This window comes from Mirounga angustirostris, unplaced genomic scaffold, assembly GCF_029215605.1.
Source record: "Mirounga angustirostris isolate CCGP_5_RB_7025 unplaced genomic scaffold, mMirAng1.0.hap1 SCAF_11, whole genome shotgun sequence".
NCBI classification, from domain to species: Eukaryota; Metazoa; Chordata; class Mammalia; order Carnivora; family Phocidae; genus Mirounga; species Mirounga angustirostris.
Genome location: NW_026991719.1, coordinates 126102320 through 126237040, shown reverse-complemented (window position 1 = coordinate 126237040; position 134721 = coordinate 126102320). Strand labels below are relative to the sequence as shown.

Below are 134721 nucleotides of genomic sequence, written 5' to 3'. Positions count from 1 at the left end.
CATCTATAAAGAACTTACCAAACTCAACACCCAAAGAGCAAATAATCCAGTCAAAAAATGGGCAGAAAACATGGACAGACATTTCTCCAAAGAAGACCTACAAATGGCCAACAGACACATGAAAAAATGCTCAACATCACTCAGCATCAGGGAAGTACAAATCAAAACCACAGTGAGATACCACCTCACACCGGGCAGAATGGCTAAAATTAACAAGTCAGGAAATGACAAATGTCAGCGAGGACTTGGAGAAAGGGGAACCCTCCTTCACTGTTGGTGGGAATGCAAGCTGGTGCAGCCACTGTGGAAAACAGTATGGAGGTTCCTCAAAAACAGAGGAATAGAGCTACCCTAGGACCCAGCAATTGCACCACTGGGTATTTACCCCAAAGATACAAATGGAGTGATCCGAAGGGCCACCTGCACCCCAGTGTTTATAGCAGCAATGTCCACAATAGCCAAGCTATGGGAAGAGCCCAGCTGTCCATCGACAGATGAATGGATAAAGAAGATATGGTATATATATACACAATGGAATACTACTCAGCCATCAAAAAAAATGAAATCATGCTATTTGCAATGAGATGAATGGAACTAGAGGGTATTATGCTAAGTGAAATAAATAAGTCAGTCAGAGAGAGACAACTATCATTTGATCTCACTCATATGTGGCATTTAAGCAACAAACCAGAAGATCATAGGGAAAGAGGGAAAAATGAAACAGGATAAAATCAGAGAGGGAGACAAACCATAAGAGACTCTTAATCATAGGAAATAGATTGAGGGTTGCTGGAGGGGAGGAGGTGGGGGGATGGTGATGGACATTAAGGATGGCATGTAATGTAATGAGCACTGGGTATTCTATAAGACTGATGAATCACTGAACTCTACCTCTGAAACTAATAATACACTATATGTTAGTTAATTGAATTTAAAATTTTAAAAAGTAAACTTATACTTACCATATGACCCAGAAATCTCACTTCTGCTATTTATACAAGAGAAATAAAAATATATGTCCACGAAAAGACTTGTACATGAATTTTCATATCAACTTTATTAATAATAACCCCAATTTGGAAACAAGCCAAATGTCCATCAGCAGGTGAATGGTTAAACAAATTACGGTACTTCCATGCAACGGAATACCAGCCGGTAACAAAGAGGGATGAATTACTGATACACCCAACAACTTGGATGAATCCCCAAGTCATTATGCTAAGTAAAGAAAGGTGGACTCCAAAGAGTACCTACTGTATGATTCTTTTTATTTTTTTTAAAGATTTTATTTATTTATTTGACAGAGAGAGAGATAGCGAGAGAGGGAACACAAGCAGGGGGAGTGGGAGAGGGAGAAGCAGGCTTCCCGCCGAGCAGGGAGCCCGACTCCGGGCTCGATGCCAGGACCCTGGGACCACGACCTGAGCCGAAGGCAGACGCTTAACGACTGAGCCACCCAGGCGCCCCCCCTACTGTATGATTCTTGGAAATTCTAGAAAAGGCAAATCTAAGCTCTATTTGTTATCTGAGGGCAGAATGTAGAGGAGGAGAGTGTCCATACAGAGGCACAGGGGGAATTGTGAGAGTGATGGGAATGTATCTTGACTTTTGCTATGTACAACTTTGTCCTAACTCATAAAACTGTATACTTAAAATGTGTGTAATTTTCCGTGTGTGCATTTTGCCTCAGATAAGTTGAGCAAAAACAAAAAAAGAGGAGGGACAAAGAAAAATGAATAGCGAAATGGCAGACTTAAATCCAACAATATCAGTAATTATATTAAATGTGAATTTGACAAACAATCCCGTTTAAAAGCAGACATTGTTAGAGAGATTTTTTTTTAAAGACCAAACTACGTGCTGTCTACTTGAGCCACATAATTAAAATATAAAGACACTGGTAGGTTGGAAGTAAGAGGATGGAAAAGGACTTACAAATAAATAGTACAAAGAAGGCTGATGTGGTTATATCAGTATTAGATGAATCAGACTTCAAGGAAAACTGTACATTTCATAATAGTAAAAGTAGCAAATAATCCATATGGAAGAGAAAATGGTCATAAATATGTTTGTGCCAATAACATACCTTCAAAATACATGATGCAAGAATTGATAGGATTAATAGGTGAAAGGGACAAGTCCAAAATCACACTTGGAGATGTTAACATCTGCTCTCAGTGGATGAGAGAACGAGACAACACAATCTGTTAAGACATGGAACAGGGATTGCAAACTACAGCCTCCTGGCCAAATCCAGCTCAGCATCTCTTTTATGTTAAAAGTTTATTGGCTCCTGACATAGAACATCTGATCAATAGTATCAGCTAACTTGATGTTTTTAGGACACTAGATTCGAAATCTAAATTTAAGATGTGTGTATACTGCACATTCTTTTCAAGTACAAATATGTTTTGTATGTGTTTGCTGGGCCAAAAACCAATTCTCAATAAATTTAAAATTTAAGGATTGAAATTTAACTGAGTATGCCTCTGACCAGCCATGCCTTGTTCTTGATTTTAGAGGGAAAGCTTTCAACTTGTCGCCATTAAGTATGATGTTAGCTGCGGGGTTTATCATATACGGCCTTTGTTAGATTGGGGTATATTAATTCTATACCCAATTTATTCAAGGTTTTTATGATGAAAATATGTTGTATTTTGTCAAATCCTTTTTCTGCATCTATGGAGATGATCCTATGATTTTTATCTTTCATTGTAGCAATGTGATGTTTCACATTTATAGATGTGCATATGTTGAAACATCCTTGTTCTCTGACTTCAGGTCCCCCCTGCACATGCCTCAGAGATTAAAGCTGCCTGCCCAGGGGCACCTGGGTGGCTCAGTCTGTTCAGCATCTGCCTTCAGCTCAGGTCATGATCCCAGGACCCTGGGATCGAGCCCCATGTCGGGCTCTCTGCTCAGCCGGGAGCCTGCTTCTGCCTGCCACTCTGCCTACTTGTGCTCTCTCTCTCTCTCCCTCTCTCTCTGTCAAATAAATAAATAAAATCTTTTTTTAAAAAGCTGCCTGCCCAGTAGAAAGTAAGAAAGAACAGGACTGACAGAGACAGTTGAGTCCCAGGCTGGGGCTCTCTTTGGTAACATTGCTCAATGAAATGCTTCCTCAAGCCAGAAGCCATTCTAGACACTGGTCACGGTCTTGCTTTGACATCTTCCTTACAGACAAGACAGGTTTGCCTTTATTTTCCCAACTTCTTCCAGCAGACCTATTTACAGACACCCAGGTACAAATTCATAAACATGTAGTCACAGCGTTCTACACAGCTCAGTGTCTCTCTGCAAACAGTATTGATTCTCCCTCAGACAACACTTTGTTCCTCCTCTCTTCCTCCCAGAGACTCACCTCTTGCCCTGGGGCCTCGCCCATTCCTGTCCTCGGCCACTCTGGTGCCTCGTAAGCAGCCCCCCAGTGGTGTTAAATAAGGGCATCTTTCAGGGGAAGGCAGGGAATAATCATCTACTTCATCTCTCCTCCCCACCTGAGGAAGACCACTTGCCCTTTTTGTTTTCCTCAAGGACCCTTGTCATGACTTTAGGGAAGAAAGCAGCAGCGTAATAAACTGGAAAAACACTGGGGAGAGATGCTGCGAGAGAGAGCCACACGAAGGAAGGAGCTCTGGAAATCCCAGGGAGCCTCAGGGAATGAGGTCTTAGATGATAGGTGAGTATAGAGGGTGGAGTGGGGCCCACTTAACCAATAGCCCCAGCACTTTTCTTCACAGGTCTGAACCAAGGCCAATAAGGCACAAGACCTTACTTAGTATGCTGATGTTCTACATTAATATGTAAGTACAACTATAAAACCAAGGAAATATTCCTTAGTAGCTGGCGGTAGTTCATGCTGAGTGACAGGACACAATTATTTCTCCCATTTCCTAAATTGTCTTCAGTTGCCTTATCCTACTTGAATATCTGAATCCCAGAACCTCCCCTCCAACGTGAGAACAAAGGCAAGAATATTAGGAGGTGGAGAAGCTAAAATTAAACTCAGACACAGAATAGTAGCTGTTCTATTTTCTGTATTTATTAAACATTTAACTACCAAACAAAACACATGGATCCCAAGCAGCCAAGGGCCAGTACAGGCAAAAGATTAGGCAACCAATGCATCAGTGCGCCAGCGGGATGCCTAGGCCGGGACATGCGGTTGGGTCTAGCCCCCTTTTTCCTGCTGCGGCTTAGCAAAAAAGGGAGGCACAACGCGCTGTATGATCCGCATCACCAGGGAAACCTGGTCAAGACAGGAGGTGACGGACATTTGGAGTTGGCCAGGGTCCTCAGCAGTCAATCGGCTAACAGGGAAGAAAAAGTAAAATTCAAGTTAGAGGGGCGGAGGGGTACATTCCCCCATCTGCCCCTTCACACAGCAACACTCCTTCCTTACACTTATTCCCTCCCGGTTTCCATTACAGCTCCTCCTGAACTCACATTGTCCCTGGCCACTTGCCACCACCCTCCCCCGCGACCATTCTAGAACTAACACAGTCAGGACGCTGCCGTTCACACTGAGCTCCTTCCGAGCTGGCCCTCGGAGTTCAGCATTTGGAGTCATGAACCGCTCGGCAATCTCCGCCTCCACGGGCGACGGGAAAGGTATAGTGAGGATGCTGGGGGGGTATGGTTAAGGAACCATCCACGGTATCAGTGTTGCCTCTGCCACAGGCCTCCTCCCCCATAAGGCCCGTCTCCCCCCGCCAGGCTGACCCTACACACATCGGCCACCCTGGACGGCACGGCCGCCACCGCCTCTTCCCCCTCAGGCTGGTTGTCCCCCCGCCGCCACCACCCTGTCAGCACAGGCCAACCCCTAGCCGACACCCTCCAGATGTCCAGAGCGCCCTCCTGCTCCCCTTGCAAGCCCGCTTGCCTGTGTGCCCCATCAAACCACCTCCAGCCCCTCCCCGAGCCGCCCAGCCCGCAGGGGCTCCGTGAATAGGATACAACTGGAGCAGTCGGTGCCCAGGACCTCCAGCCGCGGGTGCCGCATCTCCGTCAGGCCCTGGGGCGTGGGGGGCCTGCTCCATCTGGGACACGCCACCAGAAGCGGCGCCCGCCTCTCCCTCAGCGCCGCGACCTCCGGGACTGCCCAGGCCTTCGGGCTCGCTGGGGTCACCAGGGTCACGGGGTTCACCAGGACCACCTGGCGCACTCATCATAATGCCCACAGCACCTGCGCCTTCCCGTACAGCCCTCTCAGCTCACCCGCCACCCGAAGGACAAAGCGCTTCCTGACAAAACTTCACCCCTTCGCGCGCATTGCAACTTGGGACACCCCAGAACGCCTGCGCAAACACACCCCTGGTAGTGCCTCTTGACTCGTGATTGGTTCCCACCAAACAGCCCTAGAGACCCCGTACGTTTTTTCTGTACCCAATCCGTGCTCTGCTCGCCTGTGAAGTTCCGCCCCCTTAGTGCCGCTCCGCGAACAGGAATCCTCCGAGCCGGCCCTGCCCCGGCATGCTCAGACTGCCACGGCGCAACCCCTAAAGCCTCTGAGCACGTGACTGTTCCTGCTAAGCCTGGCCCCTCCCCCGCCCCGTAATGCCCACTTCGCCTCAGAACCGGTGCTTCCGTCGGCGTACCTAACCACACATGACCAGCTGGCTTTCTCCATGTCCCCAAGTCAAGTCCTTAGCTCATGGGTTATTAAAAAAGAGGCCCTGAGCTGGATTTGGCCAGGAGGCTGTAGTTTGCCAATCCCTGTTCTATGTCTTAACAGACTGTGTTGTCTCATTCTCTCACTTCCTAAGATTAAGACTCTCTTATGGTTTGTCTCCCTCCCTGATTTCATCTTGTTCCATTTTCCCTTCTCTTCCCCTATGATCCTCTGCCTTGTTTCTTAAATTCCACATATCAGTGAGATCATATGATACTTGTCTTTCTCTGATTGACTTATTTCACTTAGTGTAATGCCCTCTAGGTCCATCCACATGGTTGCAAATGGCAAGACTTCATTCTTTTTGATGGCTGCATAATATTCCATTGTGTATATATATACCATATCTTCTTTATCCATTCATCTGTCGATGGACAGCTGGGCGCCTTCCATAGTTTGGCTATTGTAGACATTGCTGCTAAAACATTGGGGTGCACGTACCCCTTCGGATCCCTACATTTGTATCTTTGGGGTAAATACCCAGTAGTGCAATTGCTGAGTCCAAGGGTAGCTCTATTTTCAACTTTCTGAGGCACCTCCATACTGTTTTCCAGAGTGGCTGCACCAGCTTGCATTCCCACCAGCAGTGTAGGAGGGTTCCCTTTTCTCTGCATCCCCACCAACATCTGTCGTTTCCTGACTTGTTAATTTTAGCCATTCTGACTGGTGTGAGGTGGTATCTCATGGAGGTTTTGATTTGGATTTCCCTGATGCTGAGTGATGTTGAGCATTTTTTCATGTGTCTGTTGGCCATTTGTAGGTATTCCTTGGAGAAATGTCTGTCCATGTCTTCTGCCCATTTTTAAAAAAATTTTTTTTTAATTTATTTGACAGAGAGACACACAGCGAGAGAGAGAACACAAGCAGGGGGAGTGGGAGAGGGAGAAACAGGCTTCCTGCTGAGGAGGGAGCCTGATGTGGGACTTGATCCCAGGACACTGGGACCATGACCTGAGCCGAAGGCAGACGCTTAATGACTGAGCTACCCACGCGCCCTTCTGCCCATTTTTTGACTGGATTATCTGCTCTTTGGGTGTTGAGTTTGGTAAGTTCTCTATAGATTTTGGAGACTACCCTTTATCTGATAAGACATTTGCAAATATCTTCTCCCATTCTGCCGGTTGTCTTTTGGTTTTGCCGACAATTTCCTTTGCTGTGCAAAAAGCTTTTTATCCTGATGACGTCCCAGTAGTTCATTTTTGCCTTTGTTTCCCTTGCCTTTGGAGACGTGTCTAGCAAGAAGTTGCTGTGGCTGAGGTCGAGAAGGTGGTTGCCTGTGTTCTCCTCTAGGATTTCGATGGATACTTGTCTCACATTTAGGTCTTTCCTCCATTTTGAGTCTATTTTTGTGTATGGTGTAAGTTTCATTCTTCTGCATGTGGCTGTCCAATTTTCCCAAAACTATTTGTTGAGGAGACTGTCTTTTTTCCATTCCATATTTCTTATTTTGTCGAAGATTGGTTGACCATAGAGTTGAGGGTCCATTTCTGGGCTCTCTATTCTGTTCCATTGATCTATGTGTCTGTTTTTGTGCCAGTACCATACTGTCTTGATGATGACAGCTTTGTAATAGAGCTGGAAGTCTGGCATTGTGATGGCGCCAGCTTTGCTTTTGTTTTTCAACATTCCTCTGGCTATTCAGGGTCCTTTCCGGTTCCATACAAATTTTAGGATTATTTGTTGCAGTTCTATGAAAAAAGTTGATGGTATTTTGATAGGGATTGCATTGAATGTGTAGGTTGCTCTAGGTAGCACAGACATTTTAACAATATTTGTTCTTCCAATCCATGAGCATGGAATGTTTTTCCATTTCTTTGTGTCTTCCTCAGTTTCTTTCATGAGTATTCTATAGTTTTCTGAGTACAGGTCCTTTCCTCTTAGGTTAGGTTTATTCCATTGAATTTCCTTTTTTAACTTTAAAAGTTATGAGATTGGTAATGGAGGAGTTAACTTCTTTAGAGACAAAAAAATCTCTATTAAAACCACCTTTTTCAGCAAAATAATCATCATTGCCATCCTTACCTTCACACTCCTTGTCATTTTCTTATCATCTTCTTCTTCTTTCTGTTCCACTTTTTCTTGCTTTTTCAGCCTTTACAGCTCCACTTTCTGTCATTACCTCAGGTCTCTGTTAGCCACATAGCCGATAATACCCAGATTTCTGACCCAAAATATTGTAAAATATAATACAATGATTATTGGGGTTTTTTTTTAAGATTTATTTATTTATTTGTCAGAGAGAGAGAGAGAGATCGCGTGCGCGAATGAACGCATAAGCAGGGAGAGGGGCAGAGGGAGAAGCAGGCTCCCCGCTGAGCAAGGAGCCTGATGCAGGACTGGATCCCAGGGTCCTGGGATCATGACCTGAGCCGAAGGCAGACACTTAACCAACTGAGCCACCCAGGCGTCCCTCAATGATTACTGTTTTAAGCCAGAATAATTTCAGGTAGTTTATTACACAGATCAGATCATTAAAACAACACTCTCACTAAGAACAATTAGAAAATCTGATAAATTGGGGTGCCTGAGTAGCTCAGTCGGTTAAGTGTCTGCCTTCAGCTCAGGTCCTGATCCCAGGGCCCTGGGATTGGGCCCCACATCGTCGGGCTCCCTGCTCAGCAGAGTGTCTGCTTCTCCCTCTGCCCCTCCTCTCCCCTGCTCATGCTCTCTCACTTGCTCTCTCTCTGCCTGAAATAAACTTACTTAGGACTTGTCACTCTTTTCTTCTTTCCTATTTATCCCATTTGGAATGAGAATGTCTATCCTATGCTTATCCCACCATTGTATTTTGGAAGCACACACTTGTATGGTTTCACAGGTTCACAGATGGAGAGGAATTTGCCTCAGCTCATACTTTGAGTCTTTTTTTTTTTTTTAAGATTTTATGTATTTGAGGGGCGCCTGGGTGGCTCAGTTGGTTAAGCGACTGCCTTCGGCTCAGGTCATGATCCTGGAGTCCCGGGATCGAGTCCCGCGTCGGGCTCCCTGCTCAGCGGGGAGTCTGCTTCTCCCTCTGACCCTCCCCCCCCATGCTCTCTCTATCTCATTCTCTCTCTTAAATAAATAAATAAATAAATAAATAAATAAATAAATAAATAAATAAATAAAAGATTTTATTTATTTGAGAGAGAGAGAGAGAGCACGAGCAGGGGTGAGGGGCAGAGGCAGAGGGAGGAGCAGGCTCCCCGCAGAGCAGGGAGCCCGATGCGGGGCTCAATCCCAGGATCCCGGGACCATGACCTGAGGCAAAGGCAGATGCTTAACCGACTGAGCCACCTGGGCTTTGAGTCTTATCCACATCTGATTTAGGTGATATCTACATGAGACTTGGCCTTAGACTTTAGAGTTCATGCTGTAACGGGTTAAGGCTTTGGGGGCTACTGCATTTTGTGTGCAAGAAGGACATGAATTTTGAGGAGCCAGGGTCGAATATTATGGTCTGAATGTTTGTGTCCCCCCAGAATCCATATACTGAACCCTAACTCCCAATGTGATAGTATTAGGAGGTGAGGCCTAAAGAGGTGATTAGGTCATGGGGGTGGAGCCCTCCTGAATGGGATTAGTGCCCTTATGAAAGGGACCGCAGAGAGCACCCTTGTCCCTGCTGCCCTGTGAGGACACAATGAGAAGATGGCCGTCTGTGAACCAGACACGGAATCTGCCAGCACTTGACCTTGGACTTCCAGGCTCCACAACTGTCAGAAATCTGTGTCTGCTGTGTACAAGCCACCCAGTCTGTGCTATTTTCTTATAGCTTCCTGAACAGACTAAGACAGGGAGAAACTTTTAGACATAAGCTGAGGAACTGCAGCTGCTTTTTGTTTAAAGGAATATGCTGGCTCTAGTTGAAGGATAGATGCTGAGAATCTGTACTTAACCCATACAGAAAGCTACTGCTAAAGTTCAGAAAAAACACGAGACCTTTTAACAGTTATGTGGGGCTGTAGTGACAAAATTGAAGACTTTAGGGTCCTTAAACGAACAGCTGCTCTCCCCCCAAGACATGTGCATAGTTCTGAACCTGCACAGGGTCGGAGGCTATAGACCTAAGCTGAGCAGTGGTCGGCATTTTCTGTAGTCTCACTGTGCTTGGGAAACAGAGACCTGCTAAAGGAGAGAGGCCCTGAAAACAGTGATGAATTTACACTGATCATCTGCAACCGCTTTTCCCCTGGGAATAATTTCAGCTCTCAATGCAGAGAGAGGCTGAGGGTTGCTCTTAGGGGGTAGAGAAATCAGCAGAACTTTAAGTGGTCAAGTGGAACTGAAGTGACAAAATTGGAGATTTGGGGGATATACTAGTTTGCTAAGGCTGCCATTACAAAGTACAACAAACTTACTGTCTTAAGACAATAAAAAGTGATTCTCTCACATTTCACAAGACCAGAAGTCTAAAATCAAGATGTTGGCAAGCCATACTCTCTGTGAAAGCTCTAGGAAACAATCTGTTTCAGGGGCACCTGGGTGGCTCAGTCGTTAAGCATCTGCCTTCCGCTCAGGTCATGATCCCGGGGTCCTGGGATCGAGCCCCACATCGGGCTCCCTGCTCGGTGGAGAGCCTGCTTCTCCCTCTGCCACTCCCCCCTCCTTGTGTTCCCTCTCCCACTCCCCCTGCTTGTGTTCCCTCTCTCACTGTCTCTCTCTCTCTGTCAAATAAATAAATAAAACCTTTAAAAAAAAAAAAAAAGAAGAAACAATCTGTTTCATGCCTCTCACCTAGTTTCAGTTGGTTGCCAGCAATCCTTGACATTCCTTGGCTTATAGGTGCATCACTTCAATCTTTTCCTCCATCTTCACGTGGCATTCTTCTTTCTGTGTCAGTGTCTATGTCTCTTCTTGTCCTCTTTTTTAAAGATGTATTTATATATTTGAGAGAGAGCACATACAGGGGGAGGGGTAGAGGGAGAGGGAGAGAGAGAATCCCAAGCAGACTCCCTGCTGTGTGCAGAGCCTGATGTGGGGCTCAATCTCATGACCCCAAGATCACGACCTGAGCCAAAATCAAGAGTTGCACGCTCAACCAACTGTGCCACCCAGGTGCTCCTCTTCTTCTCTTCTAAGGATATCAGTCATATTGGATTTAGGGCCCACCCTACTCCAGTATGAGCTCATCTTTACTTGATTACATCTGCAAAGAACCTATTTCCAAATAAGGTCATATTCACAGGTACCAGGGGTTAGAACTTGAACATATCTTTTTGGGGTCACAATTCAGTTCACAACAGGGGACCTCAAATAGTTGGTCCTCACCTCAAGACATTTACTACATATCAATAGAATGGAGGACAGAAATCACATGATGATCTCAATAAACACAGAAGAAGGCTGGTATGGAGCTTCTGTGAGGCATTTTCTCATCTGTATCTTTTTTTTTTTTTTAAGATTTTACTTTATTTATTTGACAGAGAGAGAGAGAGAGACAGCTAGAGAGGGAACACAAGCAGGGGGAGTGGGAGAGGGAGAAGCAGGCTCCCGGCCGAGCAGAGAGCCCGACGCGGGGCTCGATCCCAGGACCCTGGGATCATGACCTGAGCCGAAGGCAGACGCTTAACGACTGAGCCACCCAGGCGCTCCATCTCATCCGTATCTTAAGGGAGACTTCAACAAGGCCATTTTTCATCTATCTCCCCAGTTGCAGTGGAGCACAGAACTTTCCACCTTGTCTCCACTCAGCTTACAGCTTCAGAATTCTATACACGTCTATAAACCTGCTTGGCTGTAATTTTAGAGATGACTCCTCAGTGGCAGAGTGTTCCACTGCCTGTGTCACCTGTCATCTGGTCCCTCTGGTTTGGTGTCATCTTGTGAGACCAGAGACATGATCTGACACTACACTGATCTTGCTTTTGTTGACTGGTAAGTAACAAACTATGAATCCATTTGGGCTCATTGTTTCCTTACCACCCACATTTCCATAGATTCAGCCACAATGCTGCTGTTTAGGAACCACTTGACAACTTGACACAAAGAAAATGGAAAGTTTGACCCATGAGTAAAAGCACTCAAGAGAGGGCGCCTGGGTGGCTCAGTTGGTTAAGCGACTGCCTTCGGCTCAGGTCGTGATCCTGGAGTCCCTGGATCGAGTCCCGCGTCGGGCTCCCTGCTCGGCGGGGAGCCTGCTTCTCCCTCTGACCCTCCCCCCTCTCATGTGCTCTGTCTCTCTCATTCTGTCTCAAATGAATAAATAAAATCTTTAAAAAAAAAAAAAAAAGCAGTCAAGAGAATCTGACTTTGAGAGGGCCTAAATATTCAATTTAGTAGTCAAAAGCTTCCAAGCACCTATTATGAATACGTTCAAAGAATTATAGGAAACTATGTTCAAATTATTAAAGGAAAATATGACAATTCATCAAATACAGAGTTTCAGTGGAGAAGCAGAAACTACATAAAATAACCAAAAGGGAATTCTAGAGTTTAAAAATAAAAGAACTGACATGAAAACTTCACCAGATGAGTTCAACAGCAGATATGAGATGAAAGAGGAAAGAATCAGAAAACTCAAAGATAAAGCAAAAGAAAGTACCAAATCCAAATAATAGAAAGAAAAACAAATTGAAGAAAAATTAACATAGCTGCATATACCGGTGGATACCATCAAGTGTAATAACTTAAGTGTAATAAGACTCCCAGAAAGAAAAGAGTTAAAGGAAGAGGAAGAAAGAAAATAACCAAAAAAAAAAAAAATGGCTGAAATATTCCCATATTTAATGAAAAATATTAATCTACAGAACCAGGAAGTTCAACAAACTCTAAACAGGACAAACAGAAAGGGTTCCATACCTAGACACACCATAGTCAAACTGTTGAAATCCACAGACAAAAAAAAATCTTGAAAGCAGCAAGAGAAAAGCAATTCATCATGTACAAGGCAACAACAATTCACTTAATGGCTGACACCTCATCAGACTTAATGGGAAGCCAGAAGTGTTGAAAGAAAAAAACTGTCAACCAGTAATTCTTTTTCCAGAAAAACTAGACTTGAAAATAAAGTTAAAATAAAGACATTCTCACATGTACTTACTTCTTAGTTTCCTCAAACATTGGTGTATTTTAAAGAAGTTTGAGGCTAGAGTAAGAAGAATGAAAAAGGATGTTCCAGGAAAATAAGCACATCCACATGGAGATCTGGAGGACACCTTTATCAAAGAATTTCTTTCTTTTTAGAGTATACTGTGTTTGCATTGCAACTTCCACGCTGTGACATTTTAAAGACTCATTGAGTTTCTGGGGCACTCCCAAGTGTGTGGGGGGGGGGCGTGGCAAAGGGAATGTAACTCTATGAATTGCGAATATATTTATTTTTAAGATGAAAAAAAAATAAAGGTATTCTCAGATAAAGAGTGAGAGAATTTGTTCCTAGTGGACCCAACTTAACAAGAAATACTAATAGAAAACATTCAGGCTAAAACAAAATAAGTCAAATCCACAAGAAGAAATGAAGAATGAAAGAAATCAAAATACAGAAATAGACTTCAATACTCCACTTTAATTTTTTTTTTGAGAGAGAGAGAGAGAGAGCATGCACGGGGGCAGGGAGGGGCAGAGGGAGAGGGAGAGAGAGAGAATTGTAAGCAGGCTCCATGCCCAGCACGGAGTCCAATGTGGGTCCAATCTTACAACCCTAAGACCATGACCGGAGTGGAAATCAGGAGTTGGATGCTTGACCAACCGAACCACCCAGCACTCCTCAATACTCCACTTTAAACAATGGATAATCATCTAGATATAAAATCAGTAAGAAAACATTGGATTTGGGGCGCCTGGGTGGCTCAGTTGGTTAAGCCACTGCCTTCGGCTCAGGTCATGATCCTGGAGTCCCGGGATCAAGTCCCGCATCGGACTGCCTGCTCAGCAGGGAGTCTCCTTCTCTCTCTGACCCTCCCCCTTCTCATGCTCTCTCTCTCTCATTCTCTCTCTCAAATAAATAAATAAAATCTAAAAAAAAAAAAGAAAGAAAACCTTGGATTTGAACTATCCTTTAGACCAAATGGACCTAACAGACATATACAGAACATTCTATCCAACAGCAGCAAAAAATACACATTCCTCTCAAGCACACATGGAACAATCTCTAGGATAGATCATGTTAGATACAAAACAAGTCTTAGCAAATTTAAAAAGATTGAAATTATGTCAATCTCTTTTCCAACCACAATGGTATGAAACTAGAAACCAATAACAGGAAGAAAATTGGAAACTTTATATATTCATACTGAAAATTAAGCAACACACTCCTGAACAACCAATGGGTCAAAGAAGAAATCAAAAAAATCTGTTTTGGGGCGCCTGGGTGGCTCAGTCAGTTAAGCATCTGCCTTGGGCTCGGGTCATGGTCCCAGGGTCCTGGGATCGAGCCCCACATCGGGGTCCCTGCTCAGCGGGAAGCCCGCTTCTCCCTCTCCCACTCCCCCTGCTTGTGTTCCCTCTCTCGCTGTCTCTCTCTCTCTCGCTGTCAAATAAATAAATAAATAAATAAACATTTTTTTTAAAAAAGATTAGAACAGAAATAAATGAAAGCAAGACTAGGGGCGCCTGGGTGGCTCAGTCAGTTAAGCCTCTGCCTTCGACTCAGGTCATGATCCCAGGGTCCTGCTCCATGGGGAGCCTGCTTCTCCTTCTCCCTCTGCCACTTCCCCTGCTTGTGCACTCTCTCTCACTCTCTCTCTCTCTCAGATAAATAAATAAAATCTTAAAAAAAGAAACCAAGACTAAGAAAAAAAACAGAAAAGATCAATGAAACTAAGCTGTTTTTTTTAAAAAAGATAAACAAAAATGACAAATATTTAGCTAAGACTCAGAAAAAAAGAGAGAAGTCTCAAAAAAATAAAATCAGAAATGAAAGAGGAGGCATTACAACTGATATCACAGAAATACAAAAGGATAATTAAGAGACTACTATGAACAATTCTGTGTCAACAAATTGGATAACCTAGAAGAAAGGGATCAGTTCCTAGAAACACACAACCTAACAAGACTGAATCAGAAAGAAAAAGCAAGTCTGAACAGATCAATAATGAGTAAGGAGATTGAATCTGTAATCAAAAGCCTCCTAACACAGAAAAGCCCTGAACCAGATAGTTTCACTGGTGAATTTTACCAAATATTTGAAGAATTAATGTCAATCCTACTTAAACGCTTTCAAAAATTGAATAGGAAAGAATGATCTCAAACTGTTTTAGGAAGTAAGCATTCTCCTGATACCAAAGCCAGGTAAGAATACTACCAAAAAAAAAAAGAAAGAAAGAAAATTACAGGCCAATATCTCTAATAGATGCAAAAATCCTCAACAAAATACTAGCAAACTGAATTCAACAGCACATTAAAAGGATCATACACCATGAACAAGTGGGATTTATCCCTGAGATGCAAGGATAGTCCAACATCTGCAAATCAATCAATGTGATACACCACACCCACAGAATGAAGGATTAAAATTATATGATAATCTCAATAGATGCATAAAACATTTGACAAAATTCAACATCCTTTCATGATAAAAAAAAATCTCAACAAATTATGTTATAGGAATGTACCTCAACATAATAAAGGTGATCTATAACAAGCCCACAGCTAGTATCATGCTCAATGGTGAAAGGTTGAAAGCTTTTCCTCTAAGATCAGAAACAAAAAAACCAAAATGAAACAAAAAGACAAAGATGCCCACTTTTACCATTTCTTTTTTTTAAGATTTTATTTATTTATTTGAGAGAGAGCGTGCAGCACGCATGAGTGGGAGCGGGGCACAGGGAGAAAAAGCTGACTCCCTGCTGAGTGTGAAGCCCAATGTGGGGCTCAATCCCAGGACCCTGAGCTGAAGTCAGACGCTTAACTGACTGAGCCACCCAGGCACCCCCTCACAGTCTTACCATTTCTATTCAACATATTACTGAAAGTCCAGAGCAATTAGGCAAGAAAAAGAAATAAAAGGCATCCAAATCATAAAGGAAGCAGTAAAATTATCCCCTAAAGAATCCACCAAAAACTGTTAGAACTAATAAATGCATTCAGTGATGTTGCAGGATACAAAATCAACACTAAAAAATCTGTTGCGTTTCTTTCTTTTTATTTATTTATTTATTTATTTATTTATTCATGAGAGACAGAGGCAGAGGGAGAAGCAGGCTCCCCATGGAGCAGACAGCCCGATGCAGGACTCGATCCCAGCACCCTGGGATCACGACCTGAGCTGAAGGCAGACGCTTAACCGACTGAGCCACTCAGGCGTCCCAAAAATCTGTTGCATTTCTTTTTTTTTTTTTTTTTAAGATTTTATTTATTTATTTGATAGAGAGAGAGACAGCGAGAGAGGGAACATAAGCAGGGGGAGTGGGAGAGGGAGAGGCAGGCCTCCCGCTGAGCAGGGAGCCTGATGCGGGGCTCAATCCCAGGACTCTGGGATCATGACCCGAGCTGAAGGCAGACGCTTAACGACTGAGCCACCCAGGCGCCCCAATCTGTTGCATTTCTATACACTAACAACATACTATCCAAAAAAGAAATTAAGTAAACAATCCCACTTACAATCACATCAAAACAATAAAATACTTAGGATTAAATTTAAGGAGGTTAAAGATCTGTACAGTGAAAACTATAGAACATTAAAGAAAGAAATTGAGGATGGTACAAATAAATGGAAAGATAACTCATATTCATGGATTGGAAGAATTAATCTTGTTAAAATGTCCATACTACCCAAAGCAATGTACAGATTTAAAGCAATCTCTATCAAAATTCCAATGGTATTTTTCACAGAATTAGAAAAAAAACACTCCTAAAATTCACATGGAACCACAAAAGACCCCAAAATAGCCAAAGCAATCTTGAGCAAGAAGAACAAAACTGGAGGCATCACACTTCCTGATTTCAAATTATATTACAAAGCTATAGCAATCAGGAGTCCCCACGTGAGCAGAGAGTGTCAGAGGCAGAAGCAGAAGCAAAAAAGTTCCCAGAGCTTCTCCAAGGCTGCTGTCTGGGTTGCCTGTTTGGCCGCCCCCTCCCTGCTTGGCAAAGGCAATGGCTTCCAAACTCCTGCTCGTGTTCATCCTTGGGCCGCCTGGCTTGGCCAAGGGCACTGTGTGCCAGAGGATCACTCAGAGCTTTGGCCTCCAGCATCTCTTCTTGTGGAAGAACATCAAAGCCAACACCCAAGTTGGTGATATGGCAAAGCAGTACCTAGAGAAAGGTCTTTTGGTTCCAAATCATGTGATCACATGCCTAATGATGTTGGAGCTGGAGAACGGGCCCGGCCAGCACTGGCTGCTGGATGGTTTTCCTAGGACAGTTCAGGCTGAAGCCCTGGACAAAATCTGTGAACTGGATCTAGTATAGTGATCACTTTGAACATTGCATTTGAAACACTCAAAGATCGTCTCAGCGGACGTTGGATTCACCCTCCTAGTGGAAGGGTATATAACTTGGACTTCAATCCACCTGGTGTACGTGGGATTGATGACATCATGGGTGAACCATTAGTCCAGCAGGAGGATGATGAACCTGAAGCTGTGCCTGCCAGGCTAAGACAGAACAAGGATGTGGCAAAGCCAGTCACTGAATTATACAAGAGCCAAAGAGTGCGTCACCAATTTTCTGGGACCGAGACTAACAAAATCTGGCCCTGTGTTTATATGCTTTTCTCGAACAAGCCCACACCTATTTAGTCCAAAGAAGCCCCGTGGAAGAACCAGGAAAATGTCATTCATTCAGTTGTCTGTGTGGCATAGCTTGCAGTGTCTTTCCTACTTTAAATGGTGAACTGAAATGAAAACGAATGAGTAGAAGAGGCTCCTCTCTGCCTTCCACAAGAAGGGTCACCTACACATGTCTAAGATGCCTCTGCACATCTCAAGCCCTTCACAAGAAAGCAAGTACAGGCTGGATTTAAATGGCATCTAACCCAAACCCTAGCTGATTTCTGACCATCATGTTGTTGCCATAGTAGCCTTTTCACACGTGATGGTGTTGGCCTCTGGTTCCCCCGTCCCCCAAAGGCTGTTGAACCACAGCACCAGGAGGCCTGAGAAAGCCCAGGGCAGTAGCCCCCGCCTAGTTCCTCTTTGTGGTTGCTTCTCTGGCCTTGAGTGAGTGTCCACAATTTATTTTTTCTGTTAGGAGTGAGACCTTTTCTGCATCCAGGCTCCATAGAATCTCTCCTTTGCAGACATCCTGGAATGAAAGTATTTGGCTTCTACTATTTTTATTAGACTGTATTTTTTTTACATTTGTTTTCTCCCTTCCTAGGCTATGAAGTAATACAGATAGTTATTGCTTTTATCCCTCTCAGATCCCTTTCTAAGAGCTGAGAGCGAGGGGAGGGTGTTAAATCGCTTCCTGCACCAGGAACTGAGTTCTGCAGAGGATCTACTTACCCAGCTTGGCTGACCCTCATGGGTTGGCACTTTTCTTTTATTGTGAAAAAATAAAATCCTAAAATTCTGTTCCTCTAGGGGCGCCTGGGTGGCTCAGTCGGTTAAGCATCTGCCTTCGGCTCAGGTCATGATCCCGGGTCCTGGGATCGAGCCCCGAGTTGGGCTCCCTGCTCAGCAGGAAGTCTGCTTGTCCTTCTCCGGCTGCCTCCCCCCACCCCCCATGCTCTGTTATGCTCGCTGTCTCTCAAAAGAATAAATACAATCTTTTTTTAAAAAAAGATTTTATTTAATTATTCATGAGAGAAAGAGACAGAGAGAGAGAGGCAGAGGGAAAAGCAGGCTCCCAAGGAGCAGGGAGCCCGAAGTGGGACTCGATCTCAGGACCCTGGGATCATGACCTGAGCTGAAGGCAGACGCTTAACCATCTGAGCCACCCAGGCGCCCCTAAATACAATCTTTTTTAAAAATGAAAATAAAATAAAATCCTCAAAGTCTTTGGGAGTCTTCAAAAAAATGGGAGAGACAGACTTACCTACATAAATGTTAAAGGATCGTATCTTGTGTATAGAAGTAATAAGACCATATGCAATTACTGCACTAAAAGAATAGTTCAGCTTTTTATTCAAGACAAAAAAAAAATAAAACGTATTTTGAAAGCTGCTAAATATTGATGCTGACACTGTTTTTTCTCCTGTGAGTGACTGAAGCATATTATAAGTAGTTGGTAAAGGGAATGGAGCCTGTGCGTTGAGGAAAATGTTGCATTAGCTGTGCCCAGACTGAGCATGACTGCTTTATGATTATGGGAAAACAAATTCTTACAACTTTTTTTCTATTGCAAAGATGCTTCCTATGGGGTGGCCATTAAGTCTAGAAATACAGATAATACAATATTGTCATTCTTTGTAATGTAACATCAATAAACCACTTGTAGTTCTGGCATAAAAATAAATACATAGGGGCGCCTGGGTGGCTCAGTTGGTTAAGCGACTGCCTTCGGCTCAGGTCATGATCCTGGAGTCCCGGGATCGAGTCCCGCATCGGGCTCCCTGCTCAGCAGGGAGCCTGCTTCTGCCTCTGACCCTCCCCCCTCTCATGTGCTCTCTCTCTCTCTCTCATTCTCTCTGTCTCAAATAAATAAATAAAATCTTTAAAAAAAATAGGGGCGCCTGGGTGGCTCAGTTGGTTAAGTGCCTGCCTTCGGCTCAGGTCATGATCCTGGAGTCCCGGGATCGAGTCCTGCATCGGGCTCCCTGCTCGGCAGGGAGTCTGCTTCTCCCTCTGACCCTCCTCCCTCTCATGCTCTCTCTCATTCTCTCTCTCTCAAATAAATAAATAAAATCTTTAAAAAAATAAAATAAAATAAAATAAAATCTTTAAAAAAAATAAATAAATACATAGACCAATGGAACAGAATAGTCCAGAAATAAACTCACATATATATGGTCAATCAATCTTTGACAAGGGTGACAAGAATACACACTAGGGAAAGAATGGTCTCTTCAGTCAGTGGTGTTGGGAACTGGAGATCTACAATCAAAAGAATGAAACTGGACCCCTACTGGACCCACCATACACAAAAATCAACTCAAAATGGATTAAAGACTTAATCATAAATCCTGAAACCATGAAACTATGAGAAGGAAACATAGGGGGAATGCTCCTCGACATTGGTCTTGGCAACAATTTTTTGAATGTGACACCAAAAGCACAGGAAACAAAAGCAGAAGTAGACAAGTGGGATTACATCAAACGAAAACACTTCTGCACAGCAAAGGAAACAATCACCAAAATGAAAAGGCGACCTACAGAATGGGAGAAAATATTTGCAAACCATATATCTGATAAAGGGTTAATATCCAAGGAACTCATACAACTCAATAACAAATAATTAAACCAATTTTAAAATTGGCAAAGGACCTGAATAGACATTTCTCCAAAGAAGACATACATATAGCCAATAGGTACATGAAAATGTGCTCAACATCACTAATCATCAGGGAAATGCAAATAAAAATCATAATGAGATATCAACTCATACCTGTTAGGATGGCTATTATTGGGTGAGAATGTAAGCAGGTACAGCCAATATGGGGGAAAGTATGAGATTCCTCAAAATATTAAAAATAGAACCACCATATGATCTAGGAATCCCACTTCTGGTTATTTATCCAAAAGAATTGAAATTGGGATTCCCCAAGAGATAGCTGCACTCCCCTGTTCGAACACTGCAGCATTATTCACAATACCAAGACACAGAAATAACCTAAATGTCCATCAACAGATGAATGGATAAAGAAAATATGGTACATACATACAATGGAATATCATTCGGCCTAAAAAAGATGAAAATCTTGCCTTGTGCAACAACATTGGTGGATCTGGAGGACATTATGCTAAGGGAAAGAAGCCACATACAAAAAGACAGATACTGTGGGATTCCATATGTTGATCTAAAATAGTCAGACTCATAGAAGCAGAGAGTAGAATGGCGGTTGCCAGGGCCTGGTGGGAGAGGGAGATGGGGAAACGATGGTTAAAGGATACAAAGTTTTAGTAATGTAAGATAAATTCTCAAGATCTATACAGCATAGTGTCTATAGCTAAAAATACTGTATTGTATACTTAAAATTTGCTCAGAGGGTAGATCTTAAGTGTTCTCAACACACATAATGATGATGATGATGATGGCAAGAGGAAACTTTATGGCATAGATTGAGGTGATGGTTTCACAAGTATATTTATCCCCAAACTCATTGAGTTGTATACATTAAATATGTATAGCTTTTCATATGTCAATCATACCTCAATAAGTGGTTTTTTTAAAGGCAATAGAAGGAAGAGGAGAAAAAGACAACAATGAAGAATTATTATATAGTAATAGATAACCAAAACAGTAGCAAAACTATAAAGAAAAAAAAAGTAACATAAAAGTCAGGGTGGTGGTTATCTCTAGGAAGGAAGTAGAGTCATGATTTGGACAAGGTATAAGGGGCTTTCTGGAGTTATGGCAATGTTTTATTTCGTACCTTGGGTGAGGGTTACACTGATGTTATAATAATGTACTAAGCTGTACATTTATATTTTGTGCACCTGGCTGTATGTGTGTTATATTTCACAATAAAAGGCTTAAGAAAGATTCAGCCAAGCTGGTGTGTATATCCCTAGTTCATTATTTTCACTGCTGTATAATACTCCAATAAATGATAGCACAAGAATATAAACAGGAAACACAACCTGATAACACAATTAGACCTGAAATAGCTGAAAATCAGACATAACCCGATTGGTTATTGCCTCCCTTCCCCTGCCCAGCCTCCATTCTCAAACAGAGGCAGACTAAGGTTTTTACTTTCAGCAGGAGATAGGGAAGGAGAGGCACATAACCTTTGTCTCAGGAAGCAAGATGGAGGGAGGGTCTACCCAGTATTCTCCCAACCCAATATCCCCAGATCAAGTAAATAAAACAAGTCCCAACTAACTGGGAAATTCCCATAGTTACTGCCCGGGTCCTGGAAGTCCCAGCCATGGGACCCAGAATCTTCATCAGTGCTTTATGCCAGAGCAACACCGGCCACTAGATGGCACCAAACTCCAGCCAGGATCAGAACAGATTTGGGTGGTCCGATAGACTTGCCCCATTCATTTCATTAATCCCACAACATAATTTCACATTTTATGTGATTGACTTTCTTGTAAGCTATCTGTTACATTATGGCAGGGTTTTATATTGCTCCAATTTATCTCTTCTACTGTTGATGGGCATTTGGATAGTTTCCAGCCCTTGGCTATAATAAACAAAGCTGCTATTTAATTATTTAATTAGATCATCTTTAATTTCTTTCAGCAATGTTTTGTCATTTTCAGCAGACAAGTTTGTACCTCCTTGGCTAAATTTACTCCTAAGTAATTTTGCTCTGTCTGGTGCTATTTTAAATAGAATTGTTTTCTTGATTTCATTTCGAATTGTTCATTGCTAGTGGATACAAACACAACTAATTTTTTGCATGTTCATCTTATATCCTGAACTTTGCTGAATTTTTATTGCCTTTAACAGTTTTTTGTGGATTCCTTAGGATTTTCTATATATAAGATCATGTCATCTGCAAATAGAGTTTGTTTCACCTCTTTCCAATATAGAGGTCTTATATTTCTTTTTGCTGCCTAATTGGATGTCTTTTTTTTTTTTTTTTTTTTTTTTGGTCTCATTGCTGTGGCTAGAACTTCCAGTACAATGTTGAGTAGAAATGGTAAAAGTGGGCATCCTTATCTTATTCCTGATCTTAGGGAGAAAATCAATGAGTGCAATGTTAGTCATGGGTTTCAAATGCCCTTTATTGTGTTGAGAAAGTTCCCTTCTATTCCAAGATTTCTGAGTGTTCTATCATGAAAGAGGTGTTGGATTTTGTCAAATGCTTTTTCCATCAAGAATTTTGGATCCACATTCATAAGGGATATTGGTCTAGTTTTCCTGTGATGTCTTTGTCTTGCTCTGATATCAAGGTAATGCTCATGGAATGAAGGTAAGGAAAGCCTCATAGAATGGATTAGGAAGTATTTCCTCTTCTTCTATTACTTGAATGAGTTTAGGAAGGATTGGTGTCAATTCTTCCTTAAATGAAGCCATCTGGTCCAGGACTTTTCTTCTGGGAGGTTTTTGATTACTGATTTCCTTGGTCCATTTCGGGTGCTTTAGCAAAATGCCACAGACAGGTGGCTTATAAACAACAGAAATTTGTTTCTCATTTGTTCTGGAAGCTAGAAATCTGAGATCACAGTGCCAGCATGGTCAGGTGAGAGCTCTGTTCCTGACTACAGACTTCTCCTGGTACCCTCACGTGATGGAAAGGGCAAGCAAGCTCACTGGGGCCTCTTTTATAAAGGCACTAATCCCATTCATGGATCCCATCCCAATCACTTCCCAAATGCTCTACCTCCTAATACCATCCTTTGGGGGGGTCAGGATTTCAATATATGAATTTTAGGGGGAACACAAACATTCAGATCACAGCAATGATTCAATCTCTTTACTCATGATAGGTCTGTTGAGATTTTCTATTCCTTCTTGAATCAATTTTGGTAGTCTGTGTTTCTAGGGATTTGTCCATTTCATCTAAGTTACCTAATTTGTTGGCATACAATTATTCATAGTATTCTCTTAGGATCCTTTTTTTAATGGGCGAATTCAAGCTAATTTTACTAGTAATCACATTGTTCATAGCTTACCAATAAACATATTTTAAGGATGACAATTTAATACCATCCCAGACGTAAAGAAAAATACATATTCTCAAAGGAAAGAAAAGGCTTGAGAGAGGGATCAAGATATCAATAATAAAAGATGTGCATTTTGTAGGGGCAATAACAAATATTCTCACAGCTTTTCTTAATTTTTTTTAAAGATTTTATTTATTTATATGACAGAGAGAGACACAGCGAGAGGGAGCACAAGCAGGCGGAGCGGGAGAGGGAGAAGCAGGCTTCCCGCTGAGCAGGGAGCCCGATGCGGGGCTCGATCCCAGGACCCTGGGATCATGACCTGAGCCGAAGGCAGATGCTTAACGACTGAGCCACCTAGGCGCCCCTTAATTTAATTTTATTTTTTTTAGTAATCTCTACACGCAACGTGGGGCTCAAACTCATGACTCCAAGATCAACAGTCACATGCTCTTCTGAATGAGCCAGCCAGGCAACCCTCTCACAGCTTTTCTTTATCAGGTATAACAGGGTTGGAGTCTACAGTGGTGTCTTCTCAAGTCTCCAACATCTGCGTCACACTCAGGTGGCCCCACATAGCCCAGAGTGAGTCCCTAACAGATGCATGTGGGCTTCCATCTCCTGTCATTAGGTTCCAATGTCCTAGGAAGCATGTCTCAAATTAAGTTCTGTCACCATGAAATATCTGATTAAAAAACCAGTAATGGGATAAAGCTGAAATATAAGCATTCCAACTCGATTTCAGGTGAACTGACAACAAATTGGAAAGAGATGCAAAGATATTTCAAGAGTCTTGGAAATTCACAAAGTTATTTAAGAAGAAAATACACTTGGGGCGCCTGGATGGCTCAGTTGGTGAAGCGTCCACCTTCGGCTCAAGTCATGATCCCAGAGTCCTGGGATCAAGCCCCGCATCGGGCTCCCTGCTCAGCAGGGAGTCTGCTTCTCCCTCTCCCTCTGCCCCTCGTCCCTGCTCATGCTCTCTCTCTCTCTCAAATAAATAAAATATTAAAAAAAAAAAAAAGAAGAAGAAAATACACTTCACTCAATTTCAGAAAAAAATCCCAGACTCCTCTAACTCCTGGTCCAGGCATCGATATTCTCCTAAGATATTTCCTTTGTTGACAGAGGAACATTGAAGCTTAGGAGGGAACATTTGAAAGGGAAAGATTTCAAGTATTTTCCTAGCTTTTCAGTTCCTCTTTTATATATACTCCAATTAAATGTTAAACGGTAGTTGGTCATCCAGAAGCACAGACTGTCATACTTTTTATGTACCCCGTAGCGCCTTGCTAAATATACATTTGTTGGCTGCATCTTTAAAGATTTTATTTATTTATTTAACAGAGAGAGACACAGTGAGAGTGCGTCTTTAAACTCACAAGCAAAAATTTACTGCTGTAAAATGTAAACTCACTGGTAAAAATTGATCTTTCAATCAAATAGATCATGGAATTATCAGTTCATTCCTAAATACCAAGATAATAGACACTAAAGAATTAGGGGCTGGGCGCCTGGGTGGCTCAGTCGGTTAAGCGACTGCCTTCGGCTCAGGTCATGATCCTGGAGTCCCGGGATCGAGTCCCGCATCGGGCTCCCTGCTCGGCAGCGAGTCTGCTTCTCCCTCCGACCCTCCTCCCTCTCATGCTCTCTGTCTCTCATTCTCTCTGTCTCAAATAAATAAATAAAATCTTTAAAAAAAAAAAAAGAATTAGGGGCTATTTTTATTTGGTTTTTTTTTTTAAGATTTTATTTATTTACTTGAGAGAGAATGAGATAGAGAGAGCGCATGAGAGGGGGGAGGGTCAGGAGGGTCAGAGGGAGAAGCAGACTCCCCGCCGAGCAGGGAGCCCGATGCGGGACTCGATCCCGGGACTCCAGGATCATGACCTGAGCTGAAGGCAGTCGCTTAACCAACTGAGCCACCCAGGCGCCCGGGGCTATTTTTATTTGTATTTATTTATTTGTTTGTTTTTGAGAAAGTGGGGGGGAGGGGCAGAGGGAGAGAGAATCCTAAGTGGGCTCCAAGCTGGGTGTGGAGCTGGATGCGGGGCTCAATTTCATGACCCATGAGATCATGACCTGAGCCAAAACCAAGAGTCAGATGCCCAACTGCCTGAGCCAACCAGGTGCCCCAAGATTTTAAGTAATGTCTATACCCAACGTGGGGCTCGAACCTACAACCCCAAGACTAAGAGTCACATGCTCTTCTAACCAAACCGGCCAGGTGCCCCAAGAATTAGTTTTAAAGAAGCATTTTGAACAGCCTTCACTTAAATCCACAGTGGATTCTGATCTTATTCCACCACACTTATTCTAGCCATTTGGATCTACTTGCTTTTATACTCAGGGCTGTTTATTACTATCAAGAACTATAGGACAGTTTGTTTTCTTCTTCAACAAGGACCTCCAATAGATGAGAGAGAAAGAATGAAGAGAAAGAGAAAAAGAAGAAAATGAGAAGTAAAGGGGGTGGAACCCTGATGTGTATTAACAGACATAATATTTACTACTTAAAGTACCTGTTATATAAAACAGAGCTCTAGAAATGCAGAGTAACTTTAAAAAAAAAAAAGAGCTCAAAAAAAAAAAAAAAGAACCCAATGCTCAGCTACTTACAGCTGTTACATGAAGAGATAATTAAGCCACTACATAAAAACATGCACTCAAGTGATATGCAATATGGAATAAACTAACAGTGGCTTCAGAGGAGAAGGTACAAAAAGAATCTTGGGGAATCCACACCCCCGTCCCGAAAAGCACTGCTACTGAAACCTGATTTCCTCTTCTCTGTCCATTGTTGTGGAAAAGTATATGCCAACTACAGCCAGCTCTCAGTAGCTACTCACACGGAAGCCAAAGCTTTGATGTTACTTTACAGATGTGGAGGCGGGGAGGCTCCGAAAGGCCCAGTCAGCAGTTGGCCTCCGTCCCGGGGAGGCCGCCCACCGTCTCCCCCGTCTCCCCCGTCTTCCCCCCGAGGTGCAGCCCGCCGCCCACCCCGCCTCGGCGCCGCGCCAGCGCCGGAACGGGCAGCTCTGTTCAGACTCCTGATAGCCCGTGCGGGGCCCAGTCCTCAGCCCACGAAGCCAGCTCAGCCCTGTCACCTTTCTAACATGTCAACGGTCAGTGGGCAATTGAAGGCCTCCTACTCACAGTGCAGGCTGGGGCTGCAGACTCAGGGCTGTTTCAGGGCCCCTATAAAACGGCTAGCCTACCCACGTGTTAGGGGTTGAAATGTGTCCCCCCACCCCAAGAAGCAATGTGGGCATCCGGAGCCCGAGGACCTCGGCACGTGACCTTATTTGGAGACACGGGCTTTACAGAGGGGACAGTTACCACGAGGTCACGAGGGTGGGCCCCAATCCAGCAGGACTGCGTCCTCATGAAAGGGGAGAACTGGAAACAGACACGCACAGAGGGAAGGCCTCGGGCAGACACAGAGAGAGGACTGCCGCCCACAGGCCGAGGACGCAGGCCTGGAACGGCTCCTCCCCTCCCGCAAGGGACCGACCCTGCCCGCTCCCGGCTCTTGCGCTTCGGGCCTCCAGAACGGGGACACGAGACGGTTCGGCTGGCTGAGCCGCCCTGGTACCGTGTTGCAGCAGCCCCAGCAGAAAGGCCCCAGAAGCATCAAGTCGACCCTTGACAGACGGTCCTGCACCAGTGCGCTCTTTCCTCTGCCGACTCTGAAGTAACATAGATGCTCCGTGGCTCAAAGGAATACATGCAAATTACAGCCATTTAGGAACGACATCAACACAAAAGGAAACCTTAATTGCCGGCAATCCCACCACCCACATCCATCCAAAGGGTAGCAGGCTGCTTTTCCTTTTTTATTGTGGTCACACTTCATACATCATTGTCTGCTGGCTTTTTCACATCAACATGCTACAGACTGTGCTCCATGTGAGCAGCATAGGGAGCGTGCTCACCACACGGGCGCATGACCGGCTGCGCGGGTCAGCATAACCCAGAAGCGCAGACCCTCGTTCACCCCAGTCTTTGGCAGTTACCGGCGACGGCGCAGCCAGCACCTCTCCGACGCCAGAGTCACCATGTGCACCCGGCTGCCTCTTGCAGCCAAGCACGCCCAGGAGGCCTCCCGCACGCCTGTTCCCCCCTGCCAAACCGGCCCCCACGCGGGGTGCAGCTCAGGCCTGTCCCCCACCCCCCGCACCTTGGCGGCATGGCGCCAGTCTTCATTTGTTCCTTGTTTCACATCACTTTTCGTCTAGTTGGAGTCTGTGTTTTCGTTACTAGCGAGGGAGAAACGCTTTCTTGTTGTGCTTATTTCGTTGGTCACCTGGATTTCTCTTAAGCATTAGCCAGCGGGTAACAGAGGGCACGCATTGTTGTATGAGCAACAAGAAATACTGTTGTAATTTGCAATGACATGGATGGACCTAGAGGGTATTACGCTAACCGAAATAAGTCAATCAGAGAAAGACAAGTATCATATGATCTCACTGATATGTGGAATTTGAGAAACAAGACAGAGGATCATAGGGGAAGAGAGGGAAAAATGAAACAAGACGAAACCAGAGAGGGAGACAAACCATAAGAGACTCTTAATCTCAGGAAACAAACTGAGGGTTGCTGGAGTGGTGGGGGGTGGGAGGGACGGGGTGGCTGGGTGATGGACATTGGGGAGGGTATGTGCTATGGTGAGCGCTGTGAATTGTGTAAGACGGATGAATCACAGACCGGTACCTCTGAAACCAATAAGACATTATATGTTAATTTAAAAAATTTTTTTAAAAGAACTATTGTTGTATAAGCAACAAGAAATATTGTTGTATGAACAACAAGAAATGTTGTATGAGCAACGAGAAATGACATAGGATTCAGCGGGATGTGCTTCTAGCTATTTGTCTCTGCCTCCCAAACCCAGGGTTGTGGAGGTCAAGGGGCCACAGCTCATTGGGTAGGCAGGCTGCTTCCCTCACAGAAGGGATCCAACCACTTATTCTGGAAGCCCAATCTACGTAAAGCCAGAAGGGGAGAAAGCAGAATCCCTCCCTTCTAAGTGTCTAGTGTACAGCTGGTCCTACAGGGTGCTCTGAGGAGGTAGGGAGCAAGGGCACCCCAGGAAGGGAAGCTTCAAAAGGGCAGTGGCTTCCAGCCAATGCCTGGTCCTGCGCCCAGACCCTGACTCAGCTGGACCAGGGCCCAGGCATGAACATCGGTAAAAGCCAGAACCTGAGGAAAGCACCCCAGGAAGAGAACGGCTGCCTCTCTCACCACTGCTGGGTCTCATCTTCTTCCTCCCAACATCCTTTCAGAAGAGGAAGCCAGTCAGAGAAGGGCTCCCCCGGGCCTCTGTCCACTCTCCTAATAAAGCACAAAGCCCATGCCTACGCAGCTGGTGGCTGTTACCCAGGGCACCGGTCGGTCCAACAGTTCTGTCCCACCGCAGCCGACAGCCTTCCTTCTCCTGCCCGTGGCTGCCGGCCCTGGCAGCGGTGGCCAGCTGGAGTCGGGATGTCCTAAGGAGCAGCAGTCCCCACACCTGCAAGGGCCTGTCCCCCCACCAAACCAGCTTTCCTTCCCACAGAGCGCCCAGTGTCCTGGAGACACTGGTCTTCACCTGCATTTCTCCTAGTCTGTGCACTCCAGAAGATAGCCCTGTGCTGGGCTGAATGGTGGCCCAGAAGATATAGGCACGTCCTCATGCCCAGAATTTGTGATTATGACCTGAGTTGGAGGGGCACCTGAGTGGCTCAGTTGGTTAAGCAACTGCCTTCGGCTCAGGTCATGATCCCAGGGTCTTGGGATCGAGCCCCGCATCGGGCTCCCTGCTCAGCAGGGAGCCTGCTTCTCCGCATGCTTGTGCTCTCTCTCTCTGCCAAAGAAAAAAAAAAAAATGACCTGAGTTGGAAAAAGAGTCTTTGCGGATGTAATGAAGATAAAGATCTCAAAATGAGCTCGTCCGGGACGATGTAGGTGGGCCCTAAATCCAGTGACTGGTGTTCTTGTAAGAGACAAGAAGGGAAGACACAGTCAGGAAGAAGAGGCCGTGTAACCACAGAGGCAGAGAATGGGGTGGCAGAGAATGGAGCCAAGAACACCAAGGGCCACCACCAGAGGCTGGGAGAAAGGCCTGGAACTGATTTTCCCTCAGTGCCTCCAGAAGAAACCAACCCTGCCACCCTGATTTCAGAACCATGAAAAAATGAATTCCTGTTGTTTTAAGCCACCAAGTTGATCATTTGTTACAGTGGCCGTGGGAAATTCATACATCCCCCCAAAACTAAAAGTGCTCTTGCAGAAAAACTACAGGATCAGGATTGGGATGCAGCACCCAGAAGTGGGGAGCCTGTTTGTGCCTTTAACATCTTCCCAAAGGACGATCATCTGCAATTAGACATCTGGGCTCCAGGAAATGGAGAAGGGGCTCCCACTCCTATACATGCCAGGCAAGCCCCCCGCCCAGGCTCGTCTTCACAGCAGGCTGCCAGCCGGGCTGTCTTCAGCGACATCCTGTTCCCAACCAGGGGAGGATGGAGGAGGGCCAGGGGAGGCTGGGGCATTCTTCCTCTGCTTCCAACATCCTTTTCTGACAACCACAGGCTTAATGCCCTTGGCTTTGACATCAAGGAAACATCCAGAATCTTGCAAAACAACAGTAAGGAGCCTTCTAGTGTTCATAACCTGCCAATCATCACCAAGCGGCTTCCCTTCAAAAGGCTGGGGCATATGGGGCTGGTGCGGGGAACAGCATCACAAGCTTCTGGAACGTGATCAAACACAGTCACCACCGCTCACGCTAGGCAGCAACACGCTCAGGGAGGACAACGGCATGCTGTGGTGTTAGGAAAAGGAAACGGCAAGTGTACATGTGGGAAGCGTCTCCCCGTCAAGCCACGAGCCGGTCACACCCATGGTAAACCCAAAGCAGTGAAGGAAAGGTGGAGAAGCGTGGCCACGCCTAGATAACCAACTTCAAGTCCAAGTCAGAGTAAAAGAAGATACTTGCAATTTCTATCATACACAAGAGCCGATCCCACTAATGACCAAAGAGCTCAAACACACCAAGGAACAAAAGACTAACAGCCCAACAGAAAAATGAGCAGAAAATACAAACAAGCCATTAAGCAGAATTGGAGAAGATCCTTCAGGCTCACTCTGAATAGAGAAACACATGCCTGACAGATGGCAAAGCCCACAGGCTGGACACCCCTCCTGTGGGCAAGGCTCTGAGGAAGCAGGGACAACGTACTGGCCCATCTAACCCGTCTGCAGCTGCTCAGTGGTGCAGCTTCTAAGAATCCGACCCAGAGATACACGTAAGTGATGCACAGGGACGTTCGCTTAGTGACGACACAAGAGTGGCAACAACGTCTACTGGTGGCGCAGCCTCCACACGGAATACCACACGGCCCACGAGGGCCCTGGCGCCACGGCGTGTGGGAGCTCGCGTGCGAGGAAAGGCTTCTGCCTGTGTTGGCTCGAGAAGTTCTGGGGGAGCCCTGGCCTCGATTCTTGACTTCGCCCGTGCAGGTGGAAAGCAAGGGAGCCCCAGAGGCAAGCGGTTCAAGCAGACGGCACAAACAAGAAGGGCAGAGCATCAGGCCTAGCGGGTTCCATGTACCCTAACAGAGGCAAACCAACAGATGGGGGAGCTGAAGCGTAAGGTCCTAGAGCTAGCTCGTGGGGCTCACAGAAGTGGCCCGTTCTGTCACCCAGCCCGTTAAGTCGGGAGCAGGCAGGCTGGTCCCCCGCAGGCAGCCCCTACTCGATGCACTCCATGACATGTATCTGCAGGGTGTCCATATCAGGAGCCTGATACTGGCACTTGGGGCAACAGAAGTCAGGCGGCTCCTCGGGGGGGCTTCTCCTCTGGTTGGGCAGGGCCAGGTGAAAGGAGGGGTGAGCTGGAGAAAGAGGGGAGGCGGCAGAAAGTACTGAGACTTGATAGGACTGTCCGGTCCGACCATTGGGGTCACCACCACTAGCTCCTCCCCTCTGCCCCCCTCCCCCCCCAGAGGGGGTACTACACTCAGGAGAGCAGCTCTGGGGAGTTGAGATGGCACTTTCTCTAACACCCTGCCCTCTCCAGCCCTCCTCCTACAGCTCACTCACCTGGGGTAGGGGGTAAGGGGGCCTGGGAGACTTCCACGTGCCGCTTCCTCAGATCTTCAATCCTTGGAGAAGAGAAACCGTCCAATCAGCCAGCGCACACGGAGCCAGTGGAAGGACAGGGCAGGGGGACGGGAGAGGGAGGGCCAGCTCGTAGCTCGACAGACCCGTGCGGTCACTACCAGAGACCCGCTCCTCGTGGGGACGGACTCCGAGGCCCACCTGGCCGACTCCTGACAGCTGGCCTTCAGCCTGCTGTATTCCCTCTGCAGCTGCTCCAGCTGCTCCTGCAGGAACTCCTTCTTCTCTGCCAGTTGCTCCCGGGCCTGCCTCTCAGCCTGGAAGTCGGCCTTGTAGATATCCGCCTGGCAAACAAAACCAAGACAGGGGCACGCCCGCCAACTGTTGGCCATTCATTGGACACTCCATGCTGGGGGACGAGGGAGAGTCCTGCCCTCCCAGAGCCCATGGCACAGAGAAAGTCAGCCCCAAGTGCACTGAGAGGTCAGGGAACAGCCCAGGGAGCTCCAAGGGCTTCCGAGAAGCCACCGCAAACTGACGCCAGAGACGCATCAGGTTCCGGGGCCAGCGGGTGACAGAGGAGCGCCCTCACCTGAGCCTTCAGCACCGGGACAGTCTCCATCACAATCTTGTGCTGCTCAGCCTCTTCCTTCAGCTTGTCAATCACTTCCTGTTTGGCCACCAGGGCCTCCTCGGCCTGCTGGAGCTGCTGCTTGAGATCCTCCAGCTGCATTCCCTAGAAATGGGCAAGGGGGTACTGAGGGAGCTCAAGCTGGCCCAGGGTGAACTGCTACTCCAGGTGAGAAGAACCAAAAGCAATGAAAGACGGGCCCTGGCTGGCCAGTGCCAGGGTGATGCCAACCACAGGCTGTCAGCGCAGGCAGGACACAGGAAAGGCAGAGGGTGGAGGGGACCTCTGGGGTCGTGGGGCACAACTTCCCACCCAGGCCGACACTCCTTTCCCAGATTCCCCAGCCAGACAGCCCGCCTCCAACGCTTCAAGGGACAGGGCCATACTTCCCTTTGAGGCTGTCACCTCCATGCTGAGCTGCTCCCGCACTAACACCCCACCCTTACAAGTCTCCTCTGGGTACGCTCGTGTTTGACAGCATCCTTCTTAAAATGTGATCACTAGAAACTGCACCCAGTACAGGTCTGATGAGAACAAACCGAAAGAGGGCTCACAGCCACCTTCAACAGTGCGATAGAAGTGTTCTGGGCCTTACCTTGGCTCTGAGAAGTCAGAGCCAGGAGCCGGGCTGGCAGAAGGGACTGGCCGTGGAGACAAGCATGTTCCCAGCCCACAGAGGGAGCATCCAGAGGCCCAGCCTAGTCGATTGCAGGCCACAAGCAGCACAGCCCAAGGATCCCACATCCTGCCCTGAGCTGTCACACTGCGACCCTGACAAAGCTCTAGGACAAGTCAAGTATCCCTCCCCAAATCCCATTCTGTCAAGTCTTCATATAAGAACCCGAGCTCCCAAGCTTTGCGCAGTGGCAGTATCGTAGCCAATGAGGTTTATCCGAGGCGCGATTATTGCTAAAAGAACCCGAGCTCCCATAGTGGTAAATTTGGGGAAGCAGGCCCCATGCTCTTCTGTTTCTAGGCTGCAGGGAGAGGAACCAAGGCAAGTCAGTCCTAGACAGTCCCAAGTACATGCCCACCATACTCACTCGGTTTCGCTCACTGCTCACCATGCTGCTCTTGATGTGATTGTCATACTCTTGGAAGAGCTGGTGATAGGCCACCTGCAGCTGGGCCAGCTTCCGCCTGAGGAAAAGGAGCCTTTGCTGGAGAAACTACCTTGTCCTGCTCCAGCCCCACCCTCTTCGTTCTTGTCATGTCCACAGACCAGAAGGGGGCTTCCAGGGGGCATTTGTGCCCTAAAGGCCATCAGCTCTAAGGCGGGCTTCACTACATGGTTAGCATCCTTTTTCTTAAGGCTAACATGTTTAAAAATAAGACTGTTTATAATAGGATGGGACTCTCCTGTGCTCTTCAAAAAAGTCAACTTCATGAAAAACAGACAGGAGAACTGTTCTAAATGAAAGGAGACTTGGGGCGCCTGGGTGGCTCAGCAGTTAAGCATCTGCCTTCGGCTCCGATCATGGTCCCAGGGTCCTGAGATCGAGCCCCGCATTGGGCTCCCTGCTCCACGGGGAGCCTCCTTCTCCCTCTTCCCCTGCTCATGCTCTCTCTCTTTCTCTGTTTCAAATAAATAAATAATCTTTTTAAAATAAATAAGTAAATAAATACAGGAGACTCAAAGGCATGCCAACGAAAGCAATGCAGGGTCCGGGACCGGATGCTGTCAACATGTGGAGAGCACACGTTATCAGATCCAAGATGGATCATCTAGGTGTGATCAGGCTCAGCGACAGTCCGTGGAAGGGCTCCCTGACAGCTAGAAAGTCGCTGATTGCCCTCTGGTCTCTGTCCCTCCTGCGGGCACAACGCCACTCACTTCTCCTCCGAGGCAGCCTGGCGCTCCATGCGCAGGGCCGCCTCCACGCTCTGGCTCTGCATGCGCAGCTGGTCCACCTGCACGTTGTGCTGCTGCTGCAGCGCCTCCCGCTCGCTCTCCAGCTGCCGGGCCTGCTCGCTGGCAGCCCGGGCCCTGGCACGGGGAAGGGGGCGGTCACGGTAGGGCCCCGCAGAACGGGGAGGGGGCTGCCGCCGGCTCCCAGGATCCCCGGCGCACTGAGCACGAGGAAGGCGGAAGCCGCGGCGGCGCGGCGCTAGGAGCTCTGCGGTCTGCGGGGGGAGCGCGGGCCGGGGCGGGACACAGCTCCGAGCGTCCCGCCGACACAGAGCCACTTCCGTGTGAGAGAGGAGGGGGCTGTCGGCTGTCAGGGTGGAAGCGCTGTTACCACCCACGGGACAGCCACAGAGAGCCAGCTTGCGGGCGGCTCTTTCCCTCCCAGTCCCTGTTCTAGAAGCGGCAGGAAGGCAGCTGACCCATCTCAAGGGCTCAGCTGCAGTCCCAAATGCACACACCTGGAAGAGGAGCCTCCCACCCGCCTGGCTGGGTGACGGCGATGGCTGCCCCGCCACCCCCGCTATGAGCCATATCGCCCCACAGCCCCCAGTCTCCGAACTCCGCTCTCCTATCTCCCCACGGCTCCCCAGATCTCCAGGCCCAGGCTCCAGCCGTGTCATCCTGCTGGCCCAAGGCCTTGCATGGTCCCCACCGCAGGGGTGACGGTGGCTGCTTCTGGGGGGCGGGGGCCGCTGGGGATGGTCACTGGTCTCGCTGTTTCTCCGCACCTGTCCGAATACACTGAGCACATCTCCATCTGTGATCTGACGTCGTTACCACCAGATGGGACTGCCGCCTGCCCGGGGCCCTGGAACAGGACAGGCCCAAGGCTCAGGGGGCCTCCATGTGTATGACGGAGGAAGCTCTTCCAATGGCCACACTGAATGCCCTGAGATGCAAGCAAGGCTTCTGTACCTGAGCTGTCCAGCTCAGCATTTCCATGGCCGACCCCCAGGGCAACGGGCACAAAAGGACACTGCCCAAGAGCCCAGCTGCTCACGGAAACGTCCGCGCACGGTCAGAACCGACCAAAGTTGTCTCCAGCCGTTTCTTTCATGTACACAGAAAAAGACAGGCAAAAAAGACACCAAATTGTCCTAAAAATGGTGCACGTGGTTTTAGAAAGCTGGAGGCACAGAAGAGTACACGGGGGAAAACAGGAGAGCGCGACGAGCCCGAGGCCAAAGCGATGCCTTTCCTCACACTGTTCTCTAGACGGAAGCACGTCCACACGGTCTCGCGTGTCGCCGACGGCGGCGAGCTCCTGCCCGCGCCCCTCCTGCCCTCCCGAGGCGGGAAGGCAGCCGTGACACCGCCCAACGCACCAGCAGAGCGGCACCCGCCTCGCTCCCTGCAGGGCAGCAGCCCGGCGGCCTGAGAGCCCAGGAAGCATCTGTGCCCTCTGACCCAATCATCCCACTTACGGGAACCCCCCTGTCCAGAAAAGAGCCTGACAGTTTGCCTACTGAGGGTGGTCCCTGGGCCTGGACTGTTCGCACAACAGGGTGCTTTCTGCAGAGCACCTGCTTCCCTCTGGGAGGCGGGAAGCCCTTTCCTGCGATCACCACAGCTGACCTCTCACAGAGGAACCCTCCAGGGGCTCCTAAGGCGCCTCACTCTCCCCAGGTACCTGAACGGCAGCCCCCAGAGGGCTTTCCCTTCCCACTCACCTGCCCTCCAAAGCCTGCCGCTCCTTGGTGGCGGCCTCCAAGCGACTCTGGCTCTCTTGGAGCTCCCCCAGCAAGGATGTCACCTGGGCTTTCACAGAGGCCTTGTCCTCAGCCATCTGCTGCATGGAAAAAAGCCACTTCCTGTCAGTAACACTTTTTTGCCGGCTGCCCACCCCTGGCATCCCCAAGTCCCAGGGCAGAGGGCAGGGACTAAGACATGTCACCGGAGGGCTTCTCTCCTGCCCCCAGCACCACCCCTCACCTCACCGCTCACCTCTGGAAGCTTCCCAAGCCCCAGCCAGGCAACTGTCCCACGACCCCACATTCCCAAACCCCTCCTCGTCCCTGCAGACACAGGGGCACAGAGTTGCCTCGAGTCTCACGAGGCTGACGAGCAGGCCATGAGGACTGAGCCCAGCAGATGCTCAGGGAGGTCAGACCTAAAGATAGTGTCAAAATACATGCTCCCCTCCGTAAGCCAAGGCCACCAGGAGAGATGAGACGGACTGCCACTTTCCAGAAGGCCTCTCTACCTGTGACAAAACTAAGAGTTGTCCGAATCCCCTGATGCCCGGCCTCCCTTCTCCAGCGGTCCAGACCAAGTCCCCTGTGACCTTAGGCTCGGTGCCTCAGTCCTTCACAGCCGGACCCCCCACAGCAACCGCCACTCCCCTGCTCCACGCCCCTGCCCCGGCTTCCTGTGCACACGCACACACCATACCCGCCACTCCTTCCCTTCTCCTCTACATCTCCATGCGCGGGTCTGGTCTCCAGGCCTGCCGTAACCCCGCAGGCCGATGGCTTCCCAATTCACACCTCCACGACAGACTCTTCTCGGGAGCCCCGGCTTAGCTATCCAGCTACCTGCCCCATACCTCCACATCATCTATGCCTGTCAGCAGACCCCGTGGGCCAGGGCCCACTCTGGTCAGAGGCCCTCGCCAGGGCTGCAGTGACTTCCACCTGGGCTCCTCCTCCACTCCTGCACCTGTTCCTACAGGTTTCCTGGGTCTTCTAGAAGGAATCACAAAGTGGGGAGCTTAAGACAACAGTAATGTACTGCCTCCCGATTCTGGAGGCCAGAAGTCCGAGAGCAAGGCGTGGGCAGGGTCGGTGCCTTCTGAGGAGCCTGGGGGGAAATCTGGGCCAGCAGTCCCTGGCGCTCCTCGGCTCGTAAACGCATCACCCCAATCTCTGCCTCCATCATCACATGGCCGTCTTCCCTGGACGTCTTGGTGTCTGTTTCTCTTCTGATAAAGACAGCAATCATTGGATTTAGACCCATCCTAATCCAGTATAACCACATCTTAACTTTATTACTTCTGCAAAGACCCTATTTCCAAATAAGATCACGTTCTGAGGTACAGAGTTTAGGATGTGGACATTTCTTTTGGGGGGACACAATTCAACCTCATAACACCCCCCCCCTTACTCTACAGTCTACAGGAAACCAGATAATGCCTCACACTACCACAGCAGCCCCTACGGTCCCTGTGACACTTGGGTCAAAGCCCCAATCCTTCCACTGGCCCTACTAAGCCCACATAACCAGCCCCTACCTTGACTCTCCCCGCCCACTCCTTAGCCGCTTCTACACAGCTTCAGCCATCTTTGTCTCTTTGGTGTTCCCTGAAAATGACAGGCATGTCCCTGCCTCAGGACCTTTGCACATGCTCTCCCCTCCTCTAAAACATGCTTTCCCCAAATACCCCATGTGGCTCAGCCCTTCACTGTGTTCTGGTCCTGACTAGAACGCACCTCAGAGAAGGTCTCCCCACTGAACAGTGCAAATACCCCCCACCACCTGGCCTGTCACATCAACATGTCTTCTTGGATATTTAGCCGCACTCTCAAAACTGCATGCCTGACAGCCCCCAAAAGCCAGTTCCACCCAGAGCCCTCCTTCTTGTCAGCTGATGGCAAATCCATCTTCCAGCTACCAGGACAAAAACCTTGGAGTTCCTCTTGACTCCTCTCTGTGTCTCACAGCTCACATCTAACACATCAGGAAATCCTGTCAAAATATATTGTGTCTATTTGATGGCACTAAAAGATTTGATGACACTAAACAATTAATGTTAACTATTTCAGGTGTGAGAGTGGTATCGGGTTATGTCTTTTTTAAGCCCTTTCTTAGAGATGCGCACTGAAATATTTACAGACGATATTTACAGTGTCTAGAATTTGCTTCAGATTAACAGGGGAACTCCTAGGTATCTACCCGATAACAAAAACACAGATCCACACACAAATTTTCATAGCAGCATTAACTGGGGGCACCTGGCTGGCTCAGTCGGAGAGGTATGTGAATCTTGATCTTGGGGTCATGAGTTTGAGCCCCACACTGGGTGTAGAGATTACTTAAATAAATTAAACTTAAAAAAAAAGAAATACATAGCAGCATTACTCACAACAGCTGAAGAGTGGAAATGACCTAAATGTCCATCAACTGACGAACAGATTCAGTGAAATGTGCTACTTCCATACACCGGAGTATCACTCAGCCATAAAAGGGAATCACGTGCTCATACATGCTACAACATGGATGAACCTCAAAAATCTGTATGCTGGGTGAGAGGAGCCAGATGTGAGGGGCACATAGTGTATGATTCCCCATTTGTATGAAATGTCCAGAACAGGCAAACCCACAGACAGAAAGCAGACTGGAGAGTGCCAGGGGCTGAGGGAGAGGATGCAGACTGACGGCTAATGAAGATGGGGCTTCTTGCGGGGAGGGGGGGGGGGGGGCGGTGAAAATGTTTTGGAACCAGAGAGTGGTAATGGTTACACAAGTCTATGAATATACTAAAATGCCACGGATACTGTAAAAGGGTGAATTTTACAGTAAGTGAATTTTATCTCAGTAAAGCTGTTAAAAAACTTCCAGCCTATGGTTCTACTGGCTTCTCCAGTGAACGAAGAAGAGCTGCTCTCAGATGCACACCTGCGGTGAGGCTGCTGAGTCGGGGGCAACCTGAAGAAAAAATGCTGAATCGTTTTTCAAAGTTTTTCAACATGAAGCCATGTCCACTCCGATACCCACTGCTGTTGGACTTGTCAGCTGTGTGACCAGCATCCCATCACGTGAGCCGGGCCAAGCGGAGAGGAGCCCCCAGGGCCGCACTGACAGATGCTCTGAAGGCATTTAGCAAAGAGCACTGAGTCTACCTGTTCAAGATTGGGATGGGTTGAATGGTGGCCCCCAAAAGATATGTCCACATCCTAACCCCCAGTACCTGTGGACGGGACCTAATGTGGAGACAGGGGCTTTGCAGATGCAATCAAGTTATGATCAAGTCATGCTAGAAGAGGAGGCGGTAGGAGATCCAATGACTGTGGAGAACTACAAACGAAATCAGCACAAAATGACTTTGACTCCATCCAAATCCCTGCACTCGGCGACCTGACCAAACTTAAACACAGATTCTAGCAGCAAAGGGCCGCATCCTGGGAGACCCAGCCACCCATTGGCATGCCTACCTAGGAAAGTTCAATGCTGCCAAATTTGACTGTTCCAGCCAACACCGGAACACTGTTCCTGCCTCCCTTCCTTAGAGCATTTGGTAAGAGGGCTCCCAATTGTGAACCCTTCCTCCATCCCTTTGAAATGTCCACGTACCTCCTACAACCCAGGAGAGTCCTTCTCAAGGACCTGAAAACCATTCCCTTGAACAGGAATCCTCATGAAGACTAGGGCCTCAGAATCCCAGTCCCTGTGCAGGAGAGAAGGCTAACTTCCGTAACTGCCAGCTCACCTCCCGCATTTCCACTGACAGACCCTTTGTGAGTTTTCCCTTGAGCCCCTCCTCCTCCTCCTCCCTCCCTCTGGAAAATTCCAGGCACCTCTGCAAGTCACAATGGAGCTCAGCTCTTTCCCCTGCTGTCAGTAATTACCAAATAAAACCTCTTTTCACCACTTTAACTAACGTCCAGCTGGTGTCTTCATAAGAGGAGAAGGAGGGACATACAGACACCCAGGGAGGTGATGAGACAACGGAGAGGGACATGGAGTGATTTGTTTACAAGCCAAAGGAGGCCAAGGACCCCGGGCACAACCCGAGGCTGGGAAAGCAGCCTGGAACAGGTTCTCCCTCAGACCCTCCAGAACGCACCAACCCTGCCCATATTCTGCTCTTGGACTTCTGGCCTCCAGAACTGGGAGACAATACATTTCTCTTTCTTCCAGCCACCCAGCGTTGTGGTCCCTTGTCATGGCCGCCCCAGGAACCTGGCACACTCATCCCCGAGCTCCCTGGCAGGCAGTCTGTGCTCACAGTGGGATTCCTGGCGGGCCCCTGGGCCACACCTCTCAGCTTCACGTCCCGGGGTAGGGGGTGGGGGGTGGGGGGTGGGAGGTGGGGGGCGCAGTGCAGGTGCAGAGACTGAGTTTCCGAGCTCAGCCCCGTGGGAGCTCCAGGCCCACGGGACCGACCCCGCACTGAAGTCCCCGGACAGCGCCGCGCAGGGAGGCTTCCCTGGTGGCCGTGCCCGGTGCGGGTTGTCACACAAGGCTGCGGGAGAAACGGCACTGCCGCACCCCTCCGCCGGCCAGGGACCTGGAAGCTCACGCCTGGTCTCCCCTGGACCCGGCCCTACGCTCCTCGCGTCCTTGCTGATTCTGACCTGGGTGCTTCCACTGTAATTGACCATAAGAACCGTAACCGGGAGCCGTTGTACGGCTCTTCTGAGTTCTGCGAGCCCTCCTAGTGAAGCATCGAGCCTGAGGGTGCTCTCGAGGAGCCCTGACCACAGGTTCCCTCGGGGAACACTGGCATCCCTGTGGTTTCCAGAACCCCCTGGCTCCCCAGCTCCTGGGGAAGGGCCTGCCCAGCCCCTCTGGCTACCTGCTGGCATCTCTTCAGATGTTCCACCTCCTGCAGGGCCTGCTCCCTCTGCCTCCTCAGGTCGAGCTTCTCCAGGTTCAGTCTCTCTACCAGTTTCCTGGCTTCCTGGAACTTCTGCATGAGGAACTCCTTCTCCTTCCTCTGGCTGCCCTGGAAACGCTGCAGCTCCTCGCAGCGCTCCCGAAGCATCTGGTTGCTCTGCCGGATGGCATCTGGGGGCAGAGGAGATGGCCGAGAGCTGAGACTTGGCAGGGGGCCTCCCAGCCCCTCCCGGGCCGTCACGGCGCCGTCCCTGCGGTACCGTGCGGCCTCGCATGTGGAGATGGCTTTGAAACACCTCTTATTTTGCGTAACACTTTCAAAATTATTTATGCTACTGATAAAGCCCCTAAATTTCTCCGAAGAGATACCAAACACATCAGCTTTGCTTAAAAGTATGTGCCAAAGGCCACTTTCTCTCTAAGTTCCTCGAACTCATTTGTATTCTGGCCACAGGTCAAAAGTGCGCCTGCCTGCGCCCTGGGGCGCGAAGTCATTATCTTCAGAATCAGGAAACCCGAAGCTACCTGCACACTCAGGGAAGGCCACCAGGGCAAAGTGCCCTGTGGCATGGCTGGCTGCAGCCTGGGAGGCCCAGAAGGCTTCGAGTGGCCCAGGGACTGGCCTCCCTGAGCCTCACTGTCCTCATCTGCATGTTCAACGGGGATAACCACAGCCACCTCACAGGATCTGGGCACAGCGAGTGGTCACGAAACAGCTAGTCCCCCGCTCACGAGGCTGAAGGACGAGCATGTGCCAAGGCCAGGCAGTCAGCAGAGGCTGAGGAAAGGAGAGCCCCACACCCAGGGATACCCCGGGCAGCAGAAGAACATGGAGGGGTGACAAAACTGCTCGGTGACACACGAAGGTTCTTGCAACTACAGAACTCTGTAAGATTGCAACGGGCAGTAGCTTCGTGTCACTCTCTGGTCAAAACCCTGATGACGGAGCATCCTTTTACTAGAACTGCACTGGCTTCTGAGCCCAGCTCCATAGACTCGTTCTGCACTCTACTGTCCCCATGTGACTCCTCCCCTGCAGGGGAGCAAAGCTGAGTGTGGCCCTTCTACAGGAGCCTCCTGCCTCAGGCATACTTCCCTCACCCACCTCCACCCTCCACCTGTTGCAATCCTGCCCAACCCCCCACCTAAGCCTCGACTCATATGCAACTTCCCCTTTTATTGAGATAAAATTCACATCACATCAAATTTATCATTTTAACTAATTTAAAGTACACAGTCATTCAGTGGTTTCTGTGTATTCACAAAGCTATGCACCCATCACCTCTAGCTAGTTCCAGAACATTTCCATCACCCCCCCCCAAAAGAAACCTGAACCCACTTGCAATCACTTTCCCATCACCCTCAGCCTCTGGCACCCACTCATCTGTTTCTCTCTCTGGATCCACCTCTCCTGGACATGTCACATAAATGGACTCCTACCCTAGGTACACACAACCTCTTCCATGACTTCCACAACCGACTTCCATGTTTTCCCCCCAAACATTCCAAGCAAAGTCTATGTCCTCTCCCCTGCGCCCTCCTCCTTAGGCACAATCCTGAGCATCGCTGGGGGCAGACACCTTCAGTGCCCTGGGAGTGTGACCCAGGGCCTGACACACAGCAGCCATCTGCCATCTGCCTCACGCAGCACAGGTGGAGGGTGCAGCTTCAAGGTCTCCACCTGCCACTAAAGCCCGAGCTCCCTGGGCGGGAAGCTGGTGGTGCCGTGATCCCTCTACAGCCAACCTGCCACACTCTTCCCCCAAGTCCCTCTTGCCAGAGCACCCTCCTGGGGACCAGCAGAGGCCACACACATAGTTGTGGAAGGTGAGCTGTCTCCCCTCCCCCAACCTGGCTGCCAGCTCTATGTGACCCCAACACAGCAGGACATTTGACCTCAGGGACAGTGTTGGTTATCGTAACTGGAAGAGTGCTATTGCCATCTAGTGGGTAGAGGCCAGGGATGCTGCTCAACACCATGCAGTGGCCAGGACAGCCCCTAGATGTCTAAGCATGATTACAAGGCCAAAGAGGGCGGGCCAGGGTGTCGTCACACGCAGGGTGGGCACAAATGTGCGCCAGCCAAGGGCAGCCAACCACCTGAGAGGCATGGAGCAGGCCACTGGGAGCTGAAGAAGCTGCCCCCCTCCCCATACAAGCGAGGACATGGCAGGTGAGTGGGTGGGGGAGGTCGTGGTGAAGACAGAAATGGGATGGTTCTGGGAGCCACGGTGGCCGCGCTCACACCCGCACCACAGGCACCAGAAACCACCCCCCTTTCCGAAAGCAGCCCTTCCCCCACAGGTCCGTCGCAGGGCAGGCCACGCCCCCTTCCCAGGGCAGGTCACGCCCCCCCTTCCCAGGAGCCGCAGGGCCTCTCCCAGAATAGCCAGCCCCTCCCAGGATAGTTGGCCGCTTAAGGACCGATCAGGATGGAGACAGAAAAGCCCCACCACAGTTGGCCTGACTTGGGACAACTCAGAAGGGTCACTCCAGCTCCAGAGCAACCTGCAGGGTCGGCCTGCACTGCAGTCCAGCTTCTCCCTGTGCCCGCTCCCGCTTCTCCCTGTCCTCCCCTTCCCTGTCCCTTTCCTTCCCCCATTGTTGGTCCTGACAGAACTCTAAATAAACTTCCTGCAAGTCAATCTATACCTCAGAGTCCATTTCCAGGGAATCCCACCTGAAACAAACAGGGAGGGTGGCTTTGAATCACTAGCTGGCTCTCAGGTGCACCCCCACCTCAGACCCAGTAAAAACAGAGGCACAGATGAGTGGAAGAAGCCTCCCCCACCAACAGGGCTGGGACCTCTGACGTTTTGCTCGGCACACCTGCTGCCCTCCTCACCTCGGAGCTCTTGATTCTCCTCCAGACAGCGTTGGAAGCTCTCAGGAGTACCCTGCTCAGAAGGTAGGTGGAGCATAGCTGGCTTCCCCAGAGAAGACTCTTCACCCAGCACGTCCTGGTCCCCTGCCGGGCCGCCACTGGGCTGCACCATCTCACACGGCTGACTCTTCCAGGGGGGCCTGCTCATCCAACAAGTCAGGGTCTGGAAGAGAAAGGCAGCAGACTTGTCACACGAGACCCTCGCAGAATTCTCTTACCTTGCAGGACAAGGAGTGTGGTCTGGGGCCACACTTTAAGCAGAATGCTGAGCACTTTATCAAGTGTAACAGGGAGCTAAAACAGGCTTTTCAATCTACAAGGTGGCATATCCTCTCATTACAAAGGGAGTTGCAGGCCCATACGTGGGGTCAGAAAGGCCATGGTTCAGCACTTGTTATAAACTCTGCCTAGGACCTATCTCCAGCTGTAAACTGAAGTTAAGAATTTCACAAGAGAGGGGGAAATTACGGGGAGGATTATTTTTGTAGGGAGGTGTCAGCATGCTGTGACTCCTACCTGCTACATACACCCCCAGCAGGAGTGAAGATGTTGGCCCCTTACCTCGTGTAGTCCGCTGAATGATGACCTCAGCAAGATATGTCCACATCCTGACCCCCATAACCGGTGAATGTGATCTTATATGGAAAAAGGGTTTTTTGTGAAGGTGTAAGTGAAGGATCTTGAGATAAGATCATCCTGGATCAGAGTTGCCTTAAATCCAATGACAAGTGTCCTTTTTTTTTAAAGATTTTATTTATTTATTTGACAGAGAGAGACACAGCGAGAGGAAACACAAGCAGGGGGAGTGGGAAAGGGAGAAGCAGGCTTCCCACTGAGCAGGGAGCCCGATGTGGGGCTCGATCCCAGGACCCTGGGATCATGACCTGAGCCGAAGGCAGACGCTTAACGACTGAGCCACCCAGGTGCCCCCGATGACAAGTGTCCTTATAAGAGACAAGAGAAACAGACACGGAGAAGGCCATGTGATGACAGAGACTAGAATGACATGGCCACAAGCCAAGGAAGGCCTGGAGCCACGAGCTGCTGGAAGGGGCAGGAAGGATGCTCCCCTAGAGCCTGCAGAGGGAACGAGGCCCTGAAGACACCTTGATTTTAGACTTCTGGCCCCCAGAACTGGGAGAGGATAAAGGTCTGTTGTCTTAGCCACTCGGCTTGTGGTCATGTCACAGAAGCTCTAGGAAATTAATCCACCTAGTAAGAGGGGCTTCAAGGACACCACTCAGAACCTGGTAAGTGTAAAAGAAAAAAAAAAGAACCTGGTAAGTGTTCACTGGAACCGAGGGCCCGAGGGGATACCTAGTATCTGACATGTGCCGAGGAATCTGAAAGTGGGAGGTGGGCTCGCAGCCTAAGACAGCAGGGCTGTTTGCGTTCTCTTATGAACTACAGAAGTCGACCTGGAGCCCTTTGAAATTCTGCCCAAGAAGGGAAGACTACCTGGAGGAGGAGGCCGATCCCAATACAAGCTTGCAGGAGCAGGCCTGAGCTGAGAGAGGACAGCCTTAACGCTGAATAAACTGTTACTGCTCCACTGAAGCCACTGATCCTTCCCTGAGCTTCCAGAAAAGCCCACTCTCCTGGTTCTCCTCCCACCTAACTAGCTGCTCCTGTTCAGATCCTTTCACTCGATCCTTCTCACCAACCCACCCCACAATGTTGTGGTGCCCCAGGGCTCTGTTCTGGGGTCTCTTCTCTACCTACAGTCACTCCAGTACAGAGTTCATTCAGCCTCAGAGCTTTAACCCCCATCCTCACGCTGATGATGCCCCAAATCAGACCTCTTTCCTGAACTCCAGACACATAGCAAACTCAACATCTCCACTTGGATATTTGGTAGTGCTCTCAGAACTAACCTTAAAATTGCACTCCTGACAGGCCCCAAAAGCCAGTTCCACCCACAGCCCTCCTTATTGTTAGCTGATGTCCAGCTACTGTGACAAAAACCTCAGAGTCCCTCTTGACTCCTCTCTATGTCTCACAGCTCACATCTAATGCATCAGGAAATCCTGTCGTAATGTATCCCAGAATCTATCTGATGACACTATGCAATTAATGTTAACTATTTTAAGTGTGATAGTGGTGTTGTGGTTGTTTCTTAATCCTTTCTTAGAGATGCATGCTGAAATACTTACAGGTGAAATGATACGGTGTCAGGAATTTGCTTCAAAATAATGTGGGAACTCCTAGGTATCTATCTGAGAGAAACAAAAACACATGTGCACCCAGAAACGCTCAGAGCAGCATTATTCACACCAGCCAAAGCGTGGAAATGACCTAAATGTCCATCAACTGATGAGTAAACAAAATCTAGTACGTTCACATGCTACAAGATGGGACCAGTCTTGCAAACATAATGCTAAAAGAAAAAAGCAACTCACAAAAGACCACATACTGTATGATTCCATTTATATGAAATGTCCAGAAGAGGCAAATCCATAGAGACAGAAAGATTGGTGGATGCTTAAGAGCTGGGAGAGATGGGGTAATGGGGTGATAGCTAAGGAGGCAAGTGGTTTTTTGGAGTCATGAAAATGTTCTGGAATGAGAGAGTGATGATGGCTGCACAACTCTGAATATACTAAAAACCAGTGAACTGTACACTTTAAATGGGTGAAGTGTATGGTATGAGAATTATATCTCAATAAAGCTGTTATTGAAAATAACAAAGGAAGAGGATTGTGAGGGCTATAAATTAAACAAAATTGGCCATGAGTTGACAACTGTCAAAGCTGGGCAGTGAAGACATGGGATTTACTATACTATTCTTTCTACTTTTGTACGTCTTTGAAATTTTTCACAACAAAATGCTCAAAGCACCACTCATCTGGATTACTGCAATAACGTCCTAACAGGTCACCCTGCTCCTACCCTTGTCCCCTATAGTTTGTTCTTCCCACAGGGGCCAGATCACCCTAAAAGATAATTCCGATCATGTCCGTCCTCTACAGTGTTCCCTACCACAGTTCCTCATTGCCCTGCGTGTAAAAGCCAAAGGCCCTAACACGGCCTGCAAAGCCCTGAACTATCTGGCCCCTCATTGCTTCCTCTCCAAGTATTCTCCCCTCACTCACTCTGCACCAGTTACAGTGGCCTCCTTGCTGTACCTCGAACATGCCAGGATGGCTCATCCATCCTCGAGTCACAGAAACGATTTGAGGTCGGGTAGACATTAATCGTTTTTGCAGAGTGAGCCAACTGAGGCACAGGAAGTGAGATACGTAGCTGCCAAACTATATTTGGGGCCTTTTTAAAAGAATTTAACAACCTCGAATGCAGTCAAGTTTGATGAGCAGAAAATGTCTCTGAACTGGAAGTCATCCACGAAGCAGGGGTGTGGTCAGACTCCGCTGCGGCGGCGGAGAGGAAGAGGCGGAAACAGTCCCGCTCGCCGCCAAGGTAACTCGCCTCCTGCATCGGGCCGCCTTGGCCGGTGCTCTATAAGCAGGCGGCAGAAATGGGCCACGGCCCAACAGGAGGGGGAAGCCTGGACGTCCGGGGGGTGTCTCGGAGGAGGCGGGACGCCCACCAATAGTACCCTGTCTTCGGGAAGAGGACCACACCTGTCAGCAGAGTCGGTCCGACGTGAGAAGGGCAGGAACGGCGAGCCGCGAGCACTCCTCGGGCCCTGGCGCTCCGAAAAAGTCCGGTTTCTGCGGTCACCCTTCTCTTCTCCCGCTGCCGAAACTCACACTTCCTGCTTCCGGTGTCGTAGCTGTGGGATCCGGAAATAAAACACGCAAGCCCCGCCCCCACCCGGGAGCCCGCAAAAGTGTGCCAGAGGCTGTTCCAGAGGGGAACCCGAGTCCGCCAGCCTTGGTCGGCCCACAGGATGTTCCTAGTGACATGCAGCACCTGCTACTTTTTGGGGAGTCGCGACCCAGTCTCCCCGTCGTCTCTCGGGTGTTGGGCCGCCCCGCCCCTGCCAGGGGAGGAGCTAATAGGGAGCCCCCGCTGGGCAGCAGAAGGCCCCGCCCAGGAACAGGGTCGAGGAGGCGTGGCCACACTGCCGGCGGAAGTGGAGCCCTCCGCGAGGGCGCACGGCCGCCCGGGACGGGCGAGAAAACTGGACTGTAGGGTTGGGCCGAGCCAGCAATGGGTACGCGGGCGAACGGTGCAAAGCTGTACGCGGACTCGCGAGGCACCGAGAACGCAGCGCAGCGGCGGTGGGGAGAGAAGGCGCCCGGCAGCCGGGCTGCCCGCGCAGGTGCCCAAGGGGCGGGGCGGGCCAAGGGTGGGAGCCTTACGCGGCTGGAGGGCGGGGGGGGGGGGGGGCCCAGCGCGGGATGCGCGCGCACCTCTCGTGCCCGGGCTCCGCCCCGCCCACGGGGGGAGGGGCCACTGCGGCCCCGCCCGCGCGCCTCGCCTGAGGCCGGTCAGCTCAGCCCAGGCGCCCGCCCCCGCTGGTTAAATGAGCCGGCTGGGCGCAGCCCCCGGAAACGGCCGGGGATTCCGAGGCTTTGAGCTCGGCGTTCGAGGGCGGCGAGGCGCAGGTAACGTAGTGGCTAGGCGCCACGCCAGCGGAGGAACGTGCTGTGCCGCGAGGCCCTTTGATTTGCCATGCTTGGGAGCGGGGCAAAATCGAGAGGGTTTAACCGATCCCAGTGTCCCCTGCATCCCTCCATTGGACCCCTGAGGAGACTGGGACCCTGAGAGGGGCGGCGATCCGCCGGCGTCTCCCAGCTGGGCAGGAGGAGCGCTGGAGTTGCACTCCGTCGTCGGCACGGTCTAACGTGCTCCAGCTCATTGTGGAGTTTTCGCTTGAGTCCGGGGTGAGATGGTCCTGGGCAAGTTGTGCAATGCTCCAGCACCTTTACGTGGTCCCGCAGAGTTGAGGCTCTAGCTGGAATCCACTAGTGCTTTGAGTAATTCTGTAAAGTACGCCGTGAAATAAAGCCGCCTGGAGTATGGTGGGAGCCCAGAGCCTGCAGTTTTCTAAGCCCCCAGCCATTCAGTGAGTGGTTTCAATAATCAGGCGTCATGGGGTGAGACCTCAAAGGACCCCTCCAGAAAGTGGCCAACTTCCCCATGCTCTTCTGTTCTTCTGCTTTGTCAACGAGCCTTTCTTTAACCAGAGAGCATCATGGCAGAACAGGTGGCCCTGAGCCGGACCCAGGTGTGCGGAATCCTGCGGGAAGAGCTGTACCAGGGCAATGCCTTCCATCAATCTGATACACATATCTTCATCATCATGGGTGCATCGGTGAGTCTCCCCCAGGCCCCACACCTTAAAAACCAAGCGTAGAGTGTGACGTTGCCTCGGGTCCCTTCCTGCCGGGTGCCTGGGCTTTCCCAGCTGATTGTCTTGGGGCCCCAGGGGCTCTGCTCAGTTGGGCTCTCTCTCTCGGTCCTGCCTGTGCGCCACTCTCATCCCAGTACCACCCAGCATAGGTCATTGACCATAGACCCGTGTCCTGGAGCCGGGAGGACTTTAAAAACTGTCTCATTGGACTTCTTCCCCCACGGGGAAAACTGCATACGGGGCAGGCTATTCATTCTGTTTCTTTTTTCAAAGCTGTTTGTGACTCGGTAGATGTCACAGTCCGTTCCAAAGGCAGGATCTGAGGCCTGAGCTCCACCTTGTCTGTCTCTCCCGCAAATTCCCTGGGAACAAACGCTCGACCTTCCTTTGAACACCATGTCATTACCCCAACTTCCAAGGCCTGCTGAGGAGCTATGACCTGTCCCTCCCCGGCCTGTTGTTTAGCCTGTGGAACTGCCATTTTGTTCTAGAAGATCAAAGGGTAGAAGCAAAGGCAGAGGACCATACGTGATGGAGGGGCGACAGCAGAGGGAGGGTGGGTCCTAGTGGAGCCATGACCCCCAGACTAAAGCACCGTGTGCCGGTGTGCCACGTGGAAACAAGATCTGCTGGGTGGCAAGATGAGCTGCCGGGGTTTTGTCTCCAAGTAAAAGCGATCTCTCTTCGTTTTCACCCTAGGCATGACGAAGAACCTGCTAACCATCCTGTAACCATTTCTGCCAGTAACTTTTTGTATAATCTTATGCAAGAATCCCACCCAAACTAGCTAGCTCTTGACAGAGTAGGCATTGTCTCTCTGTGCCCTTCCATGTCAAGGTCCCCTTAGCTCTGGCAGAACTTGGTTCTGCAAACAGGGCAGGCTATTCATTCTGTATCTTTTTTCAAAGTTGTTTGTGACTCGGTAGATGTCACAGTCCGTTCCAAAGGCAGGATCTGAGGCCTGAGCTCCACCTTGTCTGTCTCTCCCGCAAGTTCCCTGGGAACAAACGCTCGACCTTCCTTTGAACACCATGTCATTACCCCAACTTCCAAGGCCTGCTGAGGAGCTATGACCTGTCCCTCCCCGCCCTGTTGTTTAGCCTGTGGAACTGCCATTTTGTTCTAGAAGATGGACCTCTTGGTTCTTTGTTCATGTATCATAAGGTGCCACTGCCCTTTGCAGAGCCTGCTCCCCGCCAGCTTTTGTGATTCTAATCAGAACTCAGCAGTGCTGGGGGTGGGGGTAGGGCTCTGCCAGAGGGATGAAGGGAGGGAAGGAAGGTGGGCCACCCCAAGCATTGTCCTCCGACTCCGTAACTCCTAGGGTAGGGGGACCCAGGGACATGGGGTGGCGGGGAGCAGGCTTAGTCTCTACCCTGCCCCAGCATGTTCTCCTTAGAGGAGGCAAACCTGTGTTGGCCACAAAGTCTCACACCTAGGACTCTGACCATTAGGCCCTTGGTCCAAGAAACAGGTTGGAGGAGAAAGTTACTCAGGATTATTCCTCCTCCTTCCCCCACCCCCATACCGGGCTGTCATAGGAAGCTCCACCAGAGGATCCCAGGCCATAAGAAATGGCTTAGGACTCCAGGCTCTCAACTCTTAGATGCTTTGTTGAGAGCACCTGAGCTTGCTGTATGACTGGCAAGTGTCTTTCCTTCTCTGCACCTCTAGTGTTTCTGCGGAGCAAATGAGGGCTTTTGAAACAAATGTCAAGGGACCTCGGGCTGAGCTGATTCTGTCACTAGCTCATTGCCTTCGCCTGTGGCCAGCTTGGGGTTGAGCAACTTTTCTTTGCAATTGGTAGGGTTCCCCTTTGCTCTCCTCTGCTCCGAGAGTGACAACCAGACGCTTCCAGAGCAGAAATGGGAAGTGCTATTACAGCAGAGTGAGGTGGGGGGGCACCCCTTGTCCTGAATTGTTTGCTCAAGGGGACTGGAGCCAGGTGGGTGGGCCTCCCATGCTCAGGCAGCATCTAGAACAGCTCCCACTCTCCAATAAGGGGTAGGCAGAGTGGTGCTGAGGGCACATCCTCTCAGAACCTGCTCTTCTGGGAAACCAGCAAGTTCACTGCTCATTCACCCAACAAAGTGATCAAGTGCCTTCTCTACAGTATACTGAGCTGCCTTCCCTGTGTGATCTCTGTGCTGGGGGGAAGGGACCCAAGGGGAGTTAGTAGCCCAATCAGAGCTCCTAGTGGCACATGTGACCGAAAACACAAATGGGCCCTTGTGTCCCCAGCCACCTCCAGCACACAAGTCCCAGGCAGAGGGCCTGCAGCGTGAGATCTGCAGAGCCAGGTTCAGGGAGAGAAGAGCACACGCAGAGCCCCCAGTAGCCCACATGGCTGTCCCCTGCCCCTTCCTCACCTGCCTTGCTCTCACACCCAGCTTCCTTCCTCATGCTGGCTCACAGTTACCCAATAGGCTTTGAGCTGCTCTCTGTTCCTCCCATGTGGCCACTTACCCACTCCTCAGAACTCCCACCCCCAGCCAGGAAGGGCGTGGAGATACTTACGCTCCCTGTCTGGAAAGCTCTGGAATGAAAGAAACCAGTTTCTCCTTAGAGACCAGTGTTGGGGAGAGGGAGATCTTGGGCCTGGCAAATCATGTCCTCCCCCATCTGACAGGACCTCGGACAGGCTAGAGGACTCTCCCTGACAGGGAATGGAGGAGCAGGGAGAGAACAGGACAGGGAGTCTGCATGGGCAGGATTGGCTCACTGCAGGGTTCTCAGCAAGCCCCTCACCTCTCTGGACCTCAGTCTCCCCACCTGGACCGTAAGGACCATGGACTTGATGGGTGTTCAGGCCTCATCCCAATGTGCGCCTAGGCGAGGGGTGACCTGGTAGTCCTGGCTCCCCCCCTCTTTTGGGGATGTTTCTGGGCTGCTTTTCCCCCTTGGGTCGATAAGATTCTTGCTGTGTCATGATGACCTTGGCACTTCCCCAAAGGCCTGATGATTCATGAGCCCCAGGGTGGAGGAGGGAGCCTACCTCAACAGCCCCCAGGTTCTCTCTCCCCGGTTCCCAGGAGCCAGCTGGGCCCCAGCCAGGGCCCAGACTCCACCCCATAAGGCCAGACAGATCCTTGACCCGGGTGACCCCCGGGGGCCAGGGATGGCCCACCCCTCCCATGCCTCCAGCTGGCGGGCGGCCTCTGAAGCTCTGTGCTGCGCCCTCCGCCCTCACATCCTCAAACAGAGATGTCAGCGGTGGTTTGGGCTTTTAAAACTAGAAGCTGAGGTCCAACCTAGGTGGCAACAGGCAAGCGGTGGCCCAAGTCCCTTTGCCCCAACTGGGACAGATATTGGTAGCTGGAGATCTTAATGAGGTCCTGCTGCTCCTGCTAAAGTCACCACATGTCCCCGGGCAGCTCTTTCCCTGCTGTGGTCCTCAGACAAAAATGACAGGGGTTGGGAAGACAGGAGGCCTCCGAGGCGCATTTCACCGAGAGACCCTGTGATCTCCCCCACCCCCACACACGGTGTGCCTATGTTTGGTCGAGGTCTTCCCGTGTTCAGTCTTGCAAAGGCATCTGGTTGGGGCTCGCGGGGAGGGCCGGCCACTGCACTTCCCATGAGGAGGAGCAGGACCCCTACCGCTGTCCTGGGCCGTCTCTCGCCTCTTCCTCGGATGACTTGGAGCCCAGCAGGCCTCTGGTTGCCGGGGCTGAGCTGAACAAGGCAAGCAGGTTCAGTCGGTAGTTAATCCCAAGGGGAGCCGCAGGAACAAAGAGCTTGGGGTGTTGGGCACTGTGACTCAGCAGACAGGAGACTAGTCCCCTGCTACCAGTCCACTGCCCGCAGCCTATCCCGAGTCCTCTCAGCCCGCTGGAATTTGATCATAAGCAAACATCACCTGCCACAAGGAAGGTTGGGAGGCGTTTGCGGGCTGTGCTTCTGATTGTTTCTCCCGGAGCATGCAGGGCTGAGGTGACCTGAGCAGAGTATCCCTCCAGTCCCGCTGATGGGAGAAGCCAGTGGCGGCCACTGCCGATTCGCTGTGAGGGTGCCATAGTGGGGGCCCCTGGGCAATGAGGGACATGGGCAGGGAGCTAGCTTCCCGGGCTGGCGGCTGGAGTCGGACCATGAAGGACCAGTGACAGCAGCCATCGTGAAGGTGGCCGTTACAACAGGGACCCACTCCAGATTGCTCGGGAGATGAATGGTGAACAGTTAGCAGATGTGAGCAGGGGCACCAACACAGGGAACCCTGCTTCGGGAAACACCCGGTTTGGGAGTTTGGGGTTCCAGGGGAGCCTGGAGATGACCAGTAGACACTTGACTGTGTGGGTTCAGTGCTCACTAAAGTCTGGGCAGGGATACACACGTGGAGGGGTCCACATTGCAAGTCCTCACCTAAAGCCCTGGGGGGACATCAGGTCACCCCAGGAGACTTGAGGTAGAGCAAAGAACAGGAGGAAACTCGCGCGTTCGAGGCACAAGGCGCCCCTGAGCCTGCACCTGCCCCCACCCAGAGCAGGGATTTCCCACCCCAGAGCCCCCTGAGTGCCTTCCTAACTGCTTATCCCTGGTGGGGATTGAACCAGGTTGGCATTACTTTGGTTCTGATCATGTGGCTTCCATTTTGTGGGTTCATAAGTTCATAGAAATGAGCTTATCCAATGGTTACATGGCTACTAAAAGGTAATTTTGCATTGAATATTCAGGTCCTTATCCCTGGAGTTCGTTTTTCTAACTACGGCAAGTCCAGTGCACCCCAGCTTGCCTTATTCTCTCCCCACTGATTGGCAATGCTCGGTGGAGCATGGGTTCACAGCCCAGGCCCATCCCACGCTCTAATTACAGGGTAGGCAGATGAAAGGGTGCTCTGCTCTTCTGTTCTTCAGGAGCCTGTGGCCATTCTTGCCCCTTCCTCTTCCACCTGAAGGAGACAATTCCTTTGTCAGGTCACAAAATTAAAGCATATTGGGATGGCTGCAGTGACCGAACTGGAGCCTGGGGAGAAGGAACTCTGTGATTCTTTCTAGGGAGTCCTCTGTGGAATTTCTGGGATCTGCCATATTGTTGCTTGAAGTTGCCACGTGTTCATACCTTTTTTTTTATTGTGGAAAATTTCGCACATCCACAAAGTCTACACAGTAGTGTGATGAGGGACGCCTGGGTGGCTCAGTCGGTTGAGCATCCGACTCTTGATTTCGGCTCAGGTCATGATCTTGGGGTCCTGGGATCGAGCCACAAGTTGGGCTCCATGCTCAGCAGGGAGTCTGCTTGAGATTCTCCTCCACCTTCTCCCTTTGCCCCTCCCTCCATTTTCATGCTCTCTCTCTCTCTCTTTCTCTCTCTGTCTCTCTCAAATAAATAATTAAAAACAAAACAAACAAAAAAATATAGGGCCTTTCTTGCCATCTCTCCAGGAAGTTCTTAGATGGCCATCCCGGTCAATCCACCCCAAACAACCAGCGATGTAATTTCTACCACAGTTGATTAGTTTTGCCTATCCTAGAGCTTCATTCTCAGCTTGTCCATCTACCTGGTGATTGAGCATCTGGGTTGTCTCCAGCGCAGGGCTGTTGTGAGTTGAGGCTGCTGTGAACATCCTCTCTAACGCTTGGTGTTGTCAGTCTTCTGGATTACAGCTGTTCTAATGGACGTGAAACAGCATCTAGTGGCTTCATTTGCGTTTTCCTGACAACTGATGATCTTGAGCAGTTTCTCGTGTGTTTATTAGCTCTTCATTTCTCTTCCTTGTGAAGTATCTGATCACTTTTTCATTGGGTTGTTTCCTTATTATGGTGTAGGAGTAGGTTATATATTCTGGATTATAGGCAGAGTCTGCCTCAGAATGGACTTCCCTGTTTCTGGCATTTTGGTAGAATCCACCAATGAAGTGTTCCAGCACCAGGGTCAGTGTTGGAGATGCCTTGGTGGAAAAGTTTATGGCCACGATCCAGTTTCCTTAATGACCACTCCCCACTCAGGTCCCTGTCTCTGTTTTGGTAGACTGGATTTTTATAGAAATTTGTCCGTTTCATCTAAGTTGTCAGACATGGCATAAGGTTGTTCATCATAATCCCCTTCCGTGTTTTCCTGATTGTACTTTTGTCCTGTTGCACTCATAATTCTTTTTTTTATTTAAGATTTTATTTATTTATTTGACAGAGAGAGAGACAGCAAGAGAGGGAACACGAGCAGGGGGTAGTGGGAGAGGGAGAAGCAGGCTTCCCGCCGATCAGGGAGCCCGACGTGGGGCTCGATCCCAGGACGCTGGGATCATGACCTGAGCCGAAGGCAGACGCTTCACCAACTGAGCTACCCAGGCGCCCCTCACTCCTAATTCTTGGTGCCTTTTAAAAAAGTAGTCTTCCCAGAGGGTTGTCTGTTTTTATTAGTCCTTTTCAAACACCAGCTTTTGGCTTTCTTGATATTTTCTTTTGGCTTATTTTCTGTTTTATTAATTCTTATTTTTCATTATTTCCTGCTTTGTAATTTGTTTGGCTTTAAAATTCTACTGTTTTGTCTGACTTCTTAAATCAGGCCCTGAGCTCATTAGTCCCGAGCTAAAGGCAGCATCTCAGGCCACATCCCATAGGTTGTTGCCATTTGGTTCTAGAGTTTTCAGGTTTTCTTCTTTAGCCTGTGGGCTGTTTAGCAGCAGCCTCTTTGGCCTGGGTGTGGCTCCACTTGCTTGCACTGTGACCAGAGACCGTGGTCTGTGTGATTGCAGGGCAGGCAGCTCAGGGTCAGGGTAAAGAGCTAGCACAGTCTCCCACTTGAGATATGCTTGCGGCTGAGTGCTGACCCTGAGCGGGTGCCCAGGTCAAAAGGGAGGAGACCATCTAGGTCATGCCCCCAGCGTCTCCTAACCATGCCTATTCCCTCTGCCACAGGGCGACCTGGCCAAGAAGAAGATCTACCCCACCATCTGGTAAGCGTGTCCCCCCACCGTCCCACTGTCCCCAGCGCTCCCCGCCCTCCCCATCCCGGCCACAGCCATGGCGTGCCCTCAGGTGGCTGTTCCGGGATGGCCTTCTGCCCGAAGACACCTTCATCGTGGGCTACGCCCGCTCCCGCCTCACAGTGGCCGACATCCGGAAACAGAGCGAGCCCTTCTTCAAAGTGAGTGGCTTCCAGGGGTCTCCAGGAGGGACAGCCCCCCTCCCATCCCACCCAAGGAGGCCTTTCCTTCCTCCCACTCCTGCTCTCTGTTGCTTCTTCCCTGGGACAGGCCCCCTTCTCCCCGGCCATGGCAGAGGGGCAGGGCCACATTAGGAAACCCCCTTGGAGCCTCTCCTGCCCTAGCACTTCTCCCCATTGCCTTCCCCAGAGCGGTCACCTGCTCTTGCCGCTTCTTGGAGGACAGAAGTAGCGTAGGGCGAGGTGCAGGGACCCTTCCGGCCTGAGACCCCTGTTTCCAGCTCCCCTCTGACCTGGACACGCTGGGTCCTCCCTGCTGTGCCTCCCACGCCGCCGCCACCCCCACCGCCCGGGCCAGGAGCTGAAACGGTGTCTTCAGCACAGAAATCTTACACATCTGCCTTTTCCCAACACACCAGAGTTTGGTGTCCTGACTTCGGAGGGAGCTCTGCCAGGTCACAGCTTCCTGAAATGTAACTTCTGTGTCAGGGCCCGAGGCCTCCCCCTGTAGGTGGGCATAGGTGATGAGATGGGGCTGAACCCAGTGTGGAGTTAGGGTGACTGACTTATGGCGGAGCCCGCTGGGGCTACAGGCTATGAGAGAGGGAGGGCCAGGGAGGGGCCAGTGTCCCTGTATCTGTCTTTCTCAGGCCACACCAGAGGAGAAGCCCAAGCTGGAGGAGTTCTTTGCCCGCAACTCCTATGTGGCTGGCCAGTATGACGACACGGCCTCCTACGAGCGCCTCAACAGCCACATGAATGCCCTCCACCAGGGGCCCCAGGCCAACCGCCTCTTTTACCTGGCCTTGCCCCCCACAGTCTATGAGGCAGTCACCAAGAACATCCACGAGACCTGCATGAGCCAGACGTAAGGCTTGTCTTTTGCCTTTCCTGCTTCCTAGGTGTGCCCTGTCCTGGTCTGGCAGTTGTCCAGAGTCCCTGGGGCAAACTAGTCTACCGAGTCTGAAAAAGATGGTGACCCCTGTTTGTTCTCTACATGAGTTAGCTCTCCAAAGAAGAGAATAGGGTATGAATACAGGGGCTTTCTAATAGCATTTACCAAGAATGCTACCGCACTTACGTACCTTGAAAATCTTCCTGATGACCCTCCTTGGCCCATCTTGCTAGAAATCGAACTTTCCCTGGCCGCTGTTCCTGCGAGGACCACAAGGTGGCAGTGTTGCTCCATGAAACTCCTGCTGCCGGTCGCTTATTCCCTGGTTTTTCAGTGCTTCCCCAGGTCCCCTTCATGACCACAAGGTGGCAGTGTTGCTCCATGAAACTCCTGCTGCCGGTCGCTTATTCTCTGGTTTTTCAGTGCTTCCCCAGGTCCCCTTCATGACCACAAGGTGGCAGTGTTGCTCCATGAAACTCCTGCTGCCGGTCGCTTATTCCCTGGTTTTTCGGTGCTTCCCCAGGTCCCCTTCATGACCACAAGGTGGCGGTACTGCTCCATGAAACTCCTGCTGCCGGTCGCTTATTCCCTGGTTTTTCGGTGCTTCCCCAGGTCCCCTTCATGACCACAAGGTGGCGGTACTGCTGCACAAGAATTTTGCTTCCTCTTGAGCGCTGGCTCGCCAGTCCGTCTTTCTCTCAAAGACACAGTCATCTGTTTCACTTTGTTCTGGTTTCGAACGCAAAGTTTCACATTAACTGTTCATGGGGAATAGCAAAGAAAGGGACCTTTGGCCATTTTAAATCCGCAGAGGCAGCTGTGCCCTTGACATCCCCTCCCCCTGCTCCCCCACCTGCTCCCAGTGTGGGACTGGGAGGGAGCGGGACCACTTATCCTCGTGACCAGCGGGTCAGGCAGGAAGGCTTCTGAGGAAGTTCTCAGTGTGGCATTGAGGGCTGGGGAGGACAGGAGGTGTCCTCAGGTCTGGGGACTCTGCCAAGGTGGGGCAGAAGGGCCCACCTAGCAGAGCTTTGCCAGTCACCTAAGAATGCAGATGGGGAGGGAAGGCTCTGCCTCTTCTCAGGGAGAGAGACCTGGGGGAAGGTGAAGTTCTGGCCCCTGCTGCCCAGGGAGGGTGTGGGGTGACACAGCTCTGGGCTCCCACAGAGGCTGGAACCGTGTCATTGTGGAGAAGCCCTTCGGGAGGGACCTGCAGAGCTCCGACAGGCTGTCCAACCATATCTCCTCCTTGTTCCGCGAGGACCAGATCTACCGCATCGACCACTACCTGGGCAAGGAGATGGTCCAGAACCTCATGGTGCTGAGGTGTGGCCAGGGCCAGGCCTGGGCGACAGGGTGGATGGGGACTGGGTCTGGGCTGGGCGCTCATGGGGCCCAGCCCATCCTGCTGTTGCCCCCAAGGATACAGCAGCACCCTCCACGCTGCCCCTCCTACAGGTTTGCCAACAGGATCTTTGGCCCCATCTGGAACCGGGACAACATCGCCTGCATCATCCTCACTTTCAAGGAGCCCTTTGGCACTGAGGGCCGTGGGGGCTACTTTGATGAATTTGGGATCATCCGGTGAGAGCCTGTCTCCTTTCCTGGGAGGTCAGCACAGGCAAGGGGTGCAATCCTGCCATTCTGCAGGGTCACCCCTCCCTGTTCTGGGGAGCTCCTCCCACCCCAAAATTCAGATTCACAAGTGGGTGTCTTAAGTGGTCAGTGGTGGCTGTGAAGGGAGGGCTCACTGTCTCTTCCCTTGCCTAGGGGGCCCTCAATGGTAGATGTGAGCTCAGGAAGCAAGTCCCATAGCCTGTTGCTAGGAAGCCCTATTTGAGGTGCTGAGTCCCCGGAACCTGGCTGACAGGGAGGGGGCGGAGGTGAGCCCCCTCCTTGCTCCTTCCTCCCCGCCCAAATGCCCCCCGAGCCAAGTTCCACTTGTTTCTCCCTCTGCAGGGACGTGATGCAGAACCACCTCCTGCAGATGCTGTGTCTGGTGGCCATGGAGAAGCCTGCCTCCACGGACTCCGATGACGTCCGTGATGAGAAGGTGGGTGGAGGTGCCCCCTCCTGGTCCCTTTTGCCAGGACTGGCAGTGACTGTCATGTCCCCTGGGCAGACCCATCGCCTCTCCTTCAGAAGAAGATGGGGGCGGGTCCAGGTGGTCCCAGGGAGCCCTTGGGTAGGAGAGCCATGGCCATGGCCTCAGCAGGGTGATGCATGTCCTCCTGTCTGTGCTGACCAGTCACTCCGCCGGGAAGCCCACCCTGCTAGGTCCCCTGGCTTCCTCAGGCCTACTGTCTTCTGTCCCACACATGGCTGCTCCATCCCCTTACCCAAGGATCCCCTCTGTCCCGGCTCTCTCCCAGGTCAAGGTGTTAAAATGTATCTCAGAGGTGCAAGCAGACAACGTGGTCCTGGGCCAGTATGTCGGGAACCCCAACGGAGAGGGGGAGTCCACCAAAGGGTACTTGGATGACCCCACCGTGCCCCGCGGGTCCACCACTGCGACCTTTGCAGCCGTTGTCCTTTATGTGGAGAACGAGAGGTGGGACGGTAGGTGGCGCCTCCGGGCCTGGTAGGCGGGGCCGCCATAGCCCCGGGGAGCCCCGCTCCCTCCCGCCTGGGCCCCCGGCAGGGCAGGTCCTGAAGCCAGCTGTGCCCCGAACAGGGGTGCCGTTCATCCTGCGCTGCGGCAAAGCGCTCAACGAGCGCAAGGCTGAGGTGCGTCTGCAGTTCCGCGACGTGGCCGGCGACATCTTCCAGCAGCAATGCAAGCGCAACGAGCTGGTGATCCGCGTGCAGCCCAACGAGGCCGTGTACACCAAGATGATGACCAAGAAGCCCGGCATGTTCTTCAACCCTGAGGAGTCCGAGCTGGACCTGACCTACGGCAACAGATACAAGGTGGACACGTGGCCCGGGGTAGGGGGTGGCTGGGGGGCTGTGCGTGGACAGGCGGCCTCAGCAGGGACCCTCCTCCTTGTAGAACGTGAAGCTCCCCGATGCGTACGAGCGCCTCATCCTGGACGTCTTCTGTGGGAACCAGATGCACTTTGTGCGCAGGTGAGGGGTTCCCTGTGCCCCCCGTGTGTGCTGGGGCTGAGCTGGGCTCCAGGTGATGCGGCAGCCTTCTCCCTCCCTTACCCCCTGCCTGCCCCCATGAACACCCCCCAAAGCCATACTGTGCCCCCTCAGTGACGAGCTCCGGGAAGCCTGGCGGATCTTTACACCGTTGTTGCACAAGATTGAGCGCGAGAAGCTCCAGCCCATCCCTTATGTTTATGGCAGGTGAGGGGCCGGGCAGGGAGGGAAGGATGGGACTGCGGGGTTGGGGCACAGGAGCCCAGGGGCTCCCTCACATCTCCCCTCTGCCTATCACTCTCCCAGCCGAGGCCCCGCGGAGGCAGATGAGCTGATGAAGAGAGTGGGCTTCCAGTACGAGGGCACCTACAAGTGGGTGAATCCCCACAAGCTCTGAGCCCTGAGCCCCAGGTCCCCACCCCACCCACCTTGGCCCTGTCTGTCTTCGTTCCTCCCACTTCCCTGCCCCCCCAGCCTCACATCGGGAGGGCTTCAGGACCATAGGCCTTAGCCTCACATTCCTGGCCCCCAGCCACCCCGGGCCTAGCTACATTCCGCAACCACCAAGCACTCGAGACTCGCGCTGTGACCATCTCTAGCTGCCACTGGCCCTTCCTGAGCCAGCTTCTGTCCACTGGACTGAGCCCCAGCAGAAGGAAGCAGAGTGGCTTTTCCACCTGTCCTGGGCTCCTCCACCTAGGGACAGGAGTGAGGGATGATGGAGGGGACAGTGGGCGGGCATCCGTGGGCCAGTGGCCACCCCACACTCCTGCTGGCTATGAGCAAGGTCCTTGGAACTGGGGGGAAGGGGTCAAGTGTTTTCACACCAGTCTCAGTGCCACTCGACATTCCTGGTCACCCGCTGGAAGGGACCTCCCTGCTGTCCAGCAGTCCCCGGTGTCTTGGGCCCCCTGAATGCCCCTCTGCCCCCCTCAGCTCTCCCCACTACCCCAATTCTGCACTCCATGGCCCACCGACTTCAGTGCACCTACAGGGGGCCCCCTTGCCACTGGAAAAGCAGAAACAGCCAGTGGCGCACCCCATCTCAGCCCCTGCCATTAAATCCACAAACACACCCGCCTGCTCCCTGCTTGTTTCCTTCCTGCCAGTGGACCCATCCCTCACCCGGTTCTTGTCACCCACGTCCCTCCCCAGCGTGGGCTTGGCAGTCTGGGCCTTGTTCACCCCTGACCCCACGTCTAGTCATGACTGAGCCCAGCTGCCTCCTGAGAGGTACCCCCCCCACCATCTGTGCTCTTCACCCTGCCCCACTCCACGGAATTTCATCACCAGACCGTGTAGGGGTACGAGATTGGGTCACATTCATTTTCACCTTCCAGCGAATGCTTCCACTGCACTTGCTGCCCACATGGGCCGCCTCCGCCCTGACCTTGTCCCTGCCACAGCGAGGTCACGTCACAGAATCACTGAGGGCCGTTTACACGCATTGCCAGTCTACGGAGGCAAGAAGTACTTAGGAAGGAGAGGCAATGGGCTTTTGTGACTGACCCCGGATGCCGGGGTGGGGGTATGGCAGCACAGCCGGGGAGGGGGAGCTTAGGACAGCAGACATCCATCCTCCCCCAGCTCTGCCTTGTGTCTATGCGTGTGTGTCTCCTCCTGGTTTCTCTTCTTAGAAGGATGCCTGTCATATCAGATTAGGGGCCCACTCCATTCCATGACCTCAGTCTAACTTACCTTGATTCTCTCTGTAAACACTCCCATTTCCAAACAAGGCCACATTCCAGGGATCCAGGTGGACACACATTGGGGGGACACTGCTCATCCCAGTACACTCCCCACAAAGGTGGCAGCCCGAGTGTCTGTCCTGCCCTCTCCGCCAGCTCTCCTCAGCCTGGGCTCTGGGAGATGCAACCAAGCAGGAACAAAAGGACAAAATGATGCGATGGTGGTACATTTTATGGAGGGAACAAGCAGCCCAGAAAATCAGGAGGGATGCTCTGCTCCTGGCCAGGTGAAGACCTAGCCCAGGGCGCTGTGGTTGTCAGGGTTTGGCCCCTCTGTCCCCCACCCTGCTTGGGAGGCAAATGCCTGGAGCTTTTTTTGCTCTGACCATCTGGGCCTCTCCTGGTCCTCCCACTGAGAACCAGCTGGGCTCCCTCCTGCATGGTCCCCCTGGGCTGGGATGGCAACAGGTGGGAGGCCTGGTGAGGGTGAGGAAGACGGGCACAGCCTGACAGGCAGAGTGCTGGCTGTGGGGGATGAGCCAAGGTTCCCACCTGGGAACAATACATAAATAAAGAAGAAACTGTAATGGTGGGCTTTTCTCATCCCATAAGCGAGGCTAGCATGTCACCCCTGGGTGCCATCTGCACTCTCCCCGTCCCCTCCTATAACCAGGGGAGGTGGTGCCTTCAGGTTAAGGAAGGAGGGAAATCACCAAGGTCACCTAAACAGGGAAGGAAGGAGCTTCATGGGATTAGGACAGATCACAGACTTTTTTAAGATTTTATTTATTTGAGAGAGCACATGAGAGGGGGGAGGGTCAGAGGGAGAAGCAGACTCCCTGCCGAGCAGGGAGCCCAATGTGGGACTCGATCCCGGGACTCCAGGATCATGACCTGAGCCGAAGGCAGTCGCTTAACCAACTGAGCCACCCAGGCGCCCCAGATCACAGACCTTTAAGTGGTCATTTTCCTCGGTGGGATCTGGACCTCAGGATCCCTCCTAGCCCAGGTCATGCAGAGCAGCCGAGAAGACTCCATGTGGACAGGATTGGAGGCCAGGCTTCAGCCAGCAGGCAGTGGCCTTGGTCCTTCTGGTGCCTGTGGCCTCCTGGAGAGGGGGCCGTGGCAAAGGCCTCCCCAGGAGCTAGTGGGGGCCAGCCTAGGAACTCCTGGGCTCCCCTGTAACCCTTTGGCTCCCACGTAGCCACAGAGGGTCTTGCCCTTGACTATGGTGCAGCCTCATGCCTGGGATGGGCAGATGAGCTGGGGTGACACACAAGAGATGGTGGCCAGGAATGGGGCAGAATGGGTCCCTGAAGATGTGGCCACGCCTTCCCCCGCTTACCACCAGAGGGTGCTGTCCTGCCTACTCTTAAGTTCCCAGCCGCTAAGGCCCACCACCCTGGAACCTCAAATCCTCAAGATACAGACCTGAGGATAACTTCAAACCCTTGGGGGTCAGGGAGAAGCCAAATAAATGAACATGTGGGAGTGCTTCCTGACCCTAGGAGGGGTCTTCAAGCTCAGAGTCCTTTGCAGAGCCCCACAGACATTCATAGACTCGGGGGGACCCAGCAGAGCTGTGTTCCAGGGATAATCCTCTTGGCTTCCCAGGCCCCCTGGGGAACCCACTGGCCTGGCATCACCAAGGAGGATGCTTCTGGAAGTGTGGGAAGATCCACATAAGGGCAGCAGCAGGAGCCCAAAGTAGAGGAGGGACCCAGCTCCTCTGGGGCCCCCAACACGTGATGACCGTGTGTGAGTGGGGAGGGCAGAGTGTTGGGACCTCCTGATCTCCTCCTGCTCCGTCTCTACTGTGACAGGCACAAGGGCCCAGGTGAGGGCAGTCAACTGACACCCCAGATCTGGGTGCTACACTGGGGCATACACATAAGGGCCCTGGTAATGACAACTGTCACCTGACCCTGGATGACTGAGGAACAAAGAGAGGGACCTGATGAAGACAGTCAACTGTCAGCTCTAGGAACCTGCAATGGGGAAGAGGCATGAGGTCCCAAGTAAGGACATTAAGCTGTCATCTCAGCTCTGAGTGAATACGATCTGACAGTAGTTAGGGTCTTGCTGAACTAAGACAAGTGTCACCTCATTTCTGGAGCCCTACAATGGGGAAGAGGGATGATAGACCCAGTGAGGAGATCCATCTGTCACCTCAGGTCCGGGTGGCAACATGGGTGCTGAGGCATAAGGGCTTTTTTTTTTTTTTTTTTCCAAAGATTTTTATTTATTTGACAGGAGAGACACAGTGAGAGAGGGAACACAAGCAGGGGGAGTGGGAGAGGGAGAAGCAGGCTTCCCGCCAAGCAGGGAGCCCGATGCGGGGCTCGATCCCAGAACCCTGGGATCATGACCTGAGCCAAAGGCAGATGCTTAACGACTGAGCCACCCAGGCGCCCCGAGGCATAAGGGCTTTCAACTGGCTCTAGATCTCTATGTGGGGACGGAACAGGAGGGCCCATGTGAGGACAGCCAACAGTCCCCTCAGCTCTGGGTGGGCCCAAGTTTCAACGTTCAACTAACCTTTAACTTCTGGATGCTGACACTGAGGCAAGGCTTAAGGGTCAGGAGTGGAGAGTCACCTTTCCCCTCAGCTCCTGGTGCCTAACCTCGGGTGGAGGAATGAGGGACAGGTGAGGTCATTTGACTGTTAGCTCAGATCTGGATCCCTACCCTGAGACGGAGAGCGAGAACCTAAGACGCGATGCCCACGGAGCGCTGCAGCCGTGTGAGCTGGTGCGAGCTATGCTGGGGCAGAGACCCGAGCCCCATCAGAGTGTGGCTACAGCAGCCTGAGATGTGAGGGCCCAGGTGACGGCATTACAGTGCAAGCCCAGGTCTTGACCCCCGTGCAAGAAAGGAGAATGAGGCACTAGGTAGAGATGGGAGAGCCCAGATGAGGACAGTCATGTGCAAATCTTGCTGCCTGTTCTGGAAAGTGGAAGGAGGGGCCATTGAGGCCATATTCCACTGGCCCTTAAGCTGTGGGTTATTGAAGACAGGCAGAGGCAGGACGGACCAGGTGGGAGCAATCAATTGTCACCTGAGATCTGATCGCCTAATCTAGAGTCGAGGCAAGAGGTCCCAGGTGAGGAGACCGACTCAGGGGTAGAAGCACGCAGGCCCATATGATGGCCATCAACTGATAACTCCGCTTCAGCGTCTACACTGAGAGAAGCAAATGAGAGAGCTGTTGAGGACTCCAGTGGCACCTCAGCTATGGCACAGGTAAGAGCACCCAGAGGAGACATTCTGTGCTACGTCACGCCCCTTGCCTGCACTGGGGCAGGAGGAGACATGAGGGCCTAGGACATGAGAGTGTAATCCTCTCTATGTCCTGACTGAAAAGCAGTCCCAGAGGAAATAAGGGAGTTGTGCAAGGCTGCCCCAGAAGGCCCAGAAGATCTGGAATTGGATCCCATCACTTAGGTGGTGCCTGTGGGGATGGTGGATGTGCCTCTGGACCCTCAGGGGGACTCATTAAACCAAACTTTCTGAAATGCCTGCTCTGAGCAAGATGTAAACACTTGTCTCTGAGCTACCAGTCTGGCAGGTGCCCCATGCCTGGCTGGCCGCCCAAGAGTGTGGGTAGCCAGGAGCTCCCTCCACTGGGCACAACTACAAGCATTGCAGGAAAGACCCGTCGTACCCAGGGTTCCCTACTCACAGATCTGTACGTTTGACGGATGGTCAGCATTATCTCTGATCCCAAGTTCATGAAAAAGAAAAAAAAAAAAATACTAATCCCCGACTGCAGCAGCAGGGGCCTGAAACTGACTACCTTGATCTTGTATGTTGTGTATACCAACGGAGAAGCTACTGGATTCTAGCCAGAGCTGTCACTGCCTGGCACTACAAGCTTTATCTATTTTGGATTCTTTCCTTAGGAAGGTTCCCGTAAGTGGGATGATTGGGTCAGAGGGCACAGATGCTTCCTGGGCTCTCAGGCCGCCGGGCTGCTGCCCTGCAGGGAGCGAGGCGGGTGCCGCTCTGCTGGTGCGTTGGGCGGTGTCACGGCTGCCTTCCCGCCTCGGGAGGGCAGGAGGGGCGCGGGCAGGAGCTCGCCGCCGTCGGCGACACGCGAGACCGTGTGGACGTGCTTCCGTCTAGAGAACAGTGTGAGGAAAGGCAGCGCTCTGGCCTCGGGCTCGTCGCGCTCTCCTGTTTTCCCCCGTGTACTCTCCTGTGCCTCCAGCTTTCTGAAAGACACACATCTCAATTTTAAAACAATTTCCAATTACGCCCCCAGATCCATCCGCTTCGCCCAGGCTTCAGGAATCCGACTGCAGGCCACGAGCTCAACCGCAGCCCTCGAAGCCTAGGAAGGCTGGCATCTCCCACCTTGGAGGAGCCTGAGGGGAGACTTGTGCTTCAAAGCCGACGTGGGATCCGGCGGAGGCCACACGGCTCCTCCCCTGCGGCGGCCGGGCCGCCCCCGCGAAGCGCACTCAGAGGCGGGGCCGGCGCGGGCCCCGCCCACCCGGCGCCCAGGACGCGTGGCGGAGGCGGGCCTGTGGGCGGGGGCGCGCGGAGCCCGGGGTGGGGACTCCACAGCCGCCTCTCCTTTGACCGCCCGGCGGCAGGGCCCGAGCGGACGGCAGGGGTGGTGCCTGCGGGCCGCGGCCCCGCCCCGGGCCGCCATTGCCGGGCCTGTCGGGCAGAGCTGCGCACCTCGCTCGCCTCCCGTCGCGGAGCGGAGCCGAGCGGCCGGCCTGACCAGGCTGCCCCCAACCCAGCTCGCATCTCCCCCACGGCCAGGCAAGTCTCCACCAGCCTAGCCCGTGTCGTCCGCCCCCAGCCTTGGGGCGGAGGGGGGCGGCCTGAGCTCAGGGCCTCCAACGGAGGAGGCCTCTGTCCAGGAGAACCACCTTTACTCCGCGGCCCCAGAGGCTCCCGTGGGCACGATCGTGAGCCGACGAGTTCCGGAGGACCCTCCTGCCCTGGCAGGGCTTCTCTCCGCATGCGCGAGAAGCCTGACCAGCTGGTTGGACGAACAACCCGGTGCACCGATCGCGACCTCCTAGCAACAGGAGCCAAGCCCAGGCTCATCCTTGAGTCCCACCCAAACCTGCTCTTCTGCTTTATTGTCCCCAGAGCGCACGGTCCCCAAACAGTGCACCTGCCGGCGGCCCCAACCCAGCGGTAGAAGTGGACATGAGGCTGGCAGGTGGGTGGCTTCCACAGTGAACGGGTGCCTGTTGGAAAGGGGACCGGACTGGAGGCCCAGGTGTCCGAAGGTCTGCCTGGAGGGGCCCGAGTAGACCACTGAGTGTGGTTTTTGGAAACGAAGGGCACCGCACAAACACTCATTCTGTGACCTTGAGTAAATCCTTTCACCTCCCAGGACTTCAAGAGCTGTGAAAGGAGGATCAGGGTAGTCGATTTCTCCCAACTCGGATAGCTGGCCGCTGTCTGAAAAAACGAGTGGTGGTAGAGGCTGCTCCAGGGAGCATGGCGGCTAGGTGGAGAGGGGGCGGGGTGCAGTGTCGGAGAGGCGTGGTCTTAGGGTAGAAACTGACCGGAGTGGCGATGGGGCTGGGTAAGAACCGGTGCCAAACCTGCCGTCGGCCTGACAACTGAGATAGACGGCTTGGCTGGGGCAGGAACAGATGAGGGTGGGCGGTGGCGAGCAGAACTCAAGAATTGCAGTTCAGAACTGCTAAAGGTTGCAGCCTTGTAAATGTATCGCAGTAGAGGAGCATCCAGATGGGGTTAGGATGTGCTGTCACAGAAGCCACTGGAGAAGTGTTTCCAGCAGGAGGACCGGGCAGCCAACTGAGAGGTCAGGAAGATTGGGGCCAACGGGTGACCCAGGAAGTTGACTCCAAGAAGGTGATACATGGCCTTGGCCACAAGCTGTTTCGCTGGGGTGATGGAGATAAGGCCACACTGGAGTAGGTTGGAAGAGAGTGGATGGTGAGACTGGGGAAGACAAAGGGAGGGGGGAGAAGTCAGTGGCTGGATGGGATTTGAAGGAGGGCCTCTCCTGTGCTTTCTTACAATGGGCGGTGTTGCAGGTCGAGGAGAGTGAGAGAGGATGACAATCACTGAGAGGAGAGCTTAGGGTCCCGCTCACAACAGCTGCAGGAACTGGTCTTCAAAAGGAGTACGGACCCTCTCCTCCATCATGACAGGAGAAAAAGAGGACAGGACAGATGGGATATAAATATGTTGGTGGCCTCAGAGGCAGAAAGTTAGGGGGCCCCTGAGGGAGGCTTGGAGCCTCTTGAGCAGTAAGGTCTGCTGGGCTCCTCCACACGTGCCACAGAGAACCAAGCTGAAAGCCCTGGATTCAGGGGCCTCCTTCTGCCTACCAGGAGCTCAAGTCCCCCTCTCAGGCCTGGCAGATGGCAGCAGGTCCCCACCTTGCTGTCCTCTGCTCACTTCTTCCCAAGTGGCAGGGAGATTCAGTACTGAGAGGCCCCAGGGTCATTCGGGAGCTCACTGGCAACCAAGGTGGCCTTGCCCCTGTCTGTCCTGCCTCCAGGCCCCCTCCGCATTGTGGCCCTGGTTGTCACCGTGGGCCTTACCTGGATCGTGGTCAGCATCCTCCTGGGTGGGCCTGGCAGTGGCTTTCCTCGCATCCAGCAACTCTTCACCAGTAAGTGTGGGACGCTTCTTCACTCTGCTGTGGAGGCCGCTCTGGGGGGCACTCTGGGCCTGTGGGCAGAGGCTCAGGGTGGGGTGGGGGTGGCCTGGGGTTTCGGTCTCTTCCTGGCAGGCCACCTCTAGCTGCCCTCGGGTTGTCTCCTGGCACCCAGCACAGTCCTCCCCCTACCACCCAATTGCTTCAGCTGGGAACTCCAGTCCCTGCTAATTAGAACTCTGTGGCCTGTTGGAGTCAGCGGAGTCAGTGAGGGGCAGGGGGATTCTGCTGAACGTTGGGGACAATATCCCAGCTGCTCCCTGCAGGCTCTATCCTGGCCTCTGGGATGGGGAGGGCACTCTATACCTTGTTATTAGTAGCCCTTCCCCCAAGTACTGTTTACAGTTGTAATTTACCCTTTTCCCAGAGCAGGGGGCTTGCATCTGGCTTAGCCCCTGGCCCCTGAGCCTGACTGACCCTCCACCTTGAGTTCATGGTATAGGGCCAGGGCGCCCTGCTGCCGGCCCCTGGAGGCCTCCACCCTAACACAAACAACTCTCTGTACCCACAGGCCCAGAGAACTCAGTGACCACAGGTAAGGCTCCATCACCTCCCCACTCCTCCCCCGTGCCCAGCCCTCATAGCACGGCCTGCCTCAAGTCCTCCAGGGTCTCTGTTCTCCATCCATCCCTCCCCAAACTAGCCTTCACAGCCTACTGGAGCTCCAGTAGAAAACCAGTTACCTGCTTCCACAATACACTGGTGAGACAAGCATAGAATAGACATTCCCATTTCAAAAGGGAGAAACTGGAAGGAATAAAGGGGTCAGCAGTCCCAGCAAGTTGAAACCCAGCAGGGCAAATGCCATCAGGATTCCAGGCCTAAGAAGAATCCTCTGTGGCCGAATGCTCTGTCCTCTGGCCCCACTGGAGTGGGGGGGGCACCCTCTGGTGGGGGTAGTCCTACCCTCTGGGCCTGTGCCATCTCTGTCCTCAGAGCCATCCTTACTTCCTTCTGTCCTTTTTCTGTCCCTTTCAGCCCAGGATGGCAGTGTCTCAAAAACCTCGTTGGTGTCTTGTGCAATTCATGAGACTCTGAGGTCGGAGACAGGAGGGCCCCGCAGATCTCGATTCCTGGCTTCTGCTGACAGGATTGAGTGGAACCACAAGTCACATGCCTCAGCTCTTTAGTAATTGGTCCTCCGACCACAGCCTTGGTGTTCTATCCAGAGCCTGCTTTCTCATATTTTGCAATATGATTAGACTGAGTATTTTTCAAATTTACACATTCTGGTTCCTTTGTACTTAACAATTCCATTTTCAACTTCCCTTTCTCGCCTCACACCTTACTGGGCGCAGCAAGGAGAAACCAGGCTTGCTCTCAAGCGCTGTGTTTGGAGATCTCCTCGGCGAAGGATCCCAGCTCAGTGTTTTACAAGTTCTGCTCTCCGCAAAACATTAGAACCAGATTTGGCCAAGTTCTTTGCCACTTTATGACGAGCACCCCCTTTCCTCCAGCGTCCAGTACCATGTTCCCCATTTCCACCCGAGACGACGTCAGAAGTGTCTCTAAGGCGCCCATCGGCGGCAGCGCTCCGGGCCCCATGTGCTCTCTCTCCGCGTCCTTCCGTCGGGGCTCCCACCAGAAGTGCCTCTGACGTCCTTCTTTCTACCAACACTCCCATGAGGCAGTCTAGACCTTGTCTAGCTGCACCTCAGAATTCTACAGCCTCCCTTCATTACCCAGTTCCGAGGCCGTTTCCAGTTTGTGGGGGACTTGTAATAGCTGCACCCCACCCCCCGCCTCCTGCCATCAAAATCTGTATCAGTTTCCCCGGGGCAGCTGCAATAAAATAACCACAAACTGGATGGATTAAATGACAGACATTTCTTCTCTCAGGAATGTTCGGGAAGCCGGAAGTCCGAAATCTAGCTGTTGGAGGGCTACAGCCCCTCTGCAGGCTCCAGAGGAGGGTCCTTCCTGCCTCTTCGGGCTTCCAGGGGCCCCGGGTGTTCCTTGACTTGTGGCCACGTCCCTCCTGTCTCTGCCTCTGTCTGCACACGGCCTTCTCCTCTGTATCTGTCTTGTCTTCTGTGTCTTATAAGGACACTAGTCATTGGATTTAGGGCCACCCTACTCCACGATGAGCTCATTTTAACAAATCATGTCTTCAGTGAGCCTATTTTCAAACAGGGTCATATTCGAAGGTGCTGGGAGTTAGGACTTCAACACATCTTTTGTGGGTCACAATTTAACCTGTAACGGAGGCTGCCCTGCTCCTGTCCTCCCACCTCTGCCCGAGGGAGTCACCACTTTTCTGCAGTCACCCTCCCAGCTGCTCCCTCCTTCCCCACCTGTGCTCTGTTCCCGGCAGGGCCACAGCCAAGGCCAGCCCTCCTACATCTTTTCCCCTCTCCCACCGGGGGCAGAAAAGCCTCCCTGAGGTCCCTGTCCCCTTTCCCTGAGGCCAGCCCCAGTAGGACACAGAGTGTCTATGGAAGTGTCCCTGGTCTTGGCCTGAGCCATGTCCTCTCCATCCCCTGTTGGTCCCCTGTTCTGTGGCCACTCATGCCTCCCTGTGGGCTGGTCCTGACCTTCCCCTCTCAGATCTCAGGTGACCCCAGGGCCAGGCCTGTGGGTCACTCCTGCTGTCCCTGCTCAGAGCCACGAGCCAGGAAGTACAAATGCGGCCTGCCCCAGCCGTGTCCTGAGGAGCACCTGGCCTTCCGCATGGTCAGCGGGGCTGCCAATGTCATCGGACCAAAGATCTGCCTCGAAGATAAAATGTGAGCTCCTTGGGGTGGACAGTGGGGGGGCATAGGAGACTGGAAGCTGGATCTGTGAAGGGAAGTGGAGCAAATGTGCCATTTGAGGGCTCTGCCACCCCCACCCCGCTAGGCTCATGAGCAGTGTCAAGGACAACGTGGGCCGTGGACTGAACATCGCCCTGGTGAATGGTGAGTGCCTGTGATATGGGGTCAGAGTTGAGATCGGAGAAGCCATGTCATGACCTGCCACCCTCCTTCCCTGTGCCCTCCCCATGAGGAGGCGTCTGGATATTGGCCTTGGCCCTCCCCTCCCCTTCCCTCTGGGAATTCCCAAGGAGGCCTGGGAAGGGGTCTGTGCAAGCTGAATTTTCCACAGAAGAAGTGACCCAATAAACAAAAGCACAGTAGCAGTAAAGAACCAGAAGTTTCCAGGAAGTTGGAGAGGATTTCCTAGGAAGCCCCTGGAGAGCCTCAGATGGCAGACAGAACCTCCACAGCCTTGGATGGGCTGCAGCTGTCTGAACAAGGGGGCACAGTGGGCATGAATATGAGGGAATGTTTGAAAAGCTTCCAGAAGGTCTGCACTCAGTGGCCAGTGCCGTGTCCTTAGCCTTGTCTAGGGGGGCTGAGGTGGTAGGGTGGAGTTGCCCTGACAGCTCACCCAGCAGGACCCCCTCCCTCCCTCTCAACCCAGGGGTCAGTGGTGAGCTCATCGAGGCCCGGGCCTTCGACATGTGGGCAGGAGGTGAGTGGTCACCATGTGCAGCAAAATGACTGGGCATCTTTCCCCCGAAGTGCCGCCCTCTGTCCATTCACTGCAGCTTCTTGAGCACTTCCTTGGGTTTGGAAAAGGCAGGTGTATGGTCATAGGGGTGGCCCTGGCTTCTTATACCAGTTTGTCCCTTCACTTACTTGGCGACCCTTGGTGGGCGTGTCCCTGGCCTGATCCCTACTTGAGTTTCCTTGTTTGGAGAACAGGGGTCGGTGGGGAATGGGCACTCCGTGGTGCCTGATGCTCCATGTTTCATGGGACCTGTCACCCCAGATGTCAACGATCTGCTGAAGTTTATTCGGCCACTGCATGAAGGCACCTTGGTATTTGTGGCATCCTACGACGACCCAGCCACCAAGTAAGTGACTGCCAAGGCCAGCCTCAGCCTCACCCTCCCACGGCGACCGCTTATATCTCTTCCTTCTGTGTGGCAGGATGAATGAAGAGACCAGGAAGCTTTTCAGCGATCTGGGCAGCAAGAACGTGAAGGATCTGGCCTTTCGGGACAGCTGGGTGTTTGTGGGGGCCAAGGGCGTGCAGAACAAGAGCCCCTTTGAGCAGGTACGGGTGCAGAGCCCAGAGCAGTGTGCCCACCCCTTCTGCCTCCGTCCCGCCAGTGTGCCTTCAGTCCACGCCCCAGGCTTCCCTGAATTCTCCTCCAGCACCAGCACCCCTACCCAGGGTAGTTCCAGACCCCTCGCCGTCGGTATGGGGAAGGCCAGTAACTTTGACCCCTCCAGGGTCTTTAAATGGCAAAGCTTTCACAATGGCAAGACTCACAATTAAGAAATCTTTCTCCCAAACATCTTCAAGATGCTCAGGCTGGTCCCATCCTGCTGCGACCCAGTGCCCTGGTTCACACCGCACTTCCTGCTCCCGCCAGCCCCTGCTGCCCTCTGGTCGACTGCTCCTCCAGAGCCACACATGTCAAGCCCCACGTGAGGGTCTGCGAAGCCCCAGGCACCATCCTCATCTGTGGGAGGCTCCTAGCCTGGTGAAAGCCACAGTGCTCCCCAGTCCTGCCGCCCGCCCCCCGCCCCCAGCAGGACAAGGCAAATAGGCTGTTCAGTGGTTTCTGGAAGGCTCTGGCTGCCAGAAAAGAGCAACTCAGCACCCCGAGAAGAAATGCGCCCTCTGGCTTTGTTCTTCCTGAAGCTTCCAGCAGCTCCCTGCGGGCCAGGTGAGGGCGGGAACGTACATCATGTTCCCTCCTTACCTTCCCTGTGTGTGCCAGGCCCACACACATGCAGAGCAGTTGGCTCCCCCACACTCCACCTGTGAGGGAAGCGATTGCCATTTTGTAGATGAGAAGGGGACTGAAAGCTCTGTCTGACCCTTATGCCTGAGGGCTGAGGCCATGACTTCCTGCTCCCCAAACCCCACAGCACGTGAAGAACAGTAAGCACACCAATAAGTACGAAGGCTGGCCTGAGGCGCTGGAGATGGAAGGCTGCATCCCGAGGAGGACCACGGCCAGCTAGCCGGCCGAGCGCAAGGACCAGGCTGAGGGAGGCTGCGTGTGCCCGGCCGGGAGAAGGCAGTGGTGGCGCCAGGGCAGGGCCGAGGCCTGACCCCGCGCCCAGCCGGGAACGCTCTTGCCCCAACACGTCGGGGCTCCGAGGCAGGGACCGGGGCCCAAGTGTGACTGGTGGGGGGGCTCACTTGGACAGGGGAAGTCAGGTGCCCATCTCCTTCTTCTAAAGCTGCCTCCCCTGGGGAGCCCCCACCTGATCCCCAAGCACCTGCAGCTACAAGGGCCCCGGGGCGTGCCGCCCCCTCACTGCACGAATGTGGTAGCAGCCCTGCAGGGGCGGGGCATCTCCCAGAACCTCTCCACCCCAGAGCCACTTGCTGTTCTTTGGGCTAATCCTGTTTCCAGCACGAGTCCTTCCGACGAGCCACACCTGGTGGCCGCTTCAGGACGCTGGCCGCCTCCTGCCTTGCTCTCTGCCGGAAGGGGCCTCCTTGGAGTCAGGCTGGCAGGGGCGCTAAAGGGGCACCTGATCACCACCCTTAGCGCAGCAGATGGCTCCTGCAGTTTGTCAGGGGGCCCGCCCTCTCGATGACCTCTTAATAAATTAGTGGCCCCCAGTCGAATCGAGTGCATTCAGTGGGGAGCTGGGTGGCGTTGTCCTTGCGGGGAGGGACCTGTTCCCGCAGCCTTTGTTTTCAGGGCTCCTGCCACTGTCAGGCAGCTCCCCAACTGGCGTCCCCATAGCCCTGCCCAGGAGAGATGATTCTGCCCTCTGGGGATGCAGGAAACCCACCAACTTCCTCAGACACCTCCAAGGCCGGGAGAGACAGGGATGAGGATTAAAACCAGCCAGGTGCCTCCTCACTCCCCACAGCCTCCCTCAAGAGCTAGGGTGTCTACCTGCAGCACTTGACTTTGGATGCCTTTGAGATCAGGACTTCGAAGCCCAAGTCACGTGAGCTATTTGGCATTTCTTGAAGATGGCAGTTCTGTTCCCCTTTAATGAGCATTAAGTGAGAACCAGCAAGAAACTATAAGGAGTATTGCTGGAATGGCACATCCGGGGGCAAAGAAGCAGTCCGAGGTCAGAAAAAGAAGAAAAGTTTGAACTTCCTAGATTTGGGGAATCCAGGAGCCAGCCAGGCAACCTTGAGGGGGCTGAGGCAGGGGCGAAGGACTTCACGAGTCTTGCTGTGGAGACGGGCTTCCCGAGCCCTCACCTCCTAGGAATTCATTGCTACCAGAATGTGAACAGAGTGTCAAGAAAGGAAAGTATTTAAGGAGCAGGCAGAAGAGGAGTGAGAGGCCCAGGGACCACCCAGAGGAGAGGCTGCAGTTGTGATGCCAGGACCTCAAAGGTCAAGGAAGTGGAGACGCAAGGAGGGCCCAGATGCTGAGCATAGAAGTCCACTCCCAGTCTGACCCTGAGCCAAGTGCTTTATGTGCATTCATTATTTATACACTTTCTTTTTTAGAACAGTTTTAGGTTCGCAGCAAAGTTGAGCAGAAAGTACAGAGAATTCCCACATCCCCAACCTACACTGACATGTCATCATCACCCAAACCCGAGTGCACATTAGGGTTCCCTCTTGGTGTTCTACAGTCTGTGGGTTTGACAGATGGGTAATGACACGTATCTACGACTGTAGTATCATACAAGTATTCACTTTTCAACCTCTTATTATAGAAAATTTCAGACGTCCCCTGAAGGAGAACAGTATCACGAAGCCCTGTGTACCCACTGGGCTGCCACATTGATCACCATGTGGCCAGTGTTCCATCTGCACCCCTCACCCCATTGGCATTGCGGTTATACACATACTACCCGCATGGGCCTCATGACAACCCTAGCGAGAAACTACTATCATCCCCATTTACAGGAGAGTAAATGGGTGAGTTTCCTGGTGAGTTCAGGAAAATTTCACTGGAGCCGGGAGGTTAGAAGCCAGGTAAGTGGGGCTCCCCAAGGTTGGTAGCTTGTTCCCAAATGAAACAGAACCTCACTGAAAGTCCACACTTGAGGCTGGGAGGCATGTGGGCCCCACCGTGCCTCTCATACAATTGCTGTAATTGCCTGACCTTCCCCAAACATCCACCAAGGGCCTGCCCTGGACTGGGTTACATCTGGGAATGTAGGAGTGAGCCCCAGTGATGGTCCCTTACTCCTCAGGGGGCTGTGTCCTCACTGGGAGTCGCCAGAATCACACAGATGGAAACAGCAAGCCCCTTTATCCTCCACTTGGCCCAACCCAGGCTAGGAAGCTGATGATGGTATGGAGCACAGCCTGCCCGAATTTCCAAAGTGGAGGTAAAGCTTTATCCTTCAGTCCTCCCCCCGGGGCACCAGGGTGGTACCCCTCCCCCCACCTACCCTTACTAAAGTTAGGTCATCTTTGTTATAAGTGCCAGGATCCCAACTCAAACTGACATAAGCAAAAACAAGTGATGACAGGGGCTGGGGCACTTAGTGTTCCCATATTGGACCCCAATGCCCACAGGTGATTCTAGCCCCTATCACGTTATCAGGACATGAGCTCCCTCCATTTCTTGGCTCTACTTTTCTCTGTATTTGCTTCATTTTCAAACATGCTGTCTCCCCCACATAGGGGGAGCAGTAATAGAGGTCCCAGTTTAGCAATCCCAGCCAAAAAGCTCCCACCGTCCCAGTACTTGTAGTACAAATCCCTGGGAACTAGCTCTCATTGGTCCAGGTCAGATTATGGACTTATCCTTGTGTCAGTCTGTCTGGCTCCCCATTGGCTGCACCTAGGCATGGGCCCACCACAGAAGCCAGTGTTGGAGTGACCCACATCCAGACCTTGTGTACCAAGTGTGGAGGAGGGACAGCTCCCACAAAGAAAATTGAGGTGCTGTTACCTGATGCAGGGCAGGCAAAAATGAGAGTTGCCACCACTTCCCTGTAAATACCAAATGCATGCCATACTTGTGCTTGTAGAGAACATGTCTTCCATGCATGCTTATCTATCACATCGTATTCCTGGAGACAGCTGCCCGGAGACCAGGAGGAAAGCATACCTCTCAGAGTCGCCATTGTGCCCCTATTACATAGTACAGTGGCAGGTCTCCCATCTGAACTGCATTTATGTTTTGGCTGTCACTATCGTTTGTTCTATATGTTCTCTCAGTCCAGATGACTTATCTTTTGGGACTAGATATCTTTGATTTGTAGAGCCCTTCCTCCTCTCCTGGGGTAAATTATTAATCCCCTAAACCAACTACGAACATTCTCTTGCCTTTAATTAGCCGTCCTTTTGTCCTGTAGAGGCCTCCCAATTCCCTCATGCCAGACACCCCACCAGCCCACTCTGGCTTTTCAGGGAGGGCTGAAGTGATTGACAGTAATGGGGAGCAGCCTTCTAACTCCATTTACTCCCCCCTGAGCCCGGGCACCAATTTCCATTTAGTTGGATTATTAAATCACGGGTTTCCTCCAGGGAGGACAAGTCTTTTAGGTTTTCCCTCCCCAGCTCTTCTGGCTGACCCATTCCCCTTCTCCACTGGCCGGTAATACCCGCCCTCAGACAGCCCCACCCCCCTGCCCTTTTGCAAACTGCCTCTTCGTTGCAGCGCTGTGCCCAACGCAGGCCTCTCACCCGTGCCAAGCTGCTTCCGTCAGGACCCCCTCCCCCTCATTTGAGAGGGATGGTATGGAGGATGTTCTGAGAAACAGAGTACACACACACAAATGGCTTATGCCTTACTGGTCCTCTGAGGCTAAAGAACAGCCTAGAGCTAGGGCCTCTGAATGTTTTTGATCGCTGACATAAATCAAACCCTCTTGAGCATACACCCCACCATGTGTTTATCTGTTCACATATCACATATACTACCCATCTGAACTGTATGAAACACAATTTTTAAATAAGTAAAATGTATTTAAGTTTAAACTAATAGTTTTATTATTAAAGTCACTATGTGCCTGAAAAAAATAAATTAAAATACAGATGCTGATTTGTTTTGTTGACATTCTCAGCGATGTGTCTTCAGCACCTCCTGTGGGCAAGTACCTGTGACTCAGGACCACTAGCCTCCATCACAGCTGTGACAAGTTTTTCCCGAGCAGTGGGTAGCCACTGTCCCACTGGCGGACTGACTGCAGTTGCCCAGCAGCCTTTCCGAATATGCAAATCCCCTTAGCCTCAGCACTTGCTTATTGTCTCTCCATGTCCTTTCTACACCCTCACCACCTCCTTGCCCAACTTATGCCATCTGTTTGCATTCCTTTTCCGTGAGGCCTTCAGACCCTGCTAGTGGCGCCAAATAGTTTTGAAAGGCGGCCAAGCCCACTGATGTCCCACAGTTTGGAAGTAAATACTCGGTCACTGCTTGAACGAGGGAAGGTGGAACTAGGCGCAGCCTGACCTGGACTCCCGCCACCACCAGCAGCCCCCCGGGGCGACCGAGCCCTGCTTCCGGCTAAGCCTGTGTTCCACTGCCCCCGAGAGGCCGCAAGAGTGTTTGGGCCTGACCAGGGCCCCTACCCGGAACCTGTCGCCCGGTCGCCAACTACAGAACACTCGGAACAGCGGCCCGAGGGCAACCCAGTGTGGGCCAGCCGCGACCCGGAAGGCATCCAGGTCCGTGCGCCCGCGCCAGCTCGTCGCTCCCAGATACGTCATATCCGCTCGGAAGCGGCCCCGGTCGCCAGAGGTGAGGCAGCCGGCCGCCGCGGGGGAGGAGGGGCGGAGCCTCGGCGGGGCGGGGCGGGGCGGGGCCGGGGCGCCAGCAAGCGGGGCGGGCCCCCAGCGGGCCCAGCTCCCAGGCGTCCGCCGGCCGGGCAGGCGCTGGCCCCGGCGCCGAGCTCCCGGGCCTCGGCGGCAGGTGAGAGCTTTGGGCCGGAAAGGGCGGGCGGAAGGCGGCCCCCGGCCCCGGCCCCGGCCCGGCTCCGTGCTCGCTCGCTCGCTCGGGCGGCCGGGCCCGGCCAGGGACGGGCGCGGCCGCAGGGCCTGGGAGTGGCGCGAGGGCCACTGGCGCGATCCGGGGACCGCCCAGGCGGCTCACCCGCCTGCCGACTGCAGGACGGCAGCGCGAGCGCGGCGGCGGCGGGGCGCCGCTCCCTCCTTGGTTCGCACTCGAGCTCTGTGCCTAACCCGGCAACTTCCGGACTCCCGGGTAGGGAGGAGCCCCGGGTCAGCAATGCCAACTGTCCTAACACCGAACACACGGCCAGTGTGGAAAAAGCGGTCGGTCCAGGGTTCCCTCCCCTCCCTTGGGGTGCATCTGCTCAAACTCTTCCAGTCCCTCAAGCAGAAATGGTGTGGGATCTGGGCCAGAACCCTCTTGCAGTGACTCAAAGCCGCCAGCCGTACTGGAAGGACAGGGTGGATGGCCCTTAGCCTCCTCTCCCTTCTGAACTGATTCACACCACCCCAGTGGCTTCAGTCCCGGGTGCTGTCATCTTTTCCCTGTGACTCCCCTCCGCTTTGCTTCTCATACTCCCTCTGGTTTTCCTGCCTCCCTCTTCCGCGGTGGGATGCAAAGCTGGACCAAGGCCTCCAGGGTAAGTGACCCAAACTCCAAACCAGCAGAGGCCATGGCATGCAGGGGTGGGGGAGCTTTCCCAGGGATGAGCTTTTTGCTTAACCTGCCCTTCACCCCCTACTTCCCCAGCTGCCCAGTCTCAGATGAGGGGCAACAGGGCCAAAGATTGATAGCTCTGGAGAGGCAAGGGCCTCTTCCAGGACTGGGACACTGCAGTGAGGCACTGTGAGGCAACCAACAGTAGTGAGGCTAAACCACTGTGTCCCTGCCCTGGTTGCCCCAGTTCCAGCAGGTGCTGCTGGCGGCCCAGATTGAGAAGTGGAAGCAGACAAACCTTTCATCCTGAGGCACCCTCCCCCCACCCAGAAACACTTACAATCCCACTGGGAGTTCTAGGCTTTGGTAGGGCCTCATGTGGGCATGGGAAGGAGCCCCTGGACTCCAGACAGAGCCTCCAGACAGTGCTTCTAGGAGCTCAAATTCTGGGAACTGCCAGAGGAGTGGGAGCTCTGACAGGAGGAAGAAAAGCACCCAGCAAACACAGTGGTCCTGTCTGACCCCCTCCTGCTTCCCCTTCTAGCAGTTTCCTTGGGGAGAGAGGACCTGCTGTCTGCCCCAGGACCCCCACCTCACCACTGTCAGCAGGTAGGGGAGACCAGGTAGCCACAGCAGCACCATCCACAACTGCATGTCGTGGTAGATGTCAGCCCCCGAGGCCTTCGGCCAGATGGTTACCCACTCACCACACACGCTACTGTGCTGGCTGCTTTCGGCCTGGCCAACGACGCTCAAACACCCTGATGGCCTCTCAGATGTGGCCCAAGCCGATGTTTCAGCACCCAGCTCTCAGCAGGCTGGTCTGCCGTCCCCATGCAGCCTTTCAGAGATTTCATCCTGGGTGTGGTGTCCCTGTGGCCCCTCTGTGTCTGTGTCAGTCGAAGCCTGTGGGGAACAGGCTAGTGGTGACAGGGTTGGGGGTGGCTCTCCCAAATCCCTTGGTATCAGGACATTTCTGCATGTTCACTGTACTAGAAAAGGCCAGGGAAAGCAGCAGGTAGCAGCAGTCTGAAAGGGAACTCCTCTCTGTAGATGGCCCCTCTGGGTGAGGGATGGGAAACTTGAGGCAGGTATGCTGGGGAAGGGGACAGCCAAATGGCACTCAAGGGCCAGCACTAGGCATTGCCTTTCTGTTCCTGGATTTGGTGCTAGGGGCTCTGCTAGGCCTCCCGGTAGTGGGCTTCCAGATCCCCTCGCTCCTGGACTCACAGCTGCTCGCCCTTACCAGCCACCTTTCTGTGTCCCTTCTCTCCTCAGGAAGAGCTCTGCCATCAAAGAACACAGCACAGGGCCAGGCCCGGCCCATGGACCCTTCTCCAGACAACCCGACGGCACCAGTGGGGCTGCTCTCCTAAGCCACAGAGGGCCTGGGCACACGGTCCTCTGGGAGGAGCCATGGTGTTTAGGAGGGACAGGGGCAACTCCCGGTGGTGGCCTGGACGGGGGGGGCGGGGAGGTTGCCCTGGCCCCCTAGGCATGTTCAGGGCTTTCTTGCTACTTGTCAGCCTGCCTTTGGGAGCCCAGGGAATAGCCAGTGCCAACCTCAGCACAGCTCTGGACCATACTGTGCCACGGACAGGAGACCAGTACTTGAGCATTGGGGATGGCTCTGTGATGGAGTTTGAGTTCCCAGAGGAGAGCGAGGGCATCATTGTGATCTCGAGCCAGTACCCAGGCCAGGGCAACAGGACAGGGCCTGGCCCTATGCTGAGGGTCACCTCCTTGGACACAGAGGTGCTGACCATCAAGAATGTGAGTGCCATAACCTGGGGCGGTGGGGGCGGCTTTGTGGTGAGCATCCACTCGGGCCTGCCTGGGCTGGCCCCACTCCACATCCAGCTCATGGACCCCCACGAGGCCCCACCCATGCTAATTGAGGAACGGAGAGATTTCTGCATCAAGGTCTCACCTGCTGAAGACACCCCCACCACCCTTGGCACCGACTTGGTCCACTTCTCAGAGAACCCAATACTCTACTTGCTCCTGCCTCTTATCTTTGTCAACAAGTGTTCATTTGGGTGCAAAGTAGAACTCGAGGTTCTGAAGGGGCTCCTGCAGAGCCCCCAGCCCATGCTGCTGGGCCTCCTAGGCCAGTTCCTGGTCATGCCCTTCTATGCTTTCCTGATGGCCAAGGTCTTCATGCTGCCCAAGGCCCTGGCTCTAGGCCTCATCATCACCTGCTCGGCGCCCGGCGGTGGGGGGAGCTACCTCTTCAGCCTCCTTCTTGGAGGGGACGTCACCCTGGCCATTTCCATGACTTTCATCTCAACAGTGGCTGCCACCGGTTTCCTGCCATTGTCCTCAGCCATCTACAGCCGCCTGCTCAGCATCCATGAAACACTCCACGTGCCCATCTCCAAGATCCTGGGGACCCTGCTGTTCATCGCCATCCCCATAGCAGCAGGCGTGGTGATCAAGTCCAAGCTCCCCAAGTTCTCCCAGTTGCTGCTGCAGGTCATCAAGCCCTTCAGCTTTGTGCTTCTCCTGGGTGGCCTCTTCCTGGCCTACCGCATGGGGGTCTTCATCCTGGCAGGCGTCAGGCTGCCCATCGTGCTGGTGGGCCTCACAGTGCCCCTGGTTGGCCTCCTGGTGGGCTACTGCCTGGCCACATGCCTGAAGCTGCCAGTGGCCCAGCGGCGGACGGTCAGCATTGAGGTAGGGGTACAGAACAGCCTGCTGGCCTTGGCCATGCTGCAACTGTCCCTCCGTCGCCTTCAAGCAGACTACGCCTCCCAGGCCCCCTTCATTGTAGCACTAAGCGGCACCTCAGAAATGCTGGCCTTGGTCATTGGCCACTTCATCTATAGCAGCCTGTGCCCAGTCCCCTGAGGCCCCTGGGTCAAGCTTTCACCACCCTTCGCCCCCACCCTCCACCCACTGTACCCACAGTTCTTGTGTACCAAAGGCCTTCAGCTCTCATGCACTATGCACTCAGAAAAAAAATCCAGGCTTATTTTTTTTACTGGTTTTTTATTCTCCAGCTTTCAGTGCCAAAGAGGCCATGCTGAGTTAGGTAGGTGGGCACTGCTCAGAAAATATATTTCAATAAAAGAGAAGCAAGCTTGGGTGCCTTCCAGTCTTTGCCCTTAGGGGCCTGGGGGTGGGGTGGGGTAGGAAGGGTGTGGCTGGGTAGATGTGGGCCAGGTTGGAGGACTGGCTTGTGTGACGATGGTGACCTCTGCACAGACTCTCTCAACCCTCCTTCCCCAGGCATCCCCTGTTAGACGTGGTCCCTACTGTTCTAGAATGAGCGTGGGAGGATGAGGGCAGAGGCCGGGCTCCCCAGCCAGCTCTCAAGCTCAGTTGATTTTCTGCAGCCAGGCCAGAAGAGAGGAGGCAGAAGGCCCTCGGGCAGTGGGGCACTGGGCCATTACGTGGACTCCTGAGCGAGAGAAGCAGGGTTTGCACGCCTTGCCCCACCAGTCCGCTGGGGGCGACGGTACTCCTGGCCCCTCCTCCGTCCTCCCCAAGCCCCAGCTCCCACAGGAAGCCAACCTGGCCCAGCTCGCTCCTCCTCCCTCTCGTGGCGGGCTTCCAGGCACCGTCGCCGTAGCGAAATCTGTCAGTCCGCGCCGTCCCTGTGCGTTCACGAGGCGGGCCCCCAAGGTGACTCCTCCCGGGCCGCGCGGGGCGGGGCGGGGCGGGAAGGGGGCGGGGCCCGGGCGCGCCCCCCGCGCTTCTTCCGGCGGCGGCGGGCGGTTCCGGCGCGCGCCCGGGGCGGCGGCGCGCAGCGGGGGGCGGTTGGGGTGCGCGCCCGCCGCAGTGGACGCCGCCGCGGCCGCCATGCAGCTGACAGTGAAAGCGCTCCAGGGCCGCGAGTGCAGCCTGCAGGTAGCGTCACCGGGCCCCCGTCGCCGTGCCGCCTCGCGCACTCACCACCCCCTGGGCGCGGGGATGGGCCGGGCCGAGGGCGGGGATGGGGAGGCCGGGAGAGCCTCCCTCGACGGGGGCCGCGGACTCAACCCCTGCCTCGTACCCTCGGCCCGGCCAGGTGTCGGAGGACGAGCCGGTGTCCACGCTGAAACATCTGGTCTCTGAGAAGCTCAACGTCCCCGTGCGCCAGCAGCGGCTGCTGTTCAAGGGCAAGGCCCTGGCAGGTACCCGGGAAGAGGAGACGCCCAGGGAGCCCCGCAGGAATTCAGGGGACGGGGTGCCTAGGCCGAGCCCGGGAAGGAGTGTGATGGATGGGGTGCTGGCCACTCTACCCTCAGGGAGGTGACTGAACCCTCCTCAGACAGATGCTGCAGAGCTTCGCCGTGGGTAACGACTCCATCAATCTCTCTTTGGCAGATGGGAAAAGACTCTCCGATTACAGCGTTGGGCCCAATTCCAAGCTCAACCTAGTGGTCAAACCTCTGGAGAAGGTGTTACTGGAAGAAAGCACCGCCCGGAGACTGGCCGAGGTCCCACCACCGCCCACACCAGCCTGGCAGCTGATCTCCAAAGTCCTGGCCCGCCACTTCAGTGCTGCAGATGCCAGCAGAGTTCTGGATCAACTACAGAGGGTGAGAAGGGCGGCCCAGGACATCCACTCCCCGCCCAGCTGTGCCCATCCCCTGCCTCGGTCATAGGGTACCCCCAACCGGCACCCCCTGAATCCTTCTGGCCTTCTCTCCTCAGGATTATGAGAGGTCCCTGAACCGCCTGACGCTGGATGACATCGAACGCTTGGCTAACCGCTTTCTGCACCCCGAAGTGACTGAAGCTATGGAGAAGGGGTTCTCCAAATAGGATTCTCAGAGTGTGAGGAGGAGCCCGGCCAGGCTACAAGCTGCATGTAGCATTAAATGTGTTCTCCTGTTGCAATTTGGCTCATAATCATCACCACCACCATCATCACCATCATCATCATCATCATCATCATCATCATCATCATCATCGCCGGCAGGTACCTGGGTACCCATACCTGGTTCTTGCTAGGTGCCAGGCACAGCTCACAGCACTTGACATGGGTTTGCTCCCACACCTCACACAAAAGGTAAGACAACGAGGCACCTAGCAGTGAAGTGGGGGAGCCAGCATCTGAGTGCAGCCAGCTTCTAGAAATGCCCCAGGGTGCAAAGGAACAAAGGGGCTGTTTGGACAGGTTCCAAGGGATGGGCTTTGGCCTATCATGTTTAGCCCACTGAGAATAAACCCTCCAGAAACTCTTCTTCAGGCCTGAAAGGGGAAGCAGCTGGCCCCTGCTGCCCAGTCCCGTCACCTGACCTCAGACAGGTTCGGGACATTGGCAGGAGGCCAAGTGACAGCGAGCCCTGGGGCCCCCTCAGCCGCTGCAGCCAGTGAGCACTCGACAAGGAAAAGCAGGTGGGGGAGTCGGGGACCTCTGCGGTGTGATCTCAGGCAAGTCCCTGTGCCACGTCGGTCCCTAGTTGTTAACTCTGCACAATGGGGGCCACTCTTGAAAGCTCCTTTTCCTTCATCCTTACCCAGCCCCGGGGTGAGGGGTCTGCAGCCCTCCTCCTGTACTCCATAAACAGGCCAAAAACCGAGCAATGGCCAAGCATGGCCCAGAGATGCGATGTCCTGGCCCTTCACGTCACAGCTCTTTGGGTACTCTCTCTGCTTGTCTCCTCCTGGACATGAGCATTTCTCATCTCTGAAGGATGACAGGTGACTGACTTGAGGTCACTCAGCCTTGGCCGGGCTCCCACATGCTGCGTTCACCCACAGTGTGGAAGTGGACCCTTCCCCTGCCGCATGGATACAGGGCCTTTCACTCTGCACACGCCTCACTGCCTAAGAGGAACCCTCAGAGTGCCGGGGAGGGGGTAGAAGCCTGGGCTGGTGGCGCTGATCCTCCCACTTTGCCTGGTGTATGGGCACCAGAGGTCACTAGGCACCTGCTCCTTGGCAGAGGATACCTAGGGCTGTCAAGACTGGAAGGAAGCTGCCCTCCTGCCTGGGCCACATGGGGTGAATGCTGGGTCCGGAGGCTGGGAAGACAGAGGCCCAATGGGCGAAGGCTTTGAAGAGCAGAAGAAAGTCCCTGGCTCCCCCCGAGAGCTGGGAACATCAAACAGCAGGGCCCGCTCAGGAACTGGTGTGGTCTGGCAGCTCATGTGATACTTACCAGTGCTGTCATTTTATTCTGAGTCAGGAAATTTTTGTTGAAATTTTGAATCCCACTAAAGGTGAACGTGGGACTGGCTCTTACCCAAAAGGAACTATATTAGCCAGGCTGCTTTTGATTTCCAATAATTGGTCTAATCATGGAAGAAATTGGTTTAAACAATAAAGGAAACATTGGTTTGCCAAACTGAGAAGTCCAGGGGTATTGGCAGCAGATGGACAATTTCACCAAATACCCAGTTTCTTCCTACCTCCCCTCTGCATCCTGAAGTGTCTGCTCCATCCCAGGCCGTTGCCTCAGGAGCAAAAGATGGCTGCTTGCAGTTGCCACTGAATCTTGTTCACAGCCAGCAAGGAGCACCTTCTCGCCCTGTAGTGTACCTTCTTTCTCTGATGTCCCCAGCAAATAAACGCTGTCCTTGTATTGGTCAGAATCAGGTCATGCTCCAATCATTTTGGCCAGCAGTGGGATGGGTGGGGGGAAGCCAGCCCCCTGGATACCCATGGGCGGGAGGGAGAGGGGGATTCTCTACAAAAGCCAGGGCTAAATGGTGGACCCAAGCAGCAACTGTCCACTGCAGGGGAGTGACAGAGATGTGCATTTCAACCAGACCCTAGAGATGGTCGTTGAGTCCCTTGTGCCAGTGCCCTCCTGGCTCAGGAGTGACAAGAACCCTCTGGTGATTAGGAACCATCCACTGGACACTTGGACGTGGGGGTCAGGAACTCAGCTGGGGGATCAGGATGGACATGGAGGCAGGAATGAGATCTTCAGGGTGTATGGTGGGACCCTGATGGAGGAGTTGACTGGGACCCCGGCCCAGTCCAGTTCCAGAGCCCTGTGCAGCCTTCTACAATGACGATCAGGAATTAGGTGTGGATAGGATGTCCTAGGGTCTCTGAGGACAGATGAGGTGGCTTCCCAGAGAGTGTAGCATGAAAAGAGAAGAGAGGATTGGGCCTTGAGGCATTTTACCAACTGGAGACATGGTAAAGGCCAAGGATATTCCTGACAGTAGGCCACAAGGAAAGGTCGGTATGAGAAGGCAAGAACACCCTTCCAGAAGGTGGGTGTAGTCTGGTACTGCCAAGAGGCATTAGTAACAAGAAAGTCATTGGCGATGTTGGGGAGCAAGAAGTGGCTGCACGGTGGGGAGGGGAGAAGGTGGTGACAGTGACTAGGGACCCCACATTCTGGAAGCTTGTCTGTGCACAAGTGTGTAGCTGTGGCTGGGCAGGCAAAGGAGGGAAGATAGGAGGGGAAAGGATGCTGCAGGGCGGGGAGTGGGAGGCCCAGGGGGAAGGGGCCTGTGCTGTCAGGGGAGGAGACCAGAGGCCATAGGCTGCACCCTGCCTTTGCCCCTAGAGTCTAGGGGTGGCCCCGTGTACACCTGCGAGCTCTGAATGCTGTGATTCTTCAACAGGGCCAGCACTGTGTCCACCCAGGAGGTGGGTACTGACCCACCTGCTACCCTTTGTGCCCTGGCCACTGTGGATCCCTGAGGCCCACTGCCTGCCCCTTGGGGAGGGGCCTCGGGACAGCCCCTACCCCTGGGAACACAGTGCACCATACGGGCCCTGCTATTAATTGCAATGATACCAGGAGACAAGAGGATGAGTGAAGGGCCCAGCTGAAGGGGCCTCTCAGACAGAAATGGTCTGGCACCTGGAATGAGATGCTTGTGGTGCCAGGAGGAGGGACAGACTCAGGAGAGCAGCATTTGCTTTAGGGTGGGGCTCATTGAGTTGGAGGTACCCAAGCAACTAGGCTGTCCCCACGATTCGCTGGCACCTTCAGGCTTCCTGCACAGGCCTGGCTAAAACTGGGCCTTGCCAGCTCTGATAGGTTTAACAGGGGTACAGCTTAGCCAGGCCAGGCTCTCCCGGGAGCAGATATGACAGCTGAGGCCAGCTCCAGACCTCGGGGCCCTGAAAAGCCTGCCGGAGAGACAACCACCAGACAACAACCAGGGCTCCTGGGGAACTGCCCTCTCTGCATGCCCCTCTCAGGTGTTCACTCCTTCTCTAGCTCCTTTGCTGGTTCTTTCCCCCGACAAACTCTACCTCTTAATGTGGGGAGCTCCAGGGCCCTGTCCCCAGACCACTCCTCTCTCTCTCTATCACTTCCCAAGGGAGCTTGTCCACCTTCATTCCCATTTCTGTGCTTCACTCCTGGCCCTCTTTCCTGAGCTCCAGGCCACATCTCTAGAGCGACTGAGACAGCTCCTGGCCCTCCTGCAGATAGCTCATTCATTCCTTCAGTACACATTCACTGAGCACCCACCAGGTCCCAAATGCTGGCAACGCCAGCACTGGAAGGCACAGCTCCTTCCCTCGTGGCACTTCATCAGCCCCTCAGTGAGCACAGTTTCTTCACAGCCTGCCTCAGTGAATGGCAATAGCACTTAGCCAGACTTTTAACAACAGGAAGCAGGAGGCCACCTGTGTCTCTCAAAACTCTCCCTTCTCCATAGGCAATCAGGCAACAATATTTTTTAAATTTATTTACTTGTTGAGAGAGAGAGAGCGCACAAGCAGGGGGAGTGGCAGAGGGAGAGGGAGAAGTAGGCTCCCCGCCGAGCAGGGAGCCCGATGGAGGGCTCGATCCCAGGACCCCGGGACCATGACCTGAGCTGAAGGCAGACGCATCACTCACTGAGCCACCCAGGCGTCCCAAGCAACAATATTTTTGAAAGAATCCAGAGCACTTGCCTTGTAGAATGTTCCAGAGTCTAGATTTTCCTGATACCTTCCTCATTAGATTCAGCTTAAGTGCTTTGAGAAGTTGCTATGTCCTTTCCCCTCCCCCGTCCAACAGCTTCAAGAGGCACTGGGGTCAGGCTGTCCCACTGTTGGGGAGGCTCAGTTTGGTCACATGGTCAAGGTCGTGTCTGACATGCCTCACAAAGTTGCATCTTCCTTTCCTAAAGCACAAGTAGTCTGGGGTAATACCTTGTGACCGTGTGACGATCTTCTTCCCCGACAACCTCTGTCTGCTGGTTTTACCGTACGAGTAGGATCCTGGCCGGAATGAAGTGATGGCTGCACGATGGTGGTTTGCCAATGCTTGCTTGCTGTCTACAATTCTCAGTTGGCAGCCTTTCTCTGGAAAGAGCTTTCCTTTTTCCCTGCTCCCTTTCCTTGATTATCATGGTAGATGCATCGGGGGTTTTTTATTCAATGACTTAGAATCCAAGAATATTGTTTTGGGGGGTAATTTTTATCGGACTATAGCACGCATACAGTAACATGCATTATTCATCAGTGTACGGCTCGATGGATTTTTAAAGTAAATACACCCATGTATCTGTCCCCTCAGTATCAAGATACAGAACACTGCCAGCACTCCAGCACCATCCTTGGTGCTCCCTTCCCAGTCATACTCCTCTCCGAAAGGTCTAATAGCCTTTCAGATGATCACATTGTTCCAGCTGTGGTTCTTTCTGCTTGGCTGCCGTGTCCCTTGGCCATGCCTCATCCTTTTGTGTCTCAAGCACTTACTTTTTGGCACTGTGAAGTGCTCCAGGCTTATCTTGTATCTTTTCCTGCCCCAGCTCTAGAAGCAGCCATTTCTCCAAGAAGCTCTGGTTCCTTTTAGCAGAGAATGGTAGTGAGAAACCAAGGTTTGGATGTAAGGTGTGTTCATTGCTTCTAGGCTCTTCTACCAGACAAAACTAGGAAAACGTATTATTTAAGTTCATACTGCAGTCCTCAATTCCCATCCAACATCACAGTCCCTTCCCACCTTCCCTCATGCAACAGTGAGGATTCTGGTTCCTGACAACATCAATATATTGATTCATTTGATCCACCTGGTAGTCTATCTTGAAGTACACCCAAAATGGCTTCACTGTAATCTCATCACTACCACTGCTGAGAGCAAACATACTAAGAATAAGGTCAGTTCTTTTGTCCTTAGAATATATCCCGTGCAGGGATATACAAGCAGAAAACTGATTTAAAAGTCAGCTGAATTATTTTCTCTGTGTGGTTTTGTTATCATTTGGATATGCAGTTAGGCTCATTTGTTTTGTTTTATTTGTTTTCATTTGTTTTTGGTTTTATTCAATTTTCACATTTGATTTTTTTAGATTTCCCAAATGTACTTTTTGTTCAAAGTCAAAACTACACAAAATGGTATGATCCAAGAAATCCCACACCATCTCAACTCCCTGTAGGTGACTATTTTCATTAGTTTCAGGTTTCTCCTTCCTTTTTTTTTTTTTCTAATAAGCATGTGTGTCTGTGAGAGAGAGTGTGTGTGTGTCCTTTGCATTTTGCTTTTTTTTTACACAACAATAGTTGATTTCACCAGTTCCCTGCTGATGGGCATGTATATGGTGTCCAGTAGTTTTCTAGGACCAATTATCTTACAGTTCGTGATTTTGTGCATATGTTGTTCCATATTTGTGAAGTAACTGCCTATATGTGGGATTGCTGGGTCCAGACAGTGATGACTTTTGTATTTAATACTCTCTTTCATTAAACAAGCAGCAAACCTCATACTCCAGAAACTGCACTGATGGGAGTGCCTGGGTGGCTCAGTCGGTCAAGCATCTGATTCTTGATATTCTTGATTTCCACTCTGGTCATGATCTCAGGGTCTTGACATCCAGCCCTGTGTTGGGCTCCCTGCTCAGCAGGGAGTCTGCTTCTCTCTCTCTCCCTCTGTGCCTCCCCCTGCTCATGGCCTCTCTAAAATAAATAAATAAATCTTTAAAAAGAAACTGCACAGAACAACAACAACAAAAAGGTACCAGAGAGATATACGAACGATATAAAAGTAAAGAAAACAAGATTGTCATTTCAGATTATGATAAATGCAATGCAGTAGACTGAAATGGGCAAATGTGATGAATGGTGCCTGGGGGGAGTATGTTCGATCGGTGACCCAGACGGCCCTTCAAAGGTGACACTGGAGCCAAGATCCTAATGACAAGGAGGAGCCAACCATGGGAAGGTTTGTGGACAGAGTCTTCCAAATAGAAGAATAAATGCAAAGGGGTAGGGGCAGGCCACCCTTGGTCAGGAGCAAAAAGAAGGCCCCACAGGCTACAGAGAATGCAGGAGCAGACAGGTGAGGGGATGGATGGACGAGCTGGGAGCTCAGGTCACACAGAGTTGAGTTTTTTTGAAGATTTATTTATTCATTTTTGAGAGGGGGAAGGGGCAGACAGAGAGACGATCAGAGAATCTCAAGCAGACTTCCTGCTGAGCATGGAGCCCAATGCTGGGCTAGATCTCATGGCCCTGAGATCATGACCTGAGCTGAAACCGAGAGTTGGCTGCTTAACCGACGACTGAGCCACCCAGGCGCCCCACACAGAGTTTTTATAAGCTACATCAAGGAGTTTAGATACGATTCCAAGGGCAATGGAAAATCATTTTAGGATTTTAAACAGGGATGCAATGTGATGTGACTTACTTTAAAAATTAAGAGGTAATTCTGTTGTGTGGAGAACAGGCTGTAGAGGAGCAAAAGTATAGTAGAAAACCAGTCAGGAAGCTGGTGAAGGAGTTGGACAGATGGTGGCTTCCACTCGGGACTAGCAATGGAGAGGGAGGGAAGTGGTCTGACTTAGGGTCTGTTTTGAGGGGAGATCCAGCAGGATTTGATGATATAGTTCAGTTTTATGTAATTCCCTATGATTACCAAAGGAGGAACACAGAAAAGTAACACAACATTCCACAGTGGAATCTCATGTCACATTAAAAACACCTTTTTGATTATGGGGGTGCCCGGCCGGCTGGTTCAGTCAGTAGAGCATGCGACTCTTGGTCTGGGGGACATGAGTTTTTTGCCCCACGTCAGGTGTAGAGACTACTTAAAAAAAATAAAAGAGGGCGCCTGGGTGGCTCAGTCGTTAAGCGTCTGCCTCCAGCTCAGGTCATGGTCCCAGGGTCCTGGGATCCAGCCCCGCATGGGGCTCCCTGCTCAGCGGGGAGTCTGCTTCTCCCTCTCCCTCTGCTTGTGTTCCCTCTTTTGCTGTGTCTCTCTCTCAAATAAATAAATCTTTAAACAAAAAATAAAAATAAAAATAATAAAAGAGAAAATGAAAAGAAATGTCATGTAAGATCACTGTTGGTCTTTTGGGGGGGAAGAAAAACCCCAAAAGGAACTCGAAATCCCCCACAATGCCACCACACGGAGATAATGGGTATTTACACTTGGGGGTATTGTTCCAGGCTTTCTGTGCATCTATCCATACCGTAGTTTACTAAGTTGGGATTTTAGTGATTTCCGCTTTGCACTCTGGTTTTGCCTCTAGGACATGAGTCGTTTTCCACGGCCACTACTTGAGTTCCAGGGACCACCATGTCTCTCCTCGCCTCCGCGGGGCTCTGCCCGCTGGCAGGCTTGCCCTCCCACAGGAGCCACTTAGGGATCTTTCCAAAACGCAGATCTGATCCGCTCATCTCAGGGGTCGCCCCCTCTGAAGGCCACTTTGGGTTCTCCACCTGTACCCGCGATGGGGGCGGGGGCGGCCCGGTGTCCGTCGGGGGCTCTCTCCCATCTCCCATCCACGAATCGCTGCAAGGACGTCGAGCCGCATGTCGTGGGGACATTGAACCCGAGGAAGAGACGGGGCGGGCAACAGGCCACGAGTCTGGTGGCCTCACGCGAGGTCTTGGACAGGGGTCCAAGGGCGGGGGTCGAGCTGAGGCACAACGGGTTTGCGGAGGTGCGACGGGGTCACACGTCACTCTACGGGGCAGTGTTTCGCGAAGGAGCGCTCACTGGCCACGCAGCCATGAGGGGTCTCCCGGAAGCCACGGGCCGCCGGGTCGACTCGGTACAACCGAGCATACTCCCCGCAGCCTCCCAAGGGCAGGGTCGTTTTGCGCAGGCGCCCTGGGAATCACACCGAGCCCTGGGGGCGGGGCTTCGTGGAGAGCGCTCATTGGCTAGGCAGCCATGGGGCGGGGCCTCCAGGAGCTCAAGGCAGAGCCGGCTGAGCGAGACGGGGACTAGCCAGGGGCCCCGCAGAATCACGGGGGAGGGGACGATGGGGGAATGTCGCGGGCGCTCCGGGAGCCCGAGTTGCATTGCGTGCGAAGGCGCTGAGCTTTGTGAGGAAGCGCTCATTGGCTAGGCAGCCAGGGGGGTCCCCCAGGGCCCAAGGGCGGAAAGGCCGACTGGGCAGGAAGCGACCACATGCCCGGCGGCCTCACTAGGAGCCTGTTTGCGCAGGAGCCCTAAGGTCGCCTTGGAGGGCGGGGTTCCCGAGAGGCGGGTCGAGGCGGCCATGCAGGCGGCAGGAGCGGACGCAGGCGCGGGCGGCGGGGCGGGAGGCGTGGACAACGGCCGGGACGGCCATGACTGCCTTGGTGGCCGCGGCGGCCCCGGCTTTCCCGGTAGCGCGGGGGCGGCCTGTCTCGCGCCCACGGCACGTGCCGGGGCCAGGCGGAGACGCTGCTTCCAAGATTCCAAGGCTGGAAAGCCGAATACACGTATTGTATCCTACGCGAACGGACGGCGGGGGGGTAGGGGGGCCTGGGCCGGGGGCTGGCTGTGGGCGCCAGGGGCTGCAGAGGGACGGAAGGGTCGGGGCAGCCTGGGGGCGGACAGGGAGAGGGGCAGCGGTAACCGCGGGCGGCTGGGGGTGTCCGGCCCGGGGCTGGTGTGGAGGGAAAGAAACCAGCCCAGAGGGGAGCCGGGGGTGCCGGCGGAGGGGGGCGCGGCAAAGAGATGCGAGCGGGGTGCGGACGGGGTGGCTTAAGAGGGATGGGTCGGGGGCGGAAGGAGGGAGAGCAGGGCCATGACCCAACGGGGGCGGGGTGGGCCAGGCTTGGCGTCACGGGGCGGGGGACGGGGAGGTTGAGAAATGAGAGCGGAGCTTAGGTCTCGGGGTGACTGGGCGTGATTAGGGCCGGGAGGGGGTGGGAGCTGTCCCGAAGGGGACGGAGCCAGTCAGGGTGGCCTGGGAAGCGGGGCCCAGGCACAAAGTCGTTTGGATGGTGCCTTAAGCGAATCTCCTCCAGTGCCCTCTGCGTGCCTTTCCCGTCCGGCTTGGAGGCGGAGATCGCCTATGGGTCCCTGGCCCCAGATGCCGAACCCCACGGAGGGGCTGTTGAGAAGCAGCTCACAGTGAGTGGCAGCGTCATGGCCGTGTAAGTTCTGGAAGGGGCCGGCTGGGAGTGGCAGCAGGTGGCAGGCCCGGTCTCCACTCTGCTGGGCGCTCTGCCGGACACACAGATCCTCCATAAAGGGTTACTTCCAGGGCCCGGCCAGGGCGGGGTGGGGGGGGTTGCAGTCTCCCTGCAGCCTGGACTGGGGTACAGGGAGGGGGGCGTTCATGGGGATGTCAGGGTTCGTGTACTGGATTTGGGGGGGCGGCAGAGCAAGGAAGGGGAGAAGCTTCCACCTCCAGTTTGGTTGTCTTTTCTGCTCCCTTTCAGCCGCTGGAGAGCTAAAGATCCTCGCCTCCTCCGAATTTCCATCATGACCTTTCTTGATCAGCTTTCCCTGGTGATGCAGACCATGCGGCGCTTTGGGCCCCCCGTTTCCCGCTAAGCCTGGGCTGGGGAGAGGGGGCTAAGGCCTAACCTCTTGTCCCTTCCCAAGGCACTGCGTCCTTCCCTGGGGCAGTCATCCCTGTAGTAGTAGCTGCAACGGTGTTAGGGGGGCCTGATCTTCTGGTGTTAGGGGGGCCTGAGCTTCTGGTGTTAGGGGGGCCTGAGCTTCTGGTGTTAGGGGGACCTGATCTTCTGCCGCTGCTGGCCCTAGGGCACTCAGGGTCCATTTGTTTTGTTTGCTGCTTAAATGTTTGTTACTGCAGAAAATAAAACTGAGCTTTGCTATTCCGTGTCTAAGTTTCTTTTCCACTGTGGCACCACCTCCGGATAGTCTTCCCTTTGTCCTCTGGTAGCAGGGGAGGTTCTGGGATGCGGGTACTTGCGGAGGGAAAGGTGACTGAAGACAGGTTAGGAAATGGAAGAACGCAGGTTCTGTCCTTCACTATCAGCGGCTCTCCACACGTTGGAATGTGTCCTCAGTTTTATCCTTGTGTTTATATGCTAAATGGATAACAAAATAAGAGGTAATATTTTGCATGTTTCGCATGTCTCCTGATATTTTCCCCCATCGAATGTGAACTTTTCCTCTTTAAAAACATTCTCAAATGGATGCATGAAAGATGCATTATGATGTAATTTACTGAACATTTAAATTCTCTTCAACTTTGCCAGATTAGAGGTAGTGATTCAGCGGAACTCTTGCGTATAAATCTTTGCATCAATGATGTTTCCTTACAATAAGTTAAAAGAGGTAGAATTTACTTGGTTAAATATTTACTATTTTTTTATTTTTTCTATAGATTTTATTTGTCAAAGAGCACAAGCAGGAGGAGAGGCAGGTAGAGGGAGAAGCTCCCCACTGAGCAAGGAGCCCGATGCAGGACTCGATCCCAGGGCCCTGGGATCATGACCTGAGCCAAAGGCAGACGCTTAACTAACTGAGCCACCCTGGCGTCCCTATTTACTTTTTTTTTTTAAGACGTTATTTATTTAAGAGAGCACAAGTGAGGGAGATAGGCCAAAGGAGAGCGCCCAAATATTTACTATTTTTCTAAAGATTATTATTTTTTAAAAAATAAATATTTTTATTAGAGAGAGAGACAAAATCTCAAGCAGACTCCCTGCTGAACATGGAGCCCAACTCAGGGCTCCACCCCACAACCTTGAGTTCATGCCCCAGGCCGAAATCAATAGTCAGATGCTTAACCGACTAAGCCACTCAGGAGCCCTACTGTTCTTTAAAACTCTCACTCAAGAGTGCAAAATTAGGGACACCTGGGTGGCTCAGTTGGTTGAGTCTTCGGTTCAGATCATGATCCCAGAGTCTTGGGATCGAGTCTGCATCGGGCTCCTTGCTCAGCGGGGAGCCTGCTTCTCCCTCTGCCCACCGCTCCCCCTGCTGTGTGCTCTCCCGCGCTCGCTCGCTCTCTGACAAATAAATAAAATCTTTAAAAAAGGTGCAAAATTACTCTCCAGAATATGAGCCCTCTTGTCACCACTGGCTCTCTGACAGATTTTTTAAAGATTTTATTTATTTGACAGAGAGACAGCGAGAGAGGGAACACAAGCAGGGGGAGCGGGAGAGGGAGAAGCAGGCTTCCTACAGAGCAGAGAGCCCGATGTGGGGCTCGATGCCAGGACCTTGGGATCATGACCTGAGCCGAAGGCAGACGCTCAACGACTGAGCCACCCAGGCGCCCCCGATACCTGCTTTCTTTCCAGTGTGTGTTTCATCTATTCTGTCTGGTTTGGGGGGTTCTTTCAAGTAAGTGGTAGGATAAATCTGTTCCCTGTTACTCCATATGCATGAACAGAAAGTCTGCCATTGCAGCACGTGGAGACTGCTCATGGTGCGCGCTGTGGGGAGAGAGACACTGTCACTGGGGATGGTGGTGGCGGTCGGGATGACGATGACAATGAAGACTCGCCTGACAGGCAGCAGCTGTAGTGGCTACAGCAAGGGTCTATTTCTTCCTTTTTAAAAATCACTTTTTTTTAAAGATTTTATTTTAGAGAAAGAGAATGCACGCACAAGTACGGGAGAGCAGAGGGAGAGGGAGAATCTCAAGCAGACTCTGCACTGATCGCGGGGCCCAACGTGGTGCTTGATCTCTGGATCCGGAGATCAAACCTGAGCCGAAACCAAGCATCGGACGCTCAACTGACTGAGCCACCCAGGCGCCCCGACAAATGCATAGTTTTGTAACCACCACCACAGTCCACCGCCTTGGCCCCACAGATGGACTGCTGAAGCTGCTGGGCGGCGCTAACACCCAAGTCAGGTCACAAAACTCCTCTATCCCAAACCCTCCCTGGGCTCCCCTCTCACTCAGAGACAAAGACAGAGCCCTTTACAGTGGCCACAAAGTCGGATGTGACTCGGGCACCCCCGCCTCCACCCCACCCCCCCCCCCCCGCCATCTTCTCTGGCCTCCTCCCCTCTCCTCTCCACCTTGCTCCCTCCGATCCAGCCACACTGGCCTCCTCCCCTCTCTGAAACACGCCAGGCCCACACCTGCCTCAGGGCCCTTGCACTGGCTCTTTCCGGTCTGGAACTCTCTTCCCCCCGCGTTCCAGCTGGCTCACTCAAATATCATTCCTGGCCACTCTATTTGAAATTGCATCCCGCTTCCTCCCCACCTGCATGACTCTAACAGGTGTGTGTGTGTGTGTTTTCGGGGGTGGGGGGTGGGGGTGGGGGTGGGTAAGAAGTAGGTGGGTGCATCAGGACGGAGATGCAGCTGGGGCAGTAAAGAGTGGTCAGATAGGAAGGCGTTTGGGTGCTATGATGACACTGGGGAGCTCTGCCCAGAGTGGGACAAGATCCACCCTTCAGCTTCTCAGGTTCCCAGTGCCTGCTGCTTGAGCATAGGATGAGGGCAGGCGGGACAGGAGCGGGGAGACTGGCATCCCGGCAGGAGCCGGGGGTAGCTGGGACCGGGCTGGGGGCAGTGGAGGTGGGGAGAAGGGAGCAGATTGGATGGTATCTTGAAGGTGGAGCCACCAGGGTTGGCTGGTGATGGACTGGACGTGGCCCCGGCCCTCCTCAGATCCTCAGGACCCCTGCAATGAGTTACCCTCCCTCCCGCCCCTCCAGAGTCCGACAGCCTCCCCACCTGCTTCCCTGCTCGCCGACCACCCACCTGCCCCAAGGACAGAGCCACACCCCGACTCCGCTTTCCCAACGTTTAATGAGGAAAAAAGATGACATCAACAACAGCAACAACAACAAAAAGCTCATGCCCAAAAGGGGGAGAGAACTGGGTTTTCGGGACCCCGAGACGGGGCCAGATCCCTCAGAGGAGGAAGAAGAAGAACCAAGGAGTAAGGCACGGCCGCCTCGGCCAGGCCACTCGGGGCAGGCGCAGGGCAGGGCAGCTGAGGGGCGAGGGGTCCGGGGCCAAGTGCAGACAACACTGAGGAAGTTTGGCAGTAGGGCCGGGAGAAGGAGAGTTCCAGAGTCCCCAGGCCCAGCTCAGGCCCCGGCCCAAGCCTGGCTATAGGCGTCCAGATGCTCAGGCCAGGGCCCTGGGAGAAGGTATACAGTCCGACTCCCGAGACGGTCGGAGGGGATGCCGTGGCCCAGCTGCGGGGAGACCCCTGGGCACAGCCACAGCCCGAGGGCGGCTTCGGGGGCGTCGCCCTCCCTCCACTCACCCGCACCCCCGAGTGCTGGGTGCCAACACCCCTGCTCGGGAGGGGCGGGGCCAGCCATGGCGGGGGGGGGGGGGGGGAGCGGGGCGAGGGGGAGGTGCCAGAGGCTAGGCCAAGGCTGCGGGTGTCACAGAGGAGCCAGGACGACTCAAGGAGAGAAGGTGCGCGAGGTCGACAGCATCCCGGAGAAGGGACACACAGTTACGGATGGAGATGGCGAGGTGGAGATAAATTAAATAAATAGGTGCTTGGGGGTATAAATAGCAAGGAGGGCAGGGGGGCAGGGGGTAGGAGGGCAGGGGGGCGGGAGGGAGGGCAGGAGGGCAGGGGTATTGCTGCTGCCGGGGTCAGGGGCTTGGTCCTGTCACCCCTGCCCCCACGCAGGGCCCAGAGGAAGGCACTAATGAATGGGGCCCAGGTGTGCCGGGGGGCATATCGGCCCGGTGACCCCCCCGGCCCCCGCCCCCCTGCCCCCCGGATCCGGGGCTCAGCCCAGAGGACAGCTCAGGACTGAGACGCCCCCTCCTCCTCACCGGTTCCGCCACCCTTAGGGGTTGCTGGACACGAGGCTGATGATCTGTTCCAGTTTCTGTCGCAACTTATGCTTCCGACAAGAGGCATCTCGCTCCAGAGCGCTGAGAACCTGGGGGAGGAGGGTCCCCCCCGCGCTGGGCTGGCGAGGAGGGGCCGGTGCCTTCGGGGCAAAGCCCTCCTCCCCAGCTTGAGCTCTGCCCTCCCTCGCGCCTCGGCGCACCCCTTCCTCTCTGGCCGCCCCCCCCCCAGCCCCGTGACCGTCAGCAGCCCCCGGCGGGGGCGCATCACTCCCTCCTCCCTGACCACCCCTCCCGGGTGCGTGCGTGCGTGCGCGCGTGGGCACGGCTCATTCCCGTACCGGGAGGTCACCGTGCACCTGCACTCTCGGGGTCCCTCCCAGAGCCCTGGCCGCCCCTCTTCAGTCTCCGCTGCCGGCTCCCTCTCTCCTCTGCCACCTCCGAGTGTCCCAGGGCCCCAGGGCTCGGTGCGTGGGCCGCCGCTCTCGGCCGCCCTTGGTGAGCTCGTGCAGGCTCAGGGCTTTCGGGGCCGTGTCCTGGCTCACGGGTTCTTATTTCCAGCAATAATACATCCTCAAGTCCATACCTCCGTGTTCCCAACCTCCTGAGGCTGGAGTCACAAATGCCATGGGCCCTATAAGGCACTAGCCCTGCCTACCTTCTGGCCTCACCCCTCTGGGCCCCACCCCCCCAATCTCCCCCAGCCCATCCCTTCCCTGGGCATTTACTTTTGCCCAACCAGAACTTTGTTCTCTGGCCCGTGGCTTCTCTCCTAGGTCCCTCAAATCCCAATCTCAAGAGATAGGCCCTATGCCTCCTCTGTCCCCTCTGGCACCCTGGAGCACCCTTCGCCCTCATGGAGCCCCCTGCCTTTGCCACCGAGTGCATGGTCAGGGCCTAACAACTGGGGGCCTGTGGGACTGGCACGCACCTCCTGGCGGTACTTGGTGACGTAGAAGTAGAGCTCACTGAGCGCGCTTAAGATGTTGAAGTCACTGGCATGGAGACGGGACTGCTCTACCAGGTAGGCATCCATGTCCTGGTCGCTAATGGACGCCATCTTTGCAATGTCCCGGTAGTACCTGTTGGAACTCTGAGTCGGTCATAAAGGCAGGTGCCACCAAAACCCCTGCCCCGGCTCTCAGGCCATTCTCTGGGCCTTTTTCCTGAAGCTGACACGGCCAGGGTGGGCGGGGGGACGGGGTGGAGGAAAGCAGGCTCCCTGGGCTGCACACCTGGCTTCCCGCCCCCCAACCCAGCGTGGGGCAGCAGGGCAGGGCCCACCTCTCCACCCAGCTCTTGTAGTTGGGGATGTCCTTGGCATAGAGCAGCTTGTTGGACGGCGAGTCCTTGCCCAGGCGATGCTCAGACGTGGAGCAGGAGTCCATGAAAGTCTGGGCCACCACTGACAGGCAGGCGTCCGTGATGCTGCTCTTGTGAATGTCGAACACGAACTGTGGGTTCTTGATCACGTTCACCCAGAAGCGCAGGGGCAGACTGAGCAGAGGAACGGGCACCTGAGGCTCCCCCCTGCTCCCTTCTCTGCTCCCCGTCCGGCCTGTGCACATCTCGCCCAAAGACAGCCGGGGTGACATACTGAGCTTAATGGTATTTTCTTTAACTTTCTGCCAGCCTTCATGTAGTGAGAAATACGAGTCCTCACCGCATCGGTGCTGCATGGCGGCCCCGCGACCAGCGTCCCACACGCCCAGCAGAGCCCATGTCCGGACACACACTCGCCCCCAGCCCCCCCCACTCGGTGGCCATGGTGCAGCCCCCATCCGTTGCCCTCCCCGCGCGGCCCCCTCCGTGCACCCGGCCCCAGCACCAGGCGGTACCAGTTGCTCTTCCAGGTGTGGCGTACGTCAGGGTCACTGATCTGGCGCTGGTCGGCCTGTTCGTCCAGGAAGTCGAACATGTACTTGATGGCCAGGGGCAGGGCTGATCCCCGGTGGGCCGTGCTGAACACAGTCTCAAAGAGGTCGTCCACGAACTTCTGCAGCGTGCCCTGTGGGGGCTCGGCAAGAGCACAGGCCGTGAGGGGGCCAGGCCGGGACGGCCCCGCAGCACAACAGGGGGCCGGGGCGTAGGCAGTGGGCAGGGCTTCCCCGCAGGGCCCTCGCCCAAGACAGGCCCAGCGTCCGCCTCAGCCCCAGGCTGGGAGTTCCTGGAGCAAAGGCCTTGAGAAAGGCCCGCTAGACGTGAACGATCCCGCGGCCTCCCCCCAGGGCAGGCCAGGCCCACCGCAGGGCCAAGGCCAGGCCCACCGCAGGGCCAAGGCCAGGCTAGAAGTTGTCTGTGCCGAGGCCGGAGTGGCTCAGGGCAGCCACACACCTTGGTGGCCAGCAGTCGCGTCAGGTAGATCTCTGAGACCATCTTGCTGCCACGGTCCCCCTCACGGTGGTCGGCGTGGTCGTGGTTCTTCACCAGGTGCCACAGCTTGGTGCCAGTTTCCTGGTCGGGCGTGATCATGGGTGCCCGAGAACGGAGGCTGTCGGGGCTACTGGCCGTGCGCAGCAAGCTCTCTGGGGCCGAGGACAGGTATGCCCCTCAGGCCAGTGGGGCCAGGCCAGCCATCACCACGGCTCTTGCCCCACTCTGTTCCAGGAGCCCAGCAGGCGAAGGGGGGGCCCTGCCTGCTCTCACTGGCCCACCCCCACCTCTAGGAGGCCTCCCAAGGGCAAAGGCCACCACACTGAAGGCACCTACCGTAGCGGCTGAGGGAGCGAGTGAAGGTGAAGGAGTTGGCCATGTTGTAGGCGGACACTTGTTTGGGCACCAGCGCCACCAAGGAACCATCTGTCACCTGGAAACCCCGGAGGCGGAGGGCGGCAGTGCAAGAGGAGGCTGAGGAGCCAAGGGGCCGGAGCCACCGCCACCCCCGACCCTGAGGAGGGACCGGGAACGCAGGGGCAAGAGAAGGCAGAAGCCAGCGCCCCAGCTCCTGTGTCCTCAGGGCAGGGCCGTGGCTCCTCGGTGGCCCTGGGGATGACTAGGCCCCCAGCCCCTCACCTGGTAGTGGGCCAGTGAGTTGACCCTCTTCCAGTCACACTCGATCTTGGTGGTGACATCTTCATCCTGGAGGATGATGCGGGCCATGCGGCCCTGACGCCATTCTGCAGGCCACAGACAGCCCTTGAGGTCCTGCTCGGAGCCCCCCAGTCCCTGGACCCGCTCCCCTCAGAGGACAGAGCCCAAGTGGGGGTGTGAATGCCAGCCAATGTAATGTGGCCACAGGGTGGGGGCCAGGAGGAAAGGAAAGGGCAGGTCACCTAGGTCCATGTCCTCAGCTTTGGGGCGCTGGGAGTATGGGATGCCCTTGTACACAGCATCCAGCAGCTTATCTTTGGCTTGGGTGATGCTGTCACAGTTGAGAACCTTCACTGGGACCTGAGCGCTGCCCTCGCTCTCCGGGAACACACAGTGCAGGGTCTGAGGGTGAGGGCAAGGACAAGGTGGCGCCTGAGTGAGGCTTCTTCCCCTCGTGCCCAAAGCCCTGTCCACCCGGCCCCCGGCTCACCAGCGTCTTATAGTCAATCTGCTGCCGAATGAGCTTGTCCTCACTCAGGGAGTAGCGTGCCTCGCCCGTGATGGCGTCAATGGGGCCCTTCTCCATCTGCTGCTTGATGGCGCAGTAGAGCAAGAAAAGCGGCTCCCCGGCACACTCCTGCAGCCAGGGTCGGGCACATGGCTTGCCGCCTGCCGGACAGTTAGCTGCTTCTCGCCCCCCCCGCCCCCGGTCACGTCCGGCCACCCGCCTGCCGCCGCCCGCCGCCCCCCCCCCCCCCCAGCGCACCTTTAGAAACTTGTGCAGCAGGAACGTGAACCAGTTGGTAAGCATCTTCTCAGCCACCGACTCGGTCCTAGGGCATAAGGGGTGCTGGGCCAGCGGGCAGGGGGCGGCCCAGGCAGGACCTGCTCTGGCAGGGGTGGGGCTGGCAGGGGGCGGGGCTGGGGCCTCGTAGTACCTGCGCAGCAGCAGCTTCGGGTGGTTCTTGCTCTCCAGGTTTTTCTCTATGAGGTCTGCCAGCAGTTGCTTGAGCAACCCCGTGGCGTAATCGAGGCGGCTCTGCAGGACCACCATGGTGAGCGAGGCCACGGTGCCACGGTCTCGCATGGAGAAGCTACTCTGGGCCTCCAGCGTGTGGATGAAGGTGAGCACGAAGGCACGGCTGTGCAGCAGCTGCCCAAAGAGGCGCAGGGCCTTTTCGACGTTGGGGGGGGTCTGGGAGGGACAGGGAGTCTCAGAGAGTGGGGGTGGCCCCGGAGGGGATGAGGAGTGGGCAGGCAAGGCAGGGACTCACATCCAGCTCCTTGAGCACCGGATGGGCCTCAATGCCCGGGAAGAGCACGCGCACGGCGTAGGTCCGGTAGTCCAGGAACGGGATCTGCACGCCATCCATGTGATTGGTCAGCTCATTGATGTCTGTCTGCAGCTCAGCAAAGGCTGTGGAGGGGCGGGGAGGGAGAGTGAGCGGAGCAGGGAAGAGCCCACACCCGCCCCCCCCGCCCCCGCCCTGCAGCACACCCCCGGCCCAGGCACCTTCCTTGCATTCCAGAGCCACGCGGGACTCCAAGTTGTCCATCTGCAGCTGAAGCCGCTTGAGCGTGCGGTCGGCATCCTGGGTCTTGCGCTTATAGGCCACCAGCACGGCGGTGATGGCCAGCAGTAAGAGGCCACCGCCTGCCGCCAGGCCCACCACGGCCGGCAGGGTCAGCGCCCGCTCAGCCGTGATGTGCAGGGTACCCAGCCAGAACTCCAGGCCGCCCACCAGCACCTGCGGGGACAAGCCCGCCCTGAGCTCGCCGCCCCGCCCACCGCGCTCGCCCCTGGTGGCCTCCCCACCCCCCACACACCATGACAGGCTGCCGGCCCGTCTGGCTGGGCGAGTCACACAGCAGCTGCGTGTCGGAGACCGTGAGGGCGCATGGCTGGCCCCCGATCAGCACCGTGTAGTTGAGGCGGGAGCTGCCAGCCGCTGCGGGGATCAGATTCTTGCCCTGTGGGTGGAGGACACGGTCACAGCCGGGGCTCCCCACCCCCCTGCCTCTCCCCGTCCCTGTGCCCCACCCATACCTTCAGCACCACGTGGGAGCCAGGTTTGACATCCAGCACACCAGAGGGCCCAAGTGGCTCAAAGCTGGGGTCAGGGTAGTAGGTAAAGGAGGACCGGTTGAGGGAGCGGGCCGTCTGCACATGATCCAGCACGAAGCCGAACTCGTCGGGGTGTTCACCCTGGGCCTGGGGCTGGGGCCGTCCCAGGAAGATGCCGGGGGCCTTACATAGCATGGCGGTGTCGTTGATCACCTGGCACGTCTGTGGGGACAAAGGAGGGCAGCCTGGCACGTGAGGCCTCAGGGGGCAGGGGCAGGGGGTGGGGCGACGGCAGCTGGTGCGCTCACATTGGTGGTCTCGATGCCTCGGTACTTGGCCCGGACCCGGGGCTCCTGGACTGTCAGTAGGTGGGTCCCGCTCACAGTGATGGCAGTGCTTCCACTGGGGGCAGTGGGGGAGGGGCCTCAGGCTCCCTCCCCCACTGCCCCCCAGCCTGGCCCTGGAGAGCTATCCGGGCTGCTGGGGAGCCCAGGGCCTCCTGGGCCTGGGGGCACCGGGTGAATGCCAGGGGCTGTGTTGTTGGGAGGACACTGCCCCCTGTGCCTATGAGGGCTCGGGTTCACAGGATGTGTAACTTGATGCCCAAGGCTCCAGTCACCAGGCAAGGCCCCAGGCTTTGCTGGCCAGGCTCCCCATTTTTCCTAGGGTCTTACTTGATTATGCTCCAGGTGGGCTCAAGGCGAGTGACAGTGGGGTCCTGGGTGTAGGTGTAGAAGACTCCAGGACTGGAGATGTTGGCGCGGTCGATGGCCAGGGTGATGGGGGCCTGGCTGGGGCCCAGGGTCGATACGGGTGAGATACACACAATTGCCTCAGCATCTCTCCTACGTTGGCAAGCAGGGCGCTCAGGGCAGGCAGCCCAGGGCCATGATCCACGTGCCCTTGGGGCCCCCTATGCAGCGCCCAGGCTGAGGCTAACGGGGCCCTGCCCACCTCACAAACTGGCACTCGCCGTCCCTCACAGTCACAGTGACCCTGCTGCCGGCGTCCAGCGAGCTCCCGGAGATGGTGAGCCGTGTGCCCCCGGACGCCGGGCCCCGACTGGGACTCACGCGGTCAAACGCTGGCGTCTGTGCAAGAAGCAGCCTTGAGGGGAGGGAGGAGGCAGCCGGGTTGGGGCGGGGGGGGGGGCAGGCTTCGGAAGGGGTGGGAGGGGAAAGGGCGGGCAGCCCACGCACCACAAAGCTGTAGAGCTGCTCGGACTGCGTGCGGAAGTCAGCGGAACAGTCGCCCACACAGAGCTCCGCAGGCCCTGGCGGCGGGCTGGGCACCAGCGACTCCTCCATCTCACACACGATCCTAGGGGTCCGAGAAGGTCAGGGCCCGCGGCGGAGGGCCCAGGGCCCCCGCACCCGCACAGGCGCGCTCACCTCTCGGCGCTGACGTACTCAGAGGGGATGGAGTTGCAGCGCACGCCCGCGACCCGCAGGCCCACCTCTCGGTAGCTGAGGCCCAGGTTCTCGCCCACGATGGTGACGCGGGTGCCTCCCTCCTTGGGCCCCATGAGCGGGTGGATCTGCAGAGCAGGAGGAGAGGCGACAGGGTGAGCCCAGGCTCCCGTCGGGTGCCCGGCCGACCGAAAGGGGCGGGGGAGGCCCACCTGGGCAATGCGGGGGTGGCTGCAGCGGGTGCCCTTCTGGCTCGGGTGCATCCAGTTGGTCTTGGGGGCTGGGCAGTGCGCCCGCAGCTGGCACCTGTGCTCCGAGACGCACCAGCCGCAGTTGAAGCGAGGGTCAGCCTTGAGGCAGAGGCCGCAGCTGGGCCGCTGCGCCCAGCACTTATACAGGAGAGCTGCGGGCAGAGGGCACCGCTGGGGGCGGCCAGCTCACGGCAACGGTGCCCCAGGAGGCGAGCTCCTCGGCCCCACCCCGCCCCTCACCTCGGAAGGTGGCAGGCTTGTCGATGGGGAAATCCCCATCCCAGACCACCGAGAAGTCCAGCTCGGTGTCGCCGGACTCGTCGCCTTCATAGGAGTACTGGGAGAGAGGGAGCCGCGTGAGCGTGAGCCCAGAGCGCGCGCAGCCGCGCGCAGCCCCGCGCAGCCCCGCGCAGCCGCGCGCAGCCCCGGGGGCGCGCACCGAGGCGTTCTGGCACTGCACGCTGCTGCTGTTGAAGCGCACGGCCGGCACCCGCTGCTGGCGCCCCTGCACCCGGAGCACGCACTCGTAGTTCTTCTGGCCTGACTGCGGCTGCGGCAGGTTCTTGGCCCGCAGGGTAAGAGGCTGCATGACGCCCACTGGGATCAAGAGGTCCCCGCCGGGCAGGATCTCAGGGCAGCCCTGAGGGGAGAACGCCCATCAGCCGCAGGCGCTCGGCGGCGCCGCCCCGGGGCCCAGCTGGGCTAGGCCCGGACCGAGGAGGCTCCGAGAAACCCAGGCGAGCAAAGGCAGAAGCCAGAGGCCAGCCCACGGGGAGCCCGGCCCCCTCGCGCCCGGCGCCCGCCTCACCTCAGGGCTGTGGACCCTGCCCTCCTGGAAGGAGCACTCGTGGGGGTGGCCGGTACACACGTGACGGTACTTACACCAGTGGCAGGGGTAAGGGCTGCCGACGCAGGACATGCACCTGGCGGGGAGAGGCTTCAGAGGTCGCAGAGGACCGGGCCTGCCCCTCCGACCACCCTCCTACAGGCCGTGCGGGAAACGGAGGGAAGGGGGCGCCAGGGCCCGCCCGAGGCCCGCACGGCCCAGCCAGGGACGAAGAGATGCGGGACGGCGGCAGAAAGGCCAGGACTCACGACTGGAGCGCGCTGCAGTTGTACAAGACGAAGTCGACCCCGGCGAACTTCACCCCAGTCTCCCTGGAGAGCAGCTGCAGCCGCACGGTGCGCGTGGCCCCTGCAGCGAGCCCAGGGGTGGCCGTGAGCAAGCCCGGGCCGGCGAGTGCCCCCAGCCCGGAGAGCCCCAGCCCACTGACCATGCCCCCGGGTGAGAGCCCGGAGCTCCTGGAGGGAGGGCGAGGGGCAGTGCAGCTCCCCGGAGGGCAGCACGACGGCCGCGCTCTCCGTCACCTCCTCAAAGGCACAGCTCACACCAGCGCTGAGGTCGGGCGCGTTGCGCATGGCCACCGTCAGCTGGGGGAGGCAGAGGAGTCAGAAGAGGAGGTGACCCCCCGCCGCCGCCTCAGCCCGCGCACAGGCCCGCACAGCCGCACCCAGCCCGCCACTCACCTGCACAGCGGGCGAGCTCACCGAAACATTGTTGGGCCGGACCCGCACCTGGACACATTTGCTCAGTTCCTCGGCAAAGCCGTGCGGGGCTGAGGCACCCGGACAGGCCCCTTGGCGGCAGCACCTGCGTGGGATCAGGCCACAGCCCGCTACGCAGCTGCCCCTGGGCACGCCCAACCTCTGCTCCCCCTCTTTCCCCCCGGGCCTGCAGGGAAGAGGGGCCGGCCGGCCCAGCCCACAGTGCCAGGCCACAGTGTGCCTTGGCCTCGTCCCCTGCGGCCCAAGGGGCGCCCCCGGGGATAGAGGTTCTGCTCGTCGGCTGCGTGAAGTACAAGGGGACGGGGGCTGAGGCCACGAGGGCGCGGAGCAGGGCCCCCCACGGCCGCCCTCACCTGTGCTGCAGGACACACCAACCACAGTGGGGGTCCCCCGAGCCGAGGCAGGCCGCGCAGCTCACGTACTGCTCGCACGTCTCCACCGGGAGCTGGCTCACCTGGGGACGGCCGCGTCAGCACCCGCCCTGCCCCCAGCCCGCCACCCGCCGCCGCCCGCCTCGGGCCCACCTGCTTCTCACTCAGGAGGTAGATGTGCCGGTGGTCAGGGCTGAAGAGCAGGTCCCGGAGGATGGGGCTGCCATCCGCCACAGGCACGGTCTCGTACAGCTGGGCGTACTGGGAGCCATCAACCCGGACCTGGGCCCGAGACAAGCCAGCCTGATGCCACAGCCGCCCCACGCGCACGCACCACATGCTCTTACCAAGCGGAAGCCAGGGCCTGGCCGGGCTGGCGCTCAACCTGCCCGCCCCACCCCCCAGGCCGCCACAGGCAGGGGAAGGAGGGTTCAAAGGCCATCCCGGGGAGCCACTGCGGGTGCCTCACCCAGTCCAAAAGGCCTCCAAGAACGAGAGATGCAGAGATTCACGGGGTCGAGGCGGGGAGGAGATGGGGGCGGGGGGGGGGGGAGAACTCTGGGGGGAGGGCGTTTTGGGGCGATGACACCATCCCAGCACAAGAGAGTGCTGCAAACTTACTGAGAAGTACACCTGAGAGGGAGGCACGGTGTGCTTTGGGAATGATGCCTCCCCAACGCGGTTACAGATGCAAATGAGGGCCCAGGAGAGGAGCAGGCCAGGCCCCCCAAAACTCAGCAGGCTCTCTTTACAGACCTCCTGGGGGCAGCCCGTGGTGGTCATCCTGACTCCTATCCCTTCAGAGCACACTGCGGCTCCCAGGGTCCATCTCCCCCTGTCCCACTACCCCCGTCCCGGAATGGAAGCAGCCCCAGTGCCCACGAGGGGACAAGAGGGCACGAGGGAGCGGGGCGTTACACCCACATTTCTTCCTCGTTCATTCAGCAGAGGACTTGGCAGTGACGGCCCAGCCGGGGCCCTGCTCTCCTAGCAGGGAGGCCCTGAGACGGGCCTGGGCTCCGTCACACGAGCCAGCCGTTCGGGCCACAGCGGGCACTACTGTTGGTGAGGGTGGAGCGCGACCAGGTTCCTAGGGCCCAGCCTGGGAAGCCCGCCTTCCCCCAGGGGCCGTGCCCTGGCCGAGGCCTCATAGCCCCTCATCGTACCTTCTTCAGAGTGCCAGTCCGAGTGCCGACGAAGACCACAGAGTGCTGGCGGTAGGTGTAGGCGGCCACACTGGCCATGCCGTCGCTGCTGTCAGCCAGCAGGGGCAGCCCCTCGATCACATGCAGGCCCCCCAGGGGCTGGTTCAACACCAGCCCGCAGAAGTTCCCATTTATCTGCATGGGCTGGTGAAACAGGAGGGAGGCAGTGAGAGTCAGAGCTTGAGGGCACAAGACCCCATATTCTGGAAGGAAGCAGGATCTGGAACTGGCTCCCCACCAGCCAAGCCCAACCGCTGGCCTTGGGACCACCCCCACCCCCACCAGGAAGTCAGGGGCTGAGGAGGACGAGGAGGCATGAGCAGGGAGAGGAGGATGAGGCAGCAGGTGGCCCCAGGCACACCTCCAAGGCCTGCACGATGGGGCTGCCCGGGAGATGGAGCACGGAGCAGCCGGCTTGGGCCGGCACAGGGGGAGAAAGGGTATCCCACAAACAGAGAGCACCCGTCAACAGCAAGAAGGCAGGCCCGGGGAGAAAGAGGGGGAGCAGAGGTTGGGAGTGCCCAGGCCAGCCTGGGATGGACGGCACGGCAGCGCGCGGGGGCCCGGCCGGGGGTGGGGGTGAGAGCTCACGGTGTTGATGCAGGGCAGCTCCTTGTTGAGCAGCCAGGGCAGGGCCAGCGTGCCCTCCCCACGGTAGCAGGACTGGATGCGGCGCCGAATATGGGCATTGATGTTGCTGAGGGTAAAGAGGCAGAGGATGGTCTGCCGTGGCGGGCTGGCGCGGTTCTTCTGGCCCTGAGAGAACACGGTGAAGAGGATGTCCTCGTCAGGCGGCACGCCCAGGGCCTGGGCCAGCAGCAGGCCGGGCTTGGCCAGGTGGGCACTCTGCACCAGGCGGTACTCCACGCCTCGCCAGGAGCAGCCGATGGGGAACTCCACATACGAGTAGAACTCCGAGTCCCCGGCGCACATGCGCACGATCTTGGACGTGAAGAATTTCTCGCCCGCCGTGTCCAGCAGCGTCTGCTGGGTGTCCAGCTGCAGCGTCAGGAAGTACACGAAGGAGGCGCTCACAAAGCCGTAGATGTAGTAGATGTCAAAGGCGGGGTACAAGGACAGCGTGTCTGAGGGGATCTTGATTTGCGAGGAGACAAACTCGTCCTGGTACACCTGGGGAGCAGGTGGAGGGGAGCGTGGGACGAGGCTCCCACAACCCCACTTCAGGCCCCCCCGCCGCCCCGGGCTTCCGTCATGCCCCCACCCTGCCCATATGCTCCTAGGAGCCCAGCCAGAAAGGCCACAGAGGGCAGGGTGAGCAGCCCCATCCTGTGCCCTAGCCCGGCCTCCCGGCCTCAGCCACTCGTCTCCTCTCGGATCAGGACAGGGTGAAGGCAAGGAGGGCAACGGGAGCCGGCTCTCGAGAGGGCTGAGAGGACACACCAGGGGAAGAGGGCCTGGCCACCGGCCCGAGAAGGTGAACCGGCGAGTGGGCTCACCCACCAGACTGAACATGTCGGCACTGTCCTCGTCGCTGATGAGCTTGCGGGAGCTGAGGGTGGGGAAGTACTCGGACTTGCCGTCCACAGCGGTGCCCACGAACAGCTTGCTGGGCCCCTGCCCCTGCTCCACAATGACGCCGGCCATGGAGTCAGGCTCCTGAGCCCCTGACAGGTAGTGCTCCTTGCGGTGGTGGGGCTCACCCAGCTTGAAGAGGTCGTCCAGGCGCAGGAACTGGCAGATGCCCTGCCAGATGCTGCCACAGGCCACCAGGCGGCGGGCCGCGTAGTCTATGAGCAGCAGCTTGTTCACGTTGTCTACAGGTGCCAGGCGGTGGGCACACACTCGCATGCTGGGGGGTGGGTAGCAGCGAGCATTGTCCTCGACAGGCCCCGTGACGTGGGCCCGCAGCTCGGTCAGGTTGGGGGCCAGCTTGAAGATGCGGTTCACTGCACCCACAAACACCTCCCCAGTCACCCGGTGCACGGCCAGGTGCGTGAGCGTAGTGTCTGTCACCAAGAAGGCCGGGAAGGGCCTGCTGTTGTCCACGGCCCCCGCCAAGGCAGGGAGGACCAGCAGGAGGAAGCAGACAGCAGGCATGGCCAGCAGCTGCACCCGGGCACAGGCCTGAGGGGAGAAAGCAAGTGCGAATCAGAGGCCCTGGCCCAGGCTGCCGGCCTTCCTCCTGCCCCACCTGGCCTAGGGCCCCCAACGGGCTGAGCACCGTGCCACAGACGGTGGAGGCCACTCATCCACCCCCAGACCAGAGTCCCAGATGGTGACTGTGGCCTCCACCAGGGCGCATGAGCGAGCAGCCGGCACAGGCAGGCTGGAGGGCCATCAATCATCCCCCAACCCCTGCTGGAAAGGAGCCAGGAGGCCTCCCCTCAACTGGGCCACACCCAAGAGGGGGCAGCAGAGCCAGATGCTGGGAAAGGCAAGGCGGGAGGCCCTCCCAGAATGAGATCCCAAACACCGGATCCCGGAGCTGAGGGTGGCCAGCCACATACAAGAGGTACTGTAGGCAAGCCCCAGGCCACAGAGACACCCCACGCCCAAGTCGGGGGATGGGGAAAGGCAGAGAGTGAACAATCACAAGTGTGTGTGTTGGGGAGGGGGGAGGACACCACTCCAGAGTGGCACTGCCACCAGGAGACCCAGGTCAGACGTCGGAGGCATAGGTCTGAGAATGGACCCGGCGCCATCACATCCCCAGTCCTGGCCCCAGCTGCCTCCTCGCCCCGAGGGCCTCCCTCAGCTAGCTGTCCAGGAGCCTGCTGTCTAGCCTACCCACTGCAACACAAAGCCGAGTTGTGCCTGCCCCCACAGCCACGCGCCAAGACAGACATAAGTCAGGCTCTGCTCGGGCACAGCCAGACAGATGGTCCAGGTAGCCCTGTGCAGCTCTCCCTCCAAATCCAGAGGTTCGCTGGGGAAGGGGAGGTGTTTGGGGGTACAAGGAGCCCAATGGAAAGGAAGCAATGTCCCCAAATACAGCAAGGCCTTGGGGAGATGGGGCGGGGGCCGTAGGGACAGTGCCCAGCTTGGCCAGGTCTTCGCCCCCAGGCCACACCCAGGTTCCCGGCCAGCTCCAGGCCGCAAAGCAGTGTCTCTGTACCCCAGCCCCAAGGGGGACACAAGGTACCCAGCTTGGGGAGAGCAGGGAACCAAAGTAAGAAGGCATATAAGATAGAAAGGAAAAAATGCATTTGCTAGAACAAGGAACAGGCCCTGCTTGAAATAGCAGAGTTTCAGCTCAGACTGATCATCTCTCTGGGGCTCTTTTGTCAGGTCTGCATCCTGGACCCCTAATGCAACAGCCAGAGAAGAAAGGGAGGCAGAAGAGAAGGGCGGGGGGGGGGGGCACATCCCACCCTAACCTCCTCCACACCCCGCAGGAATACAAGCCTAGGAATGGAGATGGAGACAGGTTGGGAGAGAGACCTGGAAAGGCAGGATGTGCAACCCAAGCCCCCATCCCAACCTCCACCTGTAAGTGGGAGCCTCAAGCATCACAGGCACACCCAGCTGCTCTGCTACGCCGCTGCCAGCAGAGAGCCCGAGGAAAGGGACAGTCCCTCACAGAGATGCGCCTCCAGCGCCCCACTCCCCAATGCCCCCCCACCGTGCTGATGGCCTGGCTCGCCCTGCTCCCACCAGGGGCACCCCTCGGCCGACCCACGAGTACCTAGTGGATGGAGACGCCGCAGCAGTCCTTGGAGGGGCCGCTCCTCAGCCACAAAGGGTCCCCATAGGGCAGGGGAGCTGGGCTCAGACCGGCGGTCCTTGCTGGCGCTGGGCACGAAGGACCAGTCGGGCCGGCGCCCGAGATGCAACACAGAGGCAGGGCCCGACCCCCTCAAGGCCGAGCCCAATCCCCGAGCTGGCCGAGCCCCGGGCCGCCGAGCCGGCTGGCTCCGCACGGGCGGCGGGCTATGGAGGCCACCTACCTACCTGTCCCTCCGCTGCCGCTGGCTCCGGGTGGCCGCCTGCCAGCCACGTGGACGCGCCCCCGAGCCCCACACCGGCCCCACTCGCGCGTCCCCGCCGCCGCGCCCCGTGCGCGCCCCCGCCGCGCCCACACACTGGGCAGGCCCGCGGCCGCCGGGGCCTTTTAAACCCGGACCGTACCACCGCGCCGGGCGGGGGCGCCCAGGGAGAGCCGGGTGGCCGGGCGCGCGGGCGGGGGCCGCTCCTGCCCCGGGGCCGCATGGAGGCCAGCGCGCCGCCCCGAGCCCCAGGAGCCACCTGGGTCCCCGCCCAGCGAGCGGACCCCCCCCCCCGCCTCGCACAATGGCCGCGTCCGCGGGACGCGCCTCTCCCCCTCCTCCCCGCCCGCTGCCTCCGGCAACCTTGGGACCCGCGCGCGCCCGCGCCACACCCCCCTCGGGCCCGGCGCGCGGCTGCGCCGGCGCACAAGCCCCGCCCCGCCCGGGCGCTCAGAGGCGCGTCCAGGGCCACCTGCTGCCGGGGCGCAGCCGCCCCTGTGTCGACCTGTCAGGCACGCACCGGTGGAGGACGGCGCGGCCCTTGCTCAGGACACTCTCGCCCTCGAGGTCCCTAACCCGGAGGGCCCGCGGCTGATACCAGGCAAGTGCCCAGCACAAGGGCTGGAGGCTGTCAGCCGTTTACACCTGGCCCCTCACCCAGCCGACCACCGCGGCCCTGAACCCGGAGGGTTCATTCCCCAGCTTTCTTTTTCCTTTTCTTTTTAAACAGCTTTATTGAGATAGAATGCACCTATCACATAAGTCACTCATTTAAAGTGTAACACTCAATGACTTGTAGTATATTCACAAAGTTGTGCAACCATCTGCACTATCAAGTTCCAGGACATTTCGTCACCTCCCCAAAGAAACCCCCATACTCCTAAACAGTCACCCCCCACCGTCCCCCTTCCCCAGCCCCTGGCAGCCACCAATCTACTTTCTGAATATGGACATCTCATATGAATGGATTCATACAATACTCATGTGTCTTTTGTATCTGGGTTCTTTCACTTTGCCATAATGTTTTGAAAGTTCATCCATGTTGTAGCATGGATCAAGACTTCCTTTCTTTTTAGGGCCAAATAATATTCCATTACATGGATATATCACATTTTATTTATCCATTCATCAATTGGTGGGCACCTGGGTCGTTTCTACCTTTGGCAATTGTGAATAATGCTGTTAGGAATATTTGTGTACAGATTTTTATGTGAACACATTTTCATTTCCTTTCCACCTAGGAGTGGGATTTCTGGGTCACATAATAACTCTATTTTTAACATTTTGGGGAAAATGGCCAAAGAGCTTTTTCCAAAGTAGCTGCACCATTTTTACATTCCCATCAGTGGTGTATGAGGGTTCCAATTTCTCCACATTCTGGCCAACCCTTACTATGTGATTTTTTTGTTTCTAGCCATCCTAGTGGGTGTGAAATGATACCTCATTTGGATTCTCATTTCCCTGATGACTAATGATGTCGAGCATCTTTTCATGAGTTTGTTGGCCATTTGTAGATCTTCTGTGATATACAAAGCAATCTGAAACGTCTATTCAAGTTCTTTGCCCATTTTTTAGTTGGGTTTTGCTGTGTTGTTGTCAAGTTGTGGGAGTTCCATATATATTCTGGATATTAATCCCTTATGATTTGCAAATATTTTCTCTCATTCTGTGGGTTCTCTTTTCATTCTCTTGATAGTGTCCTTAGATGCACAGAAGTTTTAAAATTTGATGTCATCTAATTTGTCTTTCATTTGTTGCTTGTGCTTTATTGTCATATCTAAGGAACTGTTGTTTAATCCAAGGTCAGAAAGATTTACCCCTATGCTTTGTTCTAAGAGTTTTATAGTTTTCACTCTTAAATTAAGGTCTCCAGGGGTACCTGGGTGGCTCAGTCAGTTAAGTGTCTGCCTTCGGCTCAGGTCGTGATCCCAGGGTCCTGGGATCGGACCCCACATCAGGCTCCCTGCTCAGCGGGCAGCCTGCTTCTCCCTCTCCCTCTGCCTGCAGCTCCCCCTGCCTGTGCTCTCTCTCTGTCAAATAAAATCTTTTTAAAAAATTTAGGTCTCTGGTCCATTTTGGGTTCCTTTTTGCATATAATGTGAGGTTGTGGTCCAACTTCATTCTTTTGCCTGTGGCTGCTATGCCCTTTGTTGAAGAAGCTACTCTTTCCCCATTGAATGGTCTTGGCCCCCTCATCAAAAATCAATTGACAGTAGATATATGGGCTTATTTCTGGGCTCTTTCAATTCTGTCCTGTTCATCTATATGTCTGTCTTTATGCTGATATCACACTGTCTTGATCACTGTAGTTCTGTAGTAAGTTTTGAAACTGGGAACTATTAATACTCCGAATTTGTTCTTTTCCAAGAGTGTTCCGACTATTCAGTGTCCCTTACACTTCCATAGGAATTTTAGGATAAGCTCATCAGTTTCTGCAAAAAAAAAAAAGATCCAGTGGGAGTTCAATAGTGATGAAATTGAATCTGCAGATCAATTTGGGGAGTGTTGCCATCTTAATAAGATTAAGAGTCTCCATCCATGAACATGGGATGTTGATTAATTTTAGATGTTTATTGATTTCAACTTGGCTAGGCTGTAGTCCCCAGTTATTTAATCAAACACTCATCTAGGTGTTGTTGTGAAGCTATTTTGTATATGTGGTCAACATCTACAATTGATTGACCTTAAGTAAAGAATGCCCTCCGTAGTTTGTGTGGGTCTCGTTCACTAACTGAAGGCCTTAAAAGCAAAAATTAAGGTTTCCTGGAGAAGTAGAAATTCTGCCTCAAGATTGTAACATAGAAATCCTGCCTGAGGGCGCCTGGTTGGCTCAGTTGGTTAAGCGATTGCCTTCGGCTCAGGTCATGATCCTGGAGTCCCGGGATCGAGTCCTGCATCGGGCTCCCTGCTCAGCAGGGGGTCTGCTTCTCCCTCTGACCCTCCCCCCTCTCATGTGCTCTCTCTCAAATAAATAAATAAATAAATAAATAAATAAATAAATAACGAAAGAAAGAAATCCTGCCTGAGTCTCCAGCCTACTTGCCTGCCCTGCAAATTTTGGACTTGCCAAATTGCCAGCCCCCACAATTACATGAGCTAATTCCTCAAAATAGATCCTCTGTGTGTGTGTCCTGCTATGTTTCTCTGAAGAACCCTGACTAAACAGATGTTTTTCTGTTTATTTAGGTCTTCTTTAATTTCTTTCAATCATATTTTGTAGTTTTCAGTGCACAAGCCTTGTACTTCTTTTGTTAAATTTATTCCTAAGTGTTTTATTCTTCCTGATGCTATTCATAAATGGAATTAATTATTTTCTTACTTTCAGTTTGGATTGCTTATTGCTAGGATATAGAAATACACTTGATTTTTGTCATGATCTTTTGTCCTGCAACTTTGCTGAACTCGTTTGTTACCTCTAATAGGTTTTTAGGGGATTTCCTGGGATTTTGCAGATATGAGATTATGTCATCTGAAAATATAGTTTTACTTCTTCCTTTCCAATCTGGATGCCTTTTGTTTTCTTTTGTTGCCTGTCATGGCCAGACCCTTCAGTCAAATGTTGGCTGGGAGTGGTGTCTTTCCTTTTAATTTTATAATTTGGAATTATTTCAGACTTGCAGAAAAGTTGTAAGAACAGTTTGGGGAGCTGTCATGTGCCCTTGACCCAGATTTGCCCAGAGTTCATATTTTGCCCCATTTGCTTTTCTCGCTCATTCGCTCCTGCCCTCCCCCACCTCTCTCCTAGATGTGCATATGTATATAGTATATGCAACACTTCTTTTACATAAAAATAGTATGTTTCTGAAATGTATCAAAGTAAGTTGCATACAGCTTGCCCCTTTACCCCTAGATATTTCACTCTGTATTTTATCACAGTAAAATTACAATGTAATTCCTGCACCTTCTTACACTGAGGCAGAAACATCAATGGTTTTTCTGATCCAGGACCCAGGCTAGGTTCCCACATTGCATTTAGTCGTCACTTCTCTTTAGTCCCCTTTAATCTGGAACATTCCTCTACTTTCCCTGGCCTTTCACGACATGGACATTCTTGAGGAGTGCAGGCCAGGTATTTGGTAGAATGTCCTTCAGTTTGGGTGTTTTCTGATGTTTTCTCATGATGAGATTCAGGCTGTGTTGCGAGGAGAACCATGCTCCCTCCCCCATGAGGTTGGGCCCTCTCCGTGCCTCTTTGCTTTGTCCCTTCACTGTAATGTTCACTCTGAGCGCTTGGTTAAGGTAGTGGACTGCCAGTTTCTCAAGTGGACAGTTACTATTTTTCCCTCTGTAATAAAAAAGTAGTTTGTAGGGGGGCACCTGGCTGGCTCAGTCAGTAGAACGTGCAACTCTTGGTCTTGGGGTCATGAGTTCGAGCCCCACGTTGGGGTGTAGAGCTTACTTAGAAAAAAAGTAGTTTGTAGGAAGACAGTTTGAAACTAGGTGAATATTCTGTTCCTCATCAAAATGTCACCCAGTCATTGATAATTCTTCCTGCATCACTGGTTACTCTTATGGCTGCAAGAGTGATTTTCTTCCTCCACGATCCCTCCTACGTTTATTTGTTGGCATTCTGCCCTCTGTTTATCTATGTATTCATCAGCAGTATGGACTCGTGGATCTTGATTTTATTCAATGGATTATAATCCATTATTGTTAATTCATTTCGATGCTCAAATTGTGTCAGCTTTGGTGCCTTCTTCAAGCTGGCTCCTGTGCCCTTCATTCTTTAAGTACTTTAGTACTTTTGGCTTCTTGGCCTTTCCTCACCCTCATCCTGGAATGAGCCATTCTTCCAAGGAGCCCTGGTTCCTTTAAGGAGAATAACATTTAGAAACCAAGATATGGGGGTGAAATGTGCTCATTGCCATTGGGGTGTCATGCTCTTAGGCACTTTCAGTAGGCAGAGCGAGGATGTCTGTTTGTCTCTCTCTCTCTCTCTATGTGTATATATATATATATGTGTGTGTATATTTTGTATTACATATAATGTATCTATATGTACATCTATATAAATCTGGAGGACATACGGATACTTCTCATTCCAATTCCACAATAAAAGTTCTTAGCCTTTCTCCAATCTATATTCGTATCTCCCTTCTCCAGTAGTGGGAGACAGAGACCTAGCCCCCAACAGCATCAGTATATTGACTCATTTGCTTGACCCTCCATGGACAGAACTTTCACAATAGCTGCACCCATATCCCCAGGACAAATAAACCTACTAAGTGGAGTTTAGGATTTATTTGCAAGATTTTGTTGTTTGGGGTCTTCTGTCTAGTCTTAAGACAGAACTATAATGTAAGAATGCTGTATTTAAATTTGCTTGGCTAGACTTTTTTTTTTTACATTTCCCTTTAATATGGTCATGTTTTTCATGTGAAATACTCTTGCGATCATTTCTGTTTGTATTCAGTTTTAGCTCCCCCCCCCATTCTGTTTTTATTCTTCTGGTATATAAAGTAGCAACTCTTGTCCAGAAGTCAGAACTACACAAGAAGATACACCCAGGCCAATGTCCCTCCCTCCTGCACCCCTATCACCTGGTGCCCTCCCCATCCTCCTGTAGGTAACCAATTTCATTAATTGCCTCTGTTTTCTTTTTTCCCTTTAAAATGAACTTTACTGGGGTATAATTTGCAGACAATAAAATGACCACATTTTAAGTGTACAGTTCAATGAGTTTTAACAAACGTATGTACACCTCTGTGTAACCACCGTCGGGTCAAGATATAGACCATTCCCATCAGCCCAGAGGCCCCTCCGAATTCCCTCTACATCCAGTGGCTCACCACCCATCCCTATGTGGCTACTGACATGGTCTCCGTCCCCGTGATGATGGTGAACATCGTCTCATATGCTTTTGCCATTCTTTTTTTTTTTATATCTATTTATTTGAGAGAGAGAGAGAGAGAGGGAAAGAGCAAGCATGAGCAGGGGGAAGGGCAGAGGGAGAAGCAGACTCCTCGCTGAGCAGGGAGCACACCGGCCACAGGGCTCGATCCCAGGACATCCCGAGATCATGACCTGAGCTGGAGGCAGAGGTTAAACCGACTGAACCACCGGGACGCCCTGCTTTTGCCATTCTTATATCGTCCTGTGTGACATGTCTATTCAAATCTTTTGCCCATTTTTTAAAAAGTAGGATGTCTTTCTCATTTTTATTGACTTGTAAGAGTTTATATATACATTCTATATTCTGGAGATAAGCCCTTTGTCATAAGATATTTCTCTTTTTGTCTCCAAGCCAGTGGCTTGTCTTTTTATTTTTTTTTTTATTTTTTATTTTTTTATTTTTATTTTTTTTTAAGATTTTATTTATTTTTTTGACAGAGAGAGAGATAGCGAGAGCAGGAACACAAGCAGGGGGAGTGGGAGAGGGAGAAGCAGGCTTCCCGCAGAGCAGGGAGCCCGATGTGGGACTCCAACCCAGGACCCCGGGATCATGACCTGAGCCGAAGGCAGACGCTTAATGACTGAGCCACCCAGGCGCCCTGGCTTGTCTTTTTATTTTCATAATAGTATCTTTTAAAGAGCAAAAGTTTACATTTTTATAAAGTCCAATTTATTAATTTTTCCTTTTATGATTAATGTTTTTTTATCCTGCCCAAACTTTGCTTAGCCCAAGGTCACAAAGATTTTCTCCTGTGTTTTAATTAGATTTTTTTTTTTTCAATTTGGGCTTTTACTTTTTGATCTATAACTCATGTCAAGTTCATTTCTCTGTATGGTCAAAACAAGGTGAGTGTCTTGGGGCTTCCCTAAGAAAGTCCCACATACTGAGGGGTTTAAAACAAGAGATATTTATCCGCGCCCCCCTTGCTCCGGAGGCCGGAAGGCAGGAATCCAGGTGTCGGCAGGGCAGCGCTCCCTCCGAAGGCTCTAGGGGCCGCTCCTTCCTTGCCCCTTCCAGCTGCTGGTGCGGCCGGCGGCCTTGGCCTTCCTTGGCTGGTAGCTGCACCACCCCTGTCTCTGTCGTCCCGTGGCCTTCTCCCTGCCTATGTCTGTCTGTCTGCTCTCTTCTTAGGACACCAGTCATCTTGGATTAGGGCCCATTCTCCTCCAGTACAACCTCATCTTAACTTGATTCCATCTGTAAAAACCCTGTCTCCAAACCAGGTCACACTCAAGGGTACTGGGGGAGTACTGCAACATTTCTTTCTAGGGACACAATTAAACCCATGACATCAGGGCTTAAGTTTACTTTTTCCATACAGATACCTGACTGCTCCAGCATCATTTCTTAACCATAAATGTAAGGACTTACTTCTGGACTCCTAATTCTGTGCCATCCTCCTAGGCTCCTACCCTAGTGTGATTACTGTGGCTTCATAGTAAGTTTTGAAATGAGGTAATGTGAGCCCTCCAACTCTGCTCTTCTTTTTCAAAATTGTTTTTGGATTTCTCAGTCCTTCACATGTCTATATACTTTGAGGGTGAGCTTGTCAATTTTTACAAAAAAGTGTGCTGGGGTTTTGGACAGGGATTGAATTGAATTCACAGATCACCAGGGAAAGTCATCATCATGGGGCACAATTCTAAGAAGGCCCCAAGCTTCCCACCTCCTAGCATAGAAGCCTGTATAACCCCCTCCTCTGGAGGCAGAGCAGAACCTCTGCACATGGTGGGACATTGTTCCCGTGGCTAGATTACTAATCAGCTGACTTTGAGTTCATCAAAAGGGAGAGTGTCTGGGTGGGCCTGGCCTAATCAGGTGAGCCCTTACCTAAGAAGGGACCCTTCCTGAAAGTAGAGATTCAAAGCATGAACAGGGCTATGGAGGGCACCAGGTGGCAAGGAATCTCAAGTGGTCTCTGGGAGCTGAGAGCATTCCCTGGCCGACAGCCAATGAGAAAACAGGGACCTCAGTCCTACAATCACAGGAAACTGACCTCTACAAGAACAACGTGAGCTGGGGAGAGGACCCCAAGTCTCCAATGAGAAGGTAGCCTAGCCAACCTTCATGGCAACCTCGTGAGATCCTGAGCAAAGGATGCAGTGATGTCACGCCTGGACTTGTGAGCTGCAGAAAGTCTCAGGTAAGCACCCAGTGTTGTTTTAAGCCCCTGAGTTCTCACTGATGTTACAAGGCAGCAGAAACGTAATACACATGCCCCGACTACTGAGTCTGCCAGTCTGTGAGCATGAAATGTCTTTCCATCTACATAGATCTTTAAGTGTTCAATTCCATTTATGTGAAATTTCCAGAAGAGGCAACTCCACATAAACAGAGAGTGGATGAGTGGTTGTCAGGAGCTGGGGAGGGGATGAGGAGAGACTGTTGAATGGGCACAGGGTCTCCCTTTGAGGTGATGGGAAGGTTCTGGGACCAGATAGGGGTGACAGTTGCACAACACTGTGAACATAGTAAATGCCACTTTGAAATGTACATTTTTAAATGGTTAGTGGTTATTTTTGTCATGTGAATTTTTTCTCAGTTGAAAAAATTTTTTTTAAATTAAATAAGGGGTGCCAGGGTGGCTCAGTCGGTTAAGCATCTGACTTTTGATTTCGGCTCTGGTAATGATCTCAGGGTCCTGGGATCAATCCCCGAGTTGGGCTCTGCGCTCAGCAGGGAGTCTGCTTGAGGATTCTCCCTCTCCCTCTCCCCTTCCCCACCTCTTGCATGCTCGCTCTCTCTCTCTGGAATATCTTTAAAAATGAAATAAAACCCCATACTGAGAGAACACATGTTCTATCTCAGGTTGCATATGTCCCCTGGTGGGGAGTGACGGTACCCTGGGGGCAGGACACTCTCATCTGCTGGGGGGGGTGCTGCAAAATGGGAGAGGCCCTCTGGAGAGGAATTTGCCAATGTCTGGAAAATTAATCATGCTGCTTTAAAAGAAAAGAATGAGGAGGCTCTGCATGCACAGATATGGAGAGACGCATAGGATACTCAGATGTGTTGGCAAGTGACCAAAGCAAGCGCTTCTCTGCTGGGGGCATTGTGGGAACTGGGCAGGGAGGGCTGGGCAGGAGGCAGGGCATCTCCATGTCCACCCTTCTTCTTCTTCTTCTTCTTCTTTTTTAAGATTTTATTTATTTGTCAGAGAGAGAGAGAAAGCACGAGCAGGGGGAGCGGCAGGCAGAGGGAGAAGCAGGCTTCCTGCTGAGCAAGGAGTCCGATGCGGGACTCGATCCCAGGCCCCCGGGATCATAACCTGAGCTGAAGGCAGACGCTTAACCAACTGAGCCACCCAGGCGTCCCTCCATGTCCACCCTTCTTTGCTGATGTGTGAACCAGGTGAAAACCCGGCCTCTGCAGAACTTCAAGGTAAGCAAGAAAAGATCAGCATCCACCCGTCTGGCTCATATCCCGGACTCTACCTCTCTGACCTGTCCTCCCTTCCTCTCCTTCCCCTCCCACCTTCCGTCCATTCCAGCCCTGTTCACCTCCAACCTGCCTGCCAGTATCTTCATGCTCACTGTCCCCTCCACCTGGAACACCCCGTTCTCCATTTTGGAATGGCTGACTTCTTGTCATCCTTGTCAGCTACCAGGTCATGACCTCAGAAAGTCCTCTTTATCTTGCTTGTTCATTTTTTTGTTTCCATTTGTTGTTTATATCCACCCACATGCACACTCACCCCCCTCCACCCCCACCACAGACCAGGAATGAGGCCTGGGCAAGCAAGGGAGGGCCGGCCTTTCTCTCTCGATCGTGTCCTCAGGACCTAGCCCAACCCTGGCACACGCTGGTCCCTGGAAATATCAGTGGCCGTTCACTGAGCTTGGTGACTTCATGTAGTTTCCGAGTCTAACAGCTTCCCAACTTCTGTCTGCAGCCCACCTTCTCCGAGCTCCAGGTTCATATGGGTCCAAGGTCCCAAGAGGGTTCCCGGAGCTAGACAGCCCCCTCCTCACGGGATCTCTGGCCTGTGCCAGCCAAGAGTGAGGCCAGCTGCCCAGCACCAGCAGCCAGGAAGAACACCTGCCGCCCCTACTTAGGCTGAGGGGCTCCTCTCTCGGACCCCACCCCCACCATGGCTACGTCCCTTCCCTGCCTGTAAGGAAGTGGGTCTCCTTCCCTTACAGTGCCCCCCTGCCCCCTGGATCCTGACCCCCAAAAGACTCCCTCCCTGCCCCCCCACAACCTCCCATAGATTTAGTGGTGCTTCCGAACCAGGTCCTTCCCTGCCAGGACCCAAGATTGGGCCTTAAGGCGCCTGCTTTCCAGAAACTGTGGGGCCCCGAAGGCAGTTTCCTTGGAAACCGTTTGAATTGGGTAAGCTGTCTGAGGGGCTCCCTTTCCTCGAGAAGCCTACTCTTCTGGTGGCTTTTCAAAGAGGGCAGGATGGGTTGGTGCAGAAGGCCAGAGGATCCCCTCTCCAGGGTTCCCAGTGCCAAACAAAAGGCCCCATTGAGGTCCCCAGACTTGTCCCCCCACATCCAGGACCTAGGGTCAGGCTTGGCCACCCACTCCCTGCTGTGCCCCCAAGGTGCTCTACTTAGGCTACCTCCCTCCCTCCTCCAAATGGCCCCAGATGGCTCTGCCCCAGACACCGGGCCGGGAAGGCCAAGTGAGAGCTCCTAGCTGCCAGCCAGCATCCCCCATGCTGCGTCTGAATGGGACAGCCGGGGGAGGAGGGCACAGGAGCTTCTGCACCCAGCGGAGTCCCCCACTGTCAGATCTGTGTATTTGCCAAGGAGGTGGGACCAGACGCAGAGCTGGGATGCTCTCTGCCAGCCAGGGGTTGCCCCTGTTCCCTCTGCTCTGCCTCAGGCCAGGCGAAGAATGGAAGCAGGGAGCGGTCAGGTTGTCTTCCTCAGCATTCTAGAACAGGACCTGCCTGCCTCAGCTTACCCAAAGGGAACTGGGGGATGTGGCTACTGATGCAAGAGGGCAAGGAGCAGGAGCACCCACCCCCAAGCCAGATTTCCCCCCTTGGGACTGGGAGGAGATGCTGGGAAGGGTGCAGCACCAGGAGGGCAAAGGTGGGTTTCCATAGCTGTGGTAGGGATGTAGGGTATCTGGGAGCCATAGGACAGCCATGTCCCCTATGGACTGGGCAGCTAGGAGCTGGAAGAGGAGCCCAAAGGCCTGGGGGAGGGGGAGCACCCCTGCCACTCACCATAAAGAACCACAATGCCACGTAGGTGCCCTGGGGAGTGTAGGTTGGCTGCAGAGACCGACGTTACTCTTCCACCCTCCCACCCCCACCAAACACACACTTTTTCACCAGATACAAAGACCAGAAATACTATATGATTTCATTTATGTGAAACATCCAGAACAGGCAAATCCATAGAGACAGAAAGTAGGTGGGGGTACCAGGGGCTGGAGGAGACACTGCTAATGGGCACGGGGTCTCCTTGTGGGGCAACAGAAATGTTCTGGAAGTAGACAGACATGATGGTTGTACAACACTGTAATGTACTAAATACCCCTGAACTGTACACTTTCAAATGATCGAAATGGTGAATTTTATCTCAATTAAGCAAATGTTTAAAACAAAGCACAATGCAGGTGCTCCCACTCTGATGTGGGCATTTATTTATCATAAAAGAAAGCAGTGGTAAGTGACACCACCAGGGGTAGGGGGTGGCCAGCCCCCTCCTCCCTCACCCCTGTCAAGTCGGAGCTGAGGGAAGTGGGGACAGGGCGGGGGGCGGTTGCGGCGCCTGGAGTCCTGGAGACCCCGGGAGGGGGCAGAGGACAGAGGGAGCCGGAGGAGCCTCCGCGTTCACCGGATCTGGTGTGAGAACAAGAGGACAGAGAAGGCAAGTGGAGCCGAGCGGGGGGCGGGGGGGCAGGCTGGCTCCCCTCCCCCCAGCTCAAGCTACCCAGCGCAGTGCCAGGGTCCCCGGGGGGGGGGGGGGGGCGGAGGGAGGCTGCTCACCGTGTACTTGTCCCACTTCTTCTCAGGGTCGTAGGGCTCCCAGCGACTGGCGGGAAAGATGTGCTTGTTCTTCTCGTACCAGCTCCGCAGCACCACCTTGCCTGCGTGGGACTGCGGGAGGGACACGGCCAAGCCCTGCAGCTCACGGCCACCGGCCACGGGGCGGGGGGGGGGGGGCTCTGGGTTCTCCTTCCCTCCGCGCTTCCTCCCCCCGCAGCCCCGCACCTCATCCTTCTCCACAGTGGCATCACTGAGTAGCCGCACATCATCGTGAACGTCAAAATTGAAGAGCGGCCCTGCACGGAGAGAGCAGCCCCCGGAGACGGTCGGCGCGCCCTGCCGCCCGGGGCTGCCGGGAATAGCCCGCCGAGGGCAAGGGAGGGGGCCGGGCCGGGGCACTTACCACTCTTGCCTCGTGCCTTGGTGACAATGAAGTCATAGAAGCTGTGGTGCTAGGCGCAGAGGGCAGGAAGGCGAGGGCTGACGACCCACCTGGGCTTCTCCCGACCGCCGGCCCCCCCGCCTGCCCACAGGCCCGACGCAGGCACGGCGACCCCCGGCGACCCCACCGGCCCAAGCCAGAGAGCCGGCGGGGACAAGGGCGCCCGGAGCCCACCGCCCCTCGCGCTGCCACCCCGCCCGGGGCTGCAAGGACGAGAAGGGGCTCACGTGGGGAATGATTAAGTCCTCCTTGATGTACATGAGCTGCTCCACCCCCGCCGACCTGACGGAGGAAAGGCAGGAAGGCGTGGACGAGCGGAAGCCCGCCCCGGGACCATCCTGCGCCTCCGGGCTAAAGAACAGAAGCAGGCGCCCCCACCCAAGGAGCGCAGTGCCCGGCGTGCCGCCCTGCCACCGGGGCCCCGTCACCCGGGGGGGGCGCCACGGGCACCGCCCGCCCCCTTAGGGTCTCCGGTCCCAGAGCCGGGGCGGCACGCTGCACACGCATGCGCGCGCCCTGACCTGAGCTCGCTGAAGTCTTTGCGCAGGATCTCCAGCGCCTTCTGCAGGAACTGCTGCATCGTGTTGCCCTTTTTCATCTGGGGGAGCGGCCCGAGCGCCGGGAAACAGAACGCGGCAGCGTGGAGGCCCCGGGCAGGGACCCTGCAGCCCCTGGCTCCCCCCGCCCCCCGAGGGGCCAGGCCCTCTGGCCTGCTCCCTCCAGGACCCCCGGGGGAGCGCTCCCAGGAAAGGACCTGCGAAGTTCTGAGGTCAGGCTGGAAAGCGCCTTCCCAAGGAGCTCCAAGGGGGGCCGGGCCGCAGTGGCCCGGGCAGCGGGGCGCGCTCCACGCCGCCTACCTTGACTGTCCGCCGGTGCCCAGAGCCATCCCAGTAACTGAAGGTGATTTCGATCTCCTCACCTACGAAGCACGATTGCCCCTGAAAACCGTGGGCAGCAGAGCCGGCTCCCCCTCGGCAAGCCACTCAGCGGCACTCACTCTTGATCTTCTCCTGCTTGGCTTCCCACTCCTGCCGCAGCTCTTCCCGGAGCCGGTTCTCCTCTTCCTGGGAGAGGAAATGGGTCAAGGACGGAGGCCCCGGGCTGCTCGGGGGGCGCGTGGCACCGCTCGCCTTGAGCCCAGGCCTCTGCCGGAGCCCGGGGCGGGCGGGCGGGCGGCTTTTACCTCCCGGTCCCGGTCAGGCAGGAAGCTGGTGTCCACATCGGGGTTCTTCCCCAATTTCCTCTTCTTTGTGGTGCCCTCTGGAGCAAAAGGCGACACAGGAGTCAGCTGCATCAGGGGCCCCACCTCCAGGGCACCCTGAACCTTTGTTTCTCAAGCCGGAGCTCCGACGCCACCTCCTTGGAGGCTTCCTGAAGCATCCCGGCACCACCATCCGCTCCCGGCCACAGCGGCCTGAAGTGCGCTCTTCACGGCGCTCTGGAGACCTAGCCTTTGCCAAGAGGCCTTGACCTCGGTCTCCGCCGCCAGCAGCTGGACACGGGATCGGGGACTGTGACCCAAAGTGCCTTGGGGGACTTAAGGCATCAGTGCCAGCCTCTGAGGGCGCCAGGGCTCCTCTGCACGGGGGGAGCAGGGCATCCCCAGAAGGCGGGACACTCGGGCAGGACCCCCTCCCTGCCAGGAGCTGTGCTCAGCCTGCTTGCAGATCTGACGTACCACCTAATCGTCACGACAGCGCCAGAGCAGTACAGCGCCCCTTGCTCCCGGGCGAGCAAACTGAAGCCCAAAGTCCCACCGGCGCCGACACTGGAGCCAGAGGGGAGGAGGGAAGGGAGAAGCCGGACGAGGGCTCAGGCCAGGCTCGCCGACATCATGGACTCGGACTTGGTTTCTGCAATTTGGATGTGAACGAACTAGCATGTTGGGTCTTCAGGACCCACGGACACTCTTACGAGTTACTGAGGACCCCAGAGAGCTCTTGTCTACGGGGGCGGTGGCTATCGATAGTCACCAAATTTGAGATTAAGCCGGAGAAACACCGAAGACTCAGAAACAACGAAGGCGCACACTCTGTTAGCTGTTGGAATGATGACATCATCACGCTGCAAGCTCAAGAGAGACTTCGATGCCAAAGGCCCAGAATGTTTTAGCACGGTTATGAAAGTGTTTTGGAGCTTGCAGACCCCCCGAAAGGGTCTTACCGACTCCTAAGAGCACTTTTTGAACACCGGGGACCTAGGAGACAAGCCTACACTCCAGCCTGCCGCTCCAGGGCCTGCCTGCACGTTAGAATCACCCAGAGAAAAATCCCACACTAGTGCCCCATGGCAGGGCCCCCAAAACGAAACCACAGCAGGGGGGAGGAAGCACTCACGAAGCCCCAGTGACCCACAAGGGCGTTAACAGCCGTCCCCCAGGGCCGTGCTGTCCAAAACAGACGCATTGCTCATGGGATGCTACTAAATACTACTAAACACTTCATATTGCTTATTAAGTACTGAAATTCACTTCGCCTGTTTCGCTGCGGCTCTGGGAACACACGAGACCCCCGGAGGCACAGGCTCTTCTCCTGACGCGTCAGCCGCTCCCCTGAGGCCACCAGACCGGGCCTGCGGCCGCAGCACGCACCACCAGCCCCTGCCTCAGTTCCCTGGCCACCACGCTTTCCAAACCAGCCCAGGCCCGCCGTCACGGCCCCCCAGGTCTTCACACGTGTCCCCTCCTGCCGGCTCGGCTTCTGGGCACACGCACCGCTTGACTCTACGTTTCTCCACCCGCCGCCCCCATCCCTCTGGTTGCTCATGAAATTCTCCTCATCCTAAAGGCCCATCTCAACTGTCCCCGCCACAGGATGTTTTCCCTGGCCCCGAGCTGGCCCCGGACCCTTCAGCAGGGCACACACCGACCGATGGGACGCAAAGGCCCTGCCTCTCGTCTGCCTCGCTGCTGGCACACGGGGGCCCCATGCTGGCTTCCCCCTTGCTACCCAGCCTTCCCGAATTGCCCCTGTCACCCCTTTGTCCCTCGGCCGAGAACTCTACTGTCCAGTTATGTTGCCCCTGAATGTCTGTGGCTGTATCGATTTACCCCGAAATGAATCAACAGAATTAACGATTCGGTGTCCCAGCCACACAAGCGACGTGCTCGGTGCCCACCTACAGCAGCACAGACACTCCTTCAGGATCGCCGCAAGCCCATCCTTCGTGGCACTTACAAAGGGCAGCTTCTGCAGGCTTCCTGACTGGGCAGCAGCCTCCCTCTGGCAGCCTCCTACACTGAAGACGCCAGGCCCCTGGCGAGAGGCCACACGCCTGCCTCTGACTCCCTCGGCCCCTGGGGGCAAGCCCCCCCCCCCCCCCCCCGGAGCTCAGCACGCGGTGCGGACTCGGCCCTCTCCGTCCTGCCCGATGAGATTCGGGACCCCGAATGGGGTGGGCCCGCAAGGCTGGGCGGTGGCCACGCGTCCCCGTGCTAGAGCCTGGTCCCTAGGACCGGCCTTTACCTTCCCTCTCCAGCTCCTCCTCGTATACAGCCGCGTCCTCCTCCTCATCCCCTGCCTCCTCCTCTTCCTCCAGGGTGAAGGACAGGCTGGAGATCTTCCGCTTGGCCTCCTTCTTGCGCTCCTTCTCTCGTAGCTTCTCCAGCTTCCTACCAAGGCACAGGCACCATCACGCCCCACGTCCCCACCCTGAGGCTCCTTCCCTGACCCACGGCTGCCCGTGTGCTCAGTGTGGGGCCCGCGTGGCACAGGCCCGGAGCAGTCCTCCCAGCCTGGGGCACTTCAAGCTCATGGGCAGGCCCCCTCTCGAGGGGCAAGAACAGCCTGGCCTGCCCCGAGCACTAGCTGTATCTCGAGGGGAGGACTGCCGGCCGAAATGACAGGAACCCACAGCTGCAGCTCCTTCGACTGCTCTTTCTTAGCCAACTGCTTCTCCCTCTCCTTCACCAGTGCCTCCTGCTTGGCCTTCATATCATTCAGGGTCACAAGACCTGTGAAGTGAGGAGAGATGGGAGCAGGGGTCGGTCACCCGGAGTCAGCAAAGCGGCAGGCCTCCGGTCCAGGAGAGGGGGGCATGCACGAGCTTCACTCACCGACGGTGCTGGACTTGAGCTCTGCCTCCACGGCGTCATAGTGTGCCGAGAACTTCTTGTCAATGTTAGACTTCATGATGTTCTCCTGTTGGGAAGGGAGAAGAGCAGTGAGGGCCACCCACCACCCCACTGTGGAAGTGGGGACCTGGGTTCTAGTCCCAGGTCTGCCTCTGGACTCACGATGATGTGACCTTGGGAAAAACGTGTCCTCTTTCCTTTGTCAAAGGAAGGTTCCATAGGTCTATGAGGGGCCCTCCCAGTGCTGAGGATGCGAAATGAGGTGGGGTTTTTTGCGACCTCCATGCTGTTCTGGCCCCTCCATGTCTCCTGCTGGGGACCAGAGCTCCCTCAGTGGCCCGGGGTCACAGGCTCTACCTGCCTTTGGTGTTTTTCATACCTAGCCTTTAAGCTGAAGGTGGAGACCCAAGCCAAGGGGTGACAGGAGAGAGTGAAGAGTGGTCAAGGGGCCTAGTCCCCCACTGAGCAGTGTTGCTCCCTCTTGGCCCTAGATGTTGCCAACAGCTTCCCATGAGACCTCACTCCAGCCCAGCCCCATCCCACTTGGTACCACACAGGTCCCTCTCTGGCTGGTGGCCTCCAAAGGAGGGGGCCAGCAGAGAAATGCAACTCCAGCGGGCCAAACAGTTCACACTGAGACAGCAGGGCTGGGGCACCAGCGGGAAGTAAGGTCGAGCCAGGCCTTGGCATGCGGCTGCTTCCTGGGGCCTGGCTTCCACAGTACCTAAGGTAGCCTGCTCTTCGGACAAGTCTCCCCAAAGGCCCCAGCAGAGGAATCCTTCCTTCCTGACAGCCCACCACCACTGGCCACTGACTAAAGCCCTTAGTGAACCGCTCGCACCCCAGACACTGAACTCTGCCTTTGTCCCAGTGCAAAGGGCTCTGGAAGGAGGCTCAGTGGCCAGTGGATTGGCCAGGGCCCGTGGGGCCTGACTTTCCTGGCATCCAGAGGCCTCGTTCTCAGGGCTGAGGGGCCAGGTACACGAGGGGAGCCCAAATTCCACCAATGGGACCACTGACTATGGCTCCGCCCAGTTGGAGGCTTGTCACAAGCTTAGCTCGTCTCAGCCTTCTGGGCACATTTTACAGATGAGCAGACTGTCGCCGGACCGCTTCTGCCCTTTGCTGGAGGTGAGCGAGCAAGGGTCCCGCCCCGCCTCGCCACCGGGGCTCTGCGTCCGCCCGCCCCCCCCACCCCGAGTTTCGCGGGGCCCCAGAGGGCCGGGGCGGCGGGCGGCGCGCGTGCTCCGAGACGCCCCGGCCTGGCCCGCACCTCCGCGATCCGCTGCTTCATCTGCTCCATCTGCTCGCGCTGCTTCTCCCTCTTCTTCATCAGGTGCATGGCGCGGCCCGCTTCGCTCGCGGCGCCCTTGTACTGAGCCATGGCGGTGGCGGCGGCGACGGCGACGGCGACGGCAGCGGCAGCGGCAGCGGCAGTGGCAGCGGCGACAACGGCCTGGTGGAGTCTTAGCGGCTGCAGACGGCAGCAGCCGTGCAGTCAGCTGACGCCCGCGCGGTGACGTCGGGCACCAGGGGCCGCGCGGTCGCCCCGCCCCTCCGCCCGGCCCCGCCCCTCCGCCCGGCCCCGCCCCTCCGCCCGGCCCCGCCCCTCCGCCCGGCCCCGCCCCTCCGCCCGGCCCCGCCCCGCTGGCGTCCGGAGGCTGGACCCGTCCCTGGCTTCCTTGGTTCCCCATCAATTCCTCGACATTAACTCCTGGTCCAAGACTGGGTCCCCAGTCCCCCTTCATCCTGCTGACCCCAAGCCTGGGCCCCCAGGACCCTCCACTTCCTTAATGTTGAGCCCAGCCCAAGGCCAGATCCACACCCCACTCCAGTGCCCTTGCGGCCTCCCTGCCTGAGGCCACCCTGGCTCCGACTCCTTTCTTTCACTCCCCCACCCAAGACTGGGCCCCAGTCTCCTGTTTCCCCAGACCATGAAGCTGGGCCTGGGTGCCCTCTGCCTCCTCCCTGACCTGGACACAAGGACCCTGCCCTCTCCACTTCCACCCCTGCCCTAGGCCAGACCCCCTTCTCCCTATTTCCGCCACACTGACCCCCAGGGGTTGCAGTCCCGGTGCCAGCACTAATTTGCCGGGTGGCCTTGGGCAAGTCAACGTGACCTATTTCCTCCATGCAGGTCCTTTTGGCTCAGGAGCTAATTCCCTGATGAAGGTGATTACCTTTCACACCCATCCCCAGCAAAGCTAACCCACAGACTGGAACCGATACAACGAACAGCCCAGGGAGCCCAGGCCCCGCCCAATGCCCAGTTTTTTGGGAAGCAAAACAAAAGATCTGGGCCCAGGTTTCAACACAGTTTTATTGGGAGGTTTTCTGTGAAATACACTAGAGGTTGGGGAAGGGGACACATTCACTTTGCAAGGTAAGGGTTTCCCACCACTAAGGGAAAGGTTGTGGGGTGGGGCAGGGCATACTGGGGTTTGGATCCATTTTCCCACCTCCTTCTGCTTTGCTCACATTTTTTTTTTCTCTCTCAGCAAATGCCAGAGAACACAAACACAAGAACAAGAAACAAAAACAGCAAGATCAACCTCCAACTGGGCCGCACCCAAGCCCTCTCCCCTCCCAGGCCGCACCAGAAGGCTGCGGGTGAGAGGCACAGTGCTCCCTTCTCAGATCGGGTGGGCCAAAGTTAATAAATTAGAATAAATTAACGAGGGGGGGGGGGAGGAATGCAACTTTGTGCTGGGAGGGCCCCTTCTCTCCAACACACAAGAGAGTTGGTGGGGGGAGGCAGGGGGCATCTCCAAAGGCCACTACAGTGGGGGTAAGAGCAGTGGGGACAGAAGTCAGCTTTTCCTCCACGTTCTTCCCAAACAGAGCAGAAGAATTAGGAGTGGAGGGGGAGAGACACACACAAGGAAATGAACCCTCTTTTCCCAGAATAAGGAAGGGCCAAGAAAGAGGATGCTATCCAACCCCCCATCTCCCAGACCATCGCTAAGGTTAAGGATTTGGTCAGTGAATCAATGAGGTGGGTGACAGGAATGTAGAATGTGGTGGGGGAAGCAGAGAATGCTGGAAACCGGGGTGCCCAGCCACACCCATCTCCCCAGCCCTCAAGGAGAACAGACTTAGGTCAGGGGAGAGGGCACCAAGGGCTGGGGTGTGTGCGGGGAGGGGGGTTGTCAATCACTGGTCAGCTTCTCCAAAGACGTCATTCTGTTTGCGCTTCATGTTCTCAAAATCAAAAGCGGAGCCTGCCATGCGCTTGTAGATGTCTTTGATGTCATTGCAGGTTGTCTCGAAGTGTGTGGTGGCATCATAGGAGCAGGAACAGAACACCTGGAAATATCCAGAGCCCAGGGCCAGGGTGAGTCGGGCAGGGGCCCTGGCAGGGCAGCTAGGAGCCGGGGCCGAGATGGCCTGCTTACCTGGCTCTCGGAACCATCGTCAATGGGCTCATATAAGTCACTGATGGCCACAAACCTGAGGAGCAGAGAGAAGGGAAGGGAAAGACCTCACAACGAGCCTTACTCTCCCTGGTCTCTGCTTCCCCGCCCCCCCAGCTCCTTGGCTCCCTTCCTTCCCCCCAGTGAGGCCCCAGCCCTTCAGCCCCTCACTTCTGGTCAATGGGCTCCAGCAGCTCCAGGGCAGGTTCAACTTCCTTTTCCGGCTCTGTAGTCTCCACCGTGGTGCTGGCGATGGCGATGTACTTGCCCTGTGCAGCCACGTTGTGTGCGTAGGAGATCATGCACACGTAGATGTCTGCCCACAAGAAGGGGCTCCGTTAGCATGGGCACAGAGGGCCCCTGGAGGCTCGGCCCAATTCAGGCCTGCCTACCCACTCCTCCCCAGCCCTGCACAGCAAGCAGCATCCAAACCCACTCTCACAGAGGAGGAGAGTCCAAGCTACCCAATCGCTAGGGCCTCAAGCCATGGGGATTGCTATGTAGGTCCCCATTCTTCCATGCAGGAATCAGGCAGACAGCCCCAAGAATGATGGGGAGAGGCAGAGCCACCCCAAAGAGAACACACTGGAGGCAGTCACCTGGGACTCAACCTACCTGACTTCCTGTTAACTTGGTTCTGGGGGATGATGATTTGGCAGGAGTTGGCATCATTGGTGTTCTTGATGGGGTGGCTGAGGATACAGATGATGCGGATAACCTGGCCGGCCTTCCGCACTCGGTCCGGAATGTAGCTGGGGTCACAGATCAGCTGCTTGCAGCGGGCCACCTGTGAAAACACCAGAAGACCTACCCAAACACTCCCCTAGGTGGTTGTGGGGCTGAGTCCACGCTGAGGGCTGGCACTGCACTCCTCTGAGCTGTTACCCCGGCCCCTCCTGAGTATATAGCTTCATCCTGTCCCTCAGGGAGGTGGGCCCCCATATGCAAGGCTGGGAAAACCCTTCTGCTTGAGACACTGTGCTCAAGAACACTCCCCGGACCTCTGACACAGCACGTGGGTCTGAGATACCTCTCACCAATGGAAACGGCTATGTGGACTTCTGGAGCTCTGGTCCCCAGCCCAAGGCTCTTAGACCTGATTAGCAGCGGACCCAGCAGAGCCAGAGTCACTGGGAAGAGGGCCTCTAAGAAGGCCAAGCCCCACCCAGACCATCATGCTTGCACTGTGGTGAAGGCTTACCTCTCCCTCAGACTTCACACCCACCACCTTGCCATTCTCCATGATGATGTCATCCACAGGTTTGTTCAGCATGTATGTCCCTCCATAGATGGCACTCAATCTGCGGTGGGGAGAACGATGGTGGAGTCCCCTTCCCAGGAGGAAAACAGGGACAGGGTGCCCTCCCCCTACCAGCACTGGGGTACAGAGAAGGCTGCCCTAGGCAGGCAGAGCTCAGGAGACCTGGTGGTTCTTCCCAGCTCCGTCACTGCCACAGACGCAGGACTGAATCTGGAGTGCTCCTTCCTCTCTGGAGCTTCAGCCTAGAATATTCTGCAAAGGGCTAGTACGAGGGTGGCATGAAGGTACAGCTAGCTCCTCACGGGAACGGTCTGGGGAACAGAACAAAGGGCTCTGGAGAAGCCCTCTGACTCAAGGTTCAAAGGCCCAGGCCCAGCCCTGGTGCTGCCTGACTCGGGCTGGGAGCCAAGCAAGCCCGGTTGGTGAAGGCCTGGTTCTTCAACCTGCGCTTCAGCTGCCTACTGCAGCACAGCGCCCCCCACCCTGTCACGCAAGCACGGTATGAAGTAAATTAGACCACAATGGGAAAGTTTGAATGCTCCAGAAATGCTCAAGGGTGCCATTTCCATTCTTGGCTTTAGTCTTATTTAGTATTGTCAACAGAAAAAAACCACGTCCTCACCTTGCAAAGCCCTGGGGCAGCTCACCAAGGCCGTAAAGTGGGTATAAATAAGGACTCTTTCCATACCGAGCCAGGGACTCACTGTACAATTTGATGCGGTTGATGGTCTCAAGACAGGGCTGGTCCAGGTAGCTGGGGGGACGGGGTCAAAAGAAGAGGCTCCAGCAGCAGCACCCCCAGCTCACCCCCACCCAAACACCAGGCCAGCCTTCCCACCACCCTCTATGGCCTGGGAAAGACTATGGGTCAAATAAATGCACAGAAAAAAACAAAAAAGACAGTGGATAAGCGTGTAGCTGAGTGCAAGAAATGTGCAGGGTGGGTCAAGGGAGCAGCACGCAGGAACGGGGAGGGCAGGGTGCAGGCCAGACGAGGGGCAGTCTGCCATGCCAGCTTCCTCTCACTCATCAGTGCGGTAGAGGGCCAGGGCATGGCCAGTGAAGTCGATGACATCCTGGCCCAAGTCAAACTTCCGGTAGACGTCACGCATGCTGGTGCTCTGGGGGTCAACACCCTCGAAGGTCTTGGGGTCATTTTCATCAAAGTTTGCCACAAACACCAGGAACTTGCGGAAACGCCGTTTCTCAAACATGCCCATCAGATCTGTAGAGGCAATGTGAGAAGAACCTTCACACCACAGAACATGAACCTCTCCTTCCCACCAGGCAGACCAAGAAAGCAGACACCCAACTCCCAGCTGAGTTTTGTTGCTGAGCACCGTGTAACCTTAAATTAACCCCTCTGCCCTTCTTGGCCTCAATTTCCCCATCTGTACAAAGAGGGGATTGGACTGGATAAGCTCTGAGGATCCTCCCAGCTCCAACACCTGGGGACGTTTCACCGGTCAAGTGCAACCCCTGTCAAAAGGCTGAAGTCTTTTAAGAAAGAGCAACCACCCATGCATCCTCTTTGCGTGTGGACTTCCCTCCTGGCATCCACTGTGAGGCTCAGGGCAGTCGAGGGAGGACAGACCAAGGGGGCTTATGGTACATGGGGAATGTGACCTCGGGCAAGGGGCACCCTGCTCTGCCCCTCGCCATGATTCTCTGGCTCAGTGGACATGTACTCACTGGAAGCCAAGGCTTCAGTCTCGGTGGATGGCACTTTATAGATCTTTCCCCCCTTGTAGACAAAGCTGCCCTCCACCACCTTGAAGTCCAGGTAGCGCGTCACCTCTGTATACAGCAGCATCTTTACCAGCTGCCCTGTGGGGTGGTGGGGTGAAAACAACATCAGCACAGTGCCCCCCCCCCCCGAAGTTCCCTAGCTGGTATGGCTGCCCCTTTTCTGGAGCCTGATCCTACTCTGGTCCTCCTACTCACCCCCCACAATACCTCTTTCATCTCTCTCACCATTGGCCATGAGGAATTTGGGGATCAGGTCAACGTTCCAGTCTCGTCCCCTGCCCATCGCCTCAGGGGGCCCCTCCAGCAATTGAAAACGCTTATACAGCTGCAAGCAGGAGAAAGAGAAAGAGAGGCACCTCAAGGACCACCCCCTCCTGCCCCTGCCCCCCTTCCCAGAAAACCTGGGGAGCTACCCTGACACCCTATGTGAGAGGTTAACGGGGGATGGGCCCAGGCCCAGCAGCCTCACCTCCTCCAGGGGTGTGATGGAGGAGCTCTCACCCCCATAGTAGGGGTTCCGGTCCATATGCAGCACTTTCTTGCCGTTCACGGACATGATGCCCGACAGGATACATTCCTGGGGAAGAGGGCAACACTCACTGCACTCCCACCTGCCCACATTCCCACCAGCAGCCCTGATTTGTTCCCCACGCTAAACCTGAGAGGAGAGCAAAGCTAGAGACTCGGCTCCAGTGAAAGCTCCTTCCACCCCTGGCTGGCCGCCTGGCCTAAAATCAGGGATGACAGTTTCATCTGACTAGTC

The 134721-nt window shown here is 54.5% G+C and overlaps 9 protein-coding genes, 1 long non-coding RNA gene and 2 pseudogenes across 29 annotated transcripts in view; 7 read left to right on the top strand and 5 right to left on the bottom strand.

The window, feature by feature from the left end:
* Positions 1 to 4028: 4028 nt before the first annotated feature.
* On the bottom strand, positions 4029 to 11055 carry LOC135362045 (uncharacterized). Its single transcript, XR_010406333.1, has 4 exons — positions 10391 to 11055; positions 4960 to 7835; positions 4500 to 4625; positions 4029 to 4310 (listed from the first exon to the last, which is right to left on the bottom strand). It is a non-coding gene; the product is annotated as an uncharacterized LOC135362045 (long non-coding RNA).
* A 5149-nt stretch (positions 11056 to 16204) lies between these two features.
* Positions 16205 to 17397, top strand: LOC123850592 (adenylate kinase 4, mitochondrial-like; annotated as a pseudogene).
* A 9685-nt stretch (positions 17398 to 27082) lies between these two features.
* IKBKG (inhibitor of nuclear factor kappa B kinase regulatory subunit gamma) lies at positions 27083 to 47194 on the bottom strand. 4 transcript variants are annotated; one of them, XM_045884517.3, is made up of 10 exons: positions 46923 to 47194; positions 43303 to 43504; positions 40417 to 40628; positions 35573 to 35691; positions 33828 to 33980; positions 33037 to 33133; positions 31955 to 32098; positions 31564 to 31706; positions 31345 to 31406; positions 27083 to 31136 (listed from the first exon to the last, which is right to left on the bottom strand). In XM_045884517.3, exons 2-10 carry the CDS (start codon positions 43487 to 43489, stop codon positions 30994 to 30996), a joined length of 1260 nt encoding a protein of 419 aa, XP_045740473.1. In that variant the 5' UTR covers positions 43490 to 43504; positions 46923 to 47194; the 3' UTR covers positions 27083 to 30993. The 4 variants fall into 4 exon arrangements, with proteins under 4 accessions (XP_045740473.1, XP_045740480.1, XP_045740463.1 ...); XM_045884524.3 differs by lacking the exon at positions 46923 to 47194 and adding an exon at positions 46628 to 46905; XM_045884507.3 differs by lacking the exon at positions 46923 to 47194 and adding an exon at positions 46467 to 46554.
* On the top strand, positions 32846 to 32911 carry LOC123851276 (U4 spliceosomal RNA; annotated as a pseudogene).
* A 141-nt stretch (positions 47195 to 47335) lies between the features above and the next one.
* Positions 47336 to 65845, top strand: G6PD (glucose-6-phosphate dehydrogenase). Of its 8 annotated transcripts, none has more exons than XR_010406286.1 (14): positions 47354 to 47566; positions 48435 to 48562; positions 55453 to 55490; positions 55573 to 55681; positions 56350 to 56567; positions 57762 to 57920; positions 58053 to 58178; positions 58554 to 58647; positions 58967 to 59153; positions 59269 to 59504; positions 59587 to 59663; positions 59796 to 59888; positions 64545 to 65502; positions 65634 to 65767. XR_010406286.1 is itself a non-coding variant. In XM_064574765.1 (14 exons), the coding sequence occupies exons 1-13, from the start codon at positions 47455 to 47457 to the stop codon at positions 64567 to 64569; spliced, it is 1602 nt and encodes a 533-aa protein (XP_064430835.1). In that variant the 5' UTR covers positions 47354 to 47454; the 3' UTR covers positions 64570 to 64612; positions 65634 to 65763. The 8 variants fall into 8 exon arrangements, 7 of the variants coding, with proteins under 7 accessions (XP_045740451.1, XP_064430835.1, XP_064430832.1 ...); XM_064574765.1 differs by having other exon boundaries at positions 64545 to 64612; positions 65634 to 65763; XM_045884495.3 differs by lacking the exons at positions 64545 to 65502; positions 65634 to 65767 and adding an exon at positions 59988 to 60756 and having other exon boundaries at positions 47336 to 47458.
* Positions 65846 to 66000: 155 nt separating this feature from the next.
* FAM3A (FAM3 metabolism regulating signaling molecule A) lies at positions 66001 to 73601 on the top strand. Of its 2 annotated transcripts, XR_010406287.1 has the most exons (11): positions 66001 to 66142; positions 66479 to 66551; positions 67872 to 67985; positions 68542 to 68565; positions 70633 to 70756; positions 70869 to 70927; positions 71433 to 71483; positions 71784 to 71868; positions 71945 to 72071; positions 72324 to 72690; positions 72896 to 73601. XR_010406287.1 is itself a non-coding variant. In XM_045884470.3 (9 exons), exons 1-9 carry the CDS (start codon positions 66539 to 66541, stop codon positions 72989 to 72991), a joined length of 693 nt encoding a protein of 230 aa, XP_045740426.1. In that variant the 5' UTR covers positions 66004 to 66538; the 3' UTR covers positions 72992 to 73601. The 2 variants fall into 2 exon arrangements, 1 of the variants encoding a protein (XP_045740426.1); XM_045884470.3 differs by lacking the exon at positions 72324 to 72690 and having other exon boundaries at positions 66004 to 66551.
* A 4256-nt stretch (positions 73602 to 77857) lies between these two features.
* SLC10A3 (solute carrier family 10 member 3) lies at positions 77858 to 82059 on the top strand. Of its 2 annotated transcripts, XM_064574766.1 has the most exons (3): positions 77858 to 78505; positions 79801 to 81198; positions 81861 to 82059. In XM_064574766.1, exons 1-3 carry the CDS (start codon positions 78479 to 78481, stop codon positions 81927 to 81929), a joined length of 1494 nt encoding a protein of 497 aa, XP_064430836.1. In that variant the 5' UTR covers positions 77858 to 78478; the 3' UTR covers positions 81930 to 82059. The 2 variants fall into 2 exon arrangements, with proteins under 2 accessions (XP_064430836.1, XP_045740381.1); XM_045884425.3 differs by lacking the exon at positions 81861 to 82059 and having other exon boundaries at positions 77861 to 78505; positions 79801 to 81608.
* A 157-nt stretch (positions 82060 to 82216) lies between these two features.
* Positions 82217 to 85049, top strand: UBL4A (ubiquitin like 4A). The gene is made up of 4 exons (XM_045884412.3): positions 82217 to 82374; positions 82535 to 82640; positions 82834 to 83048; positions 83164 to 85049. Exons 1-4 carry the CDS (start codon positions 82327 to 82329, stop codon positions 83272 to 83274), a joined length of 480 nt encoding a protein of 159 aa, XP_045740368.1. The 5' UTR covers positions 82217 to 82326; the 3' UTR covers positions 83275 to 85049.
* Positions 85050 to 91582: 6533 nt separating this feature from the next.
* Positions 91583 to 93417, top strand: LAGE3 (L antigen family member 3). The gene is made up of 3 exons (XM_064573648.1): positions 91583 to 92092; positions 92599 to 92727; positions 93016 to 93417. The coding sequence occupies exons 1-3, from the start codon at positions 91863 to 91865 to the stop codon at positions 93128 to 93130; spliced, it is 474 nt and encodes a 157-aa protein (XP_064429718.1). The 5' UTR covers positions 91583 to 91862; the 3' UTR covers positions 93131 to 93417.
* Positions 93418 to 93507: 90 nt separating this feature from the next.
* PLXNA3 (plexin A3) lies at positions 93508 to 111669 on the bottom strand. Of its 6 annotated transcripts, none has more exons than XM_064574759.1 (33): positions 111147 to 111665; positions 108696 to 109319; positions 107826 to 108365; positions 107196 to 107378; positions 106183 to 106311; positions 106012 to 106112; positions 105620 to 105743; positions 105367 to 105523; positions 105188 to 105287; positions 104901 to 105015; positions 104333 to 104732; positions 104054 to 104244; positions 103824 to 103969; positions 103632 to 103752; positions 103387 to 103523; positions 103107 to 103277; positions 102741 to 102834; positions 102415 to 102654; positions 102195 to 102338; positions 101881 to 102115; positions 101642 to 101784; positions 101306 to 101562; positions 101134 to 101200; positions 100858 to 101004; positions 100610 to 100769; positions 100350 to 100453; positions 100047 to 100143; positions 99672 to 99862; positions 99176 to 99345; positions 98622 to 98834; positions 98269 to 98419; positions 97320 to 97429; positions 96306 to 96904 (listed from the first exon to the last, which is right to left on the bottom strand). In XM_064574759.1, the coding sequence occupies exons 1-32, from the start codon at positions 111402 to 111404 to the stop codon at positions 97334 to 97336; spliced, it is 6006 nt and encodes a 2001-aa protein (XP_064430829.1). In that variant the 5' UTR covers positions 111405 to 111665; the 3' UTR covers positions 96306 to 96904; positions 97320 to 97333. The 6 variants fall into 6 exon arrangements, with proteins under 6 accessions (XP_064430830.1, XP_064430829.1, XP_064430828.1 ...); XM_064574758.1 differs by having other exon boundaries at positions 96306 to 96933; positions 111147 to 111664; XM_064574761.1 differs by having other exon boundaries at positions 96306 to 97429; positions 104333 to 104429; positions 104532 to 104732; positions 111147 to 111660.
* A 10711-nt stretch (positions 111670 to 122380) lies between these two features.
* FAM50A (family with sequence similarity 50 member A) lies at positions 122381 to 129041 on the bottom strand. 2 transcript variants are annotated; one of them, XM_064574757.1, is made up of 13 exons: positions 128809 to 129041; positions 127518 to 127602; positions 127316 to 127415; positions 126928 to 127073; positions 124647 to 124723; positions 124461 to 124527; positions 124321 to 124382; positions 123985 to 124217; positions 123691 to 123745; positions 123425 to 123473; positions 123247 to 123317; positions 123022 to 123132; positions 122381 to 122874 (listed from the first exon to the last, which is right to left on the bottom strand). In XM_064574757.1, exons 1-13 carry the CDS (start codon positions 128917 to 128919, stop codon positions 122866 to 122868), a joined length of 1176 nt encoding a protein of 391 aa, XP_064430827.1. In that variant the 5' UTR covers positions 128920 to 129041; the 3' UTR covers positions 122381 to 122865. The 2 variants fall into 2 exon arrangements, with proteins under 2 accessions (XP_064430827.1, XP_045740309.1); XM_045884353.3 differs by having other exon boundaries at positions 123985 to 124061; positions 128809 to 129039.
* Positions 129042 to 129836: 795 nt separating this feature from the next.
* GDI1 (GDP dissociation inhibitor 1) overlaps positions 129837 to 134721 on the bottom strand; it is a 6132-nt gene continuing 1247 nt past the window's right edge. Inside the window, exons 2-11 of one of the 2 annotated variants that reach the window (XM_045884342.3) lie at positions 134428 to 134535; positions 134184 to 134283; positions 133902 to 134036; positions 133236 to 133434; positions 132832 to 132963; positions 132150 to 132249; positions 131564 to 131735; positions 131120 to 131264; positions 130931 to 130985; positions 129837 to 130841 (exon numbers count right to left, since the gene is read on the bottom strand). In XM_045884342.3, the coding sequence (XP_045740298.1) occupies positions 130689 to 130841; positions 130931 to 130985; positions 131120 to 131264; positions 131564 to 131735; positions 132150 to 132249; positions 132832 to 132963; positions 133236 to 133434; positions 133902 to 134036; positions 134184 to 134283; positions 134428 to 134535 (1299 nt within the window). In that variant the 3' untranslated portion in view covers positions 129837 to 130688. Of the gene's footprint in view, positions 130842 to 130930; positions 130986 to 131119; positions 131265 to 131563; positions 131736 to 132149; positions 132250 to 132831; positions 132964 to 133235; positions 133435 to 133901; positions 134037 to 134183; positions 134284 to 134427; positions 134536 to 134721 lie in introns of those variants that run through there. The other variant, XM_064574756.1, reaches the window with a different exon arrangement.

What these genes read in the sequence shown, in the direction of transcription:
- PLXNA3 (XM_064574759.1), bottom strand. Translation starts at nt 111,404, where the DNA reads ATGCGGCCCCGGGGCAGGAGCGGCCCCCGCCCGCGCGCCCGGCCACCC. An exon ending in GCTCCCACGTGGTGCTGAAG is followed by an intron (nt 102,339 to 102,414) that starts GTATGGGTGGGG and finishes CTCCACCCACAG; the next exon opens with GGCAAGAATCTGATCCCCGC. An exon ending in AGATTGACTATAAGACGCTG is followed by an intron (nt 100,770 to 100,857) that starts GTGAGCCGGGGG and finishes CCTCACCCTCAG; the next exon opens with ACCCTGCACTGTGTGTTCCC.
- LAGE3 (XM_064573648.1), top strand. Translation starts at nt 91,863, where the DNA reads ATGCAGGCGGCAGGAGCGGACGCAGGCGCGGGCGGCGGGGCGGGAGGC. An exon ending in GTATCCTACGCGAACGGACG is followed by an intron (nt 92,093 to 92,598) that starts GCGGGGGGGTAG and finishes AATCTCCTCCAG; the next exon opens with TGCCCTCTGCGTGCCTTTCC. An exon ending in AGTGGCAGCGTCATGGCCGT is followed by an intron (nt 92,728 to 93,015) that starts GTAAGTTCTGGA and finishes GCTCCCTTTCAG; the next exon opens with CCGCTGGAGAGCTAAAGATC.
- SLC10A3 (XM_045884425.3), top strand. Translation starts at nt 78,479, where the DNA reads ATGCAAAGCTGGACCAAGGCCTCCAGG. An exon ending in GCTGGACCAAGGCCTCCAGG is followed by an intron (nt 78,506 to 79,800) that starts GTAAGTGACCCA and finishes TTCTCTCCTCAG; the next exon opens with GAAGAGCTCTGCCATCAAAG.
- UBL4A (XM_045884412.3), top strand. Translation starts at nt 82,327, where the DNA reads ATGCAGCTGACAGTGAAAGCGCTCCAGGGCCGCGAGTGCAGCCTGCAG. An exon ending in GCCGCGAGTGCAGCCTGCAG is followed by an intron (nt 82,375 to 82,534) that starts GTAGCGTCACCG and finishes CGGCCCGGCCAG; the next exon opens with GTGTCGGAGGACGAGCCGGT. An exon ending in TTCTGGATCAACTACAGAGG is followed by an intron (nt 83,049 to 83,163) that starts GTGAGAAGGGCG and finishes TTCTCTCCTCAG; the next exon opens with GATTATGAGAGGTCCCTGAA.
- G6PD (XM_045884481.3), top strand. Translation starts at nt 47,455, where the DNA reads ATGGGTACGCGGGCGAACGGTGCAAAGCTGTACGCGGACTCGCGAGGC. An exon ending in CAGCCGGGCTGCCCGCGCAG is followed by an intron (nt 47,567 to 48,434) that starts GTGCCCAAGGGG and finishes TTCTTTAACCAG; the next exon opens with AGAGCATCATGGCAGAACAG. An exon ending in AAGATCTACCCCACCATCTG is followed by an intron (nt 55,491 to 55,572) that starts GTAAGCGTGTCC and finishes GCGTGCCCTCAG; the next exon opens with GTGGCTGTTCCGGGATGGCC.
- IKBKG (XM_045884507.3), bottom strand. Translation starts at nt 46,532, where the DNA reads ATGTCTACCCGACCTCAAATCGTTTCTGTGACTCGAGGATGGATGAGC. An exon ending in GCCATCCTGGCATGTTCGAG is followed by an intron (nt 43,505 to 46,466) that starts GTACAGCAAGGA and finishes TTTCTCTTCCAG; the next exon opens with ACCCTGACTTGTTGGATGAG. An exon ending in TCCCGGTGCTGAAGGCTCAG is followed by an intron (nt 31,707 to 31,954) that starts GTGAGGGCGCTC and finishes TTTGTTTGCCAG; the next exon opens with GCGGATATCTACAAGGCCGA.
- FAM3A (XM_045884470.3), top strand. An exon ending in CATCCAGCAACTCTTCACCA is followed by an intron (nt 67,986 to 68,541) that starts GTAAGTGTGGGA and finishes CTGTACCCACAG; the next exon opens with GCCCAGAGAACTCAGTGACC. An exon ending in ATCTGCCTCGAAGATAAAAT is followed by an intron (nt 70,757 to 70,868) that starts GTGAGCTCCTTG and finishes CCACCCCGCTAG; the next exon opens with GCTCATGAGCAGTGTCAAGG.
- FAM50A (XM_064574757.1), bottom strand. Translation starts at nt 128,919, where the DNA reads ATGGCTCAGTACAAGGGCGCCGCGAGCGAAGCGGGCCGCGCCATGCAC. An exon ending in GGAGGAGCTGGAGAGGGAAG is followed by an intron (nt 124,724 to 126,927) that starts GTAAAGGCCGGT and finishes CTTTTGCTCCAG; the next exon opens with AGGGCACCACAAAGAAGAGG. An exon ending in CCACTGTGGAGAAGGATGAG is followed by an intron (nt 123,133 to 123,246) that starts GTGCGGGGCTGC and finishes TCCCTCCCGCAG; the next exon opens with TCCCACGCAGGCAAGGTGGT.